The sequence below is a fragment of the Haliotis rubra genome, unplaced genomic scaffold, assembly GCF_003918875.1.
Source record: "Haliotis rubra isolate DU_JTF1 unplaced genomic scaffold, ASM391887v1 Scf9, whole genome shotgun sequence".
NCBI classification, from domain to species: Eukaryota; Metazoa; Mollusca; class Gastropoda; order Lepetellida; family Haliotidae; genus Haliotis; species Haliotis rubra.
Window position 1 is genome coordinate 4,495,481 of NW_025767634.1, and position 144,179 is coordinate 4,639,659.

Genomic DNA, 144,179 nt, shown 5'->3' on the forward strand with positions numbered 1-144,179 from the left:
CTGATAAATGGGACCGCAACTCCAAATATAATCACAACGCATAGTAACATATGTTCAGTTACAACAGCGACCCTAACATTAAGTTGGGTCTTTTCAGCCAACAGGAAATTATAAAAAGATTGTAATAATGTCCCCAGATAACTCGGGCCTGTAACACAAGCCGCTGGTATGTGCGGCGAAGCTGACGTGACGCCTGACATTATAACGCTACGAGAGACGTCACCTTGTGACACGCATACCTTTGTGCATCAACAGTAGAGACTCTCACCTTGGGCAGCCAGGGGGAAAGCGACGTCAACATTTTACTTGACCTTGACCTCCGCCTCTATCTGATAACGCCGCTGTATATGCAACGGTGTGTAATAAATTCTAGTTATTGTCGGCGTGCGGTGATCTCTCATTCTGGGTCACTGTCGATCAAATGCGGCCATATAAAGTAGTACTTGATGGAACAAAATATGTTGCACTTCGTGTCAGTATATGGGGTTGTGGTTTCTGGTAATCACATTTAACGGGTATTCAAGTAATATATATGTTAGTCAATACGGTTCTCTTTGAACCAGCGTGCTTACATTTGTATGTGTAACGTCAGTCTGTATTAGCCCGTATTAGCCCTGCCTACATTTGATTGTGTTAAGTTAACCTATCTTGCTCCTTTAAAATCACATGTGCCCACAAGCCCTTTCACATTACTCGTCTTCCAGAAACCACTGGACCAATTAATCTTAGTAATTTTCGTTAAAATGTCCTGAAATTTGGTATACGTACAGTTAGTGGGTTTCAACGTACAGTGCACCTTAGTTATAATGCCCCTGGTTACAATGCCACCCTGGATGTAATGTCACCCTGGATGTAATGCCATGTTTTTGCCAGAACGGATTCCCTGCCTTTATAATACCCTGGATATAATGCCAAACTGGATATAATGCCATTTGCCAATGGTTTTTGGAACAAAAAGTCATTTTCCCTTGGTTATGATGTCAATTGCACTGGCTGCATGTAGTATACATACCTTAATTGGTTAATTGACATGACTCAAATTAATTGACCAAACTCATTAATGCTTTAAGTCATGTAACCCCGGATAGGATAACACATGTGACAATACACTTCCTGCCACCTACAACAACAAGTCACCTGCAGCCCCTAGATGCTGGGATTGTCCAGTCATTCAAGGCTCATTACAGGAGCTCAATCTCCTTGTTGATTACATAGGGCCTCTAACTGTTCTACCTGGTTATAATGCCACCCTGGATATAATGCCATATTTTCTCCTGGACTAAAGGTGGCATTATAACCAGGATATACTGTATATGTTTCTGTCTTTTTAAAAATATGTTTTACTTAACCACGCTGAAAACTGTGTTTTTTGGAACACTGTTGCTGTATGGGGTTAATTTCATCCATAAGTAACATCGATGCCCGCCAAGGGTGTATATTATGTCCCTTTCTGTTTGAATTTTTGATAATTGAATTAGCATATCACATCCAAACTAATGACACTATAAATGCGTTGTATGCAACTACATTCCGGGTATTTTGCTTGCCATCGCTATATATGTTTTAGTCTTCTTCTACAGTCTACGAAATTGTGTTCTGGCGTTACTGTGACAGGTCAAACGTTGCTGTAAATGTGGAACCAAAGTTGTAGTTTTCAGAAATGATGGTAATTTGTCCATAAAATAGAAATGCAATTATAGGTGGGTGAGGTGAGGTGAAATTGGGTTTAACGTCGTGCTTGAGAATATTTCGCTCATATGACGACGTGCATACGTGTGTATGTGTATGTGCGGCTGCTTGTACTAGTCCAGACTTTAGCTGGTTTTATAGTGCTAGCCCACTGAGATACCATGCCGCAGTGAAGCATGAATACCCCACTCAGACACATATACTGATCCCGAGCCGACCAGTCCTTGTTGTACCCATTAATGCCGAGCGCCAGGCAGGAACCAACAAGTACCATATTTTAACGTCTTTTGGTATGACGCGGTCGGGGATCGAACCCGCGACCTTCCGCTCTCCAGGCGGACGCTCTAACCACAACATCACGGAGGCGGTCAGATGCAATTATAGAGGGAAACCCGTGGAAGTTGTTCTATTATATAAATACTTAGGTGTGGGTATTACAAGTAAATTAAACTCGTTAAGATCCGGGTTGGAATTGGTCTTCAGCAACCCATGCTTGTCGTAAGAGGCAACTAACGGGATCGGGTGGCCAGACTCACTTGATTGTCATGTCATCGGATCCCAATTGCGTAGATCGATGCTCATTCTGTCAACCACTGGATTGTCTGGTCCTCCAGACCTTCTACAGATTATCAACAGATCGCCATTGTATAGCAATAATATTGCTGATCAAACAAACAAGTTTAGATTAAGTGCGTCAAAGAAAACATATCATATTTCATCGCAAGCTAAGAAAACGTTTGTAGTACGGCTAAGTCCGGATTACAAAGCATTGTTCTCATAGCAAGTTGATTGTTGGGACTGTTATTATATAGTCCGTAATCCGTAATTGAGAGAGTTATAAAGCAAGCTTTAATGATACATTAAGAACAGTTTTGCCGGGACTCAGAGAGTAGTCCGGATTATGGAGAAAACCGGATTACTCAACGTCCAGATTTGACAGATTCCACTGTATATTTAAAGTCTCGGAGCTTTTAACAATATATCATAATGACGTTTACGTAAACATATTTCATACCAAAATATGACCGTTTCGGTTGTATGAATCAGCCAATTGGGGCCGAGAACCTCTTGATGTTATTGAAAAGTCGCATTTATCTGTTTATCTACATGTAAGACGTTAAGGATGGAAGGTAGAGCTTAGACTAACATAAAGCTCACAAAAGCTTGCCTAGGGTGCTTGCGCGAGATCCGCCCCTGTGCTAAGTTTACTAAGTTAGCTGTGTAATTTTTAGCACATGTGACGTTCATGTCAAATGCAGAACTGCATCCATGTATACGTGTACTTCCTACAGCACTATACTTCACGAAACCTCTAACACGGAAGTCATCACAATATGATACAATTATTCCAAATTCAAAACGTTCCTAAAATTTACACCCCTCTTAAATTCAAAATACAGCATAACAGGTACGAAATTAAAAATAGAAACCCCTCTATTTAGACAGAAATGTTGCACAGATTGCGAAAACTATGTGCTTAGCATTAGATTGGACTGATATACTCTCCAGCTAAACAAGAAGTGTTGAGAGCTAACTTGTAAATCCCACCTCTGTAGATTACTCGAGGCGATATGTACATAGATAGCACGGTATATCGTGTCAAAACCTTCTAATTACCCTCCTCCTAATCACGGGTCACATTTATCTGCTCATCTGAACATGCACGCACGTGTACAAACCCATGACGAGTTGGAGCGAGTCCTCACGCCTTTTTGGCTAGGGTTACACCGGACCTTGACACTGCTATAGAGTTTCGCATTACCTCCCATTCATTCGGTTATTAAATACACCTTGTATAAGATAGCGTCACGGTACACAGCAAGTACGTCCTAATAGGCGTAGAGCCTTGAAATAGCCTTGTAAATATGTTCTGTCAAACCACCATTGTCGTGTTCAGACACATCGGGGGCTCTGTGCAGTGACGTTCGGGTCACTGACGTTATTGCGTTTAAGCGTTACTAACTGAGCGTTATAAGTAGTCAGTGAACTTGCGACGGGTTACACTGAGAAAGTAATAGCAGACACCAGTGATAAAAAATCATATATGATATGGTGTTTTATCTGGTGTTTTAGATAGAGAGAGAGAGAGAGAGAGAGAGAGAGAGAGAGAGAGAGAGAGAGAGAGCAGAGAGAGACAGATTAGATAGAGAGATTTGTAGAGAGTATCAGAGATAAGTTAAGAATCAATTTGTAGACGTATCGGTACCCAATTATCATGGGTCATTACTGCTTCTTCCTTTCACATAAGTAACTGAAAATCGGAGGTCATTCCCACGCTTGAAGTGAAAATGGACTCAGTGAGCCGAAACAAATGGCCACAATAGCTTGCACCTCCAGCAATTTGAATGTAAATTGTTTACTATTAAGAGCTCCGTGACCTCTGTGTTTGACGTGAAGTATCCGACACGACTACCGTAGCTGATGGCCAGTTCTGATGCAGACTGTCCTCAACGTAAACTGTGAAGGCTGAACTACCCGGTGTCAACAAGATAGGCAACCATGTGTAAACGATGAGATATAAACATCAAACATCCGAATAGGATTTCGAACAAGATAGAAATGAAATGGATGTGTCATGCTTGGAGGATGGTCTTCTTCTAAACTAACTCCAAACATCAATAGACTAACAACTATGGAACATATTTTACTGAAAAGTTTAGTAAAAAAAATATAGATAATGAAATGGATGCCCATGCTTGGAGGATAGGTCTTCTAGACTTGTGTGGGCTTTCTTATATACTTCATGTACGAGAGACTAGCCATCCACATATACAGGTCATTTTGGACTTGTGGTTAACACACAATAACGCGACTTTGGGGTATAATGGTTAATTCACCGTATTGCCTTTTATGTGAGTATTAGACTTGTGGCCATGTAATCCTGCTCTGTTGGTTTATTATTAGTTCAGTTTGGGGTTAACATGCGGTTGTTGACAAAACATGCGTCGATTCGGGCAGTGAGACTTATGGTAGATGGTTAAACCGGATTATATGTCTATTGACAGTGTCCAAATCTACTATATCTACTACTAATTAGTTATATTGGGGTGAATGTGCAGGTTGTCAGAACAAACGCTACTTGCGGAGTTTTTGGGTAAAACGTTTGTTCGTCAAACTAAAGCCCTGAGTTCAGTTCGGACGATGTGCAAAGCCGGTTTCAGGTGGCATTGTTGGAATAATACTAAAATTCGCATAAAATTCACTCGCTCACTCACACCCAAAAAATGTGATCTTGTGTCTTCAGAATGAATATCTTACTGTTACATTCACGTGAGATACTCCCATCGTACTTCCAACATAATGATGCTAATCATCCAGGTAGACACAATGCCCTTTTCTGTTCTAATGGGTATGTTGCAAACATGTGTGATCATAATTTGATACCACGATCAAACATATAATTTTTCAATAACTGATACGAGAACACTTCGGGATTATCAATGACCCATGTCTCTATTATGCTAAATGATCAGCATAATTCACGCCTGTCTAGTTTTTGAGGGAACCGGATCACCAGGTACACGAAACAGTCATGTTATAGGAATTTCATACAGCGATCAAATGCGAATCTACACTACAATAAACTGTTGTTTGCGGCAATGCACTTCTAATTTCTAGTCTAGTGTTAAAACGCCACAAACATTTTTGGACGTTTTTGCCTTTAAGCTCCGGATAAGGTTGCTTCCCTGGTAGAATAAAGATGGATGATAGTGCAGTTTCCATTGATAGCCTCCGCACAAGAGGCCCCTTGTTGTCGACAAGGACAGGTGTAAATCTCATATTAGCTCCATACATTTAGCTCGTCCTCGTCTTATCATAGGTGTGAAAATCTTAGTGTTTCCGTGTTTGCGAAATGACTAATGGTCGAAGAATGTGACACCTTAAAATGTGCATATCCTGCGGTATATATCTGAATGTAAGGTGTGTGTACTGCGCGGTTCACTGCTTTCTCCGTGGCTTTTAGTTGTGTGCGCAGATGCTGTTGCATCAACGAGGTATACCGGTAGGAGATTGGCATTTTGCGTCCAGCTGACACAAGATTAGACAGGTGTGAAAGGATAAAGATATACCCTGATTACCTTACCCATTTGAATATTTTATTTGCCTATTTTTGTCATCCAACACTTGTTTATCGCATCAACCTTTGGTCTGTGTCATGCGAAATGAGTTTATGAAACACTGTACTTTATCTCTAAGAAACGTACAAGACGTGTAATAACACGAATCAGGCTATGTTAAGCGAATTCTATTTATTTAAAATTGTTTTTGACTTAATTTAAAAATATTTTTTACAGGACAGTATCCTTTACACTAGAGAATTATACCTTGGCACACATCAAATGCGTGCAAGGTAGTAAAACGCTCATAAAACCCCACAAAGCTGTACATTACGAGTTCTTAAATATGACAAAGGAATTTCTTATCATCGTCCTCTCTTGCCTGGCTTAACATACACTTTCAGCCAACTCTGAAGCCCACAAGCACTGTGTAATGCCGCGATATTAGTATCTTCAAACATCATACATTGCTATCCTTTACGTACCTGTTCATTCGACGGAGCAGACAAGTTCAATCTGATGATTTGAAATACATTTTTTCAGGTCTAAGGAGTGGATTTTGAATTCTTATTTGTGTAGTGTCAAACCGTTATCAACATAGCGACTGAGTGAATTTATTTTTACGCCGCTTTTAGCAATATTGCAGTAATATCACGGCGGGGGACACCAGAAATGGGCTTCACACATTGTACTCACGTGGGGAAACGAACCTGGGTCTTCGGCGTGACGAGCGAACGCTTTAACCACTAGGCTACCCCACGGTTACAACAGGGAATAACAGCATCGCGTATGTGCCGAAACAGATTCCATGTGGACATCGATGTTTGTTTTTTAATCACGTCCTGAAATCATGCAGTTGCCTCTCATAATGTTTGTTACAGACGTATTTGCCTTGGAGTATGGGTATATTGACGCTCCTTCTGAAAGGTCATTTCATGGCACATCATGTTGACAGCCACGTGTCATGAGTTTTCTAAATTCCTCTGAATGTCTTCCAGAGAGTGACTTCACCATTTGCTGGTATGTCCAAACCAGGACTACGGTGTACATGCTCTAAAGTACCTGTGAAAATCATGATAGAAACGTTGAAGGTATGCTATTCACGTAATGACTGACTGACTGAGTTTGGTTTTACGCCGCTTTGAGCAATATTCCAGCAACATCACGGCGGGGGACACCAGAATGGGCTTCACACATTGTGCCCATGTGGGGATTCGAACCCGGGTCTTCGGCGTGACGAGCCAACGCTTTAACCATTAGGCTACCCCACCGCCCCTTCACGTAATGAACTCTAATAAATTTATATGCTTTTTCAGAGTGAAAAATTATTGAGTTGGGGGTATATTCCGCAATACCACAACATCGACATCAGAGGCCATCTTTATGCATACCCATTCGTGGTTCATTGATAATCATTTTGATTTGTCAAAATTACCTAGGTTAAGTATGACCTTACGGAAGATACCTGGGGCGCGAACTTCTTATCTTATTCATTGTATCATATTATATTTCAATTCAACTGGGCCCCGTTTCACAAAGCTCTCGTAAGCCTAAGATCTCGTAACTTTTCTCGTGGCATTCGTACCTCCTATACTGTAAGATAGGAGGCACGAATGCCACGAGAAAAGTTACGAGATCTTTGGCTTACAAGAGCTTTGTGAAACGGGGCCAGGGTGATGGGGTAGCCAAGTGGTTAAAGTGTCACCCCGAAGAAACGGCACTGTTATTCCATGCTGTTAACGGGGCGGTGGGGTAGCCTAGTGGTTAAAACTTTCGCTCGTCACGCCGAATACCCGGGTTCGATTCCCTAAATGAGTACAATTCTGTGAAGCCCATTTCTGGTGTCCCTCGCCGTGATATTGCTGGAATATTGCTAAAAGCGACGTAAAACTAAACTCACTCACTCACTTAAACAAATATAAGCCCAACGATATTCTCTCACATTCTCTCACTCTCGGGGTCACTGAAACAGAAATATGCTTAAAATCCCATGCAAGTCTACAATGATTTGAATTGTTCTGGATTCTAGTCTTCGAAATTGATAACAAGCCAAACCTCAATATATTTTCGTTACAGAAATTAAATTCCCTCTAACCGGATTGTTGTGATAGTTGTTTATATTGGAGCAGCTGGTCAGAATGTATGAAATGCAAATACGGATCGATGCACCATACGCTTTCGCTCCCCGCATGGTGTCTGTTGATGAGGTGCAGGCTTTCTGTCCCAAGCTGCAGATGATGACATACTGGAGAGGGGAGCCATCAATTATTTACACCGATGTCAAACATTGATTGATTAATCAACTTTACCTTCTCCGTCGGTGCGCTCTTTGGGGTTGGCGTGTCTGTTACCGTCTGAAACATCAGGAAATAGATATGCCTATCTTATCTGGCTGGTCTGCACGGACAGTTGACTCCGGAGTCAATGAAACCCCATGATTAAAATACGTTATATGCAGCTTCAGCTTTTCTTATGCGTTTTGGCAACTGCCCTCGTTTATTTGTTTGTTATTTAACGCCGGACAATACTAAGCTCTATCACGACGGTCTGTGAATAATCGAGTCTGGACCTGACACTCCGGTGATTGACATCATGAGCTTCTATCTATGCAAATGATGACGCGCATTGACCAAGTCAGCAAGCCTGAACACTGATTCCGTTAGGCCTAGTTGTCTAAATGGAAGCGTATAAATGCGAAGATGTAAGTATGATCTAAATATACTGACCACGAAAAGAAACTGTGCACACAGGACATTAGAACATATATTGTAACCGCATGAGTGCACAAATACAAATGTAAACACAGAAATTAGTAAACTGAAATGAACAGATGCATGTGCTACATTCCATGACTCCAGTGGTTTCGGCATGAGCTCGTGCAACACGTGGTTTCATGTGCATCCCGATGAACTGCGTATGTCTCATGAATGTCAAAAACTGCTGGTTTGTTGAGTTTAATTCTGTGGCGTTTCATCGTTTAAAAAACTAAACGGCTACTGAACCGTACATCATGCCACGACTCATGACGGCATAACATCATTACGCTGCTGGGATGGTCCATGGGGGGATGTCTGAAGGTCCGGTGCGCATTTCCACTGCCACCGAAACACCATTCAGCACTTGTTGAGACGTCATCAGAATAATGATGAAGTTGTCCAACTGCAGGACGTCCACGCGCCACAACGCCAAGATAGGAGAGATGGATACGGGAGACCTATCTTTGGCACAGGTTCCAAGACTTCTGCATCCACCCCAACACAGCCAGAAACGGGACAGAGCCATGTCGTCCCGCCGCCGTCCAGTCCCATCATGACGCAGCCCGTCACTCTCGGTTATAGCAGAGGACTGTTGTTTTTACAGACTCCATCATTAACGTTTTCCCCAATGGCCACGTCTGTGTGTTTGCAGACCTTTTTGGGTGCCTTATGCCTAACCCTTAGACTAACACTAGTCTCTGAAATGAACATATTTTACAGAATTTCAAAAAAACCAGTTCATAATAAAACATTTTAAAACAATGTGGTGAAAAGGAGCACTGAGACTTTCTTCTTTTTCAGAGAACCTGAAACTGTGGATATCTAGACTTGTCACATAATCTAGACTTCCGTGACCTTTCTTGGATATATTTGTTTCAGGGTCTGTATGACCGACTAGCTCAGCCTTTGGTCGTTGAGAGAAATCGTTTTGGGGTGTTCCTTGATGTTTAGGGTTGTGGTAAGTGCACGTCAGAGAACCCTTTAGTTGTTGTTCAGGGCCATTGGGGCAGGTGCGGGCTACAGAGATCAGATTCTCGAACCAGTGGCAATTCCGTTTTTTCAACGTCGTGGCCCAGGATTGACATTCCAACAAGATACTGCCCATCCTCTCGCGGGCTTGACACATTTTTCCCATGTGGGAATCGACTTTTCCATAAGACATATTAAGTGCATTGTGTTTGTCTTTTTAACCCCAAACCCAAGGTCCAGTTGCACATACTTGACTGCGGACCACAATAACCAGTGGTTAATGTCAAAAGCATCATCCTACGTAACCAGGTTCACAATGACATACATTCAACCAAGTCTTAACTCAGACCATTCAGCTTCGTACAGCGAGGATGGGTTGGTGGTGACCTATCCTGACTAGGTTGTAATATATCACATATTTAGGTCACGAGAACAAAGATCAATGTCCCTTTGTCATTTATGTCAATTTTACATAATTACATTGTCTTTGTGGCGTGGCCTACTTTCCATTGCCCTTGCGACCTCATAACAACCGGCGTGTCCCGTTGTAGACCTACTCTGGTATCTGAATATACGTAATTCTTATACAAACAAATAACTTTAAATTCAGAAAGAGCCAAAATGAGATTCAGGGAAATCTAGACTTGCTTCATTTAGAATCATGCATTGCAGGGAGGGCTGGATGGAAGGGTAAATAATATTGTTCAGGGACTGTGAGACAGACTATATGGGTTAGATGGAAGGGTAAATAATGTGGTTCAGGGACTGTGAGACAGACTATATGGGTTAGATGGAAGGGTAAATAATGTGGTTCAGGGACTGTGAGACAGACTATATGGGTTAGATGGAAGGGTAAATAATATGCTTCAGGGACTGTGAGACAGAGTCTAGGGCAAAGTGGAAGGGAAAACAATGTGGTTCAGGGTCGACTGTGAGACAGACTACACGGGTTGGGTGGAGGGCGAAGATAATGTGGTTCAGAGACTGTGAGACAGACTATATGGGTTGGGCCGAGGGGAAAACATTATGGCTCAGAGACTGTGAGACAGACTATACGGGCTGCATGGATGGGAAAATAATGTGGTTCAAAGACTGTAAGACAGACTTGTAACCTAGGATTAGTAGCCACAGACAATATGAACACGTTTTTAGTGTCGTGGGACGCCCCATCCCTGCAGACGCTATTCCTAGACTTCGTTTCCGATGGAATCAATCTCTGAGGCCAGGATCAATGTCCCACTGGTGTAATACAATGGGCCAAACTCATTAGCAAACGTGATCGGTTCTAGCTGTGTATTATAGTGTTTCGATTGTTAGAAAACGATTCATATCTGAGACGGTGTCATATCTCCTTGTGCCCTAAACTTAACCCTATTACGCTGATGGGTATCAATGGACGGATGGAACAACTAGGGTTAGGGTCTATGACCGGGTCTGATAGCCATGCCAGAAACATATGATTGTGGGTCCGATTCCCTTTAGTTTCTCTCACATTCTTATATTGTTTTTATTTCCTCCCAACCCTTTCTGCAATGCAAAGTCATAAATGGAGCAAGTCTAGATTTTCCTCAGACTCTGAATTTCTTGTCTCTCTGGGTCATTTTAAATCTAAATGGAGTTATTTGATTTATAATCATATATTTGTTTACATACCATTGTTCGCGGGTTTCACCAATGTGGTGAATCTCCAGGAACCGCACTGGTTAGTATTTTCCTCCCCCATCAAACTGACAAGATCTCGTATTCGCGGCGCTGACGCTCACTCACTCACTCACTCTGAGAGGGACACGCAATGTAGCGCTATTCTATGCCTCCATCATTTTGGTGGAGACAGATCAACGATCCACCCGTGAAGTCCGGGTTAGAATTAATTGGTCTTCAGTAACCCATGCTTGTCGTGAGAAGCCACTGACAGGATCGGGTGGTCAGGCTCGCTGACCTGGTTGACACATGGCGATGCTCATGATGTTGATCACTGGATTGTCCCGTCCAGGCTCGATTATTTACAGACCGCCGCCATGTAACTGGAATATTGCTGAGTGCGACGTTAAACAACCAACCAACGATCATTCGGTAATAGCAATTGCCTTCGCACATTGTACACATGTGGGGAATCGAACCCGGGCCTTCGGCTTGACGAGCAAACGCTTTTACCTATACCTCAACCAGCCCCGGTTTTACTAAGAACCGCACCTTACGGATGTAACTCTTTCCAAGTTCATAAGAGGACTCTTGCTGAAAGCAAAGATTCAGTGAGTGAGTGCGTTGGGGTTTACGCCGCTTTCAGCAATATTCTAGCAATATCACGGCGGGGGACACCAGAAATAGGCTTCACACATTGTACCCAAAGATTCAGTGTCAAATAGTGGTGAAAACAAGTGTTTGCAAAAAAAATAAGCGCTTCGGACCGGCTGGTCGTTTCCGGCACACACACATATGCAAAAGCAAGGGAATTTTTTCCACGACTAGGCGATGCATTATACATCCTCTTACGGCGATTTTAGCATAGAAGTCAAGCATTGCACACATTATGTTTTTCAGTAAACGTAGATGACATTTGCTTTTACTCAAAGCAAATGATCCGAACCTACAATGTATGAAGACAGATATCACGTTTCCATGTAGGGTAGCACGGACGAAACTGAAAAAAACCCCAACAAAACAAATGTGTTGATATAATTGGAGTTGGTTCTTTTCTGAACAAAAAATCAAGTAAAAGCTGAGGAATCTACATCGTATGATTCCATTTGCCTAAATTCTTTTTGTGGATATAAAGTCCTTCCAACTTTGTTAAAGTATTACGGTAAATCTTTATAGGATGTCATTGTACATTGCTAGACCGAGCGCTAAGGCAGTCTGTGTACGGTTGTCTTTCGTGTTTGTAACCCAGTACAGACGAGGAATGGACATATCCTCAGGTAATGCATTGAAACCATGATGATTATGTTTCCTATTAAACGTCAATGAACGAGAAACAGTCTTGATTATCCAACGAATATCAACAGGTACATTTAGAAATTTACATTTATCGTTTAATGTTTGTTTCTGTTAACTTAAAGATATGCCTTATTTTAAGCGCAATGCTTCTATTTTTGGCCAGTCTAAAACGAGTCCCTTGTTCTAGAGAGAGTAGCCTGGCTTACAGTGCCGGGATTTCGCCATGTTATTTCCTGTTCACAATCTGCTGGACAGTTCTTTCCAACAGCACGTGTGTACCAGGTGCAATCCACGAGAGATGAAAGAATGATGATGTATGATAGAATCATGGTTCAGATATATACTCTTAAATATAGTTTCAAAATGACTATATGGACACGTGTGGTCCTCTTTAATGTGCTGTGCTGACTTCAGAAGCAATGGGCATACAAAGCTGAATGAGTAACACGGCCATGGGTTGCTGAAGACCAGTTTTAGTCGAAATGCGTGAATGCGTGTGACGAACTTCGGGTATGAACAATGCGAACGACCCTCCCAACTAAAATTTACGTACGAGGTAATTGACTTTACAAAATTGCTGACACTCCCTCCCCAAAATGTGTTCAAAATTGCTGAACACCCTCCCCCCCCCTCCCCAGAACAAAATGGGTCACCCCCCTTAAAATCATCACACACACGCACACTCGCACGCACGCACACACAGACACACCTAAGCCATATATTATGAACGGTCCCTTATGGTCACAGCAAGGTAGAAACCAAGTTTCGGTGAGTTGCATCATTTTCCAAAATACACAATCATCATCTTGTGCGAAAGGAGACCCAGTCTTAAAACGAACTTGGCAACAATGAAATAAGCGTTATCCTTTTCAATTACGATAAGAAAATTCAGAAAGTTTTCAAAATGGGACAAACGGATGATGTGAGTGCGGAGTACCCACTTCCGGCCACCACACTAGACTCACACTTCCGGTTCAATGGCACAGAGATTGGTGATGAATCAACTGATAATAAGGTCAGTATGTTGTACATTTCAAATTTGCCATCAAGGTCATGGCTTTAACCAATGAAGGTAATATCTCCTGAAACAAACGCGTTTCAAATACTATTCCTGCGTATTGAAAATCATGACATACAGATTTTAATAGTTTGATATTTGTTTGCTATTTTAAAATATAAAACATATCTTTATGTACAAAACAAATCCAACAAATGGAGCCGAGAACAATTCTCAGTTTGTAGGACAAACCAAACTTGGAAAGCTTTGATTTGTTGGAATCTCTGTCATCTTGTCAATGTGAACCTTCACTCCTGCTTACACGCTGGAGCTGACTTGCCAAAATCATTCTAGACTTGAGAAGGACTCCTATAGCTATTCACTTTATTATCTAGGGTCTGGGATAAACAGATAACAATTGTATCAAATCCTGTCCTTTAGCGTTGTGGCTTTGATCAATAGGGACAAGACCCTTTCCGTATTCAGAATACATACTACTCACACTTTTCTAAAACGTAGATTTATAATTTGAAATTGTATCCATTTAAAACTGGATGAATAATAATGTGGTAACCCCTATTTAGGCAAACAGCCACTTTAATCTAACCTTATTAGTACATGAGTAACCATAAAAATGGTTTTCACGGCACCAATCAACCATTTTGCAGATCATGGAACGAGTCATTGACAAATAAACAACATATGTCAATAGCAGGTATGGGATCCACAAGATGCAATGACATACTGAAACCTAGGATCCATGCTTACAATAAACTTAGACATTTAAACCAAATTTGACCACACATCATAGTTTTCTGTTGAATCCATGATTTGATCCTTAGCAAAGTGTGAATAGTATACATATAGAACGTCAGTGCAAAAGAATACGCAACCTTGACTTTCCTCCGAAACAAATTCTGTTTGGTGTAAAGGGTAAAATGCTGGGCAAATTATGTGAATGGATTACTAAATTTCAGTGATGGTGTTCGCTGAAAGGGTATACATATATATAACCGTGTCTTGTCCGGTAGCACCTGCACAAAATTTGACTAGGCGAAATGTCTGCTGTAGTCGTAGTACGATTCCGACTACATCACGAATGTGTTTATGAATAACTATCAAAAAGTGGACTAGTGAATCCAGCTCCACTGATGTCACCCGTTCAAACACATGCATAGGTAAATAAATTATTCCCCAGATAGCTTTCTGACGTTGGCCCAACGTTGGCAATGTTGGCAAAACCATTGCCAACGTTGGGCCAACGTCTGAATGCTATCTGGGTCACCCCAAAACACGGCACCATATGACAAACGGCCTAAATAGGGAATTGCGTCGGACTCACTTTTTGTTACTGATCTGGAACATTCGGAAAGAAATATTTTTCTGAAAAATAATTTTTTGAGATTAGGTACTCTGCTGCAAGTACAGGACCGATCCTTGTCTTGTATGTTTTATGAGATTAGGTACTCTGCTGCAAGTACAGGACCGATCCTTGTCTTGTATGTTTTATGAGTCGTCTTAGTATTTCTCTGTTCTTCAAACTGAAATAGAATCTTTGTCATAACGAATGCCACTAAAACCAGTGGGTTGCCTGCATGTTAGGCACACGTGGGTGTATGCGAATGAATATTGATAAAACCATACAAATATGAATCATGTGTTATCAGCTCAGCAATTAAGAAAGCACTGGATTGAAACTGGTTGATAAAACGATGTTTATTATGACACCATTCCAGGTATGATAGGCATTGAGAGTGTGTCAACTGAAAAGTACTGCGCACTAATGTCTATTTACGGATCAGATTAGGTTCTATATGTAGATATACATAGATCATGCCAGCAGACAAGTATTCTTTCTGTGTGGTGCTTGGATAGATGAGTTGTGTGGCGTTCAGCCATACTAACATTCTCTCATATCGTAAAAAAGTAGGAATGTGTTTTTACAAAAATAGGATTTTTTTCCTGTACAGAAAACTTTACACTGGCTGTTCTTTCCGATGTTTTTCTTGAAATCTTGATATCTTAAATATGTAATTCCCTTATATCATGATTAAGTAAGATGTGTGTTTGTATTTCCTTGATGTATTTCTTGATATCGTAAATCATATTTTGTCATTCTTATTGATTTCGTAGCATTAATATCAGCACTGTACGTGATTTCAGAAACGTAATATTTTGTTAATATGCAATTATTCTATATATCGGAGATTTTAGGGTATTTTGGGTCTTAACAACTTATATACTATTCAAGTTATTCTTTTCAATGAATTAACGAAATTGCAACAATTTCTTCACATTTCCGTGGACCTCTTCGTAATCAACAAAGATTCGGTCAATGAACATGAACAGAAAAGATATAATGTTCAGTGAAACGATATAACTTTCCCCTATACCCTTGGTTTTGTTTAATAGTTTACAGCGCTGTGTGAGATGCCTGCTATATAAGGTATATTACAGAACTACAGGTAACTTTTGGGTCATTGAATTATGTACTCACTTGTGTTCATCTCAATTTGGTCTCCTAATTTTCCTTTGAGTAACCAAATAAATTGTACCCACCTCACTCACTCAAATGGGTATTTTGCCATTTTCCATTATTTGTAAAAATATGATAAAGTTTAAATGTTGATTTACGTGTTTGTTATTTATATTTGGTCTGTAATATGAGAAACGATAATTCACCGATATGCAAGTTAAAATGTGACATTTTTGTGTGTACGCATATAAGATCAAATTTATTGAGTATTTACAAAACTTCAAGCGTACCTGTACCCAATAGACTTTATAGGAATTGAGTTTTCGCATAAATATTTGCATAATTTACGCAGATACGCAGGTTATCTGTACCTCTGAATATTAATATCATTTCTAGTAAAAACCACCAAACAAAACTGGCTATCTGACTGACTAGTTGGCCTGAACAACAAACTACACATCACGACGTCACTTGCATATCACGTCACTTACTTGTCTCGTCACCTTACAGAGGGTCCGACGACAGGCTCAGAGTAGATCTCAATATCACACATCCGTATTTCACCGTATATTCGCCTTCGAAACTAGCTAACTTGAGAACTTGCGAATGTGAAAATCGTTACATGCATATGTGTGTGTGAATAGGATGTAACCAACGGATGCGAGTGTCATAAGAGCATATTTTTATATTCGCTTATAACGAACTGACGGATGTAACGAACTGTTTTTGTCCCGACCACATGCTGTATATTTTAGTCGAAATGCGTGTGACGAACTTCGGGAATAAACAAATGAATTTAGTGTCTCTATATCCCCCCCTTTCTGTGTCTCTCCCCCCCTCTCTCTCTCTCTCTCTCTCTCTCTCTCTCTCTCTCTCTCTCTCTCTCTCTCTCTCTCTCTCTCTCTCTCTCTCCTCTCTCTCTCTCTCTCTCTCTCTCTCTCTCTGGGGGCGGGGTAACCTAGTGGTTAAAGCGTTCGCTCGTCACGCCGAAGACCCTGGTTCGATTCCCCAAAATAGTACAATTGTGCGAAGCCCATTTCTGGTGTCCCCCGCCGTGATATTGCTGGAATATTGCTAAAAGCGACGTAAAACTAAACTCACTCACTCACTTAAACAAATATAAGTCCAACGACATTCTCTCACTCACGTCTGTAACAAGCATTATGAGAGGCAACTGCATGATTTCAGGACGCGATTAAAAAACAAACATCGATGTCCACATCGAATCTGTTTCGGCACATACGCGATGCTGTTATTCCCTGTTGTTTCCATGGGGTAGCCTAGTGGTTAAAGCGTTCACTCGTCACGCCGAAGACCCGGGTTCGATTTCCCGGGAGCATGAATACAATGTGTGAAGCCCATTTCTGGCGTCCCCACCGTGATATTGTTGGAATATTGCGTAAAACCATATTCACTCACTCTCTCTCTCTCTGTCTGTGTGTACAGCAAAGCTAGAAGAAGACATACCGAAAACAAATTTCGAACTTATTACAGGAAGACACGCCCATTTAAATTAAACCATCGTACAATAACACTCTTTCCTTCAACGAAATTTGAGAAACATTTCTTTGGGTGAAAAAAAGAATTGTGATGTTTTACTTTTTCCTATCACTAACGCTTTTATTTGTCATGTTTATACAGCAAATTAAAAAGTGAGAAGAAAAGGAAATATCTCCTTGATCCCTTGTGACGTGAAAGAGGAAGTTTGTCATGTCAGCGCGCTGGTAACGTGAGTAAGCTGGCTACAGAAAATACCGCTTATACGTATATAATGGTTGAGGTGTCTACGTATATGATTTTGTAGGTAACTCACACAATCCAGTGTCTATTGTGGTTTTATGTTGGTTTTACACTTCCATGCAAAGTGTGACACGCATATAAAATAACCTTCCTCTTCTACCATAGTCAGGTTGCAGCTGTGCGTATGTATGTGTGTGTGCGAGCATGCGTATGTGCGTGTACGTACGCGCATGTGTGTGTATGTATGTATGTATGTATGTATGTATGTATGTATGTATGTATGTATGTATGTATGTATGTATGTATGTATGTATGTATGTATGTATGTATGTGTGTGTATATATAAATGTGTGTGTGTATGTATGTATGTATGTGTGTATATATAAATGTGTGTGTATGTATGTATGTGTGTGTATGTATAAATTTGTGTATGTATGTATGTGTGTATATGTTAATGTGTGTGTATGTATGTATGTGTGTGTATGTATGTATGTGTGTATGTATGTGTTTGTATATATAAATGTGTGTGTGTATGTATGTATGTGTGTATGCATGTATGTGTGTATGTATGTATGTATGTGTGTATGTATGTATGTGTGTATGTATGTGTGTCTGAATGTGTAAATGTGTCTGTATGTATGTATGTGTGTGTATGTGTGTGTATATATAAATGTGTGTGTATGAATGTGTGTGTGTGTATGTATGTGTGTGTATGTATGTATGTGTTTGTATATATAAATGTTTGTGTATGTATGTATGTGTGTATGCATGTATGTGTGTATGTATGTATGTGTGTGTATGTATGTATGTGTGTGTATGTATGTGTGTGTGTGAATGTGTAAATGTGTGTGTATGTATGCGAACAAGTTTATGTGGCGTCCCTGTCAGCGCGCGCGCGGGTGTGTTTGTTATATAATCCAGTCATTTAGGAAGATCTAGTGTCATAACATTCCAAACTTTGCACATGTCAGTTGAAGCGACATAACGTGGGTCACATTTCTTCATTGTTCAGCACAAGTTACAGCCCCATCCATTTTCACAAACTGATCTCTCTGTAGTTTTGACGGTTGACATGTTATCACCATGTTCCTTTTGTTAAATGAAAATAAGCAAAGGATAAAACAACCCACTCGAAAATTGGAAATATGAAATGTCTGATGAGGCTCTTGAGAGGCATATTGAAGTTGGTATTCAAGTATAAGACAAAATATTATGGATGTCAACTTCTTCTTTATTGTATACACAACATTTCTGGGCTATTCCTTGTCCCTTCTTCGTTCACCTGAATAGCCACGAAACGTTGTGTATACAATAAAGAAGAAGTTGACATCCGTAATATTTTGTCTTATACATGGAATGTCTGATTTCTCGCTAATGCATAGCGCTTTACATCATTCAGCCTAATCTGCCATGCAGACCCTGAAACAAATATAAATGCAAGTCTGAAATATGTGAAGTCTAGATTCCCACAGTTTCAGTTTGTGAAATTCCAATAAATTATCGCTCTGCAGATTTGTTTAGTCTCTGAACATGAAGAAAGTCTCAGGACTCCTTTTCATTATATTTCATGATAATTGTTCTGAACAGTTTTTTTCTGTGAAATGTGTCATTTCAGAGACTCGATGTTAGTCTGCGTTCAGTCAGTCGGGATATATAATCCGTATTTCCGCTATAAGACATATTCACAATATATATTGAATGTCTCCTAATAGTATATTCTATTATAAGGTTCGCGTCTTGTTAGCCAGTGTACGCTTTGTACTCCAGTTCAACGAGCGTGACAAAAAGTAATAGATAAATAAGATATTAATATAAGCTAACAGTATTCGCCTTCTACTGTCGCCCTTGTTAGCCTCTTCGGAAAACAATAGTGATGCCAGATAGATGCTATCAGCTCCCCTCGGCTGGGCAGAGCTCACAAAACATGAGGTCGGTCGGTCAGGAAACGCGACCTCTAGCGATACAATGGATGTATGGACAAATCGGATCTAGTTTCCGTCCAGTTGCATGAACAATATAGCCACGATATTAACAGGCATCCGTTTATTTCATTGGCTAGCTAAGTGCCATTGTGGTTGCAAGAATCAGCGCTATGTAATCGTTATCCGGAGTAGAAAACCGATGGTTGATACGCTGAGTATCGATCCACACAACGTCAAGGTCTGTCGACTTAAGTCAACTTCAGTTTACTTTAGTTTAACACTGAAGGCAGCTCACCGTTGGTGAACTCGGTTCCTTTTCACTCGACATAGTTGTAATGTATTTAAATTTTAAATCTCATAAGTTGATTTTTCAGCTTCACCATTCGATTGTTTGCTATATAAGTAATATTAATTTCCGTCGAACCAGTGAAGATCCGGGTTAGAATGGGCCTTCAGTAACCCATGCTTGTCATAACTAACGGGATCGGGTGGTCAGGCTCGCTGACTTGGTTGACACATGTCGTCGTATCCCAATTGCGTAGATCGATGCCCATGTTAATCACTGCATTGTCTGGTCCAGGCGCGATTATTTACAGACCGACGCCATATAGCTGGAATATTGCTGAGTGCGGTGTTAAACAACAAACCAACCAACTAATTTCCGTCTAAGTAGCCGAGCGGGAAAAGTGTTCGCTCATCACAATTAACATACGGGTTCGATTCTCCACAATCCCAGTCTGCCGACATATGGCTGCCGTATTGTTGAAAGCAGCGTCCAGCCAATTCTATTTACTTTCACCATGTGATGAAGATGTGCCGTAACTATTCGTGACTGAGTCTTTCACTAACCCTTGACTCACCATGCCAGCAGTTGATGCCTGTCTTCGATGTCCCCCAATTGGAGATTCTACGGTACTATCTGGAGTCAGTGTGTCACGACTTGGTTTGGGTGGGACATTAATGCTGGCGTATCTATAGGGCTATTTCCTGATGGAATGTATGACTGCCCCACCCTCCCAAACCAGTCACACGCCTGACCCCAGACCCACGTCCCTCCCTCCCATGACATGGTTAAACTGGTCGCACGCATAGCTATGCCCTACGCAACAATAGCGCCAACAATGGCTATGTAGCAGAGAACAGAGGTCATGTGATCTCGAGTTTCACTGCCTGGAATGTCACCCCGTACACAGGGAGATGGTGACCTCGGATCATATTGCAATGTATGAGAGGAAAACTTGTACATCTCTCCTAGTTAATACATAGATAATAAAAGTGTTATAACACTTGACCTTTGATTCATACCCTCGTAGTAAGACATTGAGTCTGCATACACGACAGGGAAATCGAAACATTTTAATGACTATATATTTTAAAAAGATTATTTAGTACATTTTTAAAAGCAACAACTTAGGAATAAAAATGATCTAATTATTAAGATATTTGGCTTAAAACATTTAAAATATATTATTGTTCTAGATAAATTTATTTGTCTTAAAAACTCTCCTGGATTCAATGATATAATTAGTTTAAAGATATATATCCAAATTTATTCGTATGTATTAACTGGTTTTCATGGACAGACGGTTTAGGGACAAATGGTGATCTGGTTACAAATGTAATGCAATATTTACCATGTATTAAGCCAAACAGTAAAACAAGGTTAGATTAACTTCTAACTGACTGACTGAGTTTAGTTTTACGCCGCTTTTAGCAATATTCCAGCAATATCACGGCGGGGGACACCAGAAATGGGCTTAACACATTGTGCCCATGTGGGGAATCGAACCCGGGTCTTCGGCGTGACGAGCCAACGCTTTAACCACGAGGCTACCCCACCGCCCTATTAACTTCTAAGCAAAGGAGTATCAGTTGCTTGGCATAATATCTCCAGAAATAGTCCTAACAGAGTCAGCAAACTGACCATATTGATTTATTTCACTCACGAAGCATAATGACATCTTCCAGTTAAGCTAGTGCGGAGTATTTTGGGCAGAAAGTCTCACGAGACGAATCAGATTTGGATACATTGATAGACGAAATCAACATGGTTAAATTCGGATAAAAGTCAGCGGGTATTGTTTTACAACGCCTTTATCAATATTCATGTTATATCAAGGCGGAAAACACCATCAATGGGCTTCACACATTGTACCCGTTTTGGGAATCGAACTCGTCTCTTTTTGGCGTGACGAGCGACTGCTCTTGCCGCTTAGCTACCCAACCGCCCCTGATAACAGAACAAGTGGTTTGAACCGACAGACCCAGTTTAACACTACTCTGTTTTATGTTGTCATTAAAATTACATAATTTGCACGTTTAGAATGTTCCTTTGATAAGAAACATAATTACTCGTATTGGCGCCATTTTCGCCTTAAATGATCTTTCGCCAACGAGAATGTCTAAATATAGTTTCTATTTGTGTGCATGTACGTCAACACGAAGTCAATATTGTTTTTCATATTCTGATATGAATTTGTTTAAAGCTTATGATTTTATTAACTTTTCAACGTTCTTCGAGGAGAATAACAGGTTGAAACATGTACTTTGACAAATGTAAAGAAATTGCAAAGTTAAGGACAGGCGATTAATTATCATCCCAGAATAACCTGAGTGAGTGAGTGTGGTTTTACGCCGCTTCTAGCAATATTCCAGCAATATCACGGCGGGTGAATCGAACCCGGAGCTTCGGCGTCACGAGCAAACGCTTTAACCACTAGGCTTCCTTCCCCACCGCCCCCAGAATAACTGTAAGGACACGAGACAACCTCCTTGGTCTAGTGGATAGGGTGTCTGTCAGGAGAACAGGAGGTCGGTGGTTCGATTCCAGTGAATCGATCCCGTTAGTGTGATTGGAAAATACGTTACAAATGGTACTTGTTGTCACCCTGTCTGGCAGAAAAATGAGATACAAGGAAGGCGCCGTTATACCGTGTCTAGGTGGGTTACCCATGTTACAGTGCGAAATGGTATCTCAGGGGACAAGCAGACTCGATTATTTACAGACCGCCGCCACATAGCTGGGATATTGCTGAGGACGGTGTTAAACAACGAACCAAAAAAAAAGTATAAAAAAGGTATTTGACCAGTAGGCGCTTCACCACCGATAGCAAAACTCTTGAATGCGAGATTAAACTCGGCTTCATTTAATATTACCGCAAAATACCGTGTCTATATAAAGCCCGAATAATGTATAGTTTGTTGCACACACTAGTTAACCAGCAGTGAATAGTGTGAATAGTTATAGCCAACTCATAAATGAATAATTTTGATAAAATGTAAAATGGTACTTTATAATTGAACAACAATATCAAAAGATCTGAATTTATACACCTGTGCAACCCACCCTGCCTTCGTATCATTGTAGGGACGGTGGGGTAGCCTAATGGATAAAACGTTCCCCTCGTCACGCTGAAGACCTGGGTTTGATTTGCCACATGGGTACAATGTGTGAAGCCGATTTCTGGTGCCCCCGTGATATTGCTGGAATATTGCTAAAAGCGTCGTAAAACTGTATTCATTCATTCGTATCGCTGCATATCAGAGAAGCCTACACAGTTTGTCATAACCGTTTTCGTTATAACCGTATTTCTACTTTCGTTTCACCCCAACATATGAATTCGTTTGTTATAACCGGTAGGGTGTTTATCTACGTTCGTCATAACCATCTTCTACGTGTATTTCAACTTTAATCGAAACCTCCTTCGAGAATAGAGCTGTTTCGCCATAACCGTTATAATTTTACACAACTGACTTCGTTATATCAAGAGTAATCTGTTTCACAGTCCCTGAACCACATTATTTTCCCTACTGCCAAAGCCCTCTCAGCAGTGCTAAAGCCCTAAATAAAGCAAGTCTAGATTTCCTCAGGTTCTGAATCTCTGGTCTCCCTAGGGCTCCTTTTCAATTTAAATGGGCTTGTTTGTTACTATCAAAATTATACATATTCAGAGACTAAGCATTAGTCTATATCAAGAGCAATATTTATTCGTTATTGCCAACAAACCCGTCTCACCTAGTGCCTTCCCGACTCACCCTGCACTCTTTCCACCACACAATGTACTGGACCCAGTACGCCTTTCCCCTCGGAGAAGGCCCAGATATAAATATACATTGATGAGAAATAAAAATAGCCCATCTGCCATCTCTAGTCGGGCAAATTAGAAGTAGGCCAATCTCCGATTCTCGGCTCAGTATTTCATCTTCCAGTATCTTCTGACACCGATATATCAGTCTTACTTCACGTTTCCGCCGTGTTCAGTCTGTCGACAAGAAAAATAAAACGCCATCCCATACCTACAAGCAAGGCGAGGTATATTTAGAGCGTCAGTCAACTTGTTGATTGCTATATTGTTCGAGAGCCGTGTACCTTCTCAGTAGGGTAATGTTTTCCGCTGCCTTAAACAAACCCCCACCCCAACCCCACCCACCCCAATTCCCAATTCTTGGTATCAAGAGCTGCAGTTGTATTTACCAGAATTCTTTGGAACGAAATTTAGAAAGAAATAGTTTTTTGGTATATTCCTAAAGCACGGCGTATCGGTTAAGACGTGTATATATATATACTTGTCTGCGTATCGGTTATTTTGAAATAGTTATTATTGGTAAAACCTGTATCTTAGAGCACACATTCCTGAAAACATTCCTTTGTAAAGTATATCCCTTGTGTTTATTAAAATTTAAGAATGCTACCACATACAGTTGGGATTTGTTTAGTTTCCTAGGCAACGGCGTGTTTATGTCATTGTCAATGACAACAGAAGTAAACAAACGGAAACCATCATTTTACAGATTGCCGTTGGTTATTTGCATTCTTTCTTAGTATGGAATGTATGTGGTTGTGGGTACCAAACATGTTTCTTCACCGACCATATTAGGAATTGTTTGTTTTCGAATAATTTCTTTACAAAAACGTAGTAACTCCTTTTTACAAACTTGGTTTCGTCAAAAAGTGGATTGAAATACGTAGTAGGCCTATATATCACAACTTTACTTTGATGAGAAACCCGTGAATGTTTGGAACTCTTTGTAGGACGGCAACCCGTTGAAAATACAAGAAATCTGGATTTTTTATATAACTCCAGAAGCTTTTAATGGGGCGTGGAACATGAAACAGACGGTAATGCCTTCCTGATCAACTTCCATGGAGGTCTGATACTTACTGCAGCACGATCATCTCTATCTCTTGCATTCTCATCTCCCGGGGTTTCGGGGGTAAGAATAGATCAAAACCAGCTTGTGATGGTTGTTAGAAACGGGTAATTGGCTGGAGCGATCAGGCTCGTCACTGGCTTGATTACGTTCAATCCTTGTCATTGCTCGGGTTTTTCTTTAACGCTTCACTCAGCAGTATTAAAGCAACGTGACGGCAGTCCATAGATAATCCGGTCTGGATCAGACAGACCTGTGATTAATGTCATGAACATCAATGTACGCAATCATGATACGATGACATGTATCAACGAATTCAGCGAGCTTGATCACCCAAACCCTCTTATGACAGTCATGGGTTGCTGCAGATCAGTTCAACCCGGATCTTCACACGTATGTGCAATCTTACCCGGCGTTGTTGATCGATGCTCGCAATATCAGTCACTGGTTAGCTTGGTCCAAATTTGACTAGTGCTGCGAAATTGCGTCAAAGCATGTTGTTAGCGACATGAACCTCCATTCACCGTAGTTGTATAGTAAAGAAACATAGAATCAATGGGTGGTGAGAGTGAGTGAGTGAGTGTGATTTTAAGCTGTCAGCATCTGTATGTTTGTTGTTTAACGCTGCACTCAACAGTCTCCCAGTTTTATGACAGACACCTGTAAATATTCGCATTTGGGTGAGACATTTATAGGATTGTGAGCAACGTACCACTCAGTCGGGGTACCATGACACACCAAGTCGGGATTACATGACACACCAAGTCGGGTTACATGACACACCAAGTCGGCATTACATGACACACCAAGTCGGGATACCATGACACACCAAGTCGGGATTACATGACACACCAAGTCGCGGTACCATGACACACCAAGTCAGGATACCATGACACACCAAGTCGGGATACCATGACACACCAAGTCGGGATACCATGACACACCAAGTCGGGATACCATGACACACCAAGTCGGGATACCATACCATGACACAGTCAAGTCGGGATACCAGGGATACCATGACACACCAAGTCAGGGATACCATTACACATCAAGTCGGGATACCATGAGACAATGACACACACCAAGTCGGGATACCATGACACACCAAGTCGGGATACCATGACACAGTCAAGTCGGGTACCATGACACACCAAGTCGGGATACCATGACACACCAAGTCGGGATACCATGACACACCAAGTCGGGATACCATGACACACCAAGTCGGGATACCATGACACACAAGTCAAGTCGGGTACACCAAGTCGGGATACCATGACACATCAAGTCGGGATACCATGACACAATAAGTCGGGGTACCATGACACACCAAGTCGGGATACCATGACACACCAAGTCGGGGTACCATGACACACCAAGTCGGGATTACATGACACACCAAGTCGGGGTACCATGACACACCAAGTCAGGATACCATGACACACCAAGTCGGGATTACCATGACACACCAAGTCGGGATACCATGACACACCAAGTCGGGGTACCATGACACACCAAGTCGGGATACCATGACACACCAAGTCAGGGTACCATGACACACCAAGTCGGGATACCATGACACACCAAGTCGGGGTACCATGACACACCAAGTCAGGGTACCATTACACATCAAGTCGGGATACCATGAGACTATAATCGGGGTACCATGACACACCAAGTCGGGGTACCATGACACATTAAGTCTATCCCGAGAGCGCAAGGTAGATCGATGGTTCAATCCCCGGCCTAGTCATATGGATAGTCGTTATGAGATGTTAAAATGCGATAAAATATCTAAATGGGCTAGCACTATAAAACCTAGTCTGTCTCACAGTCCCTGAACCACATTATTTTCCCTACAGCCTAGCCTTCCCTGTAGTGCTAAAGCCCTAAACGAAGCAAGTCTAGATTTCCCCAGGTTCTCTGGTCTCCCTAGGGCTCCTTTTCAATTTAAATGGGCTTGTTTGTTACTATCAAAATTATATATATACAGAGACTAAGCCTTAGTCTATATAAAACCGGCAATAGTCTGAACTAGGACAAACACAAACACAGACACACGCATGCACGCCTACACGCACGCGCGATATGTGTCCATATGCTAGTGCAAACCCCATACAACATTTACCATCGTAACATCGCTGAAAATTTGTCGAAAGAATTCACACATTGATGACAGTCGGCATTCTTGCTGTTGCTATGTATATCCAATCCTTATTGCTCATACCTACAGCACCAGTTGCCTCACTCTCGCTCTGCGAATGTTCAACAGACAGGCCCTGTACCTTTAACACGTAAATGAAATTCGGGCGTCTTGTGAAGCACATTTCTGATAAGACACACAATTAAATAATATTTGTCCCCCTGACACAGGTAAGAATGTGTCCCCCTGGAATGAGTCACTCTGGCCCCGGGTCTCGGAGCTAACGGACGTCTACATCAAAGAGGAGGACTGAGCACGCCGCCCTGTCGCCCCCAACGCAGATTACACTAAAACAGAGCACCTTTTGTTCTCCGTACTGCAAGCTGGACTTTGCTCCAATCAAACGTGGTAAGGCCAACATAGGGACGACAATATCCAATCATACGGACCCAGGGAAGGAAGAGAATTTCTCTGCATGTGGTCAGGAGGGTATCTGCAGTTTCATTGTGATCAGGCATGTTTCGGGCTCTATTAAGTGTCTGGAAGAATAGGGCACTGTAGTATAATGGTAGCGTTGTTTTGAGGGGCGCGTCCCTTCCAGATCCCCGTTCCCGTACCACCTGGTGCAGGGGGCAATACAGGTGAACCAACGTTGGAAGACTAAGCCCAGACAGGAGGTCTTATTAACACGACCCGCTTGATATTAATGCCGGGAATTACATTGCTCCGTCTCTCTGTTATGGACAATGCCGTCTTTCTCCCTTCGTCTTTATACTGTTACCTGTAGGTCCCCGCACCTTGCCGTACCTGCCCCCCGGGAGACTGGACTGAAACCTGGACCCTCTCCTACCTGAGAGGAATGAGCAAACCGCCAATGTGCGCGTGAGGCAAGCAGCGAATGAATGCCATATCTATTTGCAGGAGACAGTGAAAAGCTGCATTGTTTGAAAGTACGGGGACTTCGAACGCGGGGCTGTTCCAGTGTGTGTGATTCTTTCAAATATCTAGCGCAGAATCAAGGAACACATTTTCTTGCCTGTAGCGCATATTGTGTGAAGAAAAACAAAATATGATATCTTTGAACATCGAATATGGTATATTCCACAGCAGTAAGAAACCCATGCATGTCAGATAAATAAATTACAACTGCATATTTTGTAGTTATATTAGCACAATTCAAAATAAATATCTTACTGTATCCATTGTCGTTTCTGCTGCATGTGTAGCTCATGAACAGCACATGTTACTGAAATTTGGGGAACATCATAGTAGGTTAGCACTTCCATTTTTAAAAAAGAATTAAACTTATAAACAGTAATGATGAATGTAAAACGAACTCTCAGTTGAATCGGTAGACCAACATTTAGTCACAAGAAAATATTTGCCGAAACGTTGTTACATTATCTAAATTTATGTAGAATGTAATAATACGTAGCCTGGAGACTTTCAACATTTTCATAAAATTGCAATCAGCTGGACTTGCCATATAATATAGACTTGCGTGTGGCTTTTGTCATACGGTTGTTTCAGTATGACAGGCTTTAGAATAGGGACGTCATTAAGTCATGCATCTATAATATCCGGATACGGGGTATAATATAAATTATTACCCATACGGGCTAGGATACACAGGTGATTATTTTTGTGATAATTGCACATGTGCTTTTCAGTGATTCTCAACGTTGATTGGTCAGCTAAGCAGAGAAGAAATATGATTGGTTGACGGAACTACTTTTCATGATCCACGTTCATTGACAACTTTTACCGTTTCATTGATAATTAGAACGTGCTGTAATCACACATTCCGAGATTTAAAAAAGAAAACATAAAGGTTAAAGAATATGAATAATCTTGTTGACCTTTCATCTATAAGTGTTATATACCCGTGAAGATCCGGGTTCTAATAGGTCTACAGCTACCCATGCTTGTCGTAAGAGGCAACTAAGGGATCAGATGGTCAGGCTCGCTGACTTGGTTGACACATGTCATCGTATCCCAATTGCGTAGATCGATGCTCATACTGTTGATCACTGGATTGTCTGGTCCAGACTTGATTATATCCAGACCGCCGCCATATGGCTGGAATATTGCTGAGTGCGGCGTAAAACAAAACATTTATGTATTATAAGCTCCATCTGCATCTATGCTGTATATCCGCCGGGATTTGTGATTTGTGAATACTTGCCAAATGTCATAACGCCATTGAGGCAGAAATTAGATCATAGTGTTTATAAGCCGCGATGTTTCTAGATGCCGGAGTTCGAGTAAAGGAGGTTTTATTGTGTTTCGATCCGAGGAGTGTTATATTGATGCAGTAATTGCCATATGGTTAGGATATTTACTGGCTGTGTATGCATGCAAGGGGCTGTCTTGTCCTAGAGTCTCGGTTCAGAGATGCTAGGTTCACGCTAGTAACATATGCTTGTCCTACTATGCCTCTAATAAATCGGGTAGTCCGGCTAGCTGAATTGCGTGCCATGGTTCCGTGAAGGTATGGGACGATGCTCATGATATCAGTCATTTGTTTGCCCAGACTCGATCATTCATGGACCCACGTCATTTATTTGGAACATTACCGGAATGTTCAACAAAGAAAGAAAAATAACAAACACAGAGAAGATAGCGGTTGTATCCCCTATCACCTATCGAGGTAGTCTGTCATACGGACCCTGAAACAAATATATCCAAGAAAGCCCATGCAAGTCGAGAATATGTGGCAAGAAGAAAGTCCCAGGGCTCCTTTTCATTATATTTTATCTTTTTTATTATGAACTGTTTTTTCTGTAAAATATGTTCATTTCAGAGACTAGTTGTTAGTCTACTATCGAGGTGACGTTAATTTTAAAGCGTAGCGTGGTAACGGTTAAACGAAGACGGATAGAGAAAATACTGTTATTAACTCTACAATTGGAAATGTGGCTTGGAGTTGAATCCATAGGCACCGAATACAGCAGGGCGTGTAGTTGGAAGTATGGCGAGGAAGTATCTTGTTAACGTCCCAATAATCTGGTCATTTCACTGCGGTTGTATATAGGAATCTGGGTCAGACAAATTAGGGAAGGACAGCGTAATTAACGACCTACACCGTCGTTGAACGTCGACAAACAATCATCAAGGTCATTTGACCCTCCGATTTACATGTGAACGATACGAGATGCGATGTCACTGAGATTCAACGTCTATGGCATTTACGTTTCTATGTAAAGAAATTCATTTAATTTACATCATTGGGCAAACAGTTGAAAGTGTTAAAAAGACGAAACGTCGCGTAAATTATTTGCAATTTTGAACTTTTCAGATCGTATGCTTTATGCGAAGCGTACACATTTCGCGTACACATTTCCACACCTACGGAAATGTACAGGTTTCTGTACTTCGCTGGGGAAAGCGCAAGAGTGACCGTTTGGTACCTTGTCAACACATACTATGTTAACGCTTAGCCTTAAATATATATAATTCTGATAGAAACTAAGAAATCCATGCAAACTGAAAAGGAGCCCCAGTGAGGTGGGAGATTGAGAACCTGGAGAAAAACTAGATTTGCTTCATTTAGGGCTTATGCATTTCAGAAACGGTTGGGTGGAAGGGAAACTATTTTGTTTCAGAGACTGTGAGACAAACTAGCGTCTACCAGATGACGTTAAAAGATTGCATCAAAGAGACGTTAAGAGACGTTACCCAGCCAGGCGCTCGTTAAGGATATAGAACAAGGACTTGTCGGTTCGCAGTCAGTTTAATGTGTCTGAATGGGGTATCCATGGTATCTCAGTGGGGCTAACTAGCACTATAAAACCAACATGCGTCTAGACTACAACAAGCAGCCTGGCACACGTGCATGCACGTCGCAATATAAGTACAATAATCTTGAACGTGACGTTTCACCCACTTTCACCCAATTAACGCACGCAAGTACGAACCAGGGCAAGCATACACGTGCAAGTATATTAACAAACAAATCTGCCCTTGTGTGTAATCGGTTGTACATATATATAGATAGTTTCATGTGGTATAAGTCAAATGGGCAATGTAAGTTTCCAGGAGGTAGCAAATACTCGTATGGGAGTGAACGATCGAGTATGGTTTTACGCCGCAATATTCCAGCAATATCATGACGGGGGACTCCAGAAATGGCCTTCACTCATTGTGCCCATGTGGGGAATCGAACCCGGGTTTTCGGCGTGACGAGCGAACGCTTTAACCGCTAGGCTACCCCTATCGCCCTACGCGTATGGGAAAATTCTGTGAATGAGAATAGGGTTTAATCTGAAGTCCACGCCACAACATGAACTAGGGTTATTGTATCAGACTGGCAGCTTCAGCAAAAGCTGTTCTGTATTTGTGTCCCATACTAACATAGCTAATAATGATAATAAATCACTTGTGTGAGAAATGCTTTGAAGCGGACGACATTTATTACCGTAGTCAGCGAATGGATATATACGATGATTCACAACTGAATGGAATACAAGTCAGTATTTTACCATATCAAAGCTTCAGATCGAGCAGTGACCACTTTTTGCATAAACCCAACTCACTACAGACATTTATTTGACTACATAAGGCGCGCGAGTGAGTGAGTGACTTTTAGCAATATCACGATGCCTGTAAATAGGTTTGGAACACTGAAACCAGTGGTTGATAACAAGAGTATCGATACATGCCAGTGGGGCACGAGTGAGTGAGTATGTTTTTACGCCGCTTTTAGCAATATTCCATCAATATCACGGCGGGAGACACCAGAAATAGGCTTCACACATTGTACCCATGTGGGAAATCGAACCCGTGTCTTCGACGTGACGAGCGGACACTTTACCCATTAGGCTATCCTAGCGCCCCTCAGTGGGGCAGAAGAGACAGACCAACCGATCTCGATTTTAGTCGATTTGTCGACTTGGGATCGGTACTTGGGATCGATTCTAAACCAGGATCCACTCGCTAATTACACGTAAACAACAAACTTCCGATATATCGTATGCTGACTTGTATGGTTCTTAAGTCAATGTTATATACGGAGATGAATGAAACTTTTATTTCCATGTTAATTATGTGTTTATACTGAATCAAATACCATTTTCACTTTGATGTCAGTTAGTTCAAAAACATGCGGTCCCGTATCGTTTTCGCAGAACCAGTTTTACACGTGCAGTTAATATCACCAGTCTTACTAGCAGAAATCGGCTCAAAAGCCGGTTTCACAGAGCAGTGCCAGAGTAAACCCTTGCCAGGCCCCATACAGTGTACGTAGGATCGGGGGCGTTCTGAAGGTAATTGTAAACATAAGACGTAATAATGCGAACTATAACTGCTTTAACCACCATTTGGTCGAATTTACTTTCGTTTAAATTTGTTTTACCTTTGAAGTCTACAGAGACAGGAACTGAACACAAGTCCTAATTTAGTGTCGATGCCAGAACAGTTTCTGGTTCTGGTGCATACTCTGGTTAACACATCCTCATTCCGGTTATAGAAGCGTTAGTGGTGAGTTTCCTGCTTTGGGGGTTTCTCAAGCACTGAAACGCCTTTCCAATAAAAGGAGGTGGGTGGGAGAAGCACTGGGTGAAATTTTTAGATTTTCAAGAAACGGTGATTATTATTTCTTTTAACGAAATTATACTTGCAAATTAACCTTGTATATCCCTTTGTGTCTATATAATCAGTAAGGGTTTGGTGGAGCGGTCGGGTAGCCTAGTGGTTAAAGCGTTCGCTCGTCACGCCAAAGACCCGGGTTCAGTGTGTGAAAACCATTTCTGGTGTCCCCGCCGTGATATAGATGGATTATTGCTAAAAGCGGCGTAAAACTTACTCAGAATATGTAAGTGTTCGGTGGTGGTTGCGTCTGATGATAGCGAAAACATTTGTCCAGTTTTAGGTTAGTCATAGAGATGTCACTGGTTTGACATTTCTTTTGGTAAACTAGTTTGTGTCATACCACAGTACATCTCTGTACTTTACGATAAGAAATGCACATGTGCTTCGTCTAAATGATATATAATCAGACCAACATGGATGCGGGTAATAACGTCGGGTTGGTGAACTTAACTCGCAATTGTCAGTTATTTTTAAGTGAAATAATTATTATAATAACCTAAGTGAAATAATTCTTTTCGTCAACCCGATAGACGCAATGACGACGACATTTAACACCACTTAGGAAATACGTGTTTATGTACAGACCAGTTGCTTTTTCTTGTCATGTAAGATGTTTGTATTATATATTGATCCAGAAAGTTGACATTTTCACTCAAAGCTGTGTTATTAATGAATACATATGGACGTTCTCGGATCAGTGGATCGGATAAACAAGTTAAAATGAAAAGTCACAGTAACGGAAATTATTTGAGAACAACATGCACATATCGCCATATATATTGTTACTGGCAAAAACGTCTAAATGACATATATCAATGACGTAAGTATTACGTCATGAACATCTGCATGACGCCGCAAAACAAGCGTTGCCAAAGCGACGTTTGTATAATTATAGAAGAATTTTGATAAACATCGTGAATCTCATCAGATAGCATATTTATCTTATGGCGTGTCCTGAAAAGGTTTATTTACCAGTAGCTGCCAAACGCATAAACACAAGTACATTGTCAATCCAGTCATATGTGTTTCAAAAAGTCTATTTGACAAAATCAGCCAGATAGCCTCTGTCTCAACATTTCTTCAAATTTAACTAGATCAAATAACTATCGGTGTATTGAAAAGAACAAAAACCCAGTCAAAACCAAAAACCAAAACAACCCTTACCCACCCCACCCAAAAAATAAAAACAAAACGAAAAACGTAAACAACATAACTTCTGTCGTCGTATTAAACTAGCACATTGCATATCTAGCATAAACTTTCATTGCTACAACCGATATAGCAGGTTGTAAATCTTTGTCGGCGAGATTCGAGCAGTCACTGCATGTCAACACATCCAGACGATGATCACGCCCGAATAAAACAACGGGTGGGTATGGGTATTATCTACCCTATTTCCCTCCGAGGGGGTAAAGCTGGCGACTCGACTCACGCGGGCACGGCTTATCCTCTAACTGTGTATTATAACCTCAATGCTGGCTGGTCGAGGTCTGAACACGATCTTGCCAGGAAAACACTGCTTGAATTTACAACTCTCGTTTTGCTTTCAGATAAGACAAAGCTATCATTTCTGGTTTTATAGGAGGACAGTATCAACTGTAACCAGCCTGGGAAGTCCCGTGTCCGTCTATAAACTAGTATTCTAGCCCTAATGCCCCGTAGGTATGGGAAATATGCTCGCAATGCCAATATTTACAATAAACGGCCAATGGGACGCGAGGATTGAGCCACAGGCCGAGATGGGCGGGCCTTATGTTTATCGGCCTGTCACTAGTAAATTCCGAAGGCAAACAATGGCACACAGGCAAGTTGTGTTAGATAGTACGCCTAGGCCAGGGGCAGAGTGATAGCTAGTATTCAATGGATCAAGTGACTATGCGATTAATCAGAGAAGGCAGGATGTAGGGGGAACTACGCTGAGAGCGGGGTTTGAGAGACAGCCCCAGACGGAGTTTCTGTACTAGGAGATAGGAGCGATCTGCTGGGAGAGGGCTGACTTCGACGGATACAACCTGTTGGATGGATGGGACCAAGGACCTACTCGTGAGTAACGTTTTTGAAAACAATGACGGCAGTTTGTTATTGCAGCATCAGCATCGTTACCAGGACGTGTTCCACTCTTCTAACCACAGGAGATTCTCGAGGAAGGCTTACTATAGACGCGGTGGTCGGGATCAGAAACTACCAGCAAAACGGTAAAATGGGAGGAATTTTGGACAAAATCCAAGAGATCCTAGACGCGCGAGCCCTGGGGGTAAGAATGGTGGAGTGATGGGATACGATGCAGATTGTACACGTTTACAAGACTGGACCCGTATTTCATGATAAAAAGTTATTTCTGTACGACACATCTGAGCTGGGTGATATGGCAGGAGTGGCTGTCAGTGGAGAATTCTTGGACTGCCGTTTAATGGGATAAATGTGTTTTGACACAGTGCGTCAAGTTAATGGGGGAGTTCGGCTGCTAGATATGGGTCAGACCACGACGTCTGAGGGAAAACGGTGAGAGGTATCTGAACCACGGATGTAATTATCTAATTTCCTTTATTTTAACCACTTCCTGTGACCGCTTGCAGATGGAAGCAGGGCTGATAACACGGGCAGCTGTATTTTCCGGGGGGAGGGAGGAAAAGAGGGCGTTCCTGAGAGAAGGGGGGAGTGATGGGGAGTGATTTCATATATGCATAACTTTTATTCAAACTTTTTGACAATTGACATATATTCAAGACTACCTACTTCATAAACGCATTTCATTTTTTTGTCGTCTGCCCGGCACAGCTTGAGTAGGCCATGTCTGCTTTCGAGACCGATAGCAACCTGTGCGTCTTCTAGTATTCAAGCCTATGTTTGAGATGGAAATACATACTTTAATGAGGCTTGACGGGCCATCTCCTCCGATCCCCAATACTTGGCCGAGCATGGTACGGTAACCCCAGTGGATGGCGAGCTATTATCATACGCGCCTCCGCCCTAGCGGACATAGGCCAGTGCTGGACAATAAGCTAGTGTGACCCTTCAACACCACGACTATCCGATTTCGTTTTGCTTAGTCTGGGTTATTACACAGATAGTGCGCTATCGCTTGTAATTACTTGTGTACTAGCTCCGTTGTAATTGCTTTTGATTATTACTGGAATAGCACGTGCACGTCATGTGTTGAGTCACGTGATGAGAGCCACTTTCGTGTTTGGAGCAAGAAATCGGTCAAGACCTTCTTGTCGTAAAAGAGAACTATACTTTGCAACGATGCATTCGACGCACGACAAGCCAGATATATGGGCGACGGTATAAGACGCTGGTCTCTGTCACCTAGCGTTCAGTTGCCAAGGTAAACTATACCCCAATACGAACAGGGACAACTGAAGCAACATTGGTATAATGAGAAGAAAATAACCATCAGGCCATGGCAGGTCGGAGATCTCCAGATTTACAACAACAGATTGCCTTCGAACAAACACAGGGCTTAGACCTCCGTTGAGTGACGTGCGAATCAGCTTAATGACGTGATGCTACGGGATGAAGGACGGCAGTTGGAGACAGTGGGCAGTCACACGACCAAAGGTAAACGTCGGATTGGCAGTGTGAGCTTGAAGCTTAGAAGAGCTAGACCATGGGTGTCATCCAGTGTTGTGCTGGTAAAGGATTTCGCACAGGAGAATGGCATCGTGTGAATGGCATCTGGGCGAAAAAACAGAAGCTCTCTTTCATCACAATCTCGTATTACAACTAAGCTAACACCAGGGTGTTTTTTATTTTATTCACATCAGACATGGAAAGTTCATTGGGCTTGCTTGACCTTTAGGTTTCTGATATTTCATGAGAGATTTCAACATTTACTTTGACATTAATGAAATACATTGTAGTCTATGTCACCATAGTAGCCAAGGAAGGTTTTATCAAAGATTAGTTAAAGGTGTTAATCAGTTGAAGACTGATGACAATTTTTATGGCAATTAAAATGCCCATCAAAGAAGTCACGTTAATCAGTTATATTCTTCTTTTTATGCTAATGTCTGTTGAATTTATTGATATATCAACATAATATTTGTGCCACTATATATATATTTATCACACTTATAACTATTTTATACCATACTTATGTCACCTATTTCAAATTGTTACCTTTAATGAAAAAAAAAGTTTTGTAATTTGTCTTTAGGTTCAGTAACAGAAATAATCTTCCTCAATTTTCAGTTAATAATTTTTTAGAAGTCAGTTTTCATAAAACTGCTATGAATATACTGCAAGTTATTATGTTGCACAATTTGAAATTGTATGTCTATCATAAAATTTTAAAATGTAATTTCTTAACAAATTTGACAACTACAATATTAGATATTTCCATTGAACGTTCTGGTAATAATTGCAACCATTCATAAGCAAGTACAACTATATGCAACCATATATTTCATGGATATACAACAGCCAGCATTCCATTGGTATATATTTAACACAGAACCCAGCATGTAAACAGTTCCAGCTATTCAGTATTGGTTTATTTCTATGAAAGGTGCAACATAAGTGTTGCGGAGAGCTTACAATGTAATATTATCCATCTGGTGCATTCCACAGCTAGTCCCAAGCTCCTAACATCAGCAGAGGTTTTGGTTGTTGTGGCAAGAATGTGGCCTCCCAAGATATTCCTACTTGTTTCATACAGTAGAAACTGTGTTATGGAGTATATATGCTGGTTCTGTGGAGCATTACAGTTGAACTGTGCAGTACTTGGTGATATAGGCGTGAAAGGACTGGGCATGCGTTATAGCATGCTTTTAGCATGGCCAGGCTAGTTATACATATGTCAGCATGTTTTGGAAACTCATTATGTGGTATTTGCTTTTGTGGTACTGGAGCATTTCATTCAAAGCAGTTTGTGGTGTAGGTGTTAAACCATTTGTTTTACCACAAGAATGTTGCCGTCCATCCCCATGGCTTGTGCTGCTTTGATGGCACAGTTTGAAGCTCTTCATCATTCCTCCAATGTAATGTGCAGATTGGATAACAAAAAAGATCTTAGATATTTGACTCATCTTAACACACTTACTTGGTAAGGAGTGCACATGAAGATTTTATTAGTAGCCTAATGGAAAGGTGGAGATAAAAAAAATCCATCCCAGATGATTGTGGTTACAGTTTAAAAAAAATGTTAATGCATCAAAGTAAGTCAAAGGTCAAGGTCAGCTTTTAAGGTTATTTTGAAACCTGGTTATGTGTTGTCAGATTCTGAAGCATGGCTATTGCTTCACTTTATATTTTTATGGATCTTGCAAATCCTACCAAATTTCATATTTATTAAAGGTCAAGGTCATCTTAGATGTTACTATATAACATAACTGCTGTACTTTTACTTGGTCAAGTATGAGTCTTGGGTAACAACAGTAGGTTCTGGAGAATTAAGCTACATGGTAAATGTTAAGATTATGGTGTTGGAAGTTTTCAGGAATGGTCATGAATTAGCTGCTTTTCGTTTTGCAAGTCCTTGCAAACAGCTCTGGTTATTATAATGATTGTTCAGAGATGGAAAATGAAATCCAAATTCATAAAACTGTCCAGTTTGTTGTTTTGTATTGTCTGTTCCTGTTAAGATATTTTATGTAAAAATACTCTTAAAAATGTAAAATTTTGGAAACAATATCTAGGTTCTCATTAGGACATTTTACACAGGGATGCCAGTCTTTTATTTATATGTTTAAGAAATTATCATTTAAATTATTAATTATTACCTTATTGACTTGAAGAGATCGACCTTTCCCAGTGTACTGTTTGAAGCCAAGTTTTGTGTCTTTACTGTGATGTGGTTGGTTATTTACTAAAATTTGATTTTACTTATAAACTACTAGCCCTGCTTCATGATTGAAATATTTGAATTATAAAATAAATTTAAAAACCATCCAGATTATATAAAAGTAAATCAAGACAGCTCTATTCCGCTTTTTATATTCAATACGTATAAGAAAAACAACATTTTAGAATTTTGAACTATTTAATAATATATTTCATAGACGATATGTTAGTCTACTTGATTTACCATTTAGAATTTTAGATAAACCACAATTTAATTTATCTTCATGCACAAATATGTTATACATTAATAGTTACATCACAGACATTTTTCACAGACTTTAAAACATACTGCAGACCAGTAATACCTACTTTTTAAACACTTTACTTATCATAAGATGTCACACTAATATTTCTTAAGCTGGAGGATGGTCTTCTTTTGGTTTAAAGTGTAGTATTTTTACTACTGTATCATGTAATTTGAAAATGTGAATATTTCATCCTGAGAGAACAGGAACGATTTTATAATAAATCAGCTGAACTAAAAATGTCTGCAACGTTGGTGTTGTATTAGACTAACAACTAGTCTTGGATATATTTGCTTCAGGGTCTGTATGACAGACTAGTGTTGTATTAGAAGAATGAATTGTATACATGCATGCATGTGAAGATTTAACTGCTTCACCTGGAGCAGTGGCATATTCAAAGTTTTTATGAGAAGAAATGTTCTACCTGTAAGGAACATGATTAATAAGCAGTATGAACAAGAGACACCTCCCCATGAGCGTTACTGAATGAGGTGTCATGCTTAAACGTTCATGATCTCATGGGGAGAGAATGAATGATATTCTCATTATATGCTTGGATGATTGTGTACCAGGTCAACCTGATACCTGCAACAGATATATGATAGGGTTTACAATATCTTGGTCTGATTGTGCAGCATATTCTTTTTAATAACTATCTGGTGGACATTGTGTGTTTTCTTTTGGTTCTACATGACTGAGATTTTGTAGAAAAGACACATTCATTAAGTTGTTTAGTTTCCGGTTTCTTGAATGGGCTGAATTTTTTTAGTTGTAAGGTTGTTGACTGCTTTTTGTGTGTTTCTGGATGTGATGGCGTTTAGTTTAATCCTTTTCAACACTCTTTGAATGTATTTTTTATAACAAAAGGCAAAATGAAAACTATTAGAACTTGAATAAGTTTATACAATCGTGTATAGTTTTTAATGGTTATCAAAACTGATTAAAGTAAGCTTGTATTCCTGAAGTAACTTCAAATAAAAACTCTTTTAGTGTTTGGAAATATTAATTTCTATTTTAACAAAGTAAATTTTGTAATTTGGATCGAGGAGTTTGATGTTTGTGATGAAATTTTTACATGAGTTATACATGAAATTTATGTTCTGATTTTTCTTATTGAATCGTGTTGAATATTTATGTCATTAAACAATTTAGGCTTTTATAAAATTCATCTTGATGTTTGAAAATATGAATGCATAATGTGGTCACAAACTGGACATTTTCAACAAAGGCATGTCAACACAACTGACACGCCACTAACACAAGTATGTTATTGTCGCCACAACCAACATCGTGGACTTTATCAAAATACAGGCCATACGACGACTATGACCAGCGTTTTTGTGATAGGGCTGTGCCCATCTCTGAATGCAAACAGCTTTTCTTTGGCAATAGGGTTAATTTGCTGGGCATATAGACTTGGTAAATGAAGATTGTTAGTGGACATTACACACACAGGAAGTGAGAGCTGCCTTCCATCTGCCTAGGGTAGGGGCAACCACAACAGGCTATTGTGAGGGTCTGCTGGGGACAGGTGGTAGAACGGATGGAGATTAGGTGGTGGTGGGGACGAAGTGGGGATACTACAGGTAGCAGATGCTGACAGGTTTAGGGATAAGGTTTGGAGGTTTGGTTGAAGTATGAAGGTTTGACAAAATGTGAATCTGGTCTACAGGTTCACTTCAAGGTAAGGATCAGTCTGTTAAATGGCTTCTACATTTGGCTTTTATATATTTTATGAACATTTTCTTTGAGATGGCACTTCTAATGTTTGCATTGTTCTCTTGTCATTATTGATGTTGGGTGATGTGAGTTCTGATATGTATGGTATGTGATGGTTTGGATATGTTGTCTTTTTTTAACAAATTTGTTGACGATGCTTTAGATATGTTGAAAGGGTTATTTCGTTGTTGCGATGTTGAATATGTTGGCTGATTTAAGGAAATTGTTTATGTTGATTTAGAACTGTTGGATGATCTCTTAAAATAGTGAAAGATGATAAACCAAAAGTAGCCAAAAATATGTAAAATATTAATTTTAAAATGTAAACTTGTCTGAAACTTCTTCTGAATTTGGGTTTACAAAAATACAAAGCATAACTTTTTCAGCCTAAATTTGATAGAGGATGCTTTTCATTCAGAAATTAGGTTTCTTCAGAAACAAAAAGGATGGTTGAAATGATTTTAATGTTTGTTCATTTATGATATGTTTCATATTCCTACACAGTGTATCAGCTGGTTTTAATTTCGAACGGAAAAAAAATCAGCTCTCATTTGATGAATAACCTTTAAACCAACTGGGATGAAGAAAGACCATTAAAGTTTTACACCAAACATATGTTGTCCCAGTTTCTAGATAACAAGACAATTACTGCAAAGAATTTAGCGCTTAATCTACCCATTTGCTAAATCACAGGCTACGTTGAACATTTTGTGAAGGGATACTGCCCAGTTAGCTTTACGGTCAACCCTTGACCCTTTGATGATAAGGTGAAGGCAGGCAGGGTCTGGTTGATCACAGGGCAGGCACCAACAGCAACAGGGTATGAACTGTCGGTATTGTCACAGGGCTCTTCAAACTGGTGGCAAAGAAAAGAAGCTCGTACATTATAGCGCATGGTTCTGATGTTTGCTTGAGTAGAAATTAAAGAAGAGGGTTTATTGACATCTAGGGTGGTTTTGGTGGGTAGGTAAATCAGGAAGAAAGAAACACTCTAACCGTGTTCTCTTTCTTCATCTTTTATTATGTTAACCGTAAAGACCTCTTATGGGCGTCTAAAGACTATAATCTTGTCTGGTTGACAATAGGGTTAGAAACAGATGACCTACAGAGGTCACAGGCCAGTGAGCAGGTAAACTATGACCATGTCCAACCGTTTTCTTGGGCCATTATGGGGTAAGGGCTGTCTTGCTCAGACATGAGTTTGTAATGAGATTTTTGTGCAAATTGTCTGATGTTGTTTGTTTTGCTGTAAGAAGGTGTTGGTTTAAGTAAACAAATGTGAAGTAGATCTTAAATGGTTACCGTTAGCATGGAAGTCAAGGAAACATAAACTACATTTAAGATTTTGGCCTTTTGCATCTTTCATATACATTGTCCAAATTACACAATTTACAGTCATGAATAGTCATTGATACCCTGAAATGAAAGAAATCTATGTTTGTAGAGTGTTGGTTACAAGCATGCCCAGTTTAAGAAATACAAATGACATTCCAGAATATTATATACAAAATACACATGAACATTATTAAAGGGGAAAGATTCAGTAAATCTGCATCCAAAGCTAATTTAATTCCAGCCAAACATTACCTTGCTTGTTAGTTTAGTTGTATTACATGTATTAATTTTCCAGTTAATTGTACAGGATACCATGTATTTATTGTGCCAGCATTCCATGCAGAAACGGACAATATTTTTTACACAGAATAGATCAGAATTACAATATAGAATATAATCAGTGTTCACAAAAAGATCTGGCCCCAACAGCACAAATGGCAACTCATGAAAGTTACCTGTCCAGTTGCAAAGTTGCAAGTCCAGAAAAACTCTTGGCAAATGTTAAAAAGATTACAGTCAGTTAAGAAAGCTCAACACACCATTTTTAATGGGCTTGCAATGTTATGTCATATGTGTACTGTGGACTAATGCAGTGTTAGGAGTACATGCTGAAGCTTCACACATCTTATTGAGTCCTGCATTGGCTACAGTAAGATTTTGTTTTGTTGAGAAGTAGCTGTATTCCTCGATCATCACATAACATGAATTTTTAACAAATTTGTATTCTTATGATTGTCATAAACAGTTTGAAAAAATACATAAACACAAGGCAGGCATTGTGTGAAAATTAATAAAGAAAACTACTAGTCAGACATGCTGGGTTTCCAATATTGACGTAGTGTGTTAATGTTATTATAATGAGAATTTCAAATTTATTTTAAGTTGTTGGTAGCATATATTATTTCTATGTTACCTATTGTCAATGATTAGTGTACGTACAAGCATTCATTGTCTGAGTGTCATATGTGGCAATTATTACAATGTCAAGAACAAAGAAAATTGTGGTAGAATATATTATTTCTCTGTTACCTATTGTCAATGATTAGTGTACGTACATGCAGTCATTGTCTGAGTGTCATATGCGGCAATTATTACAATGTCAAGAACAAAGAAAATTGTGGTAGCATATATTATTTCTCTGTTACCTATTGTCAATGATTAGTGTACGTACATGCAGTCATTGTCTGAGTGTCATATGTGGCAATTATTACAATGTCAAGAACAAAGAAAATTGTGACCATATCATAGGGCATGTTGTCACATTTTATCTAGATTTATTTTTTCAGGGTTTCTAATTGGACCTATATATTACAACCTACTTGTCAGATTTGATAATAGACTGACACGGAGTTCAGTCACCTCCAATGATGGAGACAAATCTCTTCCTTCCTTTTGTTGATAGCAGAGAGGATAATTGTGCAAACATTTCCTCTGTTAACTATTTTCCTGAATTTTGCAGATAACTGTTTGTTTGTGAAGCTATTAACTGATGTACTTAAATATTTAAGGGATTAAATAGTACTGTAAACTGCTTGTGAAGTTATTGACTAACTACCCTGATGAGCTCAAATATTTAGTAAATGAAATAGTACTGTAAGTGATCTAAGTTTATTAGTTTTAAAATGTCATAAAATGTAACCCATTATGTGATCATAATGCATTTTAAATATTAGTGATTTCTAAGCATGTTAATAAAATATCATGCAAAATGATCAAAGTAATTCAAAATATATTTTTCTTAATATTTTATAGGTTACTGATAGCTGAATTAAAAAATGAGGATTTAAATAGAATATTTAACATTTGACACATTTAATATATAAAATACTAATAAAAAATTTTATGTGGTCAGTTTTAGTTTTAAAATTTAGCCATGATTGGGTATATGACTTGATGGAGTTTCAGACCAGGTGGTAACTTCATTCATTCATTCAAAGTAGAAACATATATGCTTATTGTAGATTTCTTTGAATATTTTTGTGAAAATAGGTCCAACTCCCCAGTAAGCTGCTGTTAAACTTTCATACAGTCCCTCTCTTTCCAGGCGTTACCTTTTGATATTTTGATTACACATCATGAAGTGACAGATTTGGGATTGCAGTTTCACTGAATGGTTTATGATCAAAGTAACTGAGATATGGCGAATATTTGCCGTGTAAGACATTCCACCAGCCACCATTCTAGTGGAGATGTATGCTTGATGGGACCAGCTGATTGCACTCTCCTGTTGTTAAACTTGTTATATATTCAAATGAATTCTTTCTTACCTTGTTCAAAGCAGCTTTCCTTTCGTGAGACTTGAAATTACCTTTATGGAATGCTTAACGGTCATGATAAACTCCTTTGAGAGACTTAACGTTGTAGCCGGTGACATCAAGGTACACATGGGTTAGCACAGTAGAGTCTAGGTTGATATAGGCAGAGTGTTGTTCTGTATGCTAACTAAGTTTGATTTAACTTTATTTTTGGAAAGACATGTTCTTTAAGATTATATTCACATGTTTTTGTTTTAGTTTTCATGAAAATCCTCTGTTGTAGCTTAGTGAGGGGATCATCTGTTGTAGATCTTTGAGTGTATCATTTGTTGTAGCTTAGTGAGGGGATCATCTGTTGTAGATCTTTGAGTGTATCATTTGTTGTAGCTTAGTGAGGGGATCATCTGTTGTAGATCTTTGAGTGTATCATTTGTTGTAGTTCTGTCTGTGTCTGTTGAACTTCTTGGACATCTCTTCTACTCAATGTTAAGCTCATATAATTCTATGTTTATACTGATCAACAGAAATAATATCGTGGCTTAAAAGGAAGGAGTGTGTTGGGTATGAGATTTTGTATATGTACAACTAAGATTTTATGTGATTGTTTTGCAGTCTAAATGTGAACATATATCCCACAGTGACCATTTTTTATCACAGCTCTGTTCTGTTATTTTACTCCTTCAGTTTATTCAGAGTATTCAAAGAGACAAACGTTTATCATGGTTACAGGTAGTAGGTTTCTATTCTTCTATATTTCTGAACTGTAGGCCAGAGGCCCATGGTACAGGTAAAAAACAGTTACAATGGGTGAGTGGTACAAGCGCGTTTGCATTTTAACAGTGCATGGTGTATAAACGTAGCAATATTCTGAAGGAGCTGGACATTTTCTGTTGACATTAGTATGCTGAATTTGTAAAATGTGGGACAGGACGTATACTTAGATGGTATATAATACTTTCTTAGGTCTTCATACTGTGGACAGATGAGAAGGACATGGTATTCATCTTCAGTAATATCCCTGTTGCACATTTTGCAGGATTGGCTCTCAGTAGCATGACATATTCTTTTAAAATACATTAAATCATAATAGCCACATCGAAAGTGCAATAACGATACTCTTAATTTTCTTACACTTACGACTGTTAAATACTTTTCACACATAAAACGTTGTTTAACAATGAATACGAATATGAACATTTTCCAGTTTGAATATTTCTGGTCCACTCTTGCTGGAAGCAATCCTTACACCGTTGTTGAACAATGGATAAAAAAGCTGTAGCATCCCCAACTCCCTGTCAGACCCATGCATATCCAAGACCAAGTTGGAACAATGTTTTTTTGATTAACATAGCCCAGTTGTGCTTATTTCTAGCCTCACTAGCATTTTCAACCAAATACAGTAGCATCTTATAGGCTTTTAAGGGGTAGCGGTGAGGACGCATTGAGATGACTTTCAACCAATATAAGATAGAACGTTTCAGTGCCAAGATATAGATTGGGTATCTTCCACATTCACTTAATACAATATCACTTACAGGTAGTATGTCCCATTGGTCAGTTCTTTCCCAAACATTTAGCTTCATCTGCAAGTATCAGCATGTTTCTTTTTTACTATAACCCCCTGTCATAATTGTGTATATCCAAAAAGGTATTGTCAAATAAATATTTATTAAATAATATGATTAAATAATGATAATGATGAAGGTAGGGCTGATGATAACAATAATAATTAAATAGCAACAATATTACGCACTATTCATTCTGTGCAGAAAAACAATATATTTCATTTTCCACATGTGAACAGTGTGGAATGTCACAATTTATGATATTACAATTTTGGGGCACAGAGAGACAAAATCTACATGTTTTTAGATTTGGAAAATCTCATCACCAGATTGTCAACAAGCCCCAGGTGATCTGGTTGATTCATCCTAGAGTTATCTGCCCCTGGGGGCAAGGCAGATGATGACTTGGAGATCAGGTTATACATATGGCAAGATCGGGCGTTCAGGTCACATTTGCTTGATTACTTTAAGTAAGCAGATATATTATTAGATGGCAAGTCGTTATGCAGCAAGGAATGTTAATTACCATAACCATGAAGACCTGACTAGGTGCTACGTGGCGTTCTGAATGGCAGGGGAGACTCAAATACTGTGTGTAACGTTTGAAATAGGATTTCATTTTTCAACATGAAAATTTATTGAAATTCAGTTATGATGCATGACACTTTCTTAATACAATGCATCTTAGTGATTAGAGTCTAAAACATATAACATGAAATAAGTGCTCCCTGGATTTCATTTTGAAATCAAAATTTAAATTTCGAAAAAAAGTTAAAGATAGTGTGTGGTGAAATTGACAGAAGGGTGAAATTGACACCAAGTTGTGATAACCTGTGCCAACTGATTTAAATACAGAATAAAATGTTTATAATATAATCATGTATTGATGTTTCCAGATTCATGTGCGAAGTTGTGAAATATTCAACAATGAATAATGATAGTAAGAACCATGATTGTTCATGAAATAAGGTAAGAACTATTCACACGATGCGATGATTCACACGACACCCAGTTTATAACATAAAGTACAAACTATTCCCCGTTGATGACTCATGATACTCACGACTTATGGGCAGTCCAAAGTCCAGCTGTGTGAGTACAAGCAAGACACTACGGTCAGATGGTAATGCTGATAAAGAGAAAAGCTTGCTGTGCCTAGGTCCTATCTACTGACAATTGATTCAACCACACAGGGAACCTGATGCATTTGGATCAAGATTCACATTACCTGCCCTCACTTTGTCAGGCTTTTTAGGGCTCCATTGTCTTAAATGGTCAGATGGTCGGGAGGTATATTTGCCTAAGTGGTCAAATATTATAAATGCATCGCTAGATGAGGATGGGTTGGATCTTGGTACGAGTCGTTTTCATGTACAGATCACTGCTTATTAGAGTCAGCTGTTCAGGATGCGTGATAAGAGACTCTATATTTTATGGACCAATGTTTTAGTAATGTTTTCACTGCTGAAAGACTTCGTAGCAGCCAGCAGCAAATTGAATGGATTCAATCTTATCTTGCTGTTTGGATCCAAATTGGGGCTTGATTAATGATGATAAGAGGTTTTTCTCTTCTGAAAATAATTCCTGCTTTTCACATTGTTTGTGTCTTGGCCAAGAGGTTAGTTTTTTGCTTTTCTTGACTTAACTAAATTTCGATCATGCTCACCTAAAACATGATAATGATTTTTTCTCTCCTGAAAATAATTCCAGCTTTTCACATTTTTTGTTGTGTAGTCATGAGGTTAGTGTGTTTGCTTGTCATGACTTAATAAAGTTTAATCCTTTTCACTTCAAGCAATGATGATGAGTTTTTCTCTCCTCGATATAATTTCAACTTTTACATTTTTGGTGGTTTAGCCAAGAGGTTAGTGTGTTCGCCTGTCATGACGTAACTAAAGTTTGATACTCCTCACTTCATTTATGATGATGAGTTTTTCTCTCGTCAATATAATTTCTGCTTTTCGAACAATATATACTGGATAGTAACACCTTACCTGGTGCCATTGATGCATGTTTTAAGTTGGAGTGGGTATAGATTTTGTTTTATGTTGATGGAAGCCTGCTTTATTAAAAATGCACGTTTGTTGTATTCAAATATTATCAAAACTTCAACATGCAGTCACCAAAGCGAGTACTTGTCTTCAGATGTCATCATATACAAGTCTCCTCATTGTTAGCAGAACCACTCGGCCATTGTCCCCTCTACTGATACTTGAACATTTGCGTTAAAAACTCTTTGTCAGTTATAAGGTCTCTTTAAGACGTTTCTCATCATTTCACCAACATCATAAGTATTATTCACATAGGCATTTGCACTGTTGTTCCCAAACCATCTGGAAAATGGGTTTGACAGCTTGTAAAATGTCCTGGTGGTAAACAATAGTATATGTGTGTTACTACAGCTCTACTTTGTTCGTTATATGATAAACTGAGGTCTTCAGGAATCTATACTAAAGACACAAAGAATGATGGACTGTGTTGCGAATACAATTGACAATGCTGTCTGTTTGCTGAAGTTTCAGTCAGAGGGCCTCCAACCCCTTGTTTGTGTCTTACTTCATAAAACATCAATGTGCTGTTGTATCTGCTGACTTGGGCTTTGTCATATCAGTTACACCTTCGACAATAACACGATAATGACATGTTTTTGCAAAAGGTAAGAAATGTTGTAAAGAAGATAGTTTTTAACTCATTTTTAATGTCGAAGGTGTACTACAGACTGTTTGGTCCTCAAATCTCAAAGGGAAGACAACATGTAGGACAAGCTAGTGATATATCAATGTATTCCACTCAATGTTATTTGTAAATCATTTAGATCTTAGTAGAGCATGTCTTGCCTCACCAGTGTCAATCATCACAAACACATGCAAAGTCAAGTCAAGTTTTTTTGCCTGATACTGAAGTCAAATTTGGGAATTGCATGGAACATCATTTTTCTCATGGATGTGTCAAATTTGGTAACGTCCTCCAATGGCGTGCCTTGAAGTATTTTAAAGCTTTGCTTACATCTTGCATGTTGTTAACTTGATCAAACAACTTTTGATCCAGAGGCGAATGCCACTCTTTGTTGAAAGAGCATGAATGCTATGGTTGTATATCTGTATTCATACAAAGTTGATCTGAAATATTACTAACCATCATTGATTTTGAGTGGGCCTTGCAGAATGTGATGTCATTGTGTCGATTTTATGATGCTAGTTTCTCCACAACTGCTTGTCATATTGATCAGAGACTTTATAAAGTAGGCCAAATTATGTTTAAAAAACCCCAGTAACATTATGTCAATTATTTTTAATAAATTATTAAAAGATACACAATCGATTACCATACTTGATTGTAAATCACAATCTGTTACAGGCAAACAGCATGGCAGAAATATTTACTCATGTAAAATATTAGATAATCAATCATCATGAACAATAGCTAGATGGTTGATTGCCAACTTTTATGTATACTAAAATCTCATTGTTGTCATAGCTCTATGGTTGATGAATAAACATATTGTATTGTAATGCATGCCGAATAACCATGGTCAAGGTACAGTGGTTGGTTTAATGAGTGAGTGAGTGAGTTTAGTTTTACGCCACACTCAGCAATAATCCAGCTATATGGCGTCTGTCTGTAAATAATCGAGTCTGGACCAGACAATCCAGTGATCAACAGCATGAGCATCGATCTGTGCAATTGGGAACCAATGACATGTCAACCAAGTCAGCGAGCCTGACCAACCGATCTCGTTAGTCGCCTCTTACGACAAGCATGGGTTACTGAAGATCAATATTCTAACCCAAACCTTCACGGGTCTTGGTTTAATGAATTGAAAACACAATCTTATTCTCCCATTATACAAGGTAATTGCTACAACTGATATTTATTTCTAATATGAAACATGCTTACTCTTTTCACCACTGATTTTCAGTGATCAATTCTTATAATTTTCATGGCAATTGTTTTCCTTTACGCTTGGCAGAATTTGTTTCTGAGGATAGTCAAGGGCATTGTTTTACACTGATGTTCTATATTTAAGTAAACCATTAAGCTTCTGTCCTGCAATTGGACTTCATTAACAGTTCAAATGGTTAATAGAGAACTATTATTTCCTATCATGATTTGGGCTTGACAATATTTGTATGTTTGGGTGTAGGATTTTGTACACGTTCAGAATCTGTATTTCTACTTAAAACTCATTACCATTATTGCCAAGACTGGTTGTGTGGAATAATACTTAGTGGTGAATCTTGTGGAGTGCCAGGGAATATCTGGCACTGGTCTTCAAAGACTCCAAGACAAAGGGTTTTATTATTCTGGGGCAATCTGGTATTGGGAGTGGGACACAGGTGAACTCAGGTTTTATCTGTGGTCTAGACGCTAATGAGAGCTGGGATGGGTTCAGGTCAAAGGTCAATTGAGATTACCAGAGGCTGAGACATTGTCTTGCCATGGTGGTGGTCGTTAAGAGGATTTGGGCTATTCTTGACTGGGAAATGTGTGAATAGAATAATGCATAGTTTGTGTGTTGAGGACGTTTTTGTCTTAGCTTGTCATCTGCATGGAACAATTGTCATTGTTCAGTTGTATACTGGAGCATACAATTGTATCAGTTGTGTTCCAAGCCTTATCCAGGGGAGCTTGATTTCAGGGAGTTGAATAATAGGCAAAAAACGCCAGTGAAGAAAGTAATCATTGTATTTAACACAGAATCATAGTGTAGACATCCAAAACCTCCACTTAGAGGTGCACATTGACATGAAATATGGCATTAGCATGTGCATAGACATGAGCTTAAAGATGAAATTGTTGCAGCATATATTTCTTGCTGGTTTATAGTTTTCAGATACAAGAGTAGCGGTAGACTTTTTGTCAAATTCATTGCTGATGGCTTTTGCAAATAGATTTGATAGCAGCTTAGGTACATTTCTGGTGCAAATGGGTTTGACAGTTCAAAATAAGTATTGGTGGGTTTGACTAGTTCAACAGGCTGTTGCAGGCTTTGACTATTTCAGGTGCAAACTGGTGCAAATGGCTTTGACTAGTTCAACAGGCTACAGGTATTGGTGCAAATAGCTTTGACTAGTTCAACAGGCTACAGGTATTGGTGCAAATGGCTTTGACTAGTTCAACAGGCTGCAAGTACTGGTGCAAATGGCTTTGACTAGTTCAACAGGCTGTAAGTACTGGTGCAAATGGCTTTGACTAGTTCAACAGGCTGTAAGTACTGGTGCAAATGGCTTTGACTAGTTCAACAGGCTGTAAGTACTGGTGCAAATGGCTTTGACTAGTTCAACAGGCTGTAGGTACTGGTGCAAATGGCTTTGACTAGTTCAACAGGCTAAGTAGCAAAGTACTGGTGTAAACTGACTAGTTCAACAGGCAAATGGCTTTGACTAGTTCAACAGGCTGTAGGTACTGGTGTAAATGGCTTTGACTAGTTCAACAGGCTGTAAGTACTGGTGCAAATGGCTTTGACTAGTTCAACAGGCTGTAAGTACTGGTGTAAATGGCTTTGAATCAACAGGCAGATATTGGTGCAAATGGCTTTGACTAGTTCAACAGGCTGTAGGTACTGGTGCAAATGGCTTTGACTAGTTCAACAGGCTGTTCAACAGGCTGTAAGTACTGGGTAGGTATTGGTGCAAATGGCTTTGACTAGTTCAACAGGCTAAGTAGGTACTGACTAGTTCAACAGGCTGCAAATGGCTTTGACTAGTTCAACAGGCTGTAGGTACTGGTGTAAATGGCTTTGACTAGTGCAAATGGCTTTGACTAGTTCAACAGGCTGTAGGTACTGGTGCAAATGGCTTTGACTAGTTCAACAGGCTGTAAGTACTGGTGCAAATGGCTTTGACTAGTTCAACAGGCTGTAGGTACTGGTGCAAATGGCTTTGACTAGTTCAACAGGCTGTAAGTACTGGTGCAAATGGCTTTGACTAGTTCAACAGGCTGTAGGTACTGGTGCAAATGGCTTTGACTAGTTCAACAGGCTGTAAGTACTGGTGCAAATGGCTTTGACTAGTTCAACAGGCTACAGGTATTGGTGCAAATGGCTTTGACTAGTTCAACAGGCTGTAAGTACTGGTGCAAATAGCTTTGACTAGTTCAACAGGCTACAGGTATTGGTGCAAATGGCTTTGACTAGTTCAACAGGCTGTAAGTACTGGTGCAGATGGAACTGGATTTAGGATTTATGTACCATTAAAACTTTGTGTAAAAATGTATGTGTGAAAAAGAATGCACTTCACCAATGAATACCTTAGAATGAACTGCAGTGGTTAAACATGTACATGGGATTGCAGGCTCACAAGATCCATGATCTCAATTCATCTTTGCATGAATTTCTAAATCAAGTGCAAATGAATCACAGTTTCAGTAGTTTTGAAGTCAACTTCTAATGAACTTGAAGTCGCATGTATTCTGACACAATGAAAAAAAAGCAAGCCGAATATACCACCCTTGGAGTTGCTCAGTTGAAGCACAAATATGGCAGATCTGTGAATGAGCAATTGCAAGGTACATTACCCCAAAGATTGCACATTTCAGGTGCAAATGAGGCATATCGCTGACAGGGGCAAGGGCAAGATCTTGGTGGGGCACTGGCTTGCTATCAGCTGGAATCTTGTGAATGGAGAAGATCCCCCATCTGACTAGTTTGCACATTCCCTGAGTAAATGAAGCATTTCTGTGAATGAAGGAACACCATGATCTGATTGGTCTCCATTGCACGCAGAAACGGGCCAGAGTAATGGGCATATGTACAAATGTTGTGTGCCATAATGATTGAGATCACTGTTTTAAAGTTGTATCCAGTTTCAGCGTCTAAGGTCAGGATATGAAGAGGGTTGACTTTAGCGTGTTCTTAGATTGTTGGAGCGGGAAGTAGAGTGCCCTCTAGTGGCCCGCGTGTGAACTTCTTTGTACAGGTGACAAAAGCGCTATTGTGCTACGCCCATATGTGCCAGTCTATTCTGTATGATGTGTTGCACTCAACTGGAAAGCTATGCAGTATCCAATGTAGGGACAAAGGTGTACTTTATTCTGGCACATACTTACGTGTAATGCTTACCCACAGGGCACATTCCACGCCAGGAGGAAAGCATGACAAAGTATTTTCTCTAGTTACTTATCCGTGTAAGATGACCAACAAAATCTCACCAATGTTTCGTCATTTTCAGCCAGCCTCCGAGCTGATGCAGAAAGGTTGGATGCTTCATGGTGGAAGGAAGGAGGATATCAGGAAGGATGGAGTATACTCACATACGGGAAGATGATATCAGTGACTCAGCCTTTTATTGGACAATACGATGTCTATGCATTCACTTCTCACTCTGACAGGTAAGCCGTAAAGGGGTTAGCTATATATAGTTAGACATGAATTGGGAGCACCTGTTATGGAGAGAAAGAGGGTATATCTTGCAGGTGAGAATAAGTCTTGTCAACATCATGTTTGTTTTGATTGTCAGTGTCAAATGTGGATTGATCTATTACATGTTGAAGTGTTCCCTTTCATGTGTGTCTTGTTTGTAATGAGGGTTGTTGAAGAGTAGCAAGCGATTAGGTGGAGATGCATTACAATATGAAAACAGCTCTGTTTGCTCTGGATTTAGAGTTTAACATCCCAGATGGAAGGAGTTAAGATTACATTTTGTAAAGTCAAACAGATTAGGTGCCTCAGACTAAAAGCGACGTTACCTATATGGTCTTATGGAAGCTCTCTTGTCGGTGGAGTTGTAGCTTGTATGCTACTACCGATGAACAGATGAACTTAACTGTATTAATTCCTTGAGGTCTTTAAATGAGTTATAATGGAATTGATGGATTTTAGATGAAATGTATGATGTGGTTGTTATGATGTGATGATGTGGTGATGATGGTAATGAAAATGTTGACAATGCTGATGATGATGGTAATGAAAATGTTGATGATAATGATGACAATGCTGATGATGATGGTAATGGAAATGTTGATGATAATGATGACAATGCTGATGATGATGGTAATGAAAATGTTGATGATAATGATGACAATGCTGATGATGATGGTAATGAAAATGTTGATGATAATGATGACAATGCTGATGATATGGTAATGAAAATGTTGATGATAATGATGACAATGCTGATGATGATGGTAATGAAAATGTTGAGGATAATGATGACAATGCTGATGATGATGGTAATGAAAATGTTGAGGATAATGATGACAATGCTGATGATGACATGTTATATATGTTATGGAAATGTAATTGATGTTATTCATCAATTGATATTCACAATATGCTGATTAATTTTTGCACAAATCATGCTAAAGAAACAAATCCTAAACAACTGAAACAGAAATCAGGTTTTAAACTGCATACACAGTACAACCCTTATCAACAGGAAAACATACAGACTTGAATAAATATTCCGTAAAATGTGTTGATATATGAGGTCGGCAACATTGTAGGCATAACTGTTTTATTAATGGCACAAATGAAACATGCCTTGAGTGTAAATACTGCCTGTCATTCACCAGTTGTGAGTCATCCTGTACGCTTGATAACATGCAGACAATGAATGAACCATATCTGTACGACCAACACTTAAAGAGCCTCAGTCAACTCTGCGCTGGAAAATGTAAATTAAAGAGAAATTTCTTTTCAGATTGTAAATAAGTGCTTTCATGAGAACAAGTTCTCAGTGCAGTGGGTTTCAGGCAGTATTGTGTTCGTTTAACTTGTAAGCATTGAGTTAACACATTTCATAACTCGTCCAAATATTGATTTATTATGAGAAGAAAGGAGTGTGATAAGTTCATTAAATTTGAAAAAAATTATGTTCATAGAAAGATTGGGATCCAACAGGTGTTTACATATCTTGGTGAACGATCTGAAGAAATCTTGTTCGTGTTAATGGATGTGTGTAAATGAAGGGAATGAGGGTGATTGTTGAGTAAACCACGATGGCAGGAGATCCGGTGTAACAGACCAAACTTTCCCCCTGGCCAAACCCTGGGGAAACTTTAGGCTAGGCCAAACTTTCCCCCTAGGCTTAATCTTACCTGGGGAAAGTTTGTCCTAGGCCAAACTTTCCCCACCCTTGAATCAACTTTAAAGGCTACTTGTTTCCCATCCTTGTTCTTATATCAAAAGGGGGAGATTTTGGCCTAGCTAGGCTAATCCTTGTTTTTATATCAAAGGGGAGACTTAGGCTTTCCCTTGCTCTTATATCCTAGCCAGGCTACTGTTCTTATATTATAAAGGGGAGATTCTGGCCTAGCTAGGCTACTTTTCCCCACCCTTGCTCTTATATCAAAAGGGGAGATTCCGGCCTAGCCCAGGCTACTTCTTCCCCACCCTTATATATCAAGGGAGATTCTTTATATCAAAAGGGGAGGTTCTGGGACCATACAAAAGGCCGGGGTCTGTAACATGTGAGTGATGTATGCATGAAGGATATCAGATTTCCATTGTTGATAGTTGAGCTTAATGCACCTGTATGCAGAATGTAGCAAGAATATGTAACTAGTAGCTATGCGATATATAATTCATGAATAAAATATTTGAGGTCAGTATAATATATGGTTTGTTTCTTCATATGCAACCCACCTGAGTAAAAACACCTGATTAAATATTTATGAGGTCCAGTGCTTGTCCGAACGTATTTAACTGACAAGAAAGAAAGGCTTTACAATAAGTAACAACTGTTTCCAGCTGTGATTAGTTTTGTAGTGCTGAGTAACAATGAAACAATTTTGTCCAACCCCCTTGGTATCATGAAATAGACAGGTGCTCCTTCACATCTCTTCTGTAGCATGTAACAAATGTTCATACAGATATACAGATGAATGTATTTGATGAAATCGGTCAAGACAAATATTGTCTGTAACTTGTCATTGTATATTTCTAATGCCATGTAAGAGAGTGAGAGATCCTTTTGACATTATACATCGTATTGCGTGCACTAGAGGCATATGGCAGTTTTGTATTGGGAATAAAAGACTACAGTGAATGGCATTTAGTGCCCACCTTTAAATAAACAAATCTGAAAATCAGTTAATCCAGATTTACACAATTTCACTGTTTTTATAAATAAATTCATCAAAACATTTGTAGATGGAGAGCACGTGTTCACCCCATTTCATCTTTAGGCAGTTAAATACATCATTTTGATAGAAATATAAAAAGTATTCTGATCCTCATACCAAACACAGAGGCCCAGATAAGCTGCGTATCCGGGTAAAATACGCATAGAAAATTTCCAATTACGCATTGAAAAATAATTGTTGCATACCAATTACGCATTTAAACTGTTAGAAACGCAAAGAGTTTAAAACAAATGCGTACGGAATATACTTATAAACATCGTTGCGTAATGAAAAAGACATCGATTGCTATCAAGTTGTGCTGTTAGTATAGGACAAGTGTTGTACTGTCAGAACAGGATGAGTGATTTTTTATGAAATCATTTCCCTGATATTTAAGTTGGTTTTGATTAGGTATGACATAAGGCAGAACATACCTGCTTAGTAAACTTTCTCAATGACACAATACTTAGGTGTGTAAAATGACTGAAATACGCACATATTTGAAAGCAGTGGGTAACGGAAAATGAAATACCCACTCAACATTCATAATACCCACTAAAAAAAAATACAGTGGGTACAGTAGCCACATGAGCTAAATCTTATCTGGAGCTCTGCAAACACATTGAACTCTCATGCTTAATTACAAATAATAATATTCAAACTATATGACTTTGATCTGTAAATTCTGAAATTGGGACCAGAAAATTCCAGTGACTGACATGAGCATTTATCTATGAAATAGGGGAAATGACATAAATCCAACAAATGAGCTATTATGTAATCCCGGTCTTATCAGTCACCTGCTATGACAAACATGGGATTCTGAAGACCAGATCTTCAGATATTCATGGGTGCCTGGGATGATGAAATACGGACGTTATGTTTCATGGCTAATGCACTTTCATTGACTTCTTTGATGGGCATATTAGAAGTTGAGTTGATGAAGAATAATGACAATTATTATGGATAAACAACTTCTTTTATTCTGTGGAGGCGATGTTTCGACATAGGTTCTAATGTCGTCTCCACAGAATATAAGAAGTTGTATATCCATAATAATTGTCATTATTCTGCACTGTCAATGCATCGTGAATATTCATCTGAGAGGAAATTACGAGTTTCGTGTGAGCAAAATGTGACATTATAAGTTTTCATTTATGACGATAAGGTCAACTGAGAACAGCCAAAATGTCAGTACAAAAAAAAGACGACAATATTTCCTTCTTCCCGAAATGAAATCCAAATCCTGAAACAGGAAAAAACCTGATCCCATTGTGGACCACTTTTAACACCCGATGCTCTAAACACCTTCAAATACCAACACAGGGCTGGCAAACACAGGACCAAATTTACCTGACAAATTAGATAGACTCACAGTTAAACGAAACAGGTAAATAACGAGACGAAAAAACGCAACCCTGTGCATACAAGCTGTTTGTTGAGAAAAGAATGGAGGTTTTCAGTCTGGGTCTATAAGGCGGTCAGTTACAATGTTTGTCTTTGTGCTCAGCTGATACAAGCTGGACTGGTCAGCGGATTGATTATGTTGGAGGGATAATTGCATTCTCTGAATTCCATACCATGATATGTGTGTTTGCGCTGGGCTTGATGAATAGACCACAGCAATATGTGATGGTAGATCACTCTGGAAGGGGGATGGGGGGGAGGTGAAGATTAATGTGTACTGACAGATTGTCAGTTTTGTTAACAAGCATCTGATATGAAAAGAATTTATAGCATTTTTGGAACTGTGTAGAAGGGAGGATATATAGGCAAATAATTTTCAGTGTTGAGGAATCTGAATTAATATAATTGTGACATGTGGAAACAATGAATTGGGCAAATATGAGGCAAGTATTCAGTCAGAAAAGATTGGTTTTGGTTGTGAAATCGTTATTGATATATGATAGAAAGGAATCCTGACTTGGCAAAGATAATTTTGTTTCAGGGTCTGTACAAAAGGTTAGCCCCATTTTGACAATGTAATTTGAAGATAAAGAGTTATTTTGATTAACCTAGTTGAAATTTGATTTTGTTTTGTTATTTAGAAAAAATATCTCTTTAATAGCTACATCTTTGCCACCTGCATGTTTGTTAAAGAGGAATGTTGTTTTTGTTATTTTGTAAAACCGAACTTGACAATAGCACTTGCCTACAACAAGGATGAAGTCAGTTGTGTGAAGTCTGAAATGTTAGAAAAAATTTGCAGCAAAATTTCCTTCTTCCTGAATTGAAATCAAAGTCCTGATTCAGGACAAACCAATGTCCCAAACTACTAATTCATTTTAATGAGAATATCTATTTAGACCTGATTGCTGCATGTTTAAAGATATTTTTTAAACTGTCATAAGGCCAGACCAATTTTATGTCTTGTTTTACGGATCTGCCGGTCGTATTTTTTCAAGAATAAGAAAAAATAAATAAATTAATTTTCCCCGCTCCAAAAAATAAAATCCTCATGTTTTTATTAGCAAAGAATGTAAACTTACAACAACAAAAATTTTTGATTGTTTTTTGCCCCATATACTTTTCATAACTTGCCAAAATAAAACACTTTAAATATGCAAAAGGAATATTACTTTGAGTGGTGATTTTTATTCTTTATTTTTTCCCCTCCTGCCGTAAATAAAATTGGTCTGGCCTAATTGATGAAATTGAAATGTATTTTAAAAATATTAAACCTGGCATGTAAACTGTATGAAAGTGGAATTCTTGATTTTGTAAAGTAGCAGTATAAAATAAATGTTGAATTTGTTATGCTTTATGCTTTTTTACTACTCATGTAAACGAAAAACCAATTATTTCATATGACTAAAGTTAATCTATCACACCAGGACAGATGAAGTATCCTAATACAAAAATCAGTCGGTCCTTGACACGTATATCCCTTGTTAACTTCCTTAAGATATACTATTACAATGTGAATTATTTTGAATAGACGAGTGGGGATTTGCAAATCCAACTTTGAAATGGGATTAAGCAGGTGATATTTCTTGCTGACAAACTGGTTTTAATACTGAATCGATTTCTTCCATCCCAGTGATGAATGCTTGGAAGACTTGTGGGCGTAGATTAAATTCTGAATGTACGGAGATGTCAAATGACCCATTAGTGTGGTGTCATGAAGAAATATATATATGTTTCTAGAATTTATGGAGGTGTAGATCAAAATCATCATGACCTTTTAAACTTTGACCCCTGTTGAACTAATAACAGTAAAGGTGAAGGTCTCTGATTGGAGAGGAGCAGGTTCAAGTTAACATGAAATGTCTAAGAGCCATTTACTATCATTTTAGTCAATCAGTATTTCATTCTAGAGAAAAAAATCCAAATAAGTTTTACAAAGAAACATAAGTTCAGAGTTTATGTTACTGTGATCGGTTTCAGCTTTGTTTTTGTTGTGTTGAAACATTTTGAATGATATTTATTTCTAGGGAAAAAGGTAAAGGTGTTTTGTGTTTAATGCTACAAATTCCAATATGACAATTTATGCAAAAGTTAATGTACTAATTGAATAGCATCTAACAGAAGGTGGTATTTATTGGGATAATTCATGCAAAAATACATTAATAACTAAGGGTGATTATCTACTAAGTATTGTTTCTTTGTCATAGGAGCATATGGTACGCCACTGGAGTGTGAGGAATGTCTGTGAAGTGTTCTCTATAAATGACATGTATATAGCATTTCTGGAAGCACTGTATATTTTGTTCTGAAAGAGCGTCAGTATTTCAAGTTGTCACTGTTGCGAGTCCTTCACTGATATAATACATGGTATGAAGTCTACTGGAATGCTAGAAGCTGTTTGCTGTAGGGACATATTTGAGATGTTTGAGACGGTGGGACCACAGGAAGCAGCATAAACAAGTGTGTGCATGACAGGTGCAGCAACGGGATATCAGATTGTGGAGGTAGGATGATAAACAGATCGGTGATGGGATGTACAGGTGGGAGATGGGATATACAGGTGGGAGATGGGATATACAGGTGGGAGATGGGATGTACAGGTGGGAGATGGGATAAACAGAGAAGAGATTGGATATACTGATGGGAGATGGGATGTACAGGTGGGAGATGGGATGTACAGGTGGGAGATGGGATATACAGGTGGGAGATGGGATGTACAGGTGGGAGATGGGATGTACAGGTGGGAGATGGGATACAGGTATACAGGTGGGAGATGGGATATACAGGTGGGAGATGGGATGTACAGGTGGGAGATGGGATATACAGGTGGGAGATGGGATATACAGGTGGGAGATGGGATAAACAGAGAAGAGATTGGATATACTGATGGGAGATGGGATATATGTGATATACGGGTGAGGAATGGGATATATGAGATATACAGGTCGGAGATGGGATATACTGATGGGAGATGGGATATATGTGATATACGGGTGAGGAAGGGGATATATGAGATATACAGGTCAGAGATGGGAGATGGGATATATAGTAATGAGCAGAAAAAATGTGACAAATAGCTTTATTCTGTAGACTTGATCCTACTATAAAAAAAGCCGAAATACATTGTTTCTAGCAGCCAGTAGCTTGCTTCGTTGGTATGGAATTATCTCCCTTGGGTTCAGGGATGGCTTGATCACGTGACCTCGTTGCTAGCAGACGATACCGAAGCTTTGCCATGACGTTACAAAACAACAGAAATTGACTCTTGGCATATTATGAAGCAGGTATTACATCCGTAACTAGACTTGTGAAACTGACGGGACTGCATCGGGCCTGTTTACCGAAATTTGAAGAAATTTGACGCAGGGTTAGGGACAGAGCGACAGGCTGGATCGGGATCTGGTGCTACTCTTGGGGCAAATGACAGACGACGTATCATGTGTCTCGCGGTGGCGTACCCAAACTGGTCTGCAAAACAGCTTGCTGTGAAGGCGTCAAGTCAAGGAACCCCTAAGGTATCAGAATGGACAATCAGAAGATCTTTAAAGCAATCTGGATATGTCAAGCGAGATCCGAAGAAAGTTCCATGGATGACAACAGCACATATGGAGAAAAGGCTCGAGTGGTGCAGGGAAATGCAGGGTACAGACTTTTCACGGACGAATCAAAGTTTCAGTTTTATAGGATCACAAGAAAGAGGTGGTCAAGAGGTGGACGTAGCTGCAAAATGGTTCCTAAGTTCTCACCCAGTGTCATGGTTTGGGGTGATATAGGCAAACTCGGGGTAACGCCGCTGCTAACTATTACAGGAAGGATGGATTCACGTAAGTATGTGATATACAGGTGGGAGATTAGATATATGGGATATACAGGTGGGAGATGAGATATATGAGATAAACAGGTGGGAGATTAGACATATAGGATATACAGGTGGGAGATGGGGTATATGGGATATACAGGTTGGAGATGGGATATGCATTTGGGATATGGGATATATTGGTGGGAAATGGGATGTACAGATGGGAGATGAGATATACAGGTCGGAGATGGGATATACATGTTGGATATGGGATATATTGGTGGGAGATGGGATATACAGATGGGAGATTGGATATACAGGTGGAAGATGGGATATACATGTGGGATATGGGATATATTGGTGGGAGATGTGACATATGTGATATGCAGGTGGGAGATGAGATATATGGGATATACAGGTGGGAGATGCGATATATGGGATATACAGGTCGGAGATGGGATATACATGTGCAATATGGGATATATAGGTTGGAGGTGGGATATACAGATGGCAGATGAGATATACAGGTTGGAGATGGGATATACATGTGGGATATGGGATATATAGGTGGGAGATGGGATGTACAGATGGCAGATGAGATATACAGGTGGAAGATGAGATATACAGGTGGGATATGGGATATACTGGTGGGAGATTGGATATACAGGTGGGAGATGAGATATACAGGTGGAAGATGGGATATACAGGTGGGATATGGGATATATTGGTGGGAGATTGGATATACAGGTGGGAGATGAGATATACAGGTGGAAGATGGGATATACAGGTGGGAGATGGGATATACAGGTGGGAGATGGGATATACATGTGAGATATGGAATATACAGGTGGGAGAGAGGCTACTTGGTTTACAAGTATTAACAGTTCATCCATTCAAGAAAAATTCAGAAAACAATATTCAAGTATTTTGCTCATACTGTCAAACCAGAAGGATGAATTTCATTTACATCTCTCCAGCGAACTCTCCTGTAGACAGGATTAAGATTTTCTCAGAAATAGAGAAATAGGTCAATTAGTGAAAGGGAAAGAGGTCACTAATCATCCCAGTGCACAGACATCACAGGGCAGTATTGCATATATACAACACCATAGATCCTGTTTCCCTCTACAAATCATTATCCCCGATAGGATACCCTTTCTGTGAATAGTCAGAGTATTCACTATAATGACAGATACTGAGAACTCGCTGTGTCCAGACAATTGCTAGATTTGATTAGAAAATGATGTATATAGCACAAATCAATAATGACATGGCACTGAACACTTGTCTGTTTTGTCAGCTTTGGCATGGCATCAATGTTTATTGGAATACAGGCACCTATGACTACCGAAAGTAAGGAATTTTATTAAAAGATAATATGACTTGCGGCATTGGGGCTGATGCCTGTGTCTATAAATAGGAATAAATAATGCCACATTGACTAATTAATGTATTTTTATAACATGGTACGTTTGGGATTATATATTTGGAGTTTCTAAATAGCATCATGTATTCATAATTATACTTTTAGATGATATTTTAGGGCTGTTTTATTGATTAATTATTATTATTATCATTAATTAGATTCATCAAAAGAAGCAAATATCTATTATTGCTAGATTAAATTACAATTGACGTTAATAGGACTTTTCACAAAGGCTTTTGTTTGAAATCCTTTTCGTCATCAATTTTGAAAAGGAAATTAAACTTATCTCTGTAAGAACATGGAAAGTTATTACTGATTGACAGTACACCAGGCTTAAATTGGAACATACTGATTTGGCCTAAATTGAACATACAGATTTTATAAAGCCAGTCAGGAACTTAGGCTCTGTGTGTTTAGAATGTGTGTTTGGAGTAGGTAAATGAATGGTCTATTGATTGGCAAGACCCCCCACTGAGGGAGAGAGATTTGCTACACATTCTTCTGAGATAAGGCCAAGCATTCGTGGATTAGTGTGGGTAGTCTCTGCTACAACTGTCAGTACGGTGAGCGACACACCACCCCCCAGGAACATAGGGACACTTGGCATTCTATTTTGCCTACTTTGTGAATAAAACAGGTATTTGTTCTGTGGCTTGTCGAAGACTAGAGATTTTCAGAGGGAAGGTGGATTGTATTCTGTGTCATGGACAAGTGAGATTTTATTCTACATATGGTGAGGTGAGATTGTATTACTCTCATGGTGATGTGATATTGTATTCTTCATATGGTGAGGTGAGATCGTATTCTTCATACAGTGAGGTGAGATTGTATTATTCATATGGTGAGGTGAGATTGTTCTCTTCATTTGGTGAGGTGAGATTGTATTCTTCAAACAAAGAGGTGAGATTGTATTATTCATATGGTGAGGTGAGATTTTATTCATCGTATGATGAGGTGAGATTGTATTCATCATGTGGTATGGTGAGATTGTATTCTGCATATAGTGAGGTGAGATTGTAGTCTCTCCTGGTTATATTTCTTGTGATGAGGAATGAAATTGTATTCTGCCTGTGATGAAATGTTTCCCCAAAATATTTTATTTGCCAGATATTGAATGTAATATAATGGAACAGATAGGAATCAGTGATGTTTGAACCAAAGGTTTTTCTTCAAAAGAAAAGAAAAAGGTTTTTCTTTAATAAAATGGACCGGTGAAGATCCGGAGTAGAATAGGTCTTCAGCAACCCATGCTTGCCACAAAAGGCGACTAACGGGATCGGGTGGTCAGGCTCGCTGACTTGGTTGACACATGTCATCGGTTCCCAATTGTGCAGATCGATGCTCATGCTGTTGATGACTGGATTGTCTGGTCCAGACTCGATTATTTACAGACCGCCGCCATATAGCTGGAATATTGCTGAGTGTGGCGTAAAAATAAACTCACTCACTCACTCTTAAAAAAATGAAAGACGTATATCTTTTCTGGTAGTTGTAATAATTTATATTAAAGTTTTACATCAGTTTAAGTTATGATTGAGAGATTTATGTAGAACAGCTCTATAGATGAAAATGTTTTTGTATGGATGGATACAGTTAATTTCTTAAATATGGTATTTCTTTGTTTGGTTAGCAACTGCAAATATTCCTGAGATGATATGTAACAAGATACAGTTAATGTTAAACAATGTTTTTTATCGTTTCTACACAAATATTCATTTGCCTATGTGCATTATACATAATACATACACAGTCATAGGATACTAGATATAGACAGTACTTGTTGTCAGACATAGCATTGATACCGTGATTCTGTGTTGATCAATATTGTTCTTGAAAAACAATCAATCTTTTCTTGATTAAAGATATCTCCCATGGCCATAATGGATTAATTGTAGTCATATGAAGAACCTAGGTGTTCTTGAACATTTCTGAGTAGTATATGGACTAAGGCTGTAACGATTCACTCGCATATTTGTTGAATCGAACCGTAGCCCTTCATGAATTCAATTCGTTATTCGTGGTAACCAGAACCGAATATTAACGAATATTTACTTTTTTTGGGGAACACGTGTTACTTGAACCCTTGTGTACTTTTGGAAAGTGAGATATGCAAGAATGGAATATGTACTAGCCTTGCAGTAGCGCAAGTCATGTGAGTTTGCCAAGGCCACACATGGTACTGTTGATTAACTATTACATACCAAATTTTTAGTGTCAGGAGATCACTGGTTATTGCTGTGACAAATTAACACTGTCAACATGGGCGTCCATATTGTGCATCAATAACTTAACTACAATATTGTATTCGTGAATAATTATTCATATTCATTACCCAGTATTCATGATATGTATCATATTCGCCACAAGGTGTATTCGTTGCAGCCCTAATATGGACATAATATTTATTAACTGACAAGTGAGTGAGTTCGGTTGTACGTTTTTTTAAACCATTTCTTAGCAGCGACACAGCAAGACTGATGACTTGAGTGAGAAGGGTGGGTTTTATTCTGCTCTTAACACTATTCCAGCATGGCAGGGGTATATACCAAACGCTCATTTGTTTCGCAATGATGGTGAGGTTGAAGTTGTCTATGTTATGAAGTTGATCTAGGTTTTGTCGTTAATGGCTGTGGTTGTTACTACATTTCATCATAAGTAAGAACGTTCTCCTGTAACTAATGGTTTCCTTTTCACATTCATGAAAGGTTAATGTAAAATAGTTTCTGCATTACCTTATAGTGTCTAATTTTAAGAGGTGCATATGTGTATTGGCTGTAACCATCTAATACACATGGGTATGGGGATCTTATTTGGCCTGGAGTCTTTGCTGGGAGACACGCATGGGTGCAGGGATCTGTTTTGGACCAAAATCATTTTTGGAGGACATAAATGGGTGCAGAGATCTCTTTTGGCCTGGAATCCATGTTGGAAGGCACACATGGGTGCATGGATCTTGTTTGGCCTGGATTCAAACAATGCGATCCAAGGGTGGAGACTTACAATAAGCATGTAATGCATTGATAACTGAACAATAATCATTTCTAATTTTATCTGTAGACAGTATCAAACTGGGATGTTCGACTGACCACTGTTTCTCTGTATATTCACTGCTCATACTCGGTTCCTAACATGAAGACATATTTGTGAAAAGAATACACACTAAAAATCCTAGCACAAGATATATGCAGACTGAAGTGAAGCTCAGCATCAGTTTGGGAGTTGGCATTCCTCCACAGGCATACACATTATCAAATTATGTGTGACTCTATGAGTCTGAAGTATATTAAAGTAGATCATTTCTCAGGTGTCTACAGCCTGGCACAGCCCAGCCCAAGGCAAGGTAGATGTCAGAATCAAGCATGGGGTCACATGAAAGTGATCATCGCGGAATTATGTAAAGAATGCTGTTTATCAGCTCATGGTAATCCAGGGAGAGAGAGATAAACTGTTGGGACTGTACGCCATGATAGGGTTACATGGCTACAGCCAGTGGACCCGGACCATGGATACCTCTAGGATTTGTTCTCGTACTTCGGAGTTTACCTGTAACAGATACGTGTGGGTAAGTGTGTCTAGATGGAAATTGTCCTGACGATTTGTTATGGGTGCTTGACGTGGAGTCTGGGAAGGTGCCTGTGTGCGTGTTTTACGGGGTCACAGGGAATTTGCATGTGGGTGTGGGAAACCGTGGTCACGGGTCAGGTAACTCCAGGTGGATTTCGATGGGTGTTTTCATCAGTGAATAGGTGAAAAGGTATTCCCAAGTGTTTCAGTGAATAGGTGAACAGGTATTCCCAAGAGTTGCATTTTCTATCTTATCCCTCCTCTGTTGATCCTGAGAATGTTTGCTGCAAACATGACACTTAAATATTTTGTCGTTGAAAAAATTCATTCATGCAGATTTATGATGAGTCAGAATGTGTATATTGACGTACATTAGAGGGAAGTATTTGGGCTGGGGTACATTAAGGTGTGCATGTGTGTCATATTATGTACATCAAACAGAAAGACGGGCATTTCATTCACGCAATAGAGATTTCGTTGTTGCAGGAGCCCTGTGTTTGTATTTCATAGACCGATCGATACCTCCAGGGACACTGAATACTTACCATTTTGAAAATGAAAGACATTGACAAAATTGATGACTGATGAAAAACACTTAAAAATGAGGGACTGAGATGAATATGCAGTAAGTAAAATTTTAGATTTAAGAAATACAGTTCGCTCTACCACCATGTATAGTGTAATAAAGCACACTTTTGCCCTGAACTATTATAGTGAAAGCACGAGGACCCTTATCATCTGATAAAGTACTGTTGGCACCTTTGATCTTTCACCGAAGGATCTTAGAATTGCATCCAAACGTTTAAATATGTTAGGTGTGCATTTCGTATTTTTTAGTTCGTTTTTTGAGAAACTGCTGAGTATACATGTACTAATGATGGGTGTGATTCACCTGTAGCAAGCATGGAAGGACGATGTAAGTGGTGTGCTTCAAAGAAGGTTATATACATATATATCTTTCTGTTCAGGTACTTGGGGACATGAATGTCATATGAGGTGGGGTGTTTCGTAGTGAGGCAGCCAGTAATGAGAATGTAATGGTAAATTTATTGTGTCCTGAGTATATTCATCACGATCCTCGTCTCAACAACAACAAAGACAACAACATGATTCTAAGTTTGTTTAAGTCTTTGATTGGCAGGTTACTAACAGCTTTTTTTTGTCAATTTCTCAGTTAGCATTGTAGTTATATTTTCATAAGAGGCGTGTGAGAGTGAGTGAGTGAGTGAGTGAGTGAGTGAGTGACAGCCATACACTTGAACAGGGCTTCATTTATTGCATGATTTCCCAACATGCTTTATCAGAAGTTGATCCAGATTGGTTCGGTGATCTGTCCAAAGAGGACTATCTGATTGGTAGACTAATGCTTATTATCTGAATTTATATAATTTGGATAGTAACAAAACAAACCCATTTAGATTGAAAAGGAGCCCTAGGGAGACCAGGTATTCAGAACCTGAGGAAATCTAGACTTGCTTCATTTAGGGCTTTGGTAGCAGTAGGGAAAATAATGTGGTTCGGGGACTGTGAGACAGACTATCTGATTGGTTAAAACAGCATTTTATTTCGATGGTCCTCTAGGTGATATATGGATTTGAACCTTACTGTAAATGTAGTAACCTGTTTAAGCTATATATAACAAGCATAGACTACAAGTCAAGCCTGATGGCAGAAAAACAGTGTAAGAAAATCTTACACAACTGAATGGACAAATCATCGGTCAAAGTTCACAAAACCTGCAAAACCTGTTGATCACATACTTGAACCATTTCTTGTGAAATGTCCTTTGGAAGGCCCTTCTTGAACTCCAGTGATATAACATCTCTACGTTAGTATTCTTTTTGCATGGGGGCTTGAAAAATGTATATTTTTCTAAGGAGCACATTTTCCTTATGAAATATTTGTAAATTTGAATAAGCATAAATGGGTTACATATTTATATGAATACATTCCTTCCTTTTTAAAACAATTATTTTACTTACAATAAACTGAGCCAAAGTACCAGCATCGAAGCTCAGCAAACAAGTACTGACATGTAAGAGCATGAACGCAAAAATGTTGATCTTTTGAAATTCTATGCCTTCTGTTTTTTAAGTTTATGTATTTTTTGCCATGCCCACATAACTAGGCCAGCCTCTGAAACATGAAGTGCCTCCGAGATGGTTATTACATCCAAACGCCTACACAAAACATGCTCATTCACTATGTAGACAGAATCCCACACAAGGCTGATTCTTGTTAAGTCCACCATAGCAGGCGTTCATTGAAGAAATACAGCAGTGATAAAAATCGTGCTCAGTGATTGGTTGAAATTTCTGTCAATGGAAATCTGCTATCTGAAGAATGAAAGGTTTACATTGAAACCTTTTGAGTTTTGACATTTGTGTACATTGATTGTTATGATGTAGAGAGGAAGATAAAACAGCTCTTATGGAGGATTATTTTTTATCATATATGTTTCAGGGTTTCATTTAGATTTCACATTTTACGTCGAAAATGTCATAGTAATATTTCATTAATAAAGTTCATTTTAAATTTTTTGAAGGATGTGGGGTGGAGTGGTGGATAGTGAGTGGACTTATAACATTTTTTACTACCGATGTTATTTTATTTATGAAAAATATTTTAACTATTTATTAAGCAAGGAATGTTCATATAGTGGAAAATGATACAAATTATGAATGAGATGGTAACAAAAATCATGCAGTATTTTTCACAGAAGTGATGCCAATGGAAATGACTCTAGTGTATATAAAAATTCTTGAAAGGTTCTGCAACATCCCAGCAATAAGACCTTTAATAATTGAGTCTTGACCTTACATTCCCGTGATTGATATTATGAGCACCTGTTCAGGTTGTATGATAACCAAATCCCAGCCAAGTCATTGAATCTACCCAATCCAACCAGCACAGTCTGATGGTCTTACAACAACACAGGGGGCTCTTCACCCATTCTAATGATACCTCGATAAGGATACGTTTATAAGGAAGATTATGCTGCTGAATAAATACAGATATAATATGTTGGTGAATGAAAGAAAGATTATGCTGCTAAATAAATATAGATATAATTCGCTGAGTGACTGCTTTTCTGTCTTCCCAAACAAACCAGCACTGTTGTATGGTCATTCAGCGAGTGAGTTTAGTTTTACGGCGCTTTTAGCAATATTCCAGCAATATCACGGCGGGGGACACCAGAAATGGGCTTCACACATTGTACCCATGTGGGGAATGGAACCCGGGTCATCGGTGTGACGAGCGAACATTTTACCACTAGGCTACCCCACCGCCCCTCGTATGGTCTTACAGTCTTACAACCAGCATGGGTTGCTCTTGACAAATTCTAACTCTGACCGCTGCTGGAATATTGCTGAGTGTGGCGGAAAACTAAACTCACTCACTCACTCTAACCCTGAATCCACACTGGGCAAGACACCCAGCTATGCTATAGACTGTGCAAGCTGCCCAACACAATGATACCGGGAAGACTGACTGACTGACTGAGTTTGGTTTTACGCCGCTTTTAGCAATATTCCAGCAACATCACGGCGGGGGACACCAGAAATAGGCTTCACACATTGTACCCATGTGGGGATTCGAACCCGGGTCTTCGGCGTGACGAGCCAACGCTTCAACCACTAGGCTACCCCACTGCCCCGATACCGGGATGAGAAAACAGTGGGAACATAGCATAGATGTAGAGACAAAGACAGGAACTTGGTCAGAGATGTAAGTAAGGGTTACAGTTGCTTCCCTCAGGTTAAAGAGGGTTTTTAAATTCAGCCCAAGTTTAAGGAACATAATTATATCGAATCACAAGACAATGTGGGACTCATGAAAAGTTTACAGGGATTATGTCAGTGACATATTTTAAAGATCACAGGGGTTACATGTCAGGATTTGGTATTGTGGGATTTCTAATGGAGCAAGTGGGGTTTTAAGGGTTGCAAATTCAGGAAGGGTCTCTTTATGAATGTATGCTGTTATTATGTATGTATGTCGGTCATTAGGGTTAGATAGGTGTTTTAGAATCATCTGGAATGATCACAAAGGATGTTGAGTGTTCACGACATGCAACTAGGCCTGTGAGGTGAGGTGAGGTGAAATTGGGTTTTAAGCCGTGCTTGAGAATATTTCGCTCATATGACGACGTGCATGCGTGTGTATGTGTATGTGCGGCTCCTTGTACTAGCCCAGACTGAAGCTGGTTTTATAGTGCTAGCCCACTGAGATACCATGCCGCAGTGAAGCATGAATACCCCACTCAGACACATTATACTGACTCCGAGCCGACCAGTCCTTGTTGTACCCATTAATGCCGAGCGCCAGGCAGGAACCAACAAGTACCATATTTTACCGTCTTTTGGTATGATGCGGTCGGGGATCGAACCCGCGACCTTCCGCTCTCAGGTCTTTGAGAGTAAAACAAGGATATATATTGTGTTAACACGGAATGTTCAGGTGTTTCAACAAAAAAGGTTGTGGGTTCAGGATGTTGTTTTTCACTGCACAACAATGGTATTCTGTCATTGTTTGCTCTATCTTACATCCACATTAATGGACATTTCTCTATGGAATGATTAAATTCAGTAATTTTAGACATATCTTCATTTTGTTTTTTATCAAAAGCACTCTATCAATCACAATTAATCTTTTCGGAGAGTGCTTCTCATAAAAAACGAAATGAATATATCCAAAACTACTCTATATATCTGTTACGAGGTATGTACAGTATAACTGAACATAGAAGTGAAAGTTATTATCAGATAATTGAATCAAAATGGATTGAGAGACATAATAACAGCAGGCCTTTGAATAAATGAAAAATAAGTATAGAGACAAATAAAGCTCATTTTTAGGCCTTTGAATATATGAAAGAATAAATATAGAGACAAATAAAGCTTATGAATGATAAGGAAGATAAGGAAGGAATTCTACAACTGCTCCATGTATTTATACGTTGCTGAATGAAAGAGAAATTATGCTGCTATATAAATAAAGATATAATTCATTGAGTGGCTGCTTTCCGTGGGGGTTATAGTTCAAGCCCGATTATCACCACGTGTTGCAGCTCATTACAGAAGTCATCGTGCTGATGCTGAGGAAATTGTCCGTTCATGTGTAGTAAAAAGGAGTTTGTCGACCACAGTATCGTACACCTATGTAGGCCTCTCATCTATTGTGTGGAAGATGACCAACACGGCTCTGCTACACACTGCCTTACAACATTGATCTTCATCTGAATACAGGCTAACTTCTGGGGGAGGGAAATTCCTCTTATCACGCCGCCATTCGACAGATTTGTACATTTTATGAAACAATTGATGCAGGGGATGATATCATTGATTAGTCGTGAGTCAAATGTCAACAGCGTGTTAAAGTTACAATTACAACCCTGACTGGAAGCAGTATGTTGAAATGCCTGCGGCCGGTAGTGTTGTAGTGTTAGGAGCGGAGGCGAAGGGAGTCATGTATCTTGGTTGCGGACTACGAGATGAGGGTGGGAGATTCTGTGAGTGGGAGGCAGTATTGTGACGAGTATGCTGGGAAACATCTGGTCGACAGGGCTCTCTCCATTCATGTCAGTGTGTCCCTGAATGGGGACGGTCTTTGTAGATGTGCTAGTGCTGTTTTACTACTGGAACAGTAAGTATTGTAGTGGTTTCAAACCTGGCTGGAAATTTCGCTGACGTATCAAAACCTTCTTGTTCCTACCAGTCAGGTACTGTGTGTCTCAAGGCATTGATGTCACTGCTTGGATGCTGTATGGAGCTTTAACTGTCATTACGATATGTATGGATATGAATTTGACATATTTATCCTCCATGTGGCATATGGGACCAATATTTGATTTTTTTTCCATGTTGATGAATTTTGATAATTTGTATGGTATATATTAGCATATATTTAAGAACAATGCTGACTATCATTTAATGAATTTAAACATATGTTACACAAACAATTATTGTGTACTTTGTAAATATATAAGCGTGTTGAAGTAATTTTCAAATATTGAATGTGAATTTTATGCTGTTTATATTTTTATCATATTCATTTCAGATCTTTTTGTTGATAAATATTAAAAAATATTAGATTTTTATGTAATTTTCATCCCTTTCAGGTAGTTGTCACCTGCAGTCAAAGATACTACTGTCCACTGATGAGGTGAGTTGTTTGTTTCATGCCATGTTGATACCCCTTACAATCAACACTTTATCATTGAAGTAAAACACTGATAAAAAAGATAAACTTTCAATATAGTTTATTATATCCCATGCAAACAAGGTAATATACATGAGGTAGTGAGTCTGTCCAACCCTATTTTGATTGGTCAGTACACCTTCAGTTTGATTGGTGTCTCTATGACAACTAAAAACCTGTCTTTCTCTCTAACTGATGGATTCTTTTCGCAGAAAAAGTGTGTTTGGGTTTTTAAATTCCTTTTTTCTAAATTAAATTTCTTCAATATTGACAAAATTAGAATTACTTAACTTTATGTACAATATTTGTTTCTCTGCCAGGACTGTTAAGTAAAATTACATGATACAGTTGAAACACGTCATTTAAGGTTTTATCTTGTCAGCAGAAGCTATAAAATGTTAAATATATAAAATTCCTTTTCATTCCATAAACAGAAGCAACATAATCCAAATTAACATTATTATGAATGGTTATGTAAGTTGCTACATAATAATATTAAATAATGTAAATTACATATCTAAGATCTTAATGGTGTTGAACATTTAATAGGTAAGTTATCTGGAGTGTTTTGATTTATGAACTGTCTGATCAACAGTCTGATAACTTAATCAGAGCTTAAGGAAGTAGTAACTCAATTATGTTTCACAGAGCAAATCCATTTAGCCAGGATTCCTTAAATTCTGCTGAGACCACTACTCGGTGTTGTGGGATCAGAGGTCCATCTTCCAAGTATGTTATTCATACATAATAGCAGCTAATGTTGTAAACTTTAAACAAATCAAGAATAGGCTGGATTTGTTTAGATCCTGTCGGCCATGTTGCTTCATCTGCAAACCTCAAGATCCGTTGACTCGTTCTGCTTTTTACATACTCCCCTTCTTTTCACATATGCCTCTCACCACATGCACCAAGCATGAGACAGTTGGGTAATAGTTTCAGTGTATGGTGCATGCATACCCACCAGTGAAAATCCTGCAACAGTTAGGTTTTTAAACCTGGTGGTTTCTGATAATTGATATCGTTGGGAGTCTGTGGTCTAATTATCAACAAGAATTTGGTTTTGTGGGAATGAAACTTCCAAACAGGAAATGCCAAGCGTTGTTGCAGTGCTTCTGTGAGAATGGCTGGGAATATGGGGGATAAGAATCAGAGGGAGGGGGACATTGGGGTGGGGCTTGGGGGGGCATGGGACCCCCTGACAGGGTCTCCCTCGCAGCCGCGCCAGACATGTACCAGCCGTCTGCGGTGTCTCACTATCACTTCCTTCATTCATGGCTGAGGAATCGTGGGATAGGATGTTCATTGATAAGTTGGCCACCAGGCAACCATTTGTATTTTGTAAGCCCCTGGGAGAGGAATTCTATCCTCGCCCCCACACTATGGAGTGGAGATCCCTGTCATGCAGAGAAAATGTCTGATATCAGGGTCCTCAGTTACAAACAACCCTTCCCTCCACACAACACGTCTGCACAACGCGTAGTCTGCAATACACATCAGTAGAATGGAGACTGGGAGTCCTGGGTTTGTTACTGATTAGGTAACACGTCATGCAATGGTGACATATGGTGCTGAGTGGGTGATAGAGTAAGTGGCAAGGTATGGCATGATGACGTTGTTGGAGGGTAATGGTGTTGTGGTGTGGTGTTCTGTGGTGGCATGTGGTGTTGAGTGGGTGATGGAGATGAGTGGCATGAGGTTACGTTATATGGCATGGTGACAGGATTGATTGGTGAGGTATGACATGGAGTGGTGTGGTGTTCAGTGAGTGAAGAACTGAGTCTCAAGGTCTTGCATGGGGTGGTGTGGTGTGGTGTGGTGTCACGTAGTGTCCAGTGGGAGATAGGATTGATTGTTATCATGGCATAGTGTGGTGTTCAGTGGTGTCATGTGTCTAGTGGGTGATAGGATTGATTGGTGGCATAGTGTGGTGTTCAGTGGTGTCATATGGTGTCGACACCAATATGTCCCAAACTGAAAACATCTTTGTGATGGTTGTACATCGTTGTGATGGTTGTACATCGTTCTGATGGTTGTACATATTGACTTTGCCTGATCAGTAAGTGACGCAATTCTTTAGAGGTGGAAGCACACCAGGTGATCTCCTTCTGCTGCCACCTACACAAGCTGAACACTGACCCCGAACTGACCTCCTTTTAGACACCAGACACCTTCTGAAACGTGCCACTAAACCACAGCTTTTGACACCTACTCAGTTTAAACACCTGTTGAGGGATTGTTTGTAAAGATATTTCATTCAATCCAATTTGGAAATGCGACACCAGGATGCCAACAGATTGACTTCAAGATAGGATATTCAATACTGTATTGCTGGCCAAAATATAGAGATCACACGTAGGGACCTCTTTCAAAGCTGTATGTCTAAGCGAAGCATAAGAAGACTGTTAAATGCATTTCTTGCCTAGACATGTCTGTCCAGTCTTACTGCCTGCCAAGCAGGCTTACTCTAATGACCCATTTGAAAAGATCAAGTGATTTAGAAATTCAATGGAAAATAAATATTCATGAAAAGCCAAACTTTTAAGGACAGCAGGTAGTTAGGAATGACAAGTGCTCACTTCTACTTTTAAAGTTAAGAAGAGAAGAATATAATTGACTTCATTTTCATTTATTTATTTAGAGAAAGGTATTTTCATGATCTTTTTAAAAAGAATTTTGTTGGACAATGGAATGACTCATTTGAGATTTTGTCTTGTCAGCAGTAATTATGATAAAATATGTTAGATTCCCTTCCATTCCAAAATAGAACAGAAGCTGTATAATTTAAATAAACATTATCATTTATAGTTGTATATATGTCTACATATACTATTTGATAATGAAAAACATTTGTATAATATATTATTGGTGTTGAATGTTTCATAGGTAAGTTATCTGAAGTGTTTTGTGAACAACTGTCTGATCAACAGTCTGATAACTTAATCAGAGCTTAAGGAAGTAGTAACTCAATTATGTTTCACAGAGCAAATCCATTTAGCCAGGATTCCTTAAATTCTGCTGAGACCACTACTCAGTGTTGTGGGATCAGAGGTCCATCTTCCAAGTATGTTATTCATACATAATAGCAGCTAATGCTGTAAACTTTAAACAAATCAAGAATAGGCTGGATTTGTTTAGATCCTGTCGGCCATGTTGCTTCATCTGCAAACCTCAAGATCCGTTGACTAGTTTTGCTTTTTTACACATTCCCCTTCTTTTCACAACATGCACCAAGCATGCATCGTCCAAGTTCAATGTATGTAGTTCATACATAATATTCTCTGTTGACTTCCATCCTCCTGATTCAGGGTGGAGTAGAAACTGCCATCCTCCTGATTCAGGGTGGAGTAGAGACTGTCATCATCCTGATTCAGTGTGGAGTAGAGACTTCCATCCTCCTGATTCAGGGTGGAGTGGAGTAGAGACTGCCATCCTCCTGATTCAGGGTGGAATAGAGACTGCCATCCTCCTGATTCAGGGTGTAGTAGAGACTGCCATCCTCCTGATTCAGGGTGGAATAGAGTCTGCCGTCCTCCTGATTCAGGTTGGAGTAGAGACTGCCATCCTCCTGATTCAGGGTGGAATAGAGTCTGCCGTCCTCCTGATTCAGGGTGGAATAGAGACTGCCATCCTCCTGATTCAGGGCGGAATAGAGACCGCCATCCTCCTGATTCAGGGTGGAGTAGAGACTGCCATCCTCCTGATTCAGGGTGGTGTAGAGTCTGCCGTCCTCCTGATTCAGGGTGGAGTAGAGACTGCCATCCTCCTGATTCAGGGTGGTGTAGAGTCTGCCGTCCTCCTGATTCAGGGTGGAATAGAGACTGCCATCCTCCTGATTCAGGGCGGAATAGAGACTGCCATTCCTGATTAGGGCGGAATAGACACCGCCGTCCTCCTGATTCAGGGTGGAATAAAGACTGCCATCCTCCTGATTCAGGGTGGAATAGAGACTGCTGTCCTCCTGATTCAGGGTCAAATATGTGGCATGGCCGAATGCTTTTCACTGTGCTCTGATTGTCACTCATGCTGTCAGTCACTAGTCCAATACAGACTTGAATATTTATAAGGATGTTGTGATATACAGCTGCAATGTTGGTGGCAGTAGAGATTATTCCCTGAATCTGTCACTGATTGATCAGTTTGATGGGTAAATGGCAGCCATATGTAAAATGAGGTCATTTAGCTGCCATTGCAATCTTGAGAAGGAATCGCCATGTTTAGAATTTTGTCAGTAGTTGTTCCATTGCAGTGTTTATGGCGACAGTCACATGATACGCATGACATAGATTTACAGCCTGTTCCTCTTTTTGCAACAATATTAACTGTTGTGGAACATGTTACTCTAGTTTATTTGTTAGGAAGTGCACTCCATGGCTTGCTGCCTGGTCTGCAGCAAGAGTTGCGGTTGCTACATGTCAAGGGTATGTGCAGTATTTATCCAGTCAGTCATAGTTAAGTATGGTTCTGTGTGCATGATCTATGAAGTATGCCAAATGATTTATTTGAGAATAGATGCATTGGAAAATGATCAATCCTTAGGTCTACTTAGCTTGGCTGTGGATATTTTTTTCAGTTTTGTCGCATTATCGCTGCAGGAACAGGAATGGGCTTCCCAAGTATTTCAGTTTAAGCGTAATCAGTGAACACTTTAACTTCTAACCCACAAAACTGGTGACAATGGGGGGAGGGTGTGTGTGTGTGGTATGTTAAGCAGTGTGTGCATCCTGAACTAGGTCAATAGCAGTTAAAAGACCTCATCTACATGGGTTTTTTCTTCATTTTCTGCTGGTAACGTGTATTGCCCCCACTGCTAATATATCTGCTTGCAGTCCCTTGACTGCCGATCCAAATTTGCATTGTAAGCATGCGATCAAAACTCACCAAAAATGGGTATTTTTTTAAAAGAAAACATTTCAATTTTGATCTTTTACATAAGTGACATTCCTTATAATTAGCATGGCTTGTTTCCACTATGTAAGTATGAACACATACAGCCATCTTTGAAAAGCACTATGGGAGTCTTTTGTTTTTCTATTTCAAGTGGCAAAGACAATTGTCTCATTGACTGTCCTTTGCAATACATTGCAGTATTTATTCTGCTGTAAAAATGTGTGAATGAAACGCAAAAAGGCTTCATGTTGCGGCCATGATGCGAGTGGACAGGTCCAATATGTGACTGTACAGATGTTAAAGTCATATGAATAAACTGACCAGTATCAGTTTTTACGCCATCTTATGTGAAGATAACTAAACAAGTGTATGAATCAGTATGTATCGATATGGAATTAACCATATTCTATACCATATTATTGAGTTGAAGATCACAGCAAGGTTTCATTTTAATGGTTCACCAACAAAACAGATATATTCTTTTTCTCTATACTGAAGTGTGAATGTTTCGTTGATCTAGCATTTGTTTAAAACGAGAGATATCTGTAGTTCCTTCGGTAATTCAAGCTTGTGCCAAATTCGAACCTCTGGTGTCGTTTACCATATGCGGTATTTGTATGGACTTTGAAGAGAACAGGGACACCATTTATTGTTTTATTGGAATTAGCCTTTTTTCCAATGTATGCGATACCAAGCTTATACGTGGCAGTCCAATTACCTATGCAGCTTGTCACAGCTTGTATGTGGGCTTCTGAAGGTCAAAGGTCAGTGTCTGGCAGCCATCTTGAATAGATAGGTAAGGACACTTGTCACCATTGGTATGACATTGTTTCACACACATTTACCGCACTATCCTCATATTCTTCCACGGAGCATTGTAAAGACGGAATCCTTCCTACTCAAAAACGTGAAAAGGCGAAATCGAAGAACGTAAGTTTTGGTATCATCACATTTTAACTTGCTCACAAATGTTGGCTTATAATGGCTGCCATGATGGTTAAAGACTAGACAGGTGGTGTTTCTGTCTGAAAGGATTAATCTTCCCATAAAATGAAAAACAGAATTTCCAAAAAATCCTGCTTGAGCTATTTTTATTACAGTGATGCAGGTATTGTCTTTAAGTTTCAAACTTGTGTTGTATGTACCAGATTGTTTAGTGTTTTCATAGGATAATGTAGGTTTAAAGACTTCAATGGACCTATCAAGAGTGAAACAATTAATGTCCTTTGTCAAGTTTTAATGCCAAATTGGAACTCTGATGGGTGGGACTTTTTTTGGCACAAATAATAAATGTACATCGACACAACCATGAAATGATTTCAGTTGTGCGATTCAACTCAAAAGATAAAACACAGATGATAAAAAACAAATCAACAAATTCATCATCGCAATTCCGATTGGTGGCACGAAGTTTGTTTCAAAATGTTCGCTTTTGTTTAGCTGAAGACAAGGGAGGTAATATGCCACGTGGCAGACATTCTCGCAATCGATATTCTTCCCCAGTACCAACGCTGCAAGCAAACTAAACATTACGCGATCAGATTAGGTTATATATATGCATACACACTCAGGATACCAAAAGCATTCCACTTTCAAGATATATTTTATCGTGCTAAATAAGTCATTATGTTCTTTTATCAGGAGTTATGTCCCTTTAATATTTTTTTTTTACAATTACATTAAAATAGTTTGCAATTTTTGGGCCATTTTCTCATAAGACTTCACAACAATGGATTGTGAAATCCAGAAGCATTGTGAAATTTCCATTGGTGTCATTGTTGCCATCACCTTCGTCAACAGCAATTTTACAGATTTCTAGGCCTTTGCATACATGCATAAATGCCATACGACCCCTTGAGTCTTACTATGTCTGTGAAGAATTTGTTTATATAGCATACTCTCCGATTCCATTTTTCATGTAAGTTAAAGCAACGTTTTTAGCCATTTCCTGGTACGATTCCCATGCAAAATGGCAGTGTAGCTGATCAGTTGGTTGTTTTCAAATGAATACAAAAACAGTAAGGCTTACAGTTGGAGATATTAAACTTACTAAAACTTAGTGTTTAAACAAGTATTTCATGGAGATACAGAGTGAATTCTTCTCCCAACTCAACATTTTTGTTAGGGATGGTTAAATACTATATCACAGGGTCTGAATAAATATGAAGCAGTAGTATTAAAAACGCTCCTCAGCTTCAGTTTATCAGTTTTAATAAGCAACAAGTAATTGTTACTTTATCCACTAGAGGAGCCTGGATCTTTAAGGAAGTACTTGGTTCCTCTGATGCCGATAGTGACTGACCAGTAACAGGAACGACGCAATATAATTACCATGTAAACTGACCAGCATCGGACATCCAGGGTGTATGGATTACTTAGGGAGTGGCCAGTAGCGTATTTTGGGATGGAAGTCCTTAAATTGTCCCCATGGCCATTCAAATAACCAGATTGGACTGGGTGTTGTAATTGTTGCATCCTGTGTGATAAATGTAACTTCGCAGCACGTGAGGGCAGACGTCTGACATGTTCCTGGCTCTTTACAATAACGCATGGATTGGCTGAACCGTAATTAGTTGTCAGGGAAGACTTACATTCATCGAAACAGGATTTCCTTCAAATGATTATATAATCTGGGAACTTGGTGCTCGTTACTTCTACAACTTCTGACCTACCCATACGTGCCAGTGTGGGTAATTACCAGTCGGGCAAACTCAAAATAATTATTTGTTCTGTGGATTTTTTTCATCATGAACAGTTTGTTCTATTTTTATACTTAATTACCATGTTTAGCATGGTTGGGCCATGTAAGCTGTCTGATAATTTGATGCTCAGATCCAGCATAAATATTACACTTATTAATTGTTCATATTCCATTACTGTGTGATGTACAACAATTTTCATTGGAAAATATTTAAAATTGAATCTGGTTAGACAGTATAAAACTTCTCATTGGAATATTGTTGTTATGTATATTTATTTGATATTACATTCACCCCCCAGACAATCCAATGATTGACATCATGAGCATTGTTCAGCAATGACATGCATCAACCAAGCTAGCAAACCTGACCATACAATCCCGTTACTCGTGTCTTACGGTAGCAAGGGTCGCTGAACACCACTTCTAACCTGTTTTTTTTCTTAGCGTTCTTTACCCGTGAAGGTCCCGGGTTAGAATTGGTCTTCAGTTAGTTCCCCATGCTTGTCGTAAGAGGTGACTATGCTTGTCGTAAGAGGCGACTAACGGGATCGGGTGGTCAGGCTCACTGACTTGGTTGGCACATGTGATCGGTTCCCAATTGCGCAGATCGATGCTCATGCTGTTGATCACTGGATTGTCTGGTTCAGACTCGATTATTTACAGACCGCCGCCATATAGCTGGAATATTGCTGAGTGCGGCGTAAAACTAAACTCACTCACTCACTCTTAGCGTTCTTTATTTTGCAGATGAATTACATATTATAGAAAAAATGAATTTTCAATACTGGTTTCTTATGTCAAACCTATAAAACTGTCATTTTTGTCATATATTGAAAGTATGAAAAAACAAATATTATAAAAATAAATATGAATAACAAAGTTGGTAAGATCTTTGAATGGCATTTACAAGTGATACACATAAAGACAAGAGCTTTGTGGATGTCAACTTTCTTTATTCTTGCCTTAAGCTTGATAAGAGTCAGAGATCGTTAAAAAACTAGGCACTTGAATGTATGTTGCACCCTGGGAGTGTTCCATGATGTCCTGTAAGAGTACGCTACAAGTGTGTCAAGTGTTGATGATTAGTCACAGTGCCTCGATTGCTTGTAGACAGCCATTGTGTCCTGTTAGTAATGACCCTGCATAAACTACAAGACCGTGCATATACCACAAATCTATTTGTATCCAGTGGAAGGATATTCTGTCATTAGGAGCTCTTTGCTAGGACCTAGTTGTGTGGGTCTCATTAAAACTAGTATCTACTGGTAGTGTTCACTGTTAGATCTTTGATGGTGATTTAAATAACAAAATTGTAATGAACTTTTATAGTTAAAGTGTCTGTTTTGAATTATTTCCATTGTTAGTAATTAATGAGTATGTTGATTGTTCTCAATTTGAGATGATGATGATGATGATGATGATGATGATGATGATGATAATAAACATCCTGATTTCAACAATTTCACATGTATGTCCTCATTAAGTGCATTTTCTAAGTAATTTATTTCATTACATATTTGTTGAATGTAACAAGTTGTCAAGAATGCAGCATGATGACCTTGAGGTGATCACTGTACAAACTATTTAATTGCATACCTTTATCCAGGTTTCGGGGCCCATGACCAGCTCATTCGTTAAAAGTCAAATCTCACAAAGCCTGTAGTCCTGGATGTGATCATCGATGCATCTTCTTTTTGTAAATACTGCAATGCACAGTTCAGAGCATGCAGTATAAGCTGATTTTGCAAGATCAAAAATAATATTTTTAGGGTCAGGTTCATGTTAGCCTTGAGGTGTTGCCAAGTGTTTGAAAGCCTTTAACTTATCATCGCTGTGTGTTATTAAAGTAATCAAATGTCACTATGACAAATATTAAAGCAAATTGAAAGAAAACAGCTGAGAATCATGATTAAATATTCATATGTGTCTACTGAATGAATTACGCCATGACATCAAGGATACAGTGAGCATACAATTCTGGAGCCCCAGACATGGGTGTGTATAAACTGCTTCGTGTACAGTATATAGCAAATAGCTGCATATAGTGACATACAGCAGCATATGGCCATATACAGAGCACATACTAAATATATAGTGACCCACAGCAATATATAGCAAGATATAGTGGCATATAGCAACTTCTTGCACCACAGCTACAGATAGCAACACATAGTAGCATACGGCAACATGTAGCAACACATAGCATCATATAGCAACATATAGTAACATATAGTTGTATGGTGCAACATGTAGCAACATATAGCATCATATAGCAACATATAGTAACATATAGTTGTATGGTGCAACATGTAGCAACATATAGCATTATATAGCAACATATAGTAACATATAGTTGTATGGTGCAACATGTAACTATATAGTGCAGCATTTTGTGACACATCTATTTAGAACATAAAGAAGCATTTACCTACATACAGCAACATATTGCAGCATACATGCATAGCAACACATAGTGACATATAGCTCATGTAGCAGCATATAGTGACATATAGCTACCTATAGCAACATATAAAAGCATTTAGCGATATATAATAACATTAGCAACATATAGCCTCGTAAAGTGACCTAAAGCGGCAGAAGCCGACGGTAGACTTCGCCATACTTTAGGTGTCTGCTCTGGGCAACTTGTGACCCACTTTTGCTGGATCGACACAATAATCGCACTACACATATTTCTTCAATGAGCTCAGAGGAAATGGGAGAAAAAATGGCTGGGGAGTTTTTCCCTGGCCCCCCCCACTTGTTGCTTAACTGTTTATATAAAACTGTTCATTTTTCCTTATGTATTTAGAGTTCGAGTCTTTGTGAATATTTTGTGCATTGTTGCGTTGATCAGTGGAAAATATGCATTATTATATCTTCAACCTTTAAGAGTTTTTTGCAGTTTTGAGTATGAAGAATATCTTTGCATTGCATTAGATTACATTGTACATTTGCAATTCAGATTATTGTATTTTTTGGTTTAAAAATGTTACTTTTGTTGTGTTTTTAGTGTGTGTATCTTTACAACAATGACTGCATTTGTCATTATACAAAATTTCATATACAATGAGAAGCAGGTGTGTCAGAGATGTCACTGTGTGTTTATCAAAGACATTTTTCTGTTTCCTCCTATCCAACTACACTATAACACTGGAGTCAGTATTATAATAACATTATTTATTTTGTGGTCACAATGTGAAAAGAACAGTTGTGCACAAATGACACAGGATGTGTGGAGGCCATTTATTCATAAATAAAATGTTTTATTAATCCCAGTCAACGGCTGTCAAATTTATGGCATTTTCATGGCGAGGAGTGACCCCCTAAATGAGATTCATTCAACCACTAGCCCATTGATTCCATTCACATTCTCATCCCTCCTGCGTGAGGGCCAAAGCATAGGGAGGGTGAACCTAGCATTATTGACTAATGATTGACTTCTGACACTAACACAACAAAGGGAGACCACTGGGGAAAGGTTTCATAGCCACAGGAACATGTTGTCTTTTGTGATCTGAAGTTTTGGGTTCAAACCTCAACAATGATACCATTGACATTTGATAATTTACCGACACTGTTGCTCAATGGATGCCATTCAGGCAGCCCTAAAAAGGGAGAAAGTTAGTGTTAGGGTTTTTTCGAAACTAACCCTTTGATATTATAGTAGGCCCATAATTATAGGGTTTCTTGTTGGAGATTCATAAGTTTGACACTATCTTGCTTCTGACTGATGGATTTACAGATAAAAAGGAGTAAGGTTTATTTTTTAGAAAATTCATTTGTTTGAAATTGTTCAGTACAATGCTAGTGATTAGAAGTCTGTAATTTTCGGATGCCTTATATTTTTGCGTATGTTTTAGGTATCATGACAGTGAGTTTGGTTAATTTGACTTTGTCATTTTTGAACATTCTCATCACATTTAAGCAAAAATGTAGGATATTGTAAGCCTAATAAGCATTGTGGTAAATATTTTAACATGTAAATTTCACATTATTTTGTCCAGTGGTGATTCTTAGATAAAATCCGTTTTGACTCGTGACACAGAATATAGAGATTGTCAGGAAAGGTTTAAGTATTTCAAGAGTGGAGGAAATTGGCCTGATTATTTGTTTAATTATATTCAGAGATCAGGTGATTATTTTAAGTGCTACTTACTGCCATGAAGGTTTGGCCATGGCCAAGTCATTTAGAAGTTCAAATTACAAATACCAGATTGTTCCGCCATTGTTGAAGTTATTCTATGAATAAATCCTGGGAAAGACATGTCCTTGAGAAATTCCTGCAATTCTTTCCTTTCTCTTTAGAGAGGACCTGTTCCTTCTAGATGTGAGGAAGTTACACTTATACAGAGTAGGGGCTTGTCATTAAAAGAAACTAGGCCCCTGTTAAGATTTGATATAAGCTGCCAGTTTGCTTGGTGTCATGATGTATGAAATACAGAGGCAGTTCAAGCAGTGGGAGGAGGGTGGTCAGTTTGAGGTTAGCCATGGTCAGTTTGGGTCATGTTTTCAGTCGCCATGGCAGTGGAAGGTAAGAAAATATTGATGATGTTATTGGAATTATTTTTAAACTAACTTGTAGTACAATATGTACAATATAGACAAACTTTAGGGACCATTCATAATTTATGGCTAGGGGGTGATGATGACTTTAGGGGGTGGGGGTGGGTCACCATTTTTGGTCCTGGGTAGGTAGGGGGTCAGCAATTTTGTACATAAAAATATTACAAAAATTCTGCTTTAAAATTATTGGAGGGGGGGTGTATGTACTTGATTTGGACATGACGTGCAGGGGGGTCACATGCTTTGTACATAATCTTTAGAGGGGGACATCACATTTTACATTCTTCTCCATAAAAATCATCATCACACACCCCACCCACAGCCCCCCTAGCCATAAGCTATGAACGTTCCCTTATGGAAAACATTTTCATTATTCCATAAATTCTGTCTATATTGTACTTCCCAACTTCTAAAATGCCGCTCAAAGAAACTGTGTTCAATGTATTGCTGGTCTTGTTGGGGATGAGATATGAGTGGATTATGCCTCCAAAATTGTAATGTTTTTATTGTAGCATTCATAGCCCTGACATCCATTTGTGACCTCTGTGGCCTTGTGTCAATGTTCCCTGGGCTCTGTGTTCTTGCTATCCAGCTCTGGTAATATGTCTTGTAAAACAGCATTCTGACTCTTATATGCAGAGAAAATTTGGACTGTTTGATAAGATTTCAAGTATATGACTTTCACAGTTAGCGACAGCATATGGTGGCCTCACTGCCAATGGTGTTGATATAGTAACATCTCTACCATATAATGCCATGTTTAGCCAATGCACGTTGAACTCTTTCAATAGGTAGACCAACTCTGAAGCATGTACTGTAATGTATTCAGTATATTCTGTATTGTATTCATTGTTAACGGAACTGGGCAAGATGTCTTTCTTCAAATTTTATTTTTTTAAATTAAAGTATTTTTACAGCTGGAGAAGGTAAAAGCAACTGTGTACAAACAGCAACATATATTTTGCCAGCTGTTCACGTGCTAATTGATGATAAGTATTAGGTAATGAAGTTCCTCTGTTATACCTCTGTTTATACCATTGTCAAAGGTGTTTGGTTCAAGTACATCAGAACGATTATTACATGTCATGGATATATGTTTGAGTGGGCAAGTATGGTTTTACACCATTTTTTAGCAATAGTCCAGCAATCTGAACAACAAAGGACACCAGAAATGGGCTTGAGTCATTATTCTCATAGCCTGCATGTTCAGCTTAATGAACTGGGGAAGGTGGGGTAGCCTAGTGGTTAAAGCGTTGGCTCATCACGCCAAAGACCCAGGTTCGATTCCCCACATGGGTACGACGTGTGAAGCTCATTTCTGGTGTCCCCAGCCATGATATTGCTGGAACAGTGCTCAAAGCTGCATATACCCCAACTCACTCACTCACTTAATAAACTGACACTTGGACCACAAGTTTACAAGATAATGTCTTTATGAGACTGCAGCATGGTAGTACTTGCATATTGTAGTGGTTATTTTTTAGTGTAAGTACGGTAGGTGTAGATGTTTTGGATGGGGAACAGGATGTAGAGAGGTTTATCCTCCCTCCATCTTCCTGCTGGGGGAGGGAATACATACACTGACCTAGTGACTACAGCTCATTCTGTATCAACATGACCCAGCTTGGCCCAGCTGATAAAGCCTGGCAAAACCCGCACCCGAAAAAAACTGTGCAAGTTCTTAGACATAAACTAGAGGAGTTTAAAGTTAGCCTCCCAGAACAGTGCAAGCACTCAGACATCCACTGGGAGAGTTTAAACTTAGCCACACAGACCAGTGCAACTTCTGACACTGTCACTGGGGGAGTTTAAACTTAGTCTCCCAGGACAGTGCAAGCACTCAGATATTCACCAGAGGAGGTTGAACCTAGCCTTCCAGACCTGCGCAAAATCTAAGATAGGCACTGGAGGAGTGTACACTTAGCCTCCTAGACCAGTGCAACCTCTGGTCTGGGCACTGGAGGGGTGTAAACTTAGCCTCCTAGACCAGTGCAACCTCTGAGAGAGGCACTGGAGGAGTGTAAACTTAGCCTCCTAGACCAGTGCAACCTCTGGTCTGGGCACTGGAGGGGTGTAAACTTAGCCTCCTAGACCAGTGCAACCTCTGAGATAGGCACTGGAGGGGTGTAAACTTAGCCTCCTAGACCAGTGCAACCTCTGAGAGAGGCACTGGAGGAGTGTAAACTTAGCCTCCTAGACCAGTGCAACCTCTGGTCTGGGCACTGGAGGGGTGTAAACTTAGCCTCCTAGACCAGTGCAGCCTCTGAGAGAGGCACTGGAGGAGTGTAAACTTAGCCTCCTAGACCAGTGCAACCTCTGAGATAGGCACTGGAGGGGTGTAAACTTAGCCTCCTAGACCAGTGCAACCTCTTAGAGAGGCACAGAAAGATTTCAGATCTAGCTGCTCAGAAAAGCTGGAAAATACTGTAAATCATTTTGTGATAATTTTGGTTGAGTCATTGTGATGGTGTGTTGTACATTCATCTAGAAGAAGTTATTCATATTACAGAGTGGCTTGATGATGTGTCCTTGACCTGTGATAGCCATAACAAATGGATGAGCCAATGCAACATGTCCCTATTGCCGTTCCTCGTTCTTCTTGTACAGTTTTAAATCTCTTCAAAGCTTAAAGCAACACAATCAAAAATACATTGTGTGGATATTGTTTGCTAGCCTTTGAATTGTCATGCTTTGTTGACATCAGTTAACAGAGATGCCAACCACTCCCATTTTGGCAGAGTTACTCCGATTTTCAAATACAAAATCTGCTCTCCGATTTCTCTTTAAAAAACTCTGATTTTGGGGAAAAAATTCTGAATTTATTTTTACGGTATACAATTCGTACGTCATCGGTGATTTATTTTTTACACTGGTAAAAGCCTTTGGGTGTCGATTGTGTATATTGCGTGTTATTGACAATGAAGTTTCACAAAGTTTTCCGAATGCATGTCGTAGTCCGTATGAAAGTGAAACAAAATGGCAGTGCCGACCACACACTCACCCCCAACTCTCACCTTTGGTGCTCAGGCCTGGCTTGCCGCCAGTCATGACTCCGTTTTCCTTAGATTCAGGGTTGGCATCTCTGAGTTAATGGATATTATTCCACCTCTTTTATACTAATGTCACGTATTCTTTGATCTGTGCATATTCATTAGCTCACTGATTATTAAGGACTTTACAATTTGTATATGTGTCAGACAGTTAAGAGTAAAAATACATATTTGCCAAATAGCATAAACAACTTTCTTTAATCGTGACCAGTTTGTATGTATTTGCTGTTTAGCAAATTCTTTCATTATAGATCAGATCTAATCTGCTAGGCATTTGTCTTTGTTAATTAGCTGTTATAGTTTGACAGGCACCTGCGCAGTAGCCCCACCCAGACGCAAACAATGCAGTCATCTTTTGTGACTCATAAGACGCTGATTTCTGCGTATTTGAAAAGTCTAGAAATTGCGTATTTAAGTGCAGACGCATAAAAACATTTGAACGCAGGTTGTCTGTGTGCCAAGCAGTGTGAACCGGCAAAGTTCGGTGTGTGATGATCATTTATCAAGCATTGGGTCTCCTAGTATTTCGCTGTATCGGACCATGTCCCTCCTATCTGGCAATGTGCCCACTGAGGTGGAATTGCTCGTAGACATATCTGGCATTCAGCCCACACTGCCAAGTAGAAGTGGAGGAACTGGCAGAGCCATTCCTGGGAGTCATGTGCCATTCGTTTAGCTTCTGTGTGTCTGGTTTTGTTATTTCACAAGTGGTCGCACAATTCTACTCAACTACCTGTAGAATACAACTACATCATCATTAGATGAAGCACAAGAGTGAGTGAGTGAGAGAATGAGCAGGTGATGGACTGATGAAGGAAGTCTGATTGAGGGTGGGAATGAGAGTATATTAGTGAGTAAGTAGCAAGTGAGTGAGTGTGTTTTACGCCGCTTTTAACAATATTCCAGCAATATCACGGCAAGGAACACCAGAAATGGACTTGTACCCATGTATATGAGTAGATTGAAATGTTGGTAATTTGTGTGAAAAGAAAAGTAAATCTAGAGAAAATGGCAAGTTGGACAAATGAAGGAAAGCCAAGGGGATGAAGGGAGAGGGAAAGACTTGACAAATTAAGGGATGCCAAGGGGATGAAAAAGGAGAGAGAGGCTGACAAATGAAGTGAAGACGAGAGGATGAATGAAGAGGGAAAGACAAGGGAATGAATGAAGAAGGAAAGACAAGGGAATGAATGAAGAAGGAAAGACAAGGGGATAAATGATGAAGGAAAGACTGGCCAAGTGAATTACCAGAGTCCTATCTACATGAAATACCGGGGGACTCACAAGAGAACTTTCCAGTGGTCCAAAGTTCCAAGGTGACCATGGTGACATCTCCAGAATGGTGACATACAGAACACTTGACTTCCCAGAAATGTAATGACATCACACCATTGTTCATCTTGTCACACCCACCAGCACTAAGCTATATCAGAGGACAATTTGAATCTGTATTGAGTGTCCTAACAGAAATGTCTAATGTTTAAATTGTTTTAAGTGCATTAATTTTTGCATTTGTTGTGTTTGTGTGAATGAAACAAACAGCCATATCGCTGTGTACCCTGTAATGAGTGAGTGAGTGAGTTTAGTTTTATGCTGCTTTTAGCAATATTCCAGCAATATCATGGCGGGGTCACCAGATATGGGCTTCACACATTGTACCCATGTGGGGAATTGAACCCGGGTCTTCGGCGTGATGAGCGAACGCTTTAACCACTAGGCTACCCCACCTCCCCTGTACCCTGTAAGACTTGCAATGCATACTTTACAAATATCATTTTGTGTGTGGCTGGGACGCAAGTGTGTTCTGTGAAATCTTGCTACTTTTGCTGGTGATGACTCCAATGCTGCTATATCAACCCATGTTTCATCATTTGAATATGTAGTAATCCAATAGTGTTCGCTTGCTTCCTGTGCTCTCCATACACATACTGACCTAGTTTGTTTGGTATTAACAGCTCATATTTCAGATGCCAGGTTGTGTCACTTGTGTCCTGATACAAGCTATTTGTCAAATCCTGTGTTTGTATAATGTTTGGTTTCATAAAACAGAAATAGATCTATTTTACATGACTAAGGATCTATTACAGCAAATGGTTTAAATTGATTCAAGGATGTATTTCAGTGATGAGTTTGAACAAAGTATATGACAATAATATAAGGTGTATAAATCTATCGTATTTTTCATCAATATTATTGCTAATTAAACTGGCTATGAGCATTTCTGGCACTGAATAGTTGCTGTTGAAATGTCTGGAATGGGGTTGGACTGGTGTAGGGGAGGTAACTCTGTGAGACTGAAAGATTTTACAGCACTTCAACCCTCAAACATTTCATTAAATGTCTTACAACTTAGTCAAAGGATGACTGCTTATTTAAATGATAAAGCTGCATTCACCATGCTTCTGTTTCCTTATCTAGGCATGATATTTTCACATAGGATTTGTGAATATGTTATTCTTTTTCAAAACTACTTCCCTATTCTTAGCATCTAACTTCGCACACAGTATGCTAGACTTACGCTTAGTCCCTGAATATATATAATATTGAAAGTAACAAACAAACCCATTTAAATTGAAAAGGAGCCCTATTGAGTTGGGAGATTCAGAACCTGAACCTGAGGAAATCTAGACTTGCTTCATTTATGGCTTTAGCATTGCGGGGAGGGCTAAGCAGTAGGGAAAATAATGTGGTTCAGGGACCGTGAGACAGAATAACAGTATGTGATCAGCCAAACTCCTGTGCCTACACCTCCTGATTCATTTAGGCGCTTCTTACAACAAGTATAGGTTGCTGGGGACCTCCATTCTTACCCGAAATAGGCCATAGGCATTTAGAAGCTGTTGAGCTGGCTGACTTGTGAATGAAGAATTTGAATTGCTAAGTCATAGCATGGCTTCTGGCCACGAGAGTGTTTCTCCCTTAGAGGATGTTGCACAGATTTTGAGTCATAAGGTCTTACATTTTACACTTTTTGCTTTACAGATATCTTAAGACTAGAAAATTTCTGAAAAAAACTGGAACGAGGAGTGTTTTATATTATACTGCTGGTAATTACCAGTAATAAAAATATCTAAACTGATTTTTATGATTAAAACAGAATTTTCTAGTGATAAATCATGATTTTATTTACATCAATGTACTCTTCCAAAATAAACTTTATGAAACTTTGTGGAAGTCGCGGTAGCTGAGCGGGTTAGGCGGCTGACTTTGTGTGCTGGCGATTAGGTGCCTGACTCTGAGGGTGTGAGTTCGAATCCTGGATGGGGCTCAACTCAAAAAGTACTAGAATTTGTACTTTACTAAGAAAGTGTAATCCCAAATATAACATATGTTAAACTTTATGATGTAGATATTATTCCTGTGCAACAAAATATGTTTTATTTTTCAAACACATTTCACAATTAAATCTATAAAACAGCAACAGCTATTCAAGCCTAAAGTGGCTTAGTGTTCTGGGTTTTCTGTTGATGATTTAATGATATGTGGGACTTATTCCTGATATTTTGTATTTCAGGTTATCATGGAATATACAAGTTGTGACCCTGCTGTTACATGGGGATTATTTCTGTGATGTGATCATTATATTGGATACTTATGAAGTGCCATGATCTCTTAGAAGTACTTTTCCCATCGTGACTGTCAACGGGAAGATTTGGATAGTACTGATGCTGTTCAAGGTAAGGAAATATATATTTTTAACATTTCAGATAGAAAAGGAAAGTAGAAGAAAGTTAACTAAAACTAGAAAGAAGGATCACCTGAAGCTAAAAAAATTACATAAATTTGGAATGATAGAAATACTGCTTTGTTGAGGAATTATTTTCTTGAATATATATATCAGTGTCCAATCGGTTGAATTAAAATGCCAAAATATTTCATATTCAGTCTTTCAAATGATATATGCACATAATACCTTTTTAATTGGATTTAGGATAAATACAAACTATGTAGAAGTTTAATTATTAGTAAAAATCTTGTTTTGTACAATATGTTTTGGGTAAGTTGTGTGCAATAACAATGTATTACTTTCAAAAGAACATAGTACTAAGAGTTTAACTAAAGGATGGAGATTGTTTTAAGAGTTTGATGGTAAAATTTAGTTATTTCAAAAACATTATGAGGAGTGAAAAATCAGTAAACATTTAGTCAGAATGTTTAGATCAGATTTAGCTAATATTTATCTTACAATGACAGTTGACTAGTTAATTTGTAAAGCACTAAAACAGTGAACCCCTCAAATTAATTATTTTGACATTTATGCTTGTAATAAATTAGAACCTTTACATGGTGTGGGTTAGAGAATGAAATAATAGGACTGTTTAAAGCGCTCTTAAAATCACTAGTACTACCTGTTGATTCCATTAAAGGGAAATAACTCTGTTGGTATTAGTGGACATAGTGATTTGATGGGCGTTAACATAGAGAGTTATGTCCCTTACACTAGCCATTGGAAAAGACACCTTTGAAGTTGGTAGAAAAGAAACCTTTGAAGTTGGTATGTTTTATGTGTAAAAATATGAGTAAAATATATTAACAATTCTTGCAGGTGTATGTAGCATCAACCCAAGTGAAGCAGCATCAGTCGATCACAAAGATATGTGATTTGAAGTGACAGTGAATATTTCTATTTGGGTTTGATTTGTTTTGTCACATATTTTTATGTGTAAAACTGTTAATGTGCAGTGAATTGCTGTAATACTTAGAATTGCTGTATTTCAACACTAGGAGTTATTCAGTCATCTTGTTTGCGTCTTGTATTTAGTCCTGTAAGTTAGTGATGCCGTGAAGTAGGACGGCAGTAAGTTTAATTTTTGTTTATTTGTTTGTTTAATGCTGCACTCAACAATATTGCAGCTATATGTCTGCAATCTGTAAATAATCAAGTGTGGACCAGACAATCCAGTCATCAACAACATGACATCGATCTACTTAACTGGGATATGATGACAAGTCAGCAAGCTTGACCACCCAATCCCGTTAGACACCTCTTACCAGTTCACCAGGATTAAACTTCTGGCAAAGCCCAATTTCCTGAAAACAGGGCCTGTCCTGTATTTCTATTCATTAATGAATTAACCTGTTAAATCAGACCTCAGTTGTGGTAGGGACAAAATATAGCATTAAATGAGATATAGTATATCAGGTATTGTGTTCTTAGGCACTTTGACGACGGTGTAGGAAACAGTTTTGACAGACCTATCCCGACGTAAAAGATATATGTATGAAAATATGTAAATTAGGAAAGTGTACTTGACTGTATCACTGTGATGAATAGGTTTCATCGGCAGTATTTCATCCATGTCATGGCTGGAATAAATTATATATTTAGAATATACAATGGCTGCTGATTATGGACAGCGTAACAACATGGGGTTTGAACTAGTATGGGAGTTGTACCAAGACATGATTTTCACATGATGATACAAACACAGTAATAAAACTTAAGACATAGGACATAGGTGCACTAGCTCTCATACTGAACCGGTTCCTTCGTCTGTGGATTTAGCGTCTGCTCAGGGAACAGAAGGTCAGTGGTTCACCTGCACTTTTTAACTGAGGTTAGACCAGACTAGTACAAGCAGCCTCTCACACACAGCAGACGAACATGCACGTCATTATGTAAGGGCAATACAATTTGAAACGCAACGTTAAACCCCATTTGATCTCTCATTTGTGACTTCCATGATACCTCGACCGACTTTACACCATCCATTTAACGTCTGTTGATTTTTGGCCTTTTCAGCTGAAAATTAATATAAACAAATATTATAACAGTTGTAAAATAATTTGAATTATTATTGTCTTACAGCTGGAGATCACTACTGTCCATTATTTCAGTATCATGTATTTTGATTCAATAACACAATATGATCAACATGCTAATAAACCCCGCAGGTAAATGATACACGAAAAGCTGCCCTCAGAGAAAAATAAAATAAATGATTTTGGAATCATAACACAATGGTTTAAAATATAAAAAGGATGTTAGTAAATGCCTGTCTGTCTGATGTCAAATTGGGTAATGAAACTTAAGGATCTCTGTAAGGCATTTATAGTTTGAGAAGGGTTAAGAACTTTCTTTAACAGCAGCTATCAGTAACAACCAAAGCATCACTTTACACTCTGTTTATACCTGTAGTCGCCTGCGCAGATTGTATTGCAAGCATGTTTATGACCTCATTTAAACCTTCTACAAACCGGGACAATGGATAAGTGTCTTCAAGCCATGAATGAAATTCATTTTTATAGAAATTCGACTGAGGTACACTTATAGCTTGGAAAAGTACAGAGGAGTCTTGTTTCATTCAGTGCTAGAATGCAGCTTATGAAAGTATTCTGACCAGGGAAGTGTTTAGTACCCTACATATGAAAGAACATCTTATGAAAGAAGTCCTATATCCATTCAATCTTTTAAAATGCATCTCTTTAAAATCGATGTATGCCATCACATACCTCGGCTACATACATACATATATACTTGATTTCAAATATACATATGTTCAAACACAACATGATCTGGATTTAAATAAGTGTATCATATTTGAAAGAGATCGTGGCTCTCTAGTTTGCAATTCCTTCACACAATAGGATTTAATGTCCGATCTTCAATGGCTGAGAGCCAACAACTGGTCTTTCAAGGTGGGAAAACCCATTTTGCAAATGTGAAGTACTCCTTATTTTTTTTCCACTATTGTTGACGGCCATTATGCCCCCTATGGCTAAGACACCATAAGGTTAGGAGGCATTGTGGATTTTTGTGAAAGAAGTATATATACCTATTGTGTGGACCGGAAATTGGAAAATACCTGTATTGTGTTCTTAACAGTCCCATGGCTGACGACTTGAATCCCGAGACTTCAAATAGGTTTTCACTGTCACTTAAAGATAGGCATTAAATCAGGCAATAGTTTGCGCATTGGAAAGTGACCTCCTTTTAGCTGTAGTTACATCAGGTGATTCTGCATGTAGAGTACCCCATTATATTCTTGTTCACAAAGGAAGTTTTTCATGATTATGTATTTGAATATTAATGTGTTATTTCATCCCTGGCGTTGGTTTGTTTACAGCAGCTGCCTTGATTTCACTGGAAATACAAAACGTGCAGATTGTCTGTTCATAAGATTTGTGTAGATTTGAAAAAACCCTATTTTTTGTGTGAGGTTTGATTGTGGGAAAGTTTTGAAAGTTGGACTCCAAAGAATGCATCACGAACACATGTGTACACCGTTTGTCTTTTAGAGTTTTTTTCTGTGGTTTGGTCATAAGTATGATATTAAGTATGTTGCATGGGTCGTAAACTGACCATATTGTGGAAGCACAGTCAAGCTGGAATAGTCCTTCCACAGTTCATTCAGGTTTTAAAAGTACATGTGGTCATGCAGTTGGGACACAAGTGATGAGGTGGCTTTGATAGAACCTGGGAACACTGATGCAGAAACATCTCTAGAACCTCCTACTTATCTCCCCTTGGATAACCAATGGCAGTATAGGTTGGGCCCCCAGAACCTCCTACTTATCTCCCCTTGGATAACCAATGGCAGTATAGGTTGGGGCCCCAGAACCTCCTGCTTATCTCCCCTTGGATAACCAATGGCAGTATAGGTTGGGCCCCCAGAACCTCCTGCTTGTCTCCCCTTGGAGAATCCATGGCAGCATAGGTTGGGGCCCCAGAACCTCCTGCTTGTCTCCCCTTGGAGAATCCATGGCAGTATAGGTTGGGGCCCCAGAACCTCCTGCTTGTCTCCCCTTGGAGAATCCATGGCAGTATAGGTTGGGGTCCCAGAACCTCCTACTTATCTCCCCTTGGATAACCAATGGCAGTATAGGTTTGGGCCCCAGAACCTCCTACTTGTCTCCCCTTGGAGAATCCAGGACAGTATAGGTTTGGGCCCCAGAACCTCCTGCTTGTCTCCCCTTGGAGAATCCATGGCAGTATAGGTTTGGCCCCAGAACCTCCTGCTTGTCTCCCCTTGGAGAATCCATGACAGTATAGGTTTGGCCCCAGAACCTCCTGCTTGTCTCCCCTTGGAGAATCCATGACAGTATAGGTTGGGGCCCCAGAACCTCCTGCTTGTCTCCCCTTGGAGAATCCATGACAGTATAGGTTGGGCCCCCAGAACCTCCTGCTTGTCTCCCCTTGGAGAATCCATGACAGTATAGGTTGGCCCCCAGAACCTCCTGCTTGTCTCCCCTTGGAGAATCCATGACAGTATAGGTTTGGGCCCCAAAACCTCCTTCTTGTCTCCCCTTGGAGAATCCATGGCAGTATAGGTTGGGCCCCAGAACCTCCTGCTTGTCTCCCCTTGGAGAATCCATGACAGTATAGGTTTGGGCCCCAGAACCTCCTGCTTGTCTCCCCTTGGAGAATCCATGACAGTATAGGTTTGGGCCCCAAGAACCTCCTGCTTGTCTCCCCTTGGAGAATCCATGACAGTATAGGTTGGGGCCCCAAAACCTCCTGCTTGTCTCCCCTTGGAGAATCCATGACAGTATAGTCTGATATATACGCAAACCACATGAAAAGAACATTTTTGAGATGTAACCTGGCTTTGTACAACCACAAATTGATATATTAACTGTTTATATGGTCACTGAGGAAACTGCCTTTATCTTTAATTTGATAGCCTTGAAAAACAAAAATATCTAGTTGCCGATTCTCATAAATAATTTAGAATCAGATACTGTTCATGTGCAAGTACTCCAGCCTTGAATGAAAAGTGGAAAATACTTTTCTGATACAAACTTGATTCAACCCAACATAAATAGATATTATATATTTAATAATATTTATATAACATGACAAAGTCCAAACATATTTTACATGAAACAATGGATGATGTCATCTGTCAAACATGAAATAATAACCTCATGTGTTAATATCCAAATACCAAATCCCAGTAAATCTAATTCTCTATATCTTCAGTGTAATCAGAGTTATATCTGCCATTTTAACTGAACAAAATACTATTGACATGAAACAATAATGCTAGCTTCGTCCCTCTTCCTTAGTAATTGTAAAACTGAATATTTATATGGAGCTGTGTTGCTGGGTGAATAAGAAATTGAAAGACTAAGCATTACGACAATTGTTTGCCGAAGAATTGTAAAGCAAAAGTATGCCATTGAAAATTCCACATGTGTTTTGTTATCGACTCGACTGAGACGGTAGGTAAAATTTTCCAGAGACGTCATCATTTATCTTGTTGGCCAGGTTTTGCATGCTGGGTAATTCTTGCGTTGTGATAATAGACTCGCATAATATCAATGCATTTTGTTCGGGACAATGGTAGGTGAGCCAGTACATTGCAGTTGTAACCTTTTATTAAACCAAGAGAAATTCACAAAGGAAAAAATTCATTGTAAATCAGGTGGTATGTCAGACTGGATTTGAACATTTTTGAAGGTGAAACAGCAAGCAAACAATGTGCTTATTGCAGCATACACAAATCAAGTTTATTGACTGCCATACCTCGGGGCTACCCTAGGTATTTGTGTTTGCTCTTTAGTAGAGTTGGTTCTGTTTAGTTTCTGCTGTTTTGTTCGAGTTTATGTGACAACCATTAAACAGGTTTGGAGCGAACTGTTCTTGTGTTCCTTATTGTTCAAGTCACAGGGGAATGTGTTAAGAATGAATCACTGCTGATATTTGTAATTTGTATGTATTGAAGGATATATTACGACTTAAAGCATGAATGATCTGTTATGGAATGTGGTTGGAGGTTTATGTTGACAGTCGGGTGGTGAAACACGTGATAGTTATAACTGTAGTACCGAGGGGACTTATGTAACTGTGGGTAGGTCAGCTGAGGAGTTATGGGGGCAGTTTTGGGGTGGAATTAGACGGAAGGGGAGGAAGGTTTTGGTTGAGGATGAACTGTTAGGTAGGGTATTTGGATGGTGAGCGATACGAGTGAATTTAGTTTTACGCCACACTCAGCAATATTCCAGCTATATGTCGGCGGTCTGTAAATAATCGAGTCTGGACTGGACAATCCAGGAATCAACAGCATGAACATCCATCCACGCAATTGGGAACCGATGACATGTGTCAACCCAGCCAGCGAGCCTGACCACCTGATCCTGTTAGTTGCCTCTTACGAGAAGCATGGGTTGCTGAAGATCAATTCTAACCCGGACCTTCAGGGGTCGTGAGTGATACGAGCAGGGGGTGAAGTCATAGGGCAGGGGGAGAGGGGTGTGTGAGTGATACGAGCAGGGGGTGAAGTCATAGGGCAGGGGGAGAGGGGTTGCATGGGGAAAGAAGGTGATGTAGAGCAGGGATGAGGTGGTGAGAAGTGGGTCGGTTGTTGATGGGGGATGATTGAGGAGGCATGATAGAGAGTTGGAGGGTTGGTGGGGGAAGGGGGATTGAGTATAGACAATCAGTTTTAACATACACACAGTGAAAACAATTGTAGTATTCTACACTTTGTAACTCTAGTATGCTACATTTTGTAATTCTATTATCTCACACTTAGTATTTTAGTATGCCACACTTGATGATTGTAGTATTCTACACTTTATAACTCTATACTCTGTTATGTTACACTTTGTAACTCTATACTCTGTTATGTTACACTTTGTAACTCTCATATGCCACTCTGTAACTCGAGTATGGCACTTTGTAATTGTAGTAGGCCACACTTAGTAATTATAGTAGGTCACGCTTAGTAAGACTAGTAGGCTGCACTTGGTAATTGTAGTATGTCACACTTAGTAATTCTAGTATGCCACACTTAGTAATTCTAGTATGCCACACTTAGTACTTGTAGTAGGCCACTTTTAGTACTTGTAGTATGCCGTACTTAGTAAGTGTAGTATGTCACACTTAGTAATTCTAGTATGCCACACTTAGTAATTCTAGTATGCCACACTTAGTAAGTGTAGTATGTCACACTTTCTAATTCTAGTATGCCACAGTTAGTAATTCTAGTATGCCACACTTAGTAATTCTTTACTGATAACCTGCGAGTATACTTAAAGGAGGAAGAGGTGTTACCATAATACACATACAAACCGTACAAAGACTAACAACTAGTCTCTGAAATGAACATATTTTACAGAAAGAAAGCTCATAGTTAAAAAAAAATATATAATGAAAAGGACCCCTGAGACTTTCTAGACCTGCCACATTTTCTAGACTTGCGTGGGCTTCCTTGGATATATTTGCTTCAGGGTCTCTACGACAGAGTAAAACCATACTCAGCACCAATGTTTCTGTAACGGTGTTACCATGAAGACCACTATCATTACTGTAACATCTTCAGTAACAGTGTCACCAGGTGACTCAGGGCACCACAGTCAACACAAACTTCTTTATGATAGGGGTTTCCACAGTGCGTGTTTGTTTCCTCATGAAACAGGCAGGAAAAACTAAGATATATGGTGTGGAGGTCAACTTAAACTTTGTGAGGGAGATATAACAAAGGCAAGCGAGTGGCATCGCGGACATGCTGCATTACCTGGAACCATAAATGGTTAAATTGCTAATTCTTTTGCAAGGAGACAAGCAGAAAGTTTTAGATTAATGTGGCAAAATTGTTAATGAGCATATATAAATCTTTTTTTTTTCAGAATAAATAGGCATTGTATTCTCTTGCACAATGCACAGTGCATAACCTGCTTTTGGGGTAGAATTTATATTTTTGATGAATTCTTAAAGTTCAGTGTGAAAGTACTACAAATGTGCCAAGAGTAAAAAATCTCATTTTCATGACATTCTGAATAATTAAGTCATAGCTGAAGATTCTGCAGATTAGTGGGTATAAAAATATGGTTGTTCAGTGTTTTTGAACATTGCCATATTTTCCTCCAATGTTATTGAAAAATATTATCAATGATATTTAATTAATTTCTCACATGGCTATAGCATAACTAATTCCCATGGATAACACAAGTTTTTCTCATTATGAAATTAATTATTCCTTCATTATTTTTCTGAATACTTTGCAATTTAAGTCTTTGAAATTTGAGCATTCAATTGAAGCTAAATATTTTCTCTACAAACCTACTTCAGAACTTTTATATGGCTCAGGTTTGTTTATCAAGTTGTATATAAAAACATTGAAACTTTGAATTATGAAATATTCCCCCCCAAAGCCATGTAATTGTTAGAAAGGCAAGAGCTTAACACATTGGGGAGCTGTCAATAGAACTTATGTTTAAAAGCCTCCCAAAGTTTGAGCACATTTTAAGAGGCTGTGAAATAATAGAAGTCTTATGATATGATGCATTGGACCTTTCGGGGGAATGGTTCACCATTGGCGAGACAGACAGAAACGTTAATGCCTATATTAGTCTACACATGAACAAAAAAATATGTGAAAAAGTTTCAGTCGTGTTTGTGCTAAGTGGTTTCTCTCTGACTGACACATGATGTTATCACAACTTGTGATGAGAATCATACCAACATTTAACCCCAAATTCTTGTGAAGAGAATTAACTAAGTTTCTCAGGCCAGATCGACTTATCGTATGTTATGAACAAGTATCAACCCAGAGTGAAGTCAATTCTGGCTGTTTTTTCTAGTGATTTTTTTCCGCAAGTTTTACATGATAGGCTGAGGAATATTGGATACTCTGTTGGCATCATTAAGATTAATGGGGGTCTAGGAAGGGTATAAGCTTCGGAGACAGGCTGGCGTACCATGTCTTGTGTTAGTTCCGTATCTATGGGTGTGGTGATATTTACAAAACTTTTTACATACAAACATTCGAGGCGAGACGATCTTATTGGCTGCTCTGCGAACTTAGGTGAAGATTTTTTGAAAGTTGCCAGATCCATGCCTTTCTTGAGAGTGTGTGATTGCAATAACAGGTTTATCTGTGATTGTTTGTTCGGACGACTAACGACACTCGACTTGTTTAGTCTGTGTAACACGCTTACACCAAGATAAGCAATGCTGCCAATTGCTCTTAATTATTTATCACTTATCGTGATTCTTTGGCTCCGAAAAGATTCATAAGCGCTATTATTCAGTTAAAAAGGATTTTATCTCAGCAATTGCAGCCTTAGATGCGCAAAAAATAGGCATTATATCATAATATAAAATGATATTTGTTGGTTTGCCGAGTCACATTGGTGATTGACATTCACCATTGCCGCCAGCATTCTGTTAACCAAAGTTCTTGGAGATGTGGCACCATTGTGAAAGCTGGCGCAGCAGTGTTTAACATACAGATAAGTAATTGAAGGCTGTATATAAGTAATTGAAGTTGTGTACACAACAGTGACCTCAAATTGACATTTTCCGTGTCTATTTGGACAAAAATCTGTGGATGTTTGTTACTATCTTTGAAACTTTGATTTTGTCAATAGTCTTGGCTCCTGAAAGATCTGTAGCTTTGCTTGGGAAGAAAACAATCTGAGTTTGTTTAACAACTACGTGAGTATGAGATAGTGGGGTGATCCCTTCTCTTAGTTGCAGTGGTGGGTGGGAAGGCTGGTTCACAAAGGGGACACAACTCATGATGACTCCTAATTTGCTATTGGTAGAGTAGGTGGGTGGTTTGGCAAAAGGCTCTCAAAACAGTCTGAGCAACATTCCGTATGTTAAATGCTTGAAACCAAAGGTTAGAGAGTTCAGTAAGGGGAGATAACTGTGCAAGGTTTGTGACAGATTTGTGATAATTTTGTGGTGGAGGTGATGCAGGAGTTCGGTAAGGGGAGGTAATTTTTAAAGTACTTGATGATCATCTGATACGATCTTAATCCAGTGTTGCCAGAAAGACACGAAGCCAAAAGGGATGAAAGATGTCTTGTAAATAATTTTGTTTAAAACATATGTTTTAAAAAAATATTTGAATAAGATTACTGATGATTGAGTATATGCTTGTAGGACCCGCTGTAAGGGGAAAGAGTTTGACCTTGCAAAGAAGTGATAGTGCTACAAGTACAGGAATTCTAGTGATGACAAGGTCAATTTGGTAAACATTTGTACCATGGCCAAAGGTAGCTTGTGAATCATAAATGATTCAATCATATACAAAACTTGATCATATTGTTGATTTCTGTCTGCTGAACTGCAGAGTAGGATGAAGTGGTTGACTGACCATGCAGGTCCAGTTGTCCACAAATGATTTAACCAAAATGGACATCCACACAGTGCAGGGGTGGAAATAACCCATTTCCCGACGTCCGAGTCCAGTGTTTTTTTCTGCCGGGCAAGCAAATTTGTATATCACACTGTACCGGTGTCCAGTTAAATTTCCAATGTTAATTATGTTGTATATTTTAAAAGATCAACAAGAAAACGGACGGTATAGTGGAAAAAATTATCAGGGCAAGTGATTTTACATGTGCCATTGTTCTGGAGTACACTAGCAGTTTTAGAGTTATTTCCACCCCTGACACTGTGCTGTCGTCTTTAAGATGCAGTATGGTCAAAGAAGAGCCATTAATTAACAGGTCAGTGGATCAGTGTGCTATTAACTTTGATTTTTAGCTCCCTTCCCCTTGGAGTCGACAACCCAAGCTGCCAGTGACTCTCCAAAAGAGTCATTGGTGAAGTTCACCTGATTTGTGCACAAGAAAATGTGTTTCACCATGTAGCGTGTAAGCATCATATCATACCAAGATTCTTGGGTTCAATCTGTTGCACTTTGTTGATCTCTTGTTAAACTCCACACCCAGCTCTAATCTAAATATATGTTGGTGTCCAGGAAAGAATTGAACCTGGGCCAGAAAACCAGTGGTTGATGTTATGAGCAAGTAGTGGCCTAATGTTAACCAAGTCATCTGGGAGATGGGGTAGGTTAGGGGTTAAAGTGTTCGCACGTCATGCCGAAGACCTGAGTCGGATTCCCCACATGGGTACAATGTGTGATGCCCATTTCTGGTGTCCCGTGGCATGATATTACTGGAATATTGCTAAAAGTGGCATAAAATTAAACTCACTCACTATCTGAGTCATGAAGCCTGACTACCAGATTATGTTGCCTTGTATGGTCAGCAATGGTTGCTGCTGACCTGCTCTAACCAATCATCCCTTCCGACACTCAAGTCATTTTCCCAGTTTTGTGGTAGCAACTATGTTCCAACCAACTGTTTCTCATTATTTCACCTTTACGACAAACATTATACACTCTATTCCCGAAATCTCCATGGGGACGACATTTAAAGGGGTATAATCATTTGGTTATTATCTAACCCATGCCGTGAGACCGAACGCGGGTGGATTATGGCAGTCTGGGCATTGACGAACACAGCATTTCTCATCAAGGGGAACAGGAGACATCTAGGCAATTTATTTGAGCCCAAATTCACCTTCAAGTACTTGAGTGATCAGTTAGATGGTTACTCTGAGCCATTTAAATTTCAATTTCAGTTCAGTTCACAATCCGCAGGATAACCTTTCCCTTGTGGAATTGTATATGTTGTATTGCTTTTTAAACAAGAATGTCCCAGGAGCATTCAGAGCATGAACAACTACTGGAGTGAATGAATCCAGAAAGGCTGGTACAGGTTGTTGTGTATACGGCTGTGTGAAGCAGGGTAGACGGACGGCACAGAGTGTGACGCTCGGTAGACAGGGGGGATTCAATGTATGTGTGAGAGGTACCCACAGGTATTATTACTGTGTGAGGGCTGTAATTATTTTAACTGCGCACTTACTCACAGGGAAGAAGGAAGGCTTTTGGTCAACCTGAGGCTGCTTGCTGACCTGGATCGTATTCATTTGAGGTTCATTTTGAGAAAAATTAAGTTAAGCTTTTTTTGAGAAGGGATTGTAACATGTTACTTCATGGTAAAGGCTTTTACAAATGTTCTTGAAGGTAGAGATTTATATAAAAGGGTTTCATCAGATAAAAGCACTTGGAAATGTTCTTCAAGGTGGAGATTTCTATAAAAGGGTCTCGTGAGATAAAAATATTTGGAAATGTTCTTGAAGGTAGAGATATATATATATAATAGGGTTTCATCAGATAAAAACACTTGGAAATGTTCTTGATTTATATAAAAGGGTTTCACCTGAGTAAGACCTTTACAGTGTTTCTTCCAAGAGTTTTATGAAATGATTTCATATGAAGAGGAATTTTTGAAATATTCTTCAAGGTAGAGATTTATATGAAATTGTTATCTGAGGAAGAAATTTAAAATGTTCTTCCAAGGGAGAAACTTCTGGAAAGGGTTTCAACAGTTATGAACGTTTAGTATTTGAAGGAATTTTGACAGTGTAGGGCAAAAGAAATCATACCTACATTATACATACACAGCAGTAATCCAGGGTTGCTAAGTGTAACAGGTGGTCAGGGTTGATGACTTGGCTGGTTGTGTGTCGTTGTGCCATGACAGCCTTGCTCATGATATCAATCACTGTTTCTTCTTATCAACACTTCAGCCTGCCAACAGGAAATTGCAAACTGCATGTACCAAGATTTACAGCACTTCATGTAAAACAGCATTCCAAAACATATACTTGCTCATTCACATACACACCCATGAAGGTCCGGGTTAGAATGAACCTTCAGTAACCCATGCTTGTCGTAAGAGGCGACTAATGGGATTGGGTGGTCAGGCTTGCTGACTTGGTTGACACATATGATCGGTTGACACATGTCATCGGTTCCCCATTGCGCAGATTGATGCTCTTGCTGTTGATCACTATATCGTCTGGTCCAGACTTGATTATTTACAGACCGCCACCATATAGCTGGAATATTGCTGAGTGTGGTGTAAAACTTAACTCGCTCACTCATTCACATACAGGCAAATGTGGATGCAATAGTCATTCATATGACTATGTTATGTACATTATGTACACAGAACCTTCATAGACAAAACTAGTATTTTATTTCAAAGACTTGCTTAAATCCAATAAACACCAATTCCATGACATGCCGTATATCAAAGAACCAGCTTTTACAACAATTCATAAAAATGAGCATGCATCAGATGATCTCAAAACAACAAAACCATTGTGCGGCATGTTCTCAAATCTTGGTCACATGAAATCTACTATTCAATAATAACCCTTGTTTTCATATTCTGGAGCAGAGTATAAGTGTCTGTGTAGTGTGTTCTGGTAGGGAGAAACCGGAGCTCCCATCTTAACCCGGACCTATAGCCTTTGCTTAAACTGGGTGGAAATCACTAGAGCAACTAGGATTGAGTTTCGCCGGTCCTGATCATGTGTGTAGACAGGACCTAGCTATTGTTGAAACTCTTGTTGTGATTATTGTCCCGAGACAATCTCGATATCTGGGTCAGTGGGCTGCTTCACAAACCAGCCAACAGGGTGGCTGATCATAGAACGTTTCTCGGCATATAATCCTGTAACTTTTCCGCTCAGCTGGAAGGAAATAATGGGTGAAAAATCTTTTTAGCTCTGAAAATTAACTTTTCTGTGAAACCAAATTAACTTTTTCAGAAGAGGATGAGGATCATTATGATATTTCTGTGAGGGTTTAAATGGGAAGAATAATTGGTATGGTTTGAAGAATATGGTTGAATGTTGTTACAGTATAGAAGGAGATGGTCCTTGTGTTATAATAAGTTTGAGAACTTACGACCTTATGTTTTATTCATTTTATGAAATGATACTTTTTAAAGTTTTGTGCAGGTGCGTTGAACACGCAATTTTGAGAAAATAGCTAAAATGGATCCTACCTACACATCTGTCCTGACAGTTAAAGTGTCATGAATCTTGAGGCATTGTTTTTTAGTATTTTAATATTTGAATGTTTTACGCATGCTATAGAAGGGGGTATGTTAAGGCTATTGCGTGCCAATATGTTGTGTATGATAGTAGTCTTGTTCACAGTGGGGTAGATATTGAAGTAAAATGTTTGTTATATGATGACATATATATTAGAATACCCATTACAAAACATGAAATTCCACTATCCTGTATGAAGCATCCAAGATTTCTGTTCCGACGTCTTGCAAGGCCAGTGACCATCACTGAGCATTCCATCATCACTGAAGGTGAAAATAAAGGCTCCATTCCTGATTTATTTAAGCAGATTGTGATATTACCCCTCCCTACTAAGTTTTGTAGTTTTTGTTGGTTGTTTAGTGCCGCACTCAGAAATATTCCAGCTACATGGTGGCAGTCTGAATGATTGAGTGTGGAACAAACAACCCAGTGATCAACAGAATGAGCATCGATCTACGCAGTTGGATACGATGACATGTGTCAACCAAGTCAGCAAGCTTGACCACCTGATCTTGTTAGTCGCCTCTTATGACAAGCATGGGTTACTGAAGACCAATTCTAACCCGGATCTTCATGGTTGCCCTACTAAGTAAGACCAAGGGTATCATCAACATCATCATCATCATCAGCAGCAGCAGCAGCAGCAGCAGAGATGTCTTAACTGTACACAATTCAGTGTGTCCAGGCCGCCACACATTGTGGTCAGCCATCAGGGAGGTATTTTGAATAGCCATCAATGAAGTTTGAGTTGCATGGCACATTTAAACGGGTTTTGAAACTGTTCAATAAAACCCTGATATTATCTTTGTCGACACTGATCGTTGTATTTTGTCCTGATGGTCCGAATCCGATGTGCTGATTCTAATCTGAAGGAGACTCTGTCTGATATGATCTGAAGACAGATGGATCATCACTGATCCATAAACATTGTCCAACAAAAAAGAAACCTGGTTTGACTGAGAGAAGCCTGTTGATCTGGAAGAAGAAGATTTAAATCAAGATCAGACCAATATCTTTCACGGGTCAAGATAGTCTTTGATCAAAGGTGTCATCGCTTACAGGGGAGCTCCACCCTTGTCTCATCTCTCCACAGAATCACTCGCTGTCAGGTAATCTACAAGTTGATGGGATATGGTATTGATGGTCTTCAAGGATCTTAAATGTCAGAAGCTTTAAAGGCTTCTTGCACTTTAGTTAGGAGTCCCTAGATCTGTGTTTCTGAAGGAGTTCAGAAGTGTCAGACATCAATTCTGCAGTCATTGACATTTCTAAAACATCATGAATATTGAACATTGAATTCAAGAGTGTTCAAAGAAATTGTCATGTGAGCTTCAGTAGCCTTTGACATCATAATCTCATCTATGGATCTGTGTCCATGACTGACATGTTTTATTCTTTATCACAACAATTCAGAGCTTATTCTTGCTTCTGCATCAGGTGAATGCTGAGTCAGTGCACAGAGTTAATATATAAAGATAGAACATGTTTACACAACTCAAGGTGGTACAAGATAACAATATGATGACAGATCCAAAAGAAGTGGGGTTGGGGGTTAAGTTGTTATCCAAAAAATGTGTCATGTATTCATGTGCGTCCAACTTCTAAATGCCTTTCAAGAACTTCAATGTCCTTGACATTTGTAATATTTAAAACCTGATATGTTACTACCACTGAAGGTAAAGACTTCAAGTCTCTATGATAGCTGCTTACATGACATCTGGGACAATGATTTACTCTAGAGTATGCCCATACTTAACATCACCTCAGTGTAGGAAGTACTGTACCAGAAGGTGACTGCCCATACTTAACATCATCTCAGTGTAGGAAGTACTGTACCAGAAGGTGACTGCCCATACTTAACATCATCTCAGTGTAGGAAGTACTGTACCAGAAGGTGACTGCCCATACTTAACATCATCTCTCAGTGTAGGAAGTACTGTACCAGAAGGTGACTACCCATACTTAACATCATCTCAGTGTAGGAAGTACTGTACCAGAAGGTGACTGCCCATACTTAACATCATCTCAGTGTAGGAAGTACTGTACCAGAAGGTGACTGCCCATACTTAACATCATCTCAGTGTAGTCAGTTCTGTACCAGAAGGTGACTGCCCATACTTAACATCATCTCAGTGCAGGAAGTACTGTACCAGAAGGTGACTGCCCATACTTAACATCATCTCAGTGTAGGAAGTACTGTACCAGAAGGTGACTGCCCATACTTAACATCATCTCAGTGTAGGAAGTACTGTACCAGAAGGTGACTGCCCATACTTAACATCATCTCAGTGTAGGAAGTACTGTACCAGAAGGTGACTGCCCATACTTAACATCATCTCAGTGTAGTCAGTTCTGTACCAGAAGGTGACTGCCCATACTTAACATCATCTCAGTGCAGGAAGTACTGTACCAGAAGGTGACTGCCCATACTTAACATCATCTCAGTGCAGGAAGTACTGTACCAGAAGGTGACTGCCCATACTTAACATCATCTCAGTGTAGGAAGTACTGTACCAGAAGGTGACTGCCCATACTTAACATCATCTCAGTGTAGGACGTACTGTACCAGAAGGTGACTGCCCTTACTTAACATCATCTCAGTGCAGGAAGTACTGTACCAGAAGGTGACTGTCCATACTTAACATCATCTCAGTGTAGGAAGTACTGTACCAGAAGGTGACTGCCCATACTTAACATCATCTCAGTGCAGGAAGTACTGTACCAGAAGGTGACTGTCCATACTTAACATCATCTCAGTGTAGGAAGTACTGTACCAGAAGGTGACTGCCCATACTTAACATCATCTCAGTGTAGGAAGTACTGTACCAGAAGGTGACTGCCCATACTTAACATCATCTCAGTGTAGGAAGTACTGTACCAGAAGGTGACTGCCCATACTTAACATCATCTCAGTGTAGGAAGTTCTGTACCAGAAGGTGACTGCCCATACTTAACATCATCTCAGTGCAGGAAGTACTGTACCAGAAGGTGACTGCCCATACTTAACATCATCTCAGTGTAGGAAGTACTGTACCAGAAGGTGACTGCCCATACTTAACATCATCTCAGTGTAGGAAGTACTGTACCAGAAGGTGACTGCCCATACTTAACATCATCTCAGTGTAGGAAGTACTGTACCAGAAGGTGACTGCCCATACTTAACATCATCTCAGTGTAGTCAGTTCTGTACCAGAAGGTGACTGCCCATACTTAACATCATCTCAGTGCAGGAAGTACTGTACCAGAAGGTGACTGCCCATACTTAACATCATCTCAGTGTAGTCAGTACTGTACCAGAAGGTGACTGCCCATACTTAACATCATCTCAGTGTAGGAAGTACTGTACCAGAAGGTGACTGCCCATACTTAACATCATCTCAGTGTAGGAAGTACTGTACCAGAAGGTGACTGCCCATACTTAACATCATCTAATCCTATATCCTAATCCTGTGGTGTGCTACACCAGGGTTCAGTACAAGGGCAGTCACAGTTGGGAAGAGCGTGGTGATGGGGGGATGTCACGACAGCCTGGTCCCCTCGCACGCTATGGCAGTCAGCTGAGCAAGGTGTTGGCTCAGGGTTGACTGCAGGTAGGTGTCTAGTGATACAGAACCAATTGGATTACCAAATCCATGGAGGCATCTTGCATATCAAATCTGGTAATTGCTGATCAGTGGATAACATCGAGTCTGGTTACCTGGGAACACTTTGATGGATGAACTTGATCTTTGGACTTCCGCTGAACTAGCATCGGTTGCCCACCATCGTAGATGTTCTTATTTTCAGATCTTCAACATCCCAGTTGCTCTGTTCTAATGTTTGATGGGAATAGGAAGAACCAAGATACTACCTGGTTGTAATCAACTAAAATAGTAGTTGTGACATATACTACTTAAAAGAAGTGTAGGAACATCCTGATTCTTTCACATTAACCCGTGAAGATCCGGGTTAGAGTTGATCTTCAGCAACCCATGCTTGTTGTAAGAGGCAACTAACAGGATCAGGTAGTCAGGCTTGCTGACTTGGTTGACACATGTCATTGTATCCCAATTGCATAGATCAATGCTCATGCTGTTGATCACTGGATTGTCTGGTCCAAGCTCGATTATTTACAGACTGCTGCCATATAGCTGGAATATTGCTGAGTGTGGCGTAAAACTGAACTTACTCACTCTTTCACATTACTAACATTAGTCTCTAATGCCCTGCTACAGTAATATGAAAGAACTGAAAGTTCTTTAACTTCGTTTGTGTAGTATAATAGCTTTTCTTATCAGAAATAAGACAAATGGTAAAATGCTAGACTGTGTTGCCAGGTTTGGGTTCAATGAACATTTTAGGAAACAAAACATAATGCTTGTCCTTTTGTTCTTTTCCCATAGATATATAAACAATTACATGATATGACATTCATAAGGGCAATTGATAAATACCGATCCATTGTGACATTGATGGACGAAAAGTCAGTTTTGTAAATTTTATGTTGAAATTAAAGAATATTTTATGTTTTGGCATATGAGGGCTGTCAACTTACACCATTTCACTAATGACAGCCTAATGTATGTAGCATTTTTTTGGCAGTTGATTTTCCCACGCCTCCCAACACCCTTGCAATGGCGTGTAGTTAGCAGGGGCTTGTTGACGTAGAGAATTATATAATCTAGTAAAGATGCCACAAAATATGAATATGTTCATGATAAAGAAGTGCATTGTTCTGTATGATGGGATTATTTCCTACAAGACATTAAGTTATTTTATGTTCATAGCATGCAACCCTTAACAGCATCAGGGGAAGCATTGCAGGCCTTACCATATGCAGAACATGATTCGAGGTCACCCTAAAATGTCATTAAATGTGGGATATTTTTTCATTTTTTTTAAAACAAGCTTACTTTATGAAGTGTTGACACAGTAGATCCTTTTGTGTTTCAAAAGGGTCAGAAGGCTAAATTACCAGATTATTGTTTAGTGCATAAATGCGAGTAAAGTACTGAATGAATTAGCATAGGAATTAGAAAGCCTGAATGGAAGCTAGTATTTTCCCAAAAAATAATTTATGAATGAATTTCACTACAACTACGGATGTAATTAAATGGACAACGATGTACTTATGTCCTTAGTAGTGTCTCAAAGTAATCATTGTTCCGTTCCATGTTTTTTATTCATTTATTTAAATATAACATTTATATTTCTGAAGAATTTCCGTGTTTTAATTATGATTATATATATTTTGTAAATGAAATTATTATTTCAAAATTACTTTTTATGTATGCTTTCAGAATGAATATAAAATAACTTACACTAGATTAGTTTACTTTTGTAAAAATGGTTGATAAAAAACGACACTTTAAAAGACACATTTGAATTAATATGAGCTAAAATAAAAAAAATACTCACTGAGGTTAAGGTTGAAAAAAAATATTAATGTGTGTAATTATTTGTGTTAAAAAATATGAAGTCTATTTGTCAACATTGTACATAAGGTCCTGCTTCAAACATGAGATATTTGTCAGAACAGGCCATAAAACGTATCTTGAGACATTTTTCCGACACACAACTCATTCTTGAAGATACACACATACTTCATGTCAGTTAATCTGACATGAAATCTCAAAGAAAATATAATTGTTTCTAAAATTACCATCTGACAAACTGATTATTTCTCATGGAAGATACAGTCACTAAAGATGAGAATGGAATTTATTCCAGAATGATAAGGGGTTGACTTAAGTCCTTGATGCCAATATACCGCAGAACATGACAGAGGAATTGAAGGGAGATAGATACAGGAAATTCTCTTTCAAGTCTGTAAGGAATGAGGGCCAGGCCAAGTGTACGGAGATTTGTTTGTATAGAGGGTGACTTCTCATACATTAATATCACTTAATACCACAGACTTCAAAGCCATCCGGAAACCATGGTGAAAATATGAACGATATTTGGGAAGCCTGGGCCCCTGTTAGCGATTACTTGCAGTCAGATGAATACATTGACACAAGATCGGTGGAGATTATTTGATAAATCGGTGGAGATTATTTGATAAATCGGGAAAGGAAGACCTTAATCCTTGATACGATTTTTCCCCGAGTAGGTTTGGGCTGTGGGCTGAGATCGCAGAAAAAGACCAAATGGAGCTTGGCGTTGATGTGGTTGCAACGGTGTCGCTGTTGATCAGGTCACTGATGGTAGCACCCATATCCCCAAGCCTGTCATCTGAGCAATGTGTGCAGGTTTGATTTGCCTGCTCTAATGCAAACATCATGTTTCCCCCTCATCTATTTAAGTTTTGCTTCTGCTTGTATAAACTGTTACACCGTTTGTCTGAGCAATTAAACACGTGTTTGTCTGCCTTTGTCTCCTGAATTCTGGAGATGTGTCGACTTGGTAATACCATGCCACGGGACTCGTGTGCCCGAAGGTGAGGCCTAGCTCACCGCCTTACGTTTGTTGCCGTAAAACATCAACATCGCATCATGTTGCCGAAATGTGAATTACTAAATCCAATCTTTGCTTTTACTCATGCGTACTGGTGTATCACCAGCAAATATTATTTTTGATGGTGCACAAGGTTTGAAGAACACGACACGGGATACATTCTCATGTAATCAGATGAATAGATTTTTCATTTGATATCATTTATATATGTACATGTTCGAAAGTGCTTTTGATAAGGTGATAATAGCTAGTTTATGAATAGACAAAAAACAACCTGTATGCTTAGCAGAAATTGTTTTTTGGATATATTTAAATCTTCTCTGATGTTGAGAATCATAACTTCGTTACAGTAATGACCTGACACAAAAGTGCATGTTTTTAAAGAGTAAGCATTTAAGGGATTATTTAGAAATGAAAAGTACATCACAGGGTTCAAACTGATCCATGAAAAATGCTGAAAGGGCACATAACTAATTCAACTTCATCAAGAGCCATCATCTGAAACCCATATCCATTTCCCCAGGCTTGAGAACACTGGCAATAAACGTTTAACGAAATATGTTAGAAATGTACGCTGAAATGTGATAGTAATTTTCAAGTCAAAGGCTAAGATAAGAGTGTTAACAATATCACATGCATTGTCTCCCAAGTGTAATAATATTTCTAAATAATAACTTTGACAGCTAATTTATGGATTTTAGAGCTCTATTTCGTCTGTGTGGTTGAAACTGACACCAAGGCAGTGTTTTATCAGTGGAAACATGAGACGAAGTGTTGTTATTTTTTTATCTGTTTCTTGGGAATTGTAAATATCTAGATAAGTGAATTTATCACACATACGTTTTCAATTAAGCTTAGACCTGTGTTATCTGTTGCAAGTATTGTTTAGCCAATGCCAAAGAGTCTCTTTGTCATTCTTGTACAGAAATAAAGATGGCTTGCATTTCTGGATTGATGGAGGAAGATTACTCAAAGAATAGATTGTATGATTAACCTTTCTGTCAATATTTAAATTGGTACCAAAGAAACTCAACCACTTGTCTCTGTTTATGATAGTGTAGTTAAAGACATATATTTTGCTGATTCTATGAACTTATGTCAGATATTCTAGCAGAAAATGGGAACAGATTTGTTTGTTTTAAGAAATATTTTGTAAATCATATTAATATAGTCTTGCTGTAAATAAGTATATTTTTTCAAGTGTTTTATATTTTCAAGTAATTGAATGAGGCAAGTAAAATCAAAAACATTTTTCCAGATGTAAAAATGGTACAACTAGTAGTGGAAATTATTTCAAATTGCATTAACCAGAAATTTAATGTCTTGATAGGGATTTTGAAAATTTTATACAAGTATGACATGGATGTTCATCCATCAGTGGAAAATCTTAACAGATGGTCTATGTTTAGTATATAAGCGAATAATAAAAGGTTTTAAAATTGGTAGGAGATGTAAATAAAAAACTTCAAAGAATATTGACAAGATTTGTTCATATTGTCCTGATTTTTGTATAGATGTAAATTACTTCTGTATTGTCAATAATGATCTAGATGATGTTTCATTTATAGATTTTATCTGAATATTAAAAAAGGTAGTGTTTAGTTTAAATCTTAAATTGAACTTCAAGATAGCTAAAATTTGAAAATAAAAATAATTACATAATCAATTTAACTGTTGTAAAGGGAGTTGGAAAGAATTTTTGAATTTCAAACTACAATGTGTTGGTTTCAAAATGTATGCGAAATTGCAAAATAAGACATTTGAAATTATATTTAACAGATAAGATTTCATGAATATAGACCTCACAAGCGTTGTTTAAAGTGTTTTCAAGTTCTCAACAACTGGTAGCAAGAGATGCTATTGAATATCTTTTTAATAACCCTTTTAAATTTGTAGCGGGCTCACTCTATCACATAGTAATAAAATGATGCACTTAAGTATGCTTTTGTAAAGATAATTGTCCAGAATATGAATAGTTATCTGTTTGACATGAGTAAATAGTAATTATGTTTTCAAATTTGTGAAAGATAGTTTAGAGTTTGGACAGAAGAAGGGACGTGTTCTGCATGTTGAATACAGAGCAGTATGTTATGCGAAGGCTGACTGAAATATAGGGACATCAATATGGTGTCTTACAGGGTTGTAATAGCACTTCATCTCTTTAAATGCGGCAGTAAGAAATAATTCCTTACTTTTATTCAAGAACGAGTGGCTTTTTTCTTCTTATTTTGGGGTAATAAAATGTGGATTTTGTTATCCTCGTAATGAAAATTACATATTATTTTTGTTTTTTATTAATTTGCAATTTGGGGTGCTTTGTTGTGGATCTTCATGTCGAATTTAATGTTGTTCTTAATATTAATTTTTGTAAACATTCAGAAAGGAACACTGTGTATTAAAATTGAACTGTGTAATCAGTCTCAGGATTAAGCTGTTGGGTGTTATTTAAATTCAGTGCACATGGTCTGATATATTTTAATGATTCCCCCTGTTTTAGATCTACTGAATACATATTAGATGTTTAGAGAATATTGGAGTATAGTTCCTGTCGGTGTGCATGGTTCTGCATGGACTCCTTGATGAATGTGACTGTGTGATCAGAATCTGTTCAATTCTAAATTGTTTATAATTTAAGTTTGTGTTTATACATGGTTAAAGCAGGACTTATGATATCATCTTCCTGGGAATTAAATATTGTAATATGCTCATGCTGATAAACTTTTCTGTGATTGTATTTTTGGGCATATCGCAATTAAATAGTCTGTCTTCCTCATCCTTCTGTTGTTTAGCTTACCCATATCAGGATCTGCTGATGTTTGGTTCAGGGCCTAGTTTTGAACTGATTGTGGGCTTCACTGTCAATTGTTCATAACCCCATCACTGTTTGCTTTCTTACCATATAGATATGGAGTGAGTGAGTGAGTTTAGTTTTATGCTGCACTCAGCAATATTATAGCTGTAAACATTCTGCAAATATTCGACCAGACTGTGATCCACAGCATGAGCATCGATGTATGCAGCTGGGATACAATGACACGTTGAGTCAACCAAGTCAGCGAACCTGACCACCCAATCCCGTCAGTCACCTCTTACAGGAATCGCGTGGTCAGGCATGGAGTGATATGATTAATCTTTGCTCAAACATATAATGAGTGAGTGAGGATGGTTTTACACTGCATTCAGCAATATTCCAGCAATATCACGGCGGAGGATACCCGAAATGGGCTTCACACATTGTACCCATGTGGGGAATCGAACCCGGATCTTCGGCGTGACGAGCGCACATTTTAACCATTAGGCTACCCCACTGCCCCCTCAAACATATAGAAGTTGAAAGGAATGTGTGCATACTGAGAAAGAAATATGAACATTAGAGATTTGTGGTGTAACCATGGAGTTTTGTTGTTATTGTCATTAAATAATTAATCACATGATGAACCAGGGGTTTGACTAGTCCTGTTGTCCCGGACCTACTCTGGACCCAGTTAGTACCAGTCACCCGCCCCAGCTCCTATCAGCATCTGTAGTTTGTATTGTGTGTAGTTATGACAGAAATGTATGAAACCAATCCCTGTGACAGTGGAACAGTCCCAGAATACTAAATGTTAGATGCATATCTAGTTTCACAAGCTTATCATATCTCTAGTACAGCTGGGAGACACGCTCGCATCTTTCACTCAATGTGATGTGGCATTCTGTTACAGATGGCCATCCATCGTGGTGGATAGACTGAAGAGCTATGGTAAGAATTTCATCTGTTGTGTGCGCAAGTCGGCAGTGATATCAGTTTAGGTTGGTTAATGCATGCAAACAGCCATTGTGCACCTTTGATTACATGCATGCAGATTGCATACAAATATGTACAAAATGGAGATGTCAGTTTATTGGATTTATGACATTATATGTTCAGAAGAGTTTACCGTACGTTTATAGAATGATAATGGCACATGGTGAGGTTCTGAATACACATAATACTTCTTGTGGCCATTAAAAGATAACATAAAGGCTCATATATAAATTACAGGTAACTGTATATTAGGAGAGCAAACTAGTAGGAAGTGATTCATCCCCATTATAGCCACAGCTACAACTTTTAGTTGAGTGGGGAGTTATGGGTGTGTATCGGGGTGGTGGGGTAGCCTAGTGGTTAAAGTGTTCGCTCGTCATGCCCCCACATGGATACAATATGTGAAGCCCATTTCTGGTGTCCCCCAACGTGATATTGCTGGAATATTGCTAAAAGCGGTGTAAAACTAAACTCACTCACTCACTCACTCAAGAAACAAACTCAACCTTCAATCATGCTTCAATCACAAAAACCTAAAAAAAATTGAAAATGTATGAATAAGAGACACTTCACCACTTAATCATGCCATACTATTTAGAATTAGGTTCCTAACTAAAATGAACTCGTTAACAGGTAGGTGTATATGCTTCTCTATATGTGAAGAAAACATAAGAAACACATGACTTCATATTAGATCGAGTGAGTGAGTTTGGTTTTACGCGATGTGAAACTAAACTAATTCAGTCAATACAGGTATGTATCAAAGTTGGGGAACAAGTCAATATTACATATTTCATCATGGAGAACGTGTTCAGTACATGGGAGATTACATCTGTTCCGTGCTATAAATTTAGTGATATAGTTTCATCTCAAATTACAGATTGACATCAATATTCCTTGTGTGTTTATTGTGACATGAACATGAGAACCAATGTGAACTCCATGTACTGTAGATGCAAAGTTTCCACGCTGGTATATGACTCCATACATTACCATATTGATGGTAGATAACTATATGAATCAGTGACATCATTCAGTGCAATAACAATCTCATTCTGTTATCAGCCAATCAGGAAAGAGCACTCTGGCACCATCAATTGCTAAATGTATGGTTAGTCAAGCTAAAGCCAAACCAAAGCCAAGCTTAAGCTAAGGAACTATTGGCAAATGTTTTTTTAGTAATACATACATGTGTAAAAATTATTATTATTATCATGCTAATATTTGTATAGCACCAATATCCAGCTCAGCTGCTCAAAGGCGCTTTGTTTTCCCTTGATCATTGGATGTCAATCTCAACGACACATCAGATTATCAATCTCAACTCCCTGGATTCATACAAAATGAACTCATTTCATGATATGATTATGAATGAATGGCAGTAATTGATGAATTTTCTCTGTTGTCTTTCTGCCCATGGCTGTTTGGTTGTTGTTTAACGCCACACTCAGCAATATTCCAGCTATATGGCGGTGATCTATAAATAATCGAATCTAGATCAGACAATCCAGTGATCAACAGCATGATCATTGATCTTCCCATGGAGACTCCTGTGGTAGAGTTGTCCCCATTGTTTCATACTTTCATTGAATGGAGTACATGCCTGACTGTGTGTGACCCTGTGTGACCCTGTGTGACCCCGGAAAAGTAAAACATTGACGTTCATGCTATCAACCTGTGGTTTGTCTGCAGTATTATTTCACAGTTTGTTTGTTAGAACTGAGCTTAATAAATTATTTCTTTAAAAGTTATAATATTTGAATTTGTCTTACTTTACACTGCAGTTAATGGGTACCCAGTAGGAAGGGGTGGTAATATGGCAGCTTTGGTTGTATGCCCCCAAAGAAGATGAAAATGAAAGTCATTGAGTCAGTGAGTCGGATTTTACGTCGCTTTTAGCAATGTTCCAGTGTTTCAGCTGCGAACTATATCAGTACACTGCAGTTAATGGGTACCCAGTAGGAAGGGGTGGTAATATGGCAGCTTTGGTTGTATGCCCCCAAAGAAGATGAAAATGAAAGTCATTGAGTCAGTGAGTCGGATTTTACGTCACTTTTAGCAATGTTCCAGTGTTTCACCTGCGATCTATATCAGTACAACCGGAGTGAGTGAGTGAGTTTAGTTTTTAGCTTTTAGCAATATTCCAGCAGTATCACAGCGGGTGACACCAGAAATGGGCTTCACACATTGTACCCATGTGGGGAAACGAACCCGGGTATATAGCATGATGAGCGAACACTTTAACCATAAAGCTACCCAACATCAAGTTAAGTGAACACTAACTAGGATATTAATGTAGCATTGTGAGTATGCTTTAGGGTGTGAATTATTACTATCATCCTAAGGGAGTTGAGAATATAAATACGTGTTAAACCAGTATACAGGTCAACAATATGTCACACACTTTACACATGCTTTTGTATGAAAAGATATAATTATTGCAGGAATACAAATATTGTTTTCAAAGGTGTGTGTGTGAAAATATTTGAAAAAATGACATGTAACTTAATTTCGGTCTCAATTCTGCTCTGCATGTTTATGAAAACTCTGGTTCTTTCAAATGTCTCCCATGTAATGTATTTACTACTCATGGATTAAAAAAAATTTAAAGAAATTTAGCTCCAAAAAATACAACATGAATGGTAGTTACTATTATGAATGAAGAGAACCACGTACATAAACTACGTCCCGACACACTCGGCAAACAGAGGGGCACTTAAAGTGTAAAAAACTATGCATGGTGGGGTTTTACACATTTCTGATGCTATACCGGTAAAGATAACAGGTATATTTATTACACTTGCGCTTGACTACAAAGTCTGGTGAGCAGAGGGGTGAAGGTAGACGAGGGTGCAAGCTTTGTCCTCATTTCAGTGTGAATGGAAAACATTGGCTTCAGGTCTGGACTTGTGTTTGGTCTGCTGTGGGAACATGGAGTATAATCAGATGCATGTTGGGTAGCGGCGAGTTATAAATGAGACGACCTAATCTTGGTGCTCTGGTCTATGCTGGGGATTTGAGAGATTTAGACCGAACTGGAAACGAGAAAAAATATTGTAGTTCAACGAGTCACCTTGAAGTCATGGGTGACTTGACCTTGGGATGTGGTGCAAAAGTTTGACATGATTTTGAACCAAAGTTTTCTATCTGTTTTTTGGCTGTTATCTCTTTGCACACTTAGCATTATGTATGAAGAAATCGTAAGGATATTACTAGTGTAAATATGAAATATTAACGCCAGAGATTAACCAATCTTGATTATCTATTGGTTATCTTGATTATCCAATGGGCATAAAAAGACAAATAGCAATAAACATATGAATGGATCCCTGAAAATTGGTAATAATAGTATCAGAAACGTTGTGAAATGATTTGAAATGTTCAAGTTTCATAGTTATTGGTGGCATGACATTTGCTTTGTGTAATGGACACTGCTCTGGTTTCTATGGGAAGGCAGGCTGGAGCAATCAAGTGAAATCTAATGATCTGTAATATATAGCCAAAATAGGCCAGCAAAAGTAATGCAGAGCAAGGCAAAAAGTCAAGGCTGGTTAACTGGAATGGAATTTCCTCCCCTGGGAAACCTGTGTTCATGGGTTTGAATCCAAGTTTACTTGTTGTGTTTCTAGGTTTGTCTGCACCATACACATAGCTTTCATCAAAATGGTGGACATCAGCGACCTGCGTCACGTATGGTTCTCTTATGACATAAAGATGACACACCTTGATGTAACCTGGATAGTGATCAAAGCAGTATTAACTCCAGCTCACTCACTCACTCACTCACTCACTCACTCACTCACTCACTCACTCACTCACTCACTCACTCACTCACTCACTCACTCACTCACTCACTCACATAATGACCCATAAAGACCAATAAAACAACAACCCATGCATGTTGTAAGAGGACCAACGGGATCGGGTGGTCATGCTCGCTGACTTGGTTGACACATGTCATCGTATCCCAGTTGCATAGACTGATGCTCATGATGTTGATCACTGGATCGCCTGGTCCAGATTGCCACCATATTGCTGAGTGTGGCGTTTAAACAACAAACAAACAAACCACTCGCTAAAAAATAAGCAAGCCTGTGTAATAAGAAATAATTTAGTGGACCCCAATAATGCAAAGCAGGTAAACTTGAAATGACACATCCATAAAACTTATCTCATTCATGTTCTAGTAATAATAATAATAATAAAGCAATGTACAATTCTGTTCCCTGAAAATATGTACATTATCTTTCCTGCACTGGAATGTTAATGGTGTCAAAGTGGGGTGATTTCCTATGGACGCAAATATGTAGTGTTTTGTCTCTTGATGAGAACTGAAGCCATCGCCAGAGGCGATACATTTTCCCCGGGACAGCGCGAGTCAACCCACACCGACCATGTGACACGTGAACCAGGAGTACGCCATCTCTGTCCCCATAACAGGATATGCTTGTTGCCTGGGTGGATGTTGAAAAGCAAACAGTCAGGGAAGATCAAAATCTCGGTCAGAAATAAAGGGACTTGCATTTGGGTACAAAAAACACTATGTAAATTCCTCGTTTTGTCATGGTTTGGTGGCTTCTCATTTCTCCAGCCTGAAACTCCCTCGTCGACTGTCGACAACGTCCTCATACACCATTGACAAATATTATATGGTGCAGTGAGACATCAAATGTTTCTGCCATTGTCGGGTACTGATAACTGTGAAGGGTTTATGAGTGAATATGATAACACAGATTTTGTAGTGTTATCGCTAAAGGTTGCGCACCAACAGCTCACAGTGTCTGCTTTAATTGTTGGATTGTTTTGTGAAGGTTTTTAATATTGTTCTTACTCTGTTATTTTAAAAAACTGAAACTCCTTTGTTGTCATTGGTACAGAAAAGCTAAAGATCATGCTAAGCTTAGGGCCTTCCTGCACTTGGGGAAGCCTGGTGGTTAAAGTGATCACTTGTCAAACTGAAGGTCCATGTTCAGTTCCCCATTTTGGTACAGCATGTGCCCAATTCTTGTGTCCACCCCAAACTCGCCACTCCCGACCACCACCCCCACCCCTTCACCCCTCTCAACTTGAGATACTGCTAGGATAATGCTGAATGTGTGGGGAAACCACATCCACTCATGTACAACACTCTCTGAACTTGAAATGTTCTGCATTCCTAGCTTGTCTTTATCTATTCATGACATATAGTTTTTATTATTCAGGACATAATTCTAGGGTCAGTTTGGTTGCCTAGTGGTTAAGTTATTTGCTCGCAGTGATATTGCCGTAATATTGCTAAAACGTGAAACCATACACACACCCTACATCTCTTTATTTACTACTTAATGTAAAGATGTCGTTGAAAGAAGTTGCACAGTCCAGTAATTGCCGTATGGTAGATGGAAGCAAAATGAGTATAGGCTTTTTAATTTGAATTTTAAAACTGAAAAGTGACCTCTGGGTTGATGAAGACGCAATTGTAGTCTGGTGATAAATGATCCTACATTTTTACCAGAAAATACTATTGACAGTTTGATAAAACTTTTCCATGTAGGAAGGCAGTCACACCACCACAAATTCAGGGTCATCGCGATAAATATCCACAACTCATTGCACTTCAGCAGATCTTATAGGTGTCACAGCAGGCGGGCATCACAGGCTGTCGATGGCAACCAGATACTGTATCCCTTGTGGATCCGTATCACATTCTGATTGCATTATGAACGTCAAGTGGGCTAAATGCAAGGTTATCAGGGTCAGATGGTAATGGCCCTTGTGTGCATGTTTTGACATAGTGCTTCAAGGTTAGATTTGTTGTGTTTCATATTCATTCATTACTGCGGAAAAGGAAGGGTGTATTTACTAGTGTTGGGAATTGGTTTAAATCTCATAATTGATAATTGATTCATAACAACCGATCAATCATCGAAAATAATTGGTTAGCATCATTCATCAAATCTTCCTGACTGTGTGTGTTAATGCACAAAAAATCTAGAAAAAAACATGTAGTTCTTTTGGTGTTTTTTTGCAAATTGCACAAAATGCATTTGCAAATTTCACATCTTTAAAGGATGATTAGTATCTTTGGAACATAAATTTCCTGGAGTCTTTAACGAATATGACTTGGAATGAGCTTGTAGTGCTTATGAAATGTAACAGGCAAAACCATCCTTGGGAAAAATATTGTTAATGCAAACAAGTGTTCCAGAATTGTTTGTGTTCGATTATGAGAAAACACGATCGATTGCTTGGTCGTTTAGTCATTGCGACCAATCTTTGATTATTTCAATTAATCGGACCACCATTAGTATTTACCGATTTTGTAAAGTAATCATGTAATTATGTTGTAAGCAAGAAAACAGTTAAGGACCACTCGATTATTCAACCAGCCTATAAATTCCTGAATATGTAAATGTTCAGTATGCGTGGAAATGATGGATGAGCACTACGGCACCTCATGTGGGTTCTAATATGAAGTGATGTGTTTCTTATGTTTTCTTCACATATAGAGAAGCAGGTACACCTGTTAATGGAGTTCATTTTAGTTAGGAACCTAATTCTAAATAGTATGGTACGATTAAGTGGTGAAGTGTTTCTTATTCATACATTTTCAAATTTTGTTTAGATTTTTGTGATTGAAGCATGATGGGCTTGAAGGTTGAGTTTGTTTCTTGAGTGAGTGAGTTTAGTTTTACACCACTTTTAGCAATATTCCAGCAATATCAGGTGGGGGACACCAGAAATGGGCCTTTACACATTGTTCCCCTGTGGGGAATCGAACCCGGGTCTTCGGCATAATGAGTGGACGCTTTAACCACTAGGCTACCACACCGCCCTTGTTTTTTTAACAGAATACAGACCCTTCACAAAACTTTGAGTCTGTCGTATCTTCAAGACAGGTGTTAGAAATTGGATAATGTAGGATTATACTCTCGATCGGGATTTTGTCAGTGCCATTTAAGGTGAAGGTTGAATCTATGGTATCATGTTAGAAAGAATATATGTAACATGAAGCAGTGTCCAAATGTTTTTTTAATGAATTACAGAAATGACATTATTGCATAATGCATGTTTCCTCAATGGCATAGAAATCCAGGTGTGTTAAAGACAGAGCCAGAACGAGGCTCATGAGGACACATTGTCACCACACATAATAACATCGTATATCTCTGTCACAATGTTGACATGGTTTTTGATCAAAATTTTATTAACACTGATACTTTGACATGGTTTTGTGCTAACCCCCTACGAGAACTCCCAGTGGAAGGGTTTACGAGCATCGCAGTCGTCAGGTGATTTATTGTTGGGAACAACGCTTAATTACAGCCTGTAGGATATGTTGTAGGTGAGAACTACGACGAGGAGATAACAGGGACACTTGAAAATAACTTATTGACCTGCACAGCAACAAATTTACTTTATATTTTGAGTCATCATGTTGTTCAGAGAGGGGTATGTCAGGGTTTCACACCTGTTCTGTATTTATTATGCTTACTCTCAGATAAAGTAAATACATTTTTTTACATGTCAGTGATTTGCAATACAATTCATGGGTGATAAATGTTCAATTTGGAGGGTTAGTTTGCAGATAATAATTCACTGATAGAACTTAATGACATACTTAAAAGTACTTTGTTGTGATTTTGTGGTCATCTGTGGTTGTTGAATGTATCTAGTTTAATTTGAAGAAATTGCTCCATGGTAGTAGCTGGTGTTAATGAAATGATGATTTTAAATGTTTAACTGAAATCTGGGTCAGTGGTTATGAAAAACAACTATAATTCTTTTGACAATTGAGAAAGGTGAAGGTCAAAATATCTGCTGATATGCATCACGAGAAAAAACATAGGTTCACTTATGACATAAGATTGATATTCAAATGCACTGATTTCTGAGTGGATTGTTTTGATATGCAAAACTGGACAAAAATATGTTATAATTTCCTACCACAAAATAATTTCATGTTTCATGTATCAAATGCATTTGAGCCACAAGGCATTCATGCCCTCATTAATCATCTGTACCTTAGTCTGATGCATGTAGTTTAAAGGTAATTCATTAACTGGTTGTCTGGAGGTACGTTCAACAGCTAGGCTGGAGGCATGCCAAATATGATGGCGACTCTCTTACTAGCTGGCGAGACAGGTATCTGTGGGTCAGTATATCAGATCCGCTATGTAGATATATTCTGATAATCGATCTGTTTAGCATAGAGTCCCTTAGTTCTATGACTTTGGTCAAATTGACAAGTGTTTTAAGACATTTTTATAATGCATCATGCAGTGCAGGTGATAGGCTATACTAAATCAACATCCATCTGTCTCCAGCTATGTGATTTCATGTCCCATTGTTATTCCTGCTTAAAGGCTTGTTTAAGAGTTGTCTCCCTTTAATGTAGGAATTCAGAGTGGGAGTGAACAGAGTTCAGTGTTTAGGCTATACATGTTTATCTCTATTTGTGTTCAAATAGATTTTTGTTCTGATGTGAAGTGTTTGTCTTCCAAAAAGTATTTAACTAATGTGATAAATGTTTTGATGAGTGAATAGCGTTTAGTTACATCATTTCTTTTATCATGTTGATAATTCCTTTAGAATTATCAGACATTTGAGAGAAGATGTTTCAAGATTAATATCAGGTTTTCAAATTTTTATGATACCTTAAGAAAGTGTTGATCTAGGTACATACTGTTAAATGCATTTATGTGAGTGAATATATATGTGATAACTGATTTGCATTTATGCAAATGTATGATTGTGTTAGGTGTGTGAGTACTTTGGGATGGGAAATAATGTTGATGTGTTGGCCAACCTTGGGAAAGATCACCCATACAATAAGAAATAATGAAGCAGTGCTGTTTGGATGGTTTCATTGCATAGTTCGAGCAGTGTTTGCCGAGAATCTTGCAGTGACTCCCTATACAAAAGATTTCATTTTTCTATTATGAAGACAACTGAGTTTGAATTTAAAAATCAGAACAAGGGAATAATAAAATTTGTTGCACAGAAAAATAAATGAGAAACACCTGTAGTAAAAATCACACTTGTATTACAATGAGAACGCGATGCTATTGCAGATGGACGTATATGAAGAGAAATTTGCTGATGCGGCGAAAAGTGCTTCACAATCACACCACCTCAGCTGTAGAGTAGCTTGCAGCAACAAAAGCCAGCCACCCGCATGAAGGTAAACTATTCAGTCGACTAGCGCGAGCAAGAGAGTACCCAACATGCACTGAGCCCTTGAGCCAGATTTTTACCCATGCATGACCTGAATTATAAGCAGGCAGTTTGCCAACTTCTCAATCTATAACAAGCATTTGAGACTTATTCAAGTTGACAGGCTTACAGCATACTGACTGATTCAAGAGGCCGACTACAATAGCATAGGACGGGGAATAAAGAAAAATAATGTTCTGTTAGTCTATCTCTCCTTCGCTTTCTTTCGTAAAAAAAATTCCCCTGGTCTTTGTGCACAACTCCAACCAGGTTTCCTACCTATAAATGTAGATTTTAGGTTGTCACGGCAACAGGGTCTTTCAAAATTCTATTATACATCCCGATTTGCCTAATACCTTTGTCAGGACCAGCTTGTTCGGTGTTGTCACTTGTGGCAGGGATTCTGGGAAGATTGATCAAGTGCTGGAACTGTCATGTCGAGACAGGCAGGTGTGAGACCTGCTCTAGCTCTCATGTCCGGGTTGCCTGGCAACGTTAATCCCAAACTTCTTCTGGACATCCACATTTTTAGGTTTTCTTTTATTCTAAATTCATATACATTGGAATCTGATTCCTTCTTCTTAAAGGTGTTAAATTAGTAACTTCATATTTTTCAAAATAAAGTATATTTCAGTTTCTTATCTTTTAGTCTCCAACTTACATCACATATTCTGCTACAAATGATTAATTATCTGTTGTTTGATAATATGACCGATGGTTTGTGATACAAACAGTGTAATATTAAACAAATGCACCAACAGTAGACTAGGTATTGTTTGCATTGAGATATGCAGATAGCAAGACAAGTATTTTATTGATCACGTTCAGCATAATACATTTGAGCAAGTTGTTGGACTGCTTGTGAAAATATTTAGCGTATAGGTGGTCCAGTCTTATCTTGCATATTACTTTGCCGGTCAGATGTACAGCTTGAATGAAATGGAATGACATATTGAATCCATTAATAATTCAAGACTCCATTTACCTAGGTTGGATTGTGTTTGAGGAACAAGCATGGGCAAACAAGGATGTAATAGAAAGAAAATACTGAATTTGTGTGACAATTACATTAATGAATTATTTCACAAGTAGCAAATGAATTTTACAAACAAGATCCAGTTTTACAAACAGATATCCTTTTACAACCAGTCCAATCTATTTGGATCACATGGTTTTTAGACAAAAAAAATCTCAAAAAGCAGACGACACATGCTGGTGCAGACGTGAGGAAATGATAGGGACAAAACTGGAGGGAAAAAAATATAATTTTCAACAATTTTTATCCAAGATCTAAGGCTTGTCATTTTTGTTGGACTGTGGACAATAGGGACAATCAACAACAGCAACTGGAAACCTGTCATGTGACAAGCTGCAGACGGTCACGCCCTGTACAGTTTACTCCATATTCCTGCCGACCATCTTGCAACCACATGCTCCCATCAGTGTGTCCTCATCAGGGGTTGAAAACCACCATCAGAGCAATGAAAAACTGGTCTTACATGTTAGGATCAAATTGGCATTTAACCAAAAGAAAATAAAGTTAAATGTATCAAGTGGTGCCGTGTTTTACGTCTGACATCGGGGTTTCTGACTTGTGTGTAGACTTGTTGCACTGGAAACATGTGGTTCTTGATTCGGATATTGGCTGGGTGGTTCCAAATGTTGATGAAATAGTCCATGTCTGATGAAGTTGTTTGTGTATTTTTCTAATCGTTATCATTGTTGTGTTGGATATTTGTTTTAGGTCTGCCCTGGGTTTTTATACAAGATTTCCTGTTTGGGACAAACATGACAGTTTGGGAAATGTGCTCTTTTCTGGATATAGGTGATCAGGAATTGAATATGTAAAATCTGATCTTGCTGTGATGGTCTGACTCTGAAATTTATGCCCTGAAATCTGGATATTGGTTATATCTCAACTTGAATAAAGAATAATTGTGTGTGTTTGGCTGACTTTCATCCAGTGAAAGTAAACTCATGTTCTGTATAAATGATTCCTTCCATTCAGTATTCATTAAGGAGCAAAAAGATGTGGCTTTGCCTTGTGGTTAAAGCATTCACTGGTCATGTTAAAGCCCTGGTTTGATTCCCAACATAGGTACAATGAAACCTATTTCTTGTGTCATCTACAATGATATTGGTGGAATACTACATAAAGTGGCATAGAGAGCTACTCACACATTAAGGTAACCGATAGTCACCTGTGTATGATAAGATGCTCTTTACATCAGTAAGTCATAAGGTTGGTTTCACGTTTCACTGAATACAGAATGGGAACAGAGCTTGTATCAGTACAGCCCTTCTGGCTTAATTGTGTTTGTGCTTGACTGAGAGCGCTTGCTTCTGAGTTTAAATCCCATATGTGCATGAGGAGAATTCAGCAAGATGGTTGTTTATGCAACAAGTTTCCTTTCATTTTTCAATCATTAAATGGACAATTGAACTCTATAAGGTATGTGTGTGTGAGTGAAAGAGTGACTTTAGTTTTATGCCGCTTTTAGCAATATTCCAGTATCATGGTTGGGGACACCAGTAATGGCTTCACACATTGTACCCATGTGGGCAATTGAACCCCAGTCTTTGGCGAAGACGAGTAAACACTTTACCCAGTAGGCTATCCCACCGCCCTTATAAGGTATGAAGAAGGTTGAGTATGTTGTGGGGCAGGATGTGAAATGATCAATGGAATTAAGGTCTTGAGAAACAGTTATCCAACTTACAGTCGATGTTTATATGATCCAGGTTTGTGTCTGTTACCCCAGTAAACGCCCTATGTATGTTCAAAAAGTGGATTAATGTATTCACCAAAATAGTCATCACAAACCGTGAGGAGAGTGACACATTGATGTATGTTCGTTCATTTTGCTCGCAGCTATCTGGAGGGTGAAAGTTGGTGCTTGACATTGTCCAATGCCCAACACTGTCATGGAGTGGAAATGCCCCAAAGGCCTAATCGTCAATAGCATAGTTAGCATCTCCCAGGGAGGGGAATAGAAAATAAACTGGACACTTAGACCTGCATTCCATCTTCTGGCGTGCATATGTGATCGTAATGTTTGAAACATGGCATCAGAAATAGTTTAATTACACTTCATGGGATTCTGTGGGTGGAGGACAGGGGAACAAGATCTGAGACTGTTTATGTTGGACTTTGGTGCTAGGGTTTGGTTTACCATTAGTTTATTATCGAGTTTGGTTAGATAGAGAGTTGACTGATTTATTTCCGTTGATGTTGGTAATGTTTTGTGTGTTTTAGAACTGCTCTTTGTTGATGACTAATATTTTCAGAATGATGATGGATGTAGAAACGATGAAGAGGGAATATTTATGTATTCAGAGTTTGAGTTTGGTTTCACTGAGCTGCGACATGTGTAATGTTTTACAGACTTGTTGTGAACTATAACAATAAAAATCTGACAGTTTTTAAGGTTATTCCTTTTTGTAAAGAGGAAAAATTGGCATTGTCTATTTTGGTGCATATTATATATTTTAACAATGTTAGAATCAAATAAATGGAAGGAAGTGGAGTAAGGGAGGGGTGGGTTTGATGTAATCAAGTGAATATATTTTTAGGAATCCCAGTACTTACAGTTATATATTCCATTAGAATTTGTTACTGAAAATGAAAAATTGAAAGGGCTAGATACATGTACCTATACTAGAGAAATGCGATTCTCTTCATTGTTCAATCCTCAGATGAACAATTTAACTTTTATATAAGGCCAGACCAATTTTATTTCTTGTTTTACAGATCCGCCGGTCGTATTTTTTCAAGAATAAGAAAAAAATAATTTTCCCTGCTCCAAAAATAAAATCCTCATCTTTTTATTGGCAAAGAACGTAAACATACAAAAAAAAAGGTTTTGGATTGTTTTTTGCGCCATATATACTTCATAACTTGCCAAAAATAAAATACTTTTAGTATGCAAAAGGAACATTACTTTGACAGGTGTTTTTTATTTTTTATTTTTTTCCCTCCTGCCTTTAGGTTTTCTCAGGACAAAAATCCGTAAAACAAGAAATAAAACTGGTCTGGCCTAAGGGTAGTTTAACTAGACAGTCAACTGTCACAAATAACTGAAAACCTGCATCAAGGAATAGGTAGGATATAAACTTGCAGTACATGTCCTTAGATGACCTCTCATTTCTGTTTCTGGTTGCTGAATGTGCAAAATACATCTGTGAGAAAAAATTATGAAAACCAGTGAGGGAATCAGAAATTGCACTCCAGGTTATGCTGAAGTTGGAGTAAGTTTATAGGTTGTTAACCTCACGAGTCAAATAAATTTGAAGTGCAGTCTAAGCTTTAGCTGCATTGAGCCCCACACGGCGGGGACGATGGCTGATTGACCAGTCTGGAGCTGATGAAGTAGAGTAATTGCTGCAACTTGTTCACCAATCACAAAGGTGTCACACGGCATGGGACGTGTGTAGTTTCATTGTAGATTTATGAATGAACGCCTGGGAGAGCATTCGACCGGTTACATAAACAGTCGTCTGTTGGCTGCAAGGAGATTCAAAACTTGTAAGATCACCTCACAGGATGTGCTTTGGCGATTACTGACCTTGAAAGCCAAGGTCACGTTATGGTGGATTGTCGTAATTTCTAGATGAGTTTATGAATGACTGCTGAGATATGCATTCATTAGAGTAACTCGCTTTGACACGCGACTAATGCCCCATTTTCTACGCGAGTGTAATTGTTGATTACAATCACTCTCAAACATGGCGACGAGTATGGTTCAGTCTTGCGCTTTCGGCTCCAGAAAGCCAATCATTTAATCAGTCTTGAGATACAATATTATAATCTGTGCTCTTACAGATATTGATAAACAATGTCGTAGCCTGAGGACACAGACAGCTATAGCTATCACTCACAATCAACTATGAGTTGATTGACAGATGTATGTTTCATATTGTTTTCCAGGTAACTGATCATATGGCTGCTTACCAACTGAAATACCTTTCTGTATTGTTTTGATCTGTTCCAGAATGTATGGTTTAAACTTCCAATGGCATCCCATGTGTATGACAATATAACACAGTGGAATCATTTTTCAGTTTGACTTTGACATATCAGTTATTTTGTTATATAAATTGTCCTCTTTGAAGTACATTTCTATTCTTTTCATGTATAAAAATCACAATATAATACTTTTCTACAGTTACTGCATAAATGTTGAGAATATTTCTTACAATAATGAAGTTGATATCCGTAAGTTCTTGCCGTTACTACTTAACGCTGTTCAAAGACAAAACTGTTTTGTAATATTTGAATAAGATAATTTGATTATGTTAATATTATAAAGACATTTCTGTGCTGTTTTATTCCCTGATTTTAATTTGGTATTGCTATTTTTTAATTTGATTTCATTTTTTATGTCCTAGAGTATTTAAATAAAGTTGTACCATTAATATTATTTTCTGCAAAAATCTTATAAATAAGAATCATATTTAACATGCATTGCAATTATTAAATTGTAAATATGACATTGCTTCCTTTTTTTCCAACTTCCTATCAACCACAGAAATCATGCAAATTTTCAACTGATGAATAAATTTACGATTAATTCAGGTGTGCTGTGCACATACAAATAGGCCAGGCCATACGTTACTGCCATAATTGACACTGGTTATACCCCGATGTCACAGTTGTAATCTCCAGGTCTTCATGCTTGAAATCCATGCAGTTCAATTTCAGCTGGCATGTCTATTGCCATTGTGATCCGGTGATTGATTATTGCTAATTGCCTGATCTATATCTACAACAGGGAGATGTGTATATAGTAGGTCTCATTGCACTGTTAAAACGGAGACTTGAAACGACTTAAGCACACATAACTGAAATTTGCTGGTTATCTGGAGATTTGCTTATCTCAATAATTGTTCTCAGATAACCGAGTTGGTATTAGAGGATTTTTGGAGAAATACCTAGAATATTTGAGGCTAAAGGTATTTTCAAGCTGATCATACCAGTGGGTGGGTGAGTGAGTGAGTGAGTGGTGGGTGGTGGGTGGATGGATGGGTCTGTGGGTGAATGAATGACTGAGAAGATGAGTGAGTGTGAGAGTGAGTGAGTGAGTGAGTGAGTGGTGGGTGGGTGGGTGAGTGAGTGGTGGGTGGATGGGTCTGTGGGTGAATGAATGACTGAGAAGATGAGTGAGTGAGTGTGAGAGTGAGTGAGTGAGTGGTGGGTGGATGGGTCTGGGTGAATGACTGACTGAGAAGATGAGTGAGAGTGTGAGAGTGAGTGTGTGAGTGAATGAGTGAGTGGTGGGTGAGTGAATGAATGGTGGGTGGATGGGTCTGTGGGTGAATGAGTGATTGAGAGGATGAGTGAGTGAGTGAGTTGAAGAAAGACTCAAAGTACTGCCAGTCAGGGAAGCCCGGAGCGTGAAAAACTGACAAACCTCAATCTACGATTTGAACCTATAACTTTCTGACACAACTCTACATGTCAAATGGACTGTGGGGTAGCCTAGTGGTTAAAACATTCACTTGCCATGCCTACCCATTTCAATTCCCCACCAGGGACAACATGTGAAGCCCGTTTCTGGTGTCCCCCGACGATGAAATGGCTGTAATATTGCTAAACGCAGTGCAAAACCTGAATCACCCACCAGCTATAGTCTGTTTTCAGTGAAAACATACCGATGAATTCACTTTAAACAATAAAGTAAATCAAATAAAGTGACATTAAGATTGCGAATCCTCATAATTTTACCTTGCCATTTGAACATTTAAATCTGAGATTCAAATGTTCAATTGCCATGGTAAAATTATGAGGATTCGTAATCTTAATGCCACTTTAAATGGATTACTTTTGGTTTAAAGTGAAATTCATCGGTACGTTTTCACTGCAAAGAGACTATACGGAAAAGATGGCTGTGCCACACATTAATTGTTTTAGATTGTTCTGGACAGACATTGCAACTTTCAGCAATAACAGTATCTGATAAGCCAGTAAACCTTTAAGAGACACTGGAATATACACTATGTACACTCTAGTATAACAGTGGGAAATGACGTCATGAGAGAAAAAATCCTTTATGAAAGAGCTCACTTGTCTAGCTGACAAATGATTTGCCCTCTGCTTGTCAAATATTTACAAATGAACTTCAAAATTAGATTTTAAGTCTATGAAGATAAAAGCCATGTTGCTTGCGATTTCACAAGCAGAGCAATGTAAAAAATTCAAATGCTGTAGACAAGGTATAATGGATTTATCAAACATGCTGTAACCTGAGCAGTTTCAACAGATTGATTGGATCACGTGTTGTAGAGAGTGATCATGTGAACTGTGATCACGAGAAGAGGAAGTGATGGCTGTCTGCTAGACAGCTTTTTTCATCTTCCTTGTTACAGGTTCTAGGATGTTAGGTAATGTTTTAACTCAATGAGATTAGTGTGTCTCTAAAACCCCAGGGTATATTAAAATTGAATTGGACTCAAATCAAATTCGTTCAGCTTTGAAGCAATAATCATGGATCCATTTAGATTTCACTTTTTATTTTTGTGAAAATATATTTTTAAATAAGATAACTTTGTTTAGGGGACAAAATCCTGGGTTAGTCCGGCTCTGATGAATGAATAAGGGAGTCAGGGACGAGGTTTACAGGTGTGTAAAGGTTGTGTGAAAATATACAGGCTCATGAGGAGGAAGATACACTTTACGTCAACAGTTGTTTAGTCAGCTTTTCTCAGGTGTTGACAGATGACAAAATAATAATAAATATAATCATAAATGGTAGACCACATACCTGGATAACAGCCTCTTTACTACATTATTACAGCAAGTTTTGTCTGCTTGACAATGGTATCAGTATGTTGAATTGTCGCAATAACAGTAGAATAGGAACATAAATAAATTGAGTCTATTTTGTTTATACAATGCCACAACTTTGAATAAGCCATTTGAATATGATTTAAAAATATGCTACTGTGTTGGTACAAATAGTATTGTTGTGTAAGAGAATAATTTTTATGATTGTAAAAATTAGTGGTGGACCGATTAATTGAAATAATCGAAGACTGGTCACAGTGACTAAACGACCAAGCAATCAATCATGTTTTATCATAATCGAACACAAACAATTTTGGCACACTTGTTTGCATTAATTCACAGGGTTGGTTTTGTCTGTTACATTTCATAAGCACTACAAGCTCGTTCCTTGTCATGATTGAATTTATCGTAAAGATTCCAGGAAATTTATGTTCCTAACATACTACTCATCCTTTAAAGATGTGAAATTTGTACATATAAATGCATTTTGTGCAATTTGAACCACCAGCCCCCCCACCCCCCGAAGAACTACATGTTTTTTCTATATTTTCTATGCATTAACAAACATAATCAGGAGAATTTGATAAATCTCGCTCCCCAATTTTTTTCGATGATTCATTGGTTGTAATGAACCAATCATCAATTGTGAGATTTTAACAGATTCCCAACACTAGTAAAAATTATGAAATGCTCTTTCAAAATTTCATATGGAATTGTGGTTAGTTTCCTAGGGTACCTAGGGCTAGATGGGACGAGAGATTGATTGGTTAATGATCTAATCTGGGTTTTACACAGACTTTTAAAAATGGGAGTCATGATAACTCACAATATTTATTTTGGGGAGTCATGAAAATTCATTAAAAATAGGGAATACTTAACCTTCTTCACCAATCCCATGCAAATAAATAAAATTGCTGTTCCAGATTTAAACAGTATTCACTCACTCACTCTTCACCAGTCAAGCACGTAAACTAGACACAGAAATAACATTTTGGTCATTATTGTTATGTTGATGATTCAAAACAGGGTTCTTTTATAATGTTCAAGCCTAGTATAGTCTGTTTGCAGTGATAACGTACCGATGAATTTCACTTTAAACGAAAACGTAAATGAAATAAAGTGAACTTAGAATTGCGAATCCTCATAATTTTACCTTGCCAATTGAACATTTAAATCTTAGAATTTTATTCAACTTAGGATAAAAGTTGTTTAACAAACGATCATAGTTTCAAATCACTGTTATTGGTTTGTATTACAAGGGGGTATGTACTTTAAACGAAACACCGAGAACAAGTAGGGTTGATCTAAGTTAACGCTCAACACGTACCACGCGTGTATTTGTTTCATTGTTCTGCGTTTACTGCGTTTACCCCCTTGTAATACAAACCAATAACAGCGATTTGAATCTATGATCGTTTTTTAAACAACTTTTATCCTAAGTTGAATAAAATTCTGAAATTGAAATGTTTATTTCGCAAGGTAAAATTATTAAGATTAGCAATCTTAATTTCACTTTATTTTATTTACTTTACTTTTTTGTTTAAAGTGAAATTCATCGGTACGTTTTCACTGCAAACAGACTATAGTAAAAGTCTGTTTTCAAACCTCAAACTTACATCTTGCAGAAATTCTATATCACAGTTCAGTGCTCTCACTGGGGGTCAGTTAATTCTATAATTGAATCAGTCTACCTCCATAGAAGCTGACCACATTGAATTAGGGAGTCACCGGCCAAAATGATTGATACATATTCAGCTTAAGCCACAGTTGTATACCCGTTGATGTTTCTATTTAGCTTACGGACTAATCTGGGAAATCAAATTATAAGTTTTGAGGGACTGGCAAGGGGAACAGTATCCGTGATATGAATAGAGGTAATTCCATATGTCACAGGGTTGGGGGTATTGAAACGTCCACACCAAGTAATTAGCTACTTCTCCAACTATCAGATGTTATTCCTTCAACATCAAATAGCAGTGTACACTGCCCCACGAGGAAATTAGAGGACATGATCTAACCGGCAACGTGGGTGGCAACTGGGTGGAGGGCTATTGTGCGGTTGACCTGAACAGTCTTGTGGGGTACTGTGTTGAAGGAAGTGAGTGGTGTAGGGTAGAGGGCCAGTGTGTGGCTGATCTGTATGGGGGGTGTGTTGAAGAAAGTGAGTGGTGTGGATGGAGGGCCAGTGTGTGGTTGAACCTGAACAGTGTCTTGTGGGGTAGTGTGTTGAAGAAAGTGTGTAGGGTGGAGGGAGTGGTTGACCTGTAGGGTGTGGAGGGCCAGTGTGTGGTTGACCTGAACAGTGTCTTGTGGGGTAGTGTGTTGAAGGAAGTGAGTGGTGTAGGGTAGAGGGCCAGTGTGTGGTTGACCTGAACAGTGTCTTGCAGGGTAGTGTGTTGAAGGAAGTGAGTGGTGTAGGATGAAGGGCCAGTGTGTGGTTGACCTGAACAGTGTCTTATGGGGAGTGTGTTGAAGAAAGTGAGTGGTGTAGGGTGGAGGGCCAGTGTGTGGTTGACCTGAACAGTGTCTTGTGGGGTAGTGTGTGTTGAAGAAAGTGTGGTGTAGGGTGGAGGGCCAGTGTGTGGCTGACCTGAACAGTGTCTTGCAGGGTAGTGTGTTGAAGGAAAGTGAGTGGTGTAGGGTGGAGGGCCAGTGTGTGGTTGACCTGAACAGTGTCTTGTGGAGTACTGTGTTGAAGGAAGTGAGTGGTGTAGGGTAGAGGGCCAGTGTGTGGTTGACCTGAACAGTGTCTTGTGGGGTAGTGTGTTGAAGGAAGTGAGTTGTGTAGGGTAGAGGGCCAGTGTGTGGTTGACCTGAACAGTGTCTTGCAGGGTACTGTGTTGAAGGAAGTGAGTGGTGTAGGGTAGAGGGCCAGTGTGTGGTTGACCTGAACAGTGTCTTGTGGAGTAGTGTGTTGAAGGAAGTGAATGGTGTAGGGTAGAGGGCCAATGTGGTTGGCCTGAACAGTGTCTTGTGGAGTAGTGTGTTGAAGAAAGTGAGCGGTGTAGGGTAGAGGGGGTGCTGATTTAGTGTGAACCAAGAAACACTATATAGAGAGAGTTGTGTAATCTAAATAAGTTGTTTCAATGGTATATCAGTGCACAGTAACATTTGGTCAATGTGAAAAAACGTTTGTGTTAGAGACAGAATCTATTTTGTAGATGGATACAAGAGACGACATATGTTATTTGGTTCATTCAATGATTGATGCTACAAGTGGTTTTAAGAGAAAATATGTGAAAGTTAGTTTATCATTGCTTTTCATCTAGAGAAATGTTTCACATGATGAAAAATAAGACAAATTTAATTATAAAATATTTATCAGTAAACTATGGTCATAATGAACTGAAAGGGACCACTACTTTTAGTTCACTATAACTATATTATATAGTTCGAATTTCAACAATTATGTATACAGCAAGCAGCCAGGACAGAGAATTCACTTCAATATATCTGTAAGTTAGCTATGAGTGTGTGTTTATAGACAGAGTTTATGGTAAAGTTTTTATCAAGTTCATACACAAAAAGAAAGTATATATAAATTCTTTAAAGTGTAGTATTTAGAACAAATTGAGCAGTGGATATCATTTGTATTTTCTCTGTCATCATCATCTTTGAAGGAGAACTGAAATGTTTAGTTAGAGTGACCTCCAACGCCACACTTCGCACCCCCTGTTAATTGTGTGGTAGTAACAGTTTAAGAAAACCTGTCACAAGTCAAGCTCTGGCGCTCCCTAGATGGTGCTGATGGAAGAAAATCCATCATAATCCGCTTCAAACCAAATCTAAACAGCTGAGTTAGTTTGTTGTCACAAAAGTCCTTCAGACGGATCCTCTTTCTAAACATTTCCCCAAGACCACTCTCCCAGCGTTTTGTTTGTAACATATAAATTTCAGCAACTCACGTAATCTCAAAGTTCTTGGGTTTATCAAAAGTTAAAGTGATGATGTTTTTGAGAAGGAATAAAATGTCCAAATCTCGTCATGATATAATAGCTGGAGTTCAAAGTTCATATCCTAATAAATCTACACGTTGACGCTGTAGTGCTATTTATATACATAACTTTGTCACATGTAAAATTATAGTCTTACAAGTATGGGAGTGAAAATTCAAATCACTTGTTTCCGTAGTCTTGTAATTACACCAGTGTAACAAATATACACAAAATAGGTAAAATGAACAAGCTTTTTATGAGCTGTTCCTGTTTCATTAAGTCTCAGTTTTGTTTGGTAAATAACTGATCTTTGCCATGAGGAAGTTTAGTTCTGTGCTATATAGGCAACTGTAGGTATGTAATGCTGGACAATTGGTCACATGATAATCGATGCGTGAAGGGAAGAAATATGACATGTCCCTCACTATGTCTACCGCTGAAATAAATATGCGTTAGTATTTCCCAGCTAGGTGTGGGAAGCAATAAACTCTCTCATATAGGCAGTTTGCCCATGTCGCCTGGATATAAAATTGTTGATTATGCACCAGCGACCTGACTTAAGATGGTGTAGATCGCCAACACAAAGGCTGTAAGCTCTATAACCTTGTTTTTATTACACATTATAGAGCAATTTTTATTTATTTGTCATTTAAAAATTCATCATTTGGTCGACTTTTTTTATGGATTGATTTTCAAACACAAAAGGTGGCTTAGTCAAGTGTGTCTTATGAGGAGAAAATATTCTTTAAGATGTTGGTTATTGTGGTCTTTGTTTAAGAAAGTTTGTAGTTGTTTGTGGTTACAGACATATTTGCTGTTAAATGGTTCATTTGCTATGTGATTGGTGTTCTAGTGTCATATGTGCTTGGTGTTCGGAAAAATAGAATATTCAGCAAAAATTTACCTTTTTAGTTAATGTCGTTCTAAAGTTCTAAAGATATTTTTTGTCATGTTTGAATGTCTGGTCAGTACTGACCAAAGGAAAAACAATTGTCATTCATCTGATGTGCTACACTATGAGGTAAAATGATATCACATACTATCACATGTGTTAAGACATTTCCTCAAAGCCTTCATTTAAAAAAAAGTCATTAAAACATCGCGTTTTAATAATAACTTTAATATCTGAACACATTCTAACTTTATTAGCATCCTATTACATTTAACATGAGAAACTGCATAACATTTCTTACAATGATGATAAGAATAAATTCACACTTATTGTAAAGTCATGTTATACAATTATTTTAAATGTCGCTGTCACCAAATTAAGAAGGTGACACCCACAAAATTGGTATTTATTCTCTTTCAGCTGATAAAATGACGCTCAAAAAGCAATAGTCATCAAGTTTAAAGATAGGATTTTCTTAAGAAGTAAGTATAACATGCTTGCATAGAATTAAATTGTTCTCAAATGTAGAAAGTATAACTTGTTGTGTTGGCAATGATAGACATCAGGAACTATTTTTTTAATAATTTCCTGTTCAAGCTTTTTAAGTGCCTCATACTTATTGCTGATTAGTACCATTTCATGTCATTCTCTGAATCAGTTTTAAGGGGAACAGTGTCTTATGTTACATCCACCATAATCAATCTCTGAGCTGCCTACATAGAAGACAATAATCAATTATGTTGATGCTGTCACATGTAAAGTGTATATGGCAGTTTTACTACTTGTAGACGAGAGAGTTCATTAATCAGAAAGGGGGTTCAGGTAGGTCATAACTGACTCACAGCTTAGTCACAGATGGTGACTGTAGCCACTCAAGAACTTTCAGAGAACAGCAGAATTTATTACAATTTAAGATTTGTAAAAGAACATATGTTTTCAGGAAGAAAGTATTTTTGTTTCACTAAATTTAGATAATAGTTAAGTTGGATTGCACAGCATTGTTAAGTTTGCATACAATTGAAACTTATTTGTCCACACTTTTAATCTGAGTTGAAGCTAAAGTGGAGCCGTCATATTCAAAACACAATTTGCTGTGATCAAAGAGAAATTTGTTTTACTTGTTTAGATAACTTTTTTTTCTTTTTTCTTTTTTTTTCGGAGTATATTCTTATCTTCTTTTTTTAATTTTTTTAGATAACTTGCTTTGTCCAGAAGATAAGCTTCCATCTATGGAAACCATATTCATGTGATGATGATAATCCTGTTGTTTTGAAATAGACAAACATTCCCATATTTTTAGCCATTAGGCAGTTCCAATGTACTGCATGACCACTGGCATAGTCTGACTTTTGGGGCAGCAGCATATTCCCTTGTTCTCTGGTTCCCTTGTTCTCTGGTTCCCTTGTTCTCTGGTTCCCTTGTTCTCTGGTTCCCTTGTTCTCTGTTCCCTTGTTTTCTTCATGGCTTTTAGATATTATTCTTGATCTTGGTGAACAGAATATTCCCTTGGTCTAGGCTATCAGAAATTTCCCTTTTTGGTGGCTATTAGATATTACCCTTCATCTTGGCTGTCAGAATGTTCCCTTGATCTTAACTACCAGAAAGTCTCCTTGATCTTAGCTACCAGAAAATTCCCTTGGTCTTTGCTAACAGAAAATTCCCTTGATCTTAGCTACCAGAAAATTCCCTTGATCTTAGCTACTAGAAAATTCCCTTGATCTTAGCTACTAGAAAATTCCCTTGATCTTAGCTACCAGAAAATTCCCTTGATCTTAGCTACTAGAAAATTCCCTTGATCTTAGCTACCAGAAAATTCCCTTGATCTTAGCTACTAGAAAATTCCCTTGATCGCTACTAGATATTACCAGAATATTCCCTAGATCTTGGCTACCAGAATATTTCCTTGATCGCGAGTACCTGAATATATTCTTTGGATCTCAGCAACCTGAATATTCCCTGGATCTTTCCTACAAGGAGTTGCCTGTGTGTTGTTACATGATCACACTCTTCTACAGGACTATAAACAGTTATAGTAGCTTACCTATTCTACTTAATTATGGTAACATGAAGTAGGACTGATGTCATCAAGAGATCCCTCAAGACCTAAACCTTCCTGCCGCATATGGAGTCGACAGTTAGCTAGGTGAACATACAGTTCCATGGCAGTAACTTATTTCAGACTTAACCAATACAGCCAATCACACTCCGCCATCCGCGAGTCAACAGGAGTGAATTGGAAAAAATGAAGATTTTCTTGTCCGTGTTTGAAGACATTAATCATGTGGCGTCACTTGTAAGATTTAGATTAAACTCCCGCCCTGGTGCCCTTGGTATCGGAGAGTGTCACAAAGTTGTTCAACTTGCGACCATGGTTGTAAACAAACAAGCAAAGCTATGGCATTGGTTGTGTCTAAGCGTTTATTGATCTATGATTGGAGGCACACATCAGTGGAACAACACTGAAGCAACAGGCTTATTTACATTGATGATCTTCAGCTACAGATACCTTTTGTTCCTTCTGGCGTTGGGTAAAGGTTTTAGTGTACAATGCGTCTCCGCTTGGCCTCTGCTCTGCCATAATATAAACTGTCCACAGCATCTTGTCTAAAACAAATAACCCACACCGCGGTAACGTATTTGGATGATCATGATAAATATTTTGTTGTTAGCATGGCGGAATCTCAGAGCAAACTTTTTCACACATAGCAGTTAAAAACTTTGTATCATTTTGAATTCTTGTAATAACGTCAGAATACTCATGTTTGATGTTGGAGGGTAGGACATTCTGAAGATCGTGTAATCTGCACGCTCTATTTTTATTGGTGGTTTGGGCTGGATCATGCAAATATAATTGGAAATAAAATAGCACTTTCAGGTTACCATCCATTTTTATATTTCTTTAAATAGAATCACTGAGACTGAAACTTTGAAGCTGAGATAAATGTAAAATTCATTGAAAGAAACAGTATTTGTATTTTATTTCCAGAAAATAAAGAAATATTCTAATTCTAGAGATTATAAAATACAAATATTCATTATTTAAATGACTAAGAGAAACATTTGGAATTCAAAATACAGGTTATCTGAATCTGAATGAGTATTTTTTTAATCAGCTTTCATCACCCCTGGATTGCTTACATATGTCTCCTCAGAAGTAATGGCTTTAAGGTTCCCGGTCTTGCCACATGTGGGAATTAAGTACAAGCAGCGTCATTTGTTTATATGCTGAGCATCATAATCCTTGGAACTGTTTTAAGTGTGAGCGAAATATTTGGTGTTAATTGGCATCCTGCTTCTTTGTACCTCGGAGATGAACATGAGGTCAAGTTCCTATTTCAGTTCAAGAATTACAGATTTCTTGTCACTGTCTGAGGAGATCAGAAAGTTGATCTGTAGTTGAGTTTAGAGATCGACATGTAGCCATCTTTGCAATGTTCTAGCTTACCTTTTAAGATTATTGTATTGTCAAAATTAAATAGTTCAGTGATGTAATATGTAAGAGGATTTAGGGGACTCACTGGCTAAAATGTATAAATGTTATCAGATGGAATTATTTCATCAATTGATGACTGACTTACATGATTTGGTTTTACGCCGCTTTTAGCAATATTCCAGCAACATCACGGCGGGGGACACCAGAAATGGGCTTCACACATTGTACCCATGTGGGGATTCGAACCCGGGTCTTCGGCATGACGAGCCAACGCTTTAACCACTAAGCTACCCCACCGCCCCTAATCAATTGATGATTTAGTGAAAGTAGTACCTGTCCATATGTCTTGAGCAGTGTGCGAAATAGTTTCCAAATCTTGCTTGCCAGTTGGGCTAGCTATGCCTGAAAGTTACTAGCCCACAAAATAATTCACTAGCACCAAATTTGAATGTAGAAACTAAGCAAAAGATTACAAAAAGTTAAAATACCTTCATTTATCAGGCCATACTCTTCCATGACTTAACAGTGCATTATAACTTAACAAGTGGAAGAGAGTGATATATTAAAAAAATGACCCCATGAAAATTCTCTAGCCAGTCGGGCCAGTGACTTGGAGATTTACTAGCCCAACTAGATTTTCACTAGCCCCGGGCTAGTGGGCCAGTGACTATTTCGCACACTGGTCCTGAGGTGTTCAGTAGTGTTAACAGTGGGTGAGGTAGCTTGAAATGGTCTGAAATATGTGTTTGGCTGCTTGTATTAGACCTGACTAAAGCTATTTTTGTAGTGCTAGCCCACTTAATGTCTTTTGGCCTGACCAGTCAGGGCATCAAACCACTGACCTTCTGCTTTCGAGGCAGACACTCTGTCTACTACACCACTGTGTCTATGAGATAGCAGTGGTTAGCTGAACTCAAAAGACTAAAGTAATTGGATAGGAAGTGTGTCGATGAGCTAGCAGTGGTTAGCTGGACTCAAAAGACTAAAGTAATTGGATAGGAAGTGTGTCGATGAGCTAGCAGTGGTTAGCTGGACTCAAAAGGCTAAAGTAATTGGATAGGAAGTGTGTCGATGAGCTAGCAGTTGTTAGCTGGACTGAAAAGGCTAAAGTAATTGGATAGGAAGACATCTTAGTCCTCTTTAGTTCAGCAACAGTTTCAACCACTGTGTCTATGAGCTAGCAGTGGTTAGCTGGACTCAAAAGACTAAAGTAATTGGATAGGAAGACATCTTAGTCCTCTTTAGTTCAGCAACAGTTTCAACCACTGTGTCTGTGAGCTAGCAGTGGTTAGTTGGACTCAAAAGACTAAAATAATTGGATAGGAAGACATCTTAGTCCTCTTTAGTTCAGCAACAGTTTCAACCACTGTGTCTATGAGCTAGCAGTGGTTAGCTGGACTCAAAAGACTAAAGTAATTGGATAGGAAGACAGCTTAGTCCTCTTTAGTTCAGCAACAGTTTCAAGAACTCTGGTGAAGTTTTAGAACATTCAGGATAACTGAATGACAAGACACAAGGCATGTCAGTTTCACTTCAAAGAAACAAGATCGTGGCTAGTTGTTAAAAACTTCCATTGACCATTTGCCATACTTTAACAATTATATCTTGATCGTTAGTTGTGAGCCAGGGGACATTATTAGCTTTAGATCTTTTCAAACAGAGTTTGTCACAGTATTGTCTAGTGTTTGGCTAAGATAAGAATGTCTGTTTTTCCTGTTCAGCTTCAAGGCTTCATGTGCAGAGCTTTGTTGCCCCCTACACAACTTTGTGTAGTTATATAAACAAGCACACGCATAACCCCAAATTGAGCATAAGACATGCATCTTGACTGTCTAGTAAGGTATTGTGACATTGACCTGTGATTCATGCTCACCTGGACAGGTAATTCACCTGTCCCAGGTAAGCTAATTACCTCAGGTGACATCATCTATCTAAATGGGGTTATGGGGGTACTGAGTGAGGGGGTGGGAGGCTGAAAATGGGGAGGGGGATCTTATGAATCATTTCTAAGTTTGTGTCATGAGACAGTGTAGCTTATTAGTCTGAGTAGGTTCAAGGTTGGGGGTTGGGGTGGATTGGGGTGGAGGGTTGACGAGTTCTGATTTCTTTTGGAGGGGGTAAGAGGATGCAGACTGATTATGGCTGGTGTTGTGAGTGAGGGGTGGGGGGGAGGACGGGAGGTAAAGAGATCGAGCACTGGAGATTTTGGAAAGGGGATTAAGGAGATTGAGTGTGGGTGGTTTTGGAAGGGGGAACAGGGGTGGGGGATATGGTGATGGCAATTGAGCGTGGGACGTTCTGGAAGGGTCGGGTTGTAAGTTGATTGAGATTGAGTTTGGGTGGTTTCAAAATGGGGAAGGATGAGGGGGTGGGTGGTAAGATGATTGCGATTGAGTTTGGGTGGTTTAAAAATGGGGAAGGATGGGTGTGTGTGTGTTATGGTGATTGTGATTGAGTTTGGGTGGTTTAAAAATGGGGAAGGATGGGGGGGGGGGGGCAGATATGATGATTGCGATTGAGTATGGGTGGTTTTGGAAGAGGTTAGGGGAGGGAGTAAGATGAGTTAAGTTGCATTTACTGAGGCAGAGATTATAATGGGATGGGAAGAAGTGTGAGGTTGGGGTGGAGATGAAGTTAAGAGAGGGAAATACAGGGTCTGTATAAGGGCTGCTTTAGATGAACACTTGTATGAATCATTTCTAACTTGAGGAACATGAGACACTACAGTGTCTTAACTCAGATGACATCATCTACCTGCATGAGTCTACCTGCATGAGGGGGAAAAAAGGCAAGGGGGAACCCCCATGAATCATTTCCACCCAGCGTAATACGAGACACGGGAAATATCAGCAACAATAGCTAAGTCTGGTTTTGTGGAACATGAGAGCTCCTGAACTGTGGTATTGTTGACAGACAATACAGCCACCCGTTGAGTCAGAAATCCCACAACTGCGTTCATGGGGACAGAAAAAAGTGCAGACCTTGCGCCCGTGATAAGAAGTTACTATACACACATGCTCGTGATAAATGGTCATGTCTGTAACAAGAGTGATAAATATATCGGTTTTCTGCTGGAAACACTGTCTGATGAGTAGACTGAGGATTATTTGTTTTTAGCAGAGAAATCACATTTTGCTAAATTATATATTGGTCTGGAGGTAAACATGATGAATTAATTATTGAAAGATTTTTGTGTGTGTTTCTTGGGGTTAGTCCGGGTCCTCATCAGCATATGGAATAACATATAATTTTTGCCTTTGAGTTTTTTAGCAGTAAATGAATGTAACAGTATGTTATTGCCTGTTTGGTGTGTTTCTGAATGCAGAGAATTACTATGGTGTTCACAGTGAAGTTCTCTCTGAAAAAAATGTCTTCTGTGTCTCGGTGATTGAAAGGGGAGTTGAGGGATTGGAGATTATTGAGCCCAAACTTGTTTTGTGTCTTTACGAACTTGATAAGCACAGATTGCACGTTATATTTAATGGAATAAAAAATACATGTTTTAATGTAAAAGAAAGGTGTTTAGAGTTACCTGCCCTTGTTGTGTGCAGAAATAAAGGGGGGAGCTTGTGGATTGCAGGGGCTATGGTTCCTGAGGACATCAGATCTCAAATGGAAAATTGAATATGCATGTGAGGGGATGTTGTTTACATTGAACATAATTCCGCAACAGTACCTTGGCACTCTGTTACAGATGAGTTAGGACCATTTTTATGATTGGTATACAAATATGCTAATGTACAGAATATGACAAAAAGAAAGAAAACAAAAAAGGATTCCCACTGACAACCCTCCTGACCAAACACCACTGACAACCCTCCTGACCAAACACCACTGACAACCCCACTGACAAACACCACTGACCAAACACCACTGACAACCCTCCTGACCAAACACCACCGACAACCCACTGACAACCCTCCTGACCAAACACCACTGACAACCCACTGACAAGAAACTTTGAAAAATATGACAAAAGTATGAATATTTAACTATGGTTTTATTTC

At 38.8% G+C, this 144,179-nt stretch overlaps 1 long non-coding RNA gene across 1 annotated transcript; it reads left to right on the top strand.

The window, feature by feature from the left end:
• The first annotated feature begins 34,270 nt into the window (after nt 1–34,270).
• On the top strand, nt 34,271–71,820 carry LOC124263850. Its single transcript, XR_006894972.1, has 3 exons — nt 34,271–34,473; nt 52,563–52,722; nt 71,773–71,820. It is a non-coding gene; the product is annotated as an uncharacterized LOC124263850 (long non-coding RNA).
• The last annotated feature ends 72,359 nt before the right edge of the window (nt 71,821–144,179 follow it).